Source organism: Antedon mediterranea, chromosome 9 (genome assembly GCF_964355755.1).
Source record: "Antedon mediterranea chromosome 9, ecAntMedi1.1, whole genome shotgun sequence".
Classification (NCBI taxonomy): domain Eukaryota; kingdom Metazoa; phylum Echinodermata; class Crinoidea; order Comatulida; family Antedonidae; genus Antedon; species Antedon mediterranea.
The window spans coordinates 848,524-966,725 of record NC_092678.1 but is presented as its reverse complement, the minus strand read 5'-3'; the positions used below and the strand labels follow the sequence as shown (position 1 = coordinate 966,725).

The 118,202-nt window shown below is 35.6% G+C and overlaps 14 protein-coding genes across 17 annotated transcripts; 11 read left to right on the top strand and 3 right to left on the bottom strand.

Annotated features, from left to right (window-relative positions):
* The first annotated feature begins 1,284 nt into the window (after positions 1-1,284).
* On the top strand, positions 1,285-2,763 carry LOC140058742 (uncharacterized). The gene has a single exon (XM_072104473.1). It carries the CDS (start codon positions 1,291-1,293, stop codon positions 2,413-2,415), a length of 1,125 nt encoding a protein of 374 aa, XP_071960574.1. The 5' UTR covers positions 1,285-1,290; the 3' UTR covers positions 2,416-2,763.
* Positions 2,764-3,392: 629 nt separating this feature from the next.
* On the top strand, positions 3,393-6,928 carry LOC140059211 (uncharacterized). Its single transcript, XM_072105076.1, has 5 exons — positions 3,393-3,705; positions 4,797-4,946; positions 5,271-5,366; positions 5,509-6,114; positions 6,434-6,928. Exons 1-5 carry the CDS (start codon positions 3,548-3,550, stop codon positions 6,711-6,713), a joined length of 1,290 nt encoding a protein of 429 aa, XP_071961177.1. The 5' UTR covers positions 3,393-3,547; the 3' UTR covers positions 6,714-6,928.
* A 330-nt stretch (positions 6,929-7,258) lies between these two features.
* LOC140059326 (CMP-N-acetylneuraminate-poly-alpha-2,8-sialyltransferase-like) lies at positions 7,259-10,251 on the top strand. Its single transcript, XM_072105204.1, has 4 exons — positions 7,259-7,553; positions 7,703-7,786; positions 8,279-8,893; positions 9,292-10,251. Exons 1-4 carry the CDS (start codon positions 7,363-7,365, stop codon positions 9,551-9,553), a joined length of 1,152 nt encoding a protein of 383 aa, XP_071961305.1. The 5' UTR covers positions 7,259-7,362; the 3' UTR covers positions 9,554-10,251.
* Positions 10,252-11,347: 1,096 nt separating this feature from the next.
* Positions 11,348-14,429, top strand: LOC140059079 (cytochrome P450 2U1-like). Its single transcript, XM_072104905.1, has 4 exons — positions 11,348-11,736; positions 12,181-12,815; positions 13,370-13,706; positions 13,831-14,429. Exons 1-4 carry the CDS (start codon positions 11,382-11,384, stop codon positions 14,007-14,009), a joined length of 1,506 nt encoding a protein of 501 aa, XP_071961006.1. The 5' UTR covers positions 11,348-11,381; the 3' UTR covers positions 14,010-14,429.
* A 202-nt stretch (positions 14,430-14,631) lies between these two features.
* On the top strand, positions 14,632-21,938 carry LOC140058992 (CMP-N-acetylneuraminate-poly-alpha-2,8-sialyltransferase-like). Its single transcript, XM_072104793.1, has 5 exons — positions 14,632-14,671; positions 15,136-15,333; positions 20,366-20,458; positions 20,533-21,129; positions 21,370-21,938. Exons 1-5 carry the CDS (start codon positions 14,646-14,648, stop codon positions 21,626-21,628), a joined length of 1,173 nt encoding a protein of 390 aa, XP_071960894.1. The 5' UTR covers positions 14,632-14,645; the 3' UTR covers positions 21,629-21,938.
* A 200-nt stretch (positions 21,939-22,138) lies between these two features.
* LOC140059325 (cytochrome P450 2J5-like) lies at positions 22,139-25,128 on the top strand. Its single transcript, XM_072105203.1, has 4 exons — positions 22,139-22,584; positions 23,521-24,172; positions 24,428-24,755; positions 24,950-25,128. The coding sequence occupies exons 1-4, from the start codon at positions 22,175-22,177 to the stop codon at positions 25,126-25,128; spliced, it is 1,569 nt and encodes a 522-aa protein (XP_071961304.1). The 5' UTR covers positions 22,139-22,174.
* A 1,074-nt stretch (positions 25,129-26,202) lies between these two features.
* Positions 26,203-30,368, top strand: LOC140059605 (cytochrome P450 2B5-like). Of its 3 annotated transcripts, XM_072105579.1 has the most exons (5): positions 26,203-26,656; positions 26,849-27,004; positions 27,323-27,570; positions 27,763-28,090; positions 28,618-30,368. In XM_072105579.1, exons 1-5 carry the CDS (start codon positions 26,278-26,280, stop codon positions 28,809-28,811), a joined length of 1,305 nt encoding a protein of 434 aa, XP_071961680.1. In that variant the 5' UTR covers positions 26,203-26,277; the 3' UTR covers positions 28,812-30,368. The 3 variants fall into 3 exon arrangements, with proteins under 3 accessions (XP_071961680.1, XP_071961679.1, XP_071961678.1); XM_072105578.1 differs by having other exon boundaries at positions 26,203-26,596; positions 26,849-27,570; XM_072105577.1 differs by having other exon boundaries at positions 26,849-27,570.
* A 139-nt stretch (positions 30,369-30,507) lies between these two features.
* On the bottom strand, positions 30,508-36,860 carry LOC140059604 (uncharacterized). The gene is made up of 13 exons (XM_072105576.1): positions 36,756-36,860; positions 36,235-36,486; positions 35,502-35,933; positions 34,597-35,287; positions 34,342-34,479; positions 34,110-34,251; positions 33,812-33,994; positions 33,248-33,548; positions 32,575-32,762; positions 32,214-32,351; positions 31,836-32,003; positions 31,498-31,617; positions 30,508-31,165 (listed from the first exon to the last, which is right to left on the bottom strand). Exons 2-13 carry the CDS (start codon positions 36,458-36,460, stop codon positions 30,983-30,985), a joined length of 2,910 nt encoding a protein of 969 aa, XP_071961677.1. The 5' UTR covers positions 36,461-36,486; positions 36,756-36,860; the 3' UTR covers positions 30,508-30,982.
* Positions 36,861-37,422: 562 nt separating this feature from the next.
* LOC140059607 (uncharacterized) lies at positions 37,423-41,334 on the bottom strand. The gene is made up of 4 exons (XM_072105580.1): positions 40,951-41,334; positions 40,302-40,436; positions 39,950-40,024; positions 37,423-38,358 (listed from the first exon to the last, which is right to left on the bottom strand). The coding sequence occupies exons 1-4, from the start codon at positions 41,045-41,047 to the stop codon at positions 38,045-38,047; spliced, it is 621 nt and encodes a 206-aa protein (XP_071961681.1). The 5' UTR covers positions 41,048-41,334; the 3' UTR covers positions 37,423-38,044.
* Positions 41,335-43,600: 2,266 nt separating this feature from the next.
* Positions 43,601-59,125, bottom strand: LOC140058766 (uncharacterized). 2 transcript variants are annotated; one of them, XM_072104502.1, is made up of 5 exons: positions 58,953-59,125; positions 49,827-49,981; positions 48,543-48,656; positions 48,047-48,130; positions 43,601-45,992 (listed from the first exon to the last, which is right to left on the bottom strand). In XM_072104502.1, the coding sequence occupies exons 2-5, from the start codon at positions 49,954-49,956 to the stop codon at positions 45,652-45,654; spliced, it is 669 nt and encodes a 222-aa protein (XP_071960603.1). In that variant the 5' UTR covers positions 49,957-49,981; positions 58,953-59,125; the 3' UTR covers positions 43,601-45,651. The 2 variants fall into 2 exon arrangements, with proteins under 2 accessions (XP_071960603.1, XP_071960604.1); XM_072104503.1 differs by lacking the exon at positions 58,953-59,125 and adding an exon at positions 56,073-56,114.
* A 139-nt stretch (positions 59,126-59,264) lies between these two features.
* Positions 59,265-76,325, top strand: LOC140058680 (helicase ARIP4-like). The gene is made up of 19 exons (XM_072104382.1): positions 59,265-59,343; positions 61,494-61,671; positions 61,949-62,165; positions 62,307-62,455; positions 62,789-62,911; positions 63,309-63,529; positions 64,173-64,557; positions 64,963-65,142; positions 65,477-65,591; positions 66,420-66,582; positions 66,872-67,114; positions 67,440-67,655; positions 67,897-68,134; positions 68,862-68,961; positions 69,171-69,376; positions 70,313-70,488; positions 70,808-71,019; positions 71,487-71,650; positions 73,183-76,325. The coding sequence occupies exons 2-19, from the start codon at positions 61,500-61,502 to the stop codon at positions 74,010-74,012; spliced, it is 4,110 nt and encodes a 1,369-aa protein (XP_071960483.1). The 5' UTR covers positions 59,265-59,343; positions 61,494-61,499; the 3' UTR covers positions 74,013-76,325.
* Positions 76,326-77,960: 1,635 nt separating this feature from the next.
* LOC140059535 (scavenger receptor cysteine-rich domain superfamily protein-like) lies at positions 77,961-93,866 on the top strand. Its single transcript, XM_072105472.1, has 20 exons — positions 77,961-78,213; positions 81,609-81,929; positions 82,286-82,591; positions 82,816-83,139; positions 83,864-84,163; positions 84,307-84,627; positions 84,859-84,933; positions 85,098-85,417; positions 85,772-85,910; positions 86,411-86,665; positions 87,030-87,350; positions 87,645-87,965; positions 89,095-89,415; positions 89,593-89,889; positions 90,202-90,501; positions 90,949-91,125; positions 91,406-91,591; positions 92,231-92,350; positions 92,609-92,717; positions 93,042-93,866. The coding sequence occupies exons 1-20, from the start codon at positions 78,111-78,113 to the stop codon at positions 93,184-93,186; spliced, it is 4,761 nt and encodes a 1,586-aa protein (XP_071961573.1). The 5' UTR covers positions 77,961-78,110; the 3' UTR covers positions 93,187-93,866.
* A 3,055-nt stretch (positions 93,867-96,921) lies between these two features.
* LOC140059536 (uncharacterized) lies at positions 96,922-105,980 on the top strand. Its single transcript, XM_072105473.1, has 13 exons — positions 96,922-97,098; positions 97,924-98,081; positions 98,337-99,555; positions 101,239-101,397; positions 101,549-101,765; positions 102,102-102,239; positions 102,599-102,739; positions 103,019-103,183; positions 103,340-103,411; positions 103,695-103,796; positions 103,920-104,111; positions 104,571-104,661; positions 104,828-105,980. Exons 4-13 carry the CDS (start codon positions 101,332-101,334, stop codon positions 105,564-105,566), a joined length of 1,923 nt encoding a protein of 640 aa, XP_071961574.1. The 5' UTR covers positions 96,922-97,098; positions 97,924-98,081; positions 98,337-99,555; positions 101,239-101,331; the 3' UTR covers positions 105,567-105,980.
* Positions 105,981-109,999: 4,019 nt separating this feature from the next.
* Positions 110,000-116,712, top strand: LOC140058912 (proline-rich transmembrane protein 3-like). Its single transcript, XM_072104702.1, has 2 exons — positions 110,000-110,131; positions 111,385-116,712. Exon 2 carries the CDS (start codon positions 111,496-111,498, stop codon positions 112,972-112,974), a length of 1,479 nt encoding a protein of 492 aa, XP_071960803.1. The 5' UTR covers positions 110,000-110,131; positions 111,385-111,495; the 3' UTR covers positions 112,975-116,712.
* The last annotated feature ends 1,490 nt before the right edge of the window (positions 116,713-118,202 follow it).

Here is a 118,202-nt window from a genome sequence, read left to right as displayed (position 1 = left end):
CATCCACCCCGCTATCAAAAACACCATCTAGAAAGTAGTTAACAGCCAACATAGATTCAGTTTTGTTTTCCACGTATAAAGAATACAGTTGAGAAGATCTGTGTTATGCAGATCTTGAGGCTAGATGTGATACCGTACGAGAAGCAGCTGTAAGTTTACTATAACAAAGGGGTTGTTTGCTATCCAATGGTCGAAGAGTTTTGATTGCTGTTCGAAGAGTATTGAAGTAAAAACAAAATAATAATAATATTGATTTGCATAAAGCGCATTTGTTACGCGAACGCACAATCAATTACGGATCGCGCGATTGGAAACGTAACGTAAATAACGTAAACGCTACGTACATAACGTAAACGCTACGTACATAAAGCCTGTTTTCCTGTTGACGTTATTTGACGCTATCGTTAACAATAATCGGCTATCTTCTACGTAAACATTGAAATGTTAACGATTTGATCGTTTTCAAACGATTTGTCGTTGAACTGTTAACGATCAACGACGATAGCTTTAAATAGCGTCGACAGCAAAACAGGCTTAACGTAAACGCTACGTACATGACGCAGACGCTCGGTTTACGCTAAGTAAAATTTGGTAGTTTTTTACAGCTTATCTTCGTAAGGCTCTGGACAACTTTCTTTTTTATTTTGACCCAATATACATAAAATCATGTAATACTTAAAGTCTGTAGTGCGTACTTATAATAATACGAACTTATAATAAATGTTAAGTACGTGTTAGTCAAAGAATGGCGTGAGATATCTACAAATAACATAAACTATTAGCAAATAATAAATAATGTTAAGTATGTGTTGGTCGAAGACTGATCTGAGATCTCTGTAAATAACATCAAAATAATTAGTAAATAATAAATGAGTTGTTATACCAACATTGCTTTTGCAAGAACGTTTGATAATTGAGGTTTTCTCTATCACATCACACTTTGAGATTGCACAGTTTACTGATAATGTAATAAATTACCAGATTATATATCGACACTATTGTTTGTCGGAAGCATGCTATCACTGCGATATCGGTAACGATAGTAATGTGCTAACAGAATGATTGTACCTCCTAGTGCTTCTGTGAGGGCGTACCTGGGATGTGTCAATGTTTAGATGCACAGTAAACACACAACATGTTTGCACTATAAATCAGGAGTGATACTATCTAACAAATAAAGGCCACAAATTCCAAAGTTTGACATTTTATCACCGGACCTTTAACAGTCTCTAACGTGCATGCATCGTACGGCTTTGCTCTCGGTTCAATTCCTGATTAAAACCGTCGACAATGGTGGACCTTCTACGAACAATTTCTAGCTTAGAAAGAGAACAGTTTACGCTGCAGAGATTGAATTCGTCTGGAGATGATTCTGACAGTACCAGTTCATCATCAAGAAGTATTGCAAGTTTTTCTAATGATGCGTTTAATAAAGACGATGATTTATTTATAGATTATTTGTTTTCTAACGAATTGGCAGATTCTCTTCACAAGCAGAGCGTATCGTCGAATATTGATACCGCTTCAACAGCGGCAGAATGTTTACCGTTGAATCAGATTTCAATCTACCAGCAGCCTGCAGGCCTGCCAACGTTCGAAGAGACGTATGGCAAAGAAAGACAGAAATATATTGCTCAGCAACATCAACAGAAAGTAGCAGCAGAAAACCAGGTTGTCCCTGCTGCTGACGATGTACATGATGTGTATACAGTAGAAGAAGTCGTTCAACGGTGTGAGCAAATTCAACAACCCGAGATCAAAATCCAAAATACGTTTTCCGTAAGTGCCCCACCAATTGAAACTTTTCTGCAACAATCGCAAGAGAACAATACCGCTCCCAGTAATGGATTAACCCAGCAACTTGAATTATTAATAAATAACAATGACAATGGAACTAGTCATAACTATACTTCTAGAGTGTTGCCACCGTCTGGAGTTCGAATAACTCACGTACCAATAGCATCTCAGATGATAGCTGCTCCTCATGCAACTTCTCACCAGCAACATATTAAGCTCTACTACCCTGCACTTTTACAAGATCAATCCAAAAAAGTTCGCAAGAAAACACCAGATGAGCTGAAAATTCATAAATGTCCGTACCAAAATTGTGACAAAACTTACTCGAAGAGTTCGCACTTAAAAGCACACCTTCGACGTCACACTGGTGAGAAGCCGTTTGTCTGTACTTGGGAGGGATGTAAATGGCGGTTTTCAAGATCTGACGAATTGGCACGACACAAACGATCTCATTCTGGTATCAAACCGTACTGTTGTAGTGTTTGTGATAAACGTTTTTCTAGATCAGATCATTTGTCGAAACACATGAAGGTTCACCTTCAACAGCAGCAACGATGCAATCAATACCACGTACCAAACAACAGGTTTAACCAGCCTACCACTACCATATTGTTTTAGACTATTCCTCACGTTGTTTGCAGCAACGTAACCAGAAAATAATACTTCAATCATGCTATGATTGGAAATGTCATGGCATCATTCTGATGCCAGTTATGAAACGCAGATAAAGATAAAGAAAACAGATTACTTTCTATTCACATTTTATCACAATTTTTCTTCTTTAAAGGAATTGCCATTTCATTCTGCTTTTTTCCTAACGTTTAATTTAGATATATTTTGGTAAATAACTATTAATTACACTAATATTATTTTACTGAATGTTCAAATACTTTATTTCGAATGATCATTAACATTTATTTCATGTATAAAGTGAAAAAGAAAGAAGAATATTAAAGTGGACGATACGACTGTAAAGTGTTATATACAATTCATTTTGAACTATGCTACTTGCCTTAATTTGTTGTACCGATGTACACGCTAGGACGCAAATAATTTGACCAATCACGGCCCAATGAATTCTTAGTGGGAAACTATAGCTTTAATTGTGATGAAATACTGAATACAATTTATAAATAGTGTCCTAGAAACCACAGTGTTGGTTGGGAAACAATACAAATAGTAGTAGATTGTGATTGGACTCCGTACGTATCTCTACTATTAACCTAGTTAGCCGATAACATTGTTGTCAAGCGATAAAGTAAACATCAAATATATGATCCGCACACCTTATTAATTGGGGTGCCCAGTAACAAAAAGTAGCTTGACCCTGTTTTAGGTAGGAGAGGACCCATGTTGTTCATTACGTATTGTTTGTGGTCTTACCCTTGCCTGTAATTGGTGCGCGCACCTTCCCCTTCCCATAATTCCCTGCCTCCCATCACTTCCCATGCTATGTCGAGAATGGTATAATAAAATATACGAAACAAGTAAACGGAATGTGTATTATGATAGAAATAATAATAAAGATTTGCAATGTGCGCACACTTCTCTACCAAACGTGCTTAAGTTGCTTCCTTTTGAACACCTGTAATTTATAGAAAGCTTTCTTCAGATTAAATGCGCAGAATCATAGAAGTTTTTTCCACTAGACGCATCGGATGCGGCTAAATCGACGCTTTCGATTCGCGTAAAAGTCTTGTTGGAAGACAGTCACAAAAGCTACTGTTATGTGATTCTGTCTAAACGATCTATGCTGAAAACGTTTGTATGGCCTGGATTGACTGAAATAGCTGAACGATGTGTTCCACCTGTGTGCTCAATGTGCGTAATAATTATAACAGAAAACATCAACCATCTTCTTGAGAGAGAAGCAAAAAAGACAAATAACTCAACAATGCTTAATCAAAGGTAGGGTAAACATCTTCATTTTAATTTGAATGCTATAATTATGCCTACTAGATTAAATACCAAGGAAGATGGTGTTATAGCGTGTTCTATTGACTTAGCGTTGACTTAGCTTAGCCATATAACACAATGGTTATGAACCCATATTAAGATCATACCTTTGGGGACCCAATGGAGGTTTCCTCTTAATAGGAATGTCCCCTGATAGGCCTAGTGGTTGACCTTATTGTTAAAGCTCAGGTACAGGCATGAATTTTAAATATAATATTTGGTTAAATGTACATAAATCAAATATTTGTAACAGAAATCGAGACGAAAAAACATGAATTTCCCTTAATATGGTCAAATACAACATTTGGCAAAATTCTTCGATAAAAACCAGGAAGACTTTTTTTCAGTAGTTAGGTAGTTAACCTAATGTAATAACATGTCTGGTGACTCCCTAGACGGTGAAAAAAGATGGTGGATATACGGTGGATAAATTTTGCTATAGCATGAAAATAAAAATCTGAAGTTGAATAAAAATATCAGAAATTTAATATTCAAGTTATATTACCTATATTTAGTCATCTGATAACATTTTTTACCACACCGTTTATTTTTCATAGCTTTTTTAAATTCCTCTCTATTTACAAAATTTGTGTACGAAAGAATAGAGATTTTACTGTGTAATTTGAACTATCCCCCCACTGATAAGAAAGTGATTATTTTCAAAAAGCTCGTGTAACACAAATAAAATCCCAAAATTATGAAACATAGGGGAAACTATAGATCGATAATTATTGGAATGTATGATCAATAGAAATTTTTTGCCCGCACCTGGCCTTTAAAACAAATATTACCTCGTTCGTTTTACAGGAAGTGTTTCCTTAATGCAGGACAGTGAGCTCGCCTTGCCAAGATAGAAAATCGTAACAGTCCTTTGATCTTATGTCTGGCTGCGACAAACACCAAGTGTAGGCCTACATCTCCGCGGCATGGTGTTTATTTCTTAGACGGCAGTAACGATTTCACACTGATGTTCCTTTTTTTTAAATTGTATAACATAATAACATCAGATGGATTACTATGAATGTGTTTTGTTCCCTTTGTAGGTTTACTATGCCATTGATGTTACTGCTATGTTTCTCGTTTGTGGCGCTAATGGCGCTATCATATTGGACTGATCGCTATGGCAACATTACCATGTACAGGACTAAGTTTTCTGCTGTCAAGCAAGACCGACCAACAGAAACAATAACCGAGTAAGTGATTTTAAATTATATTTATAATAATACTTCTAGATAGGTTATCTTTAAGACAGGAATATTATTAATTATTAATATTATTCATAGTTTGCGATGTTAATGGATTTTAAACTCTGTCTACAATCAAAACTTGTGACAAAAAAAATGTGATGTGCCCATATGATGTGGACGTGATGATGTCATATCACTACCATATTTGGGCACATCACAACGTTTTGTCAAACTAGTTTAGTGTGGACAGAGCTTCACAACAAGTAGCGGCCATGACTTATTCTTTTAAATATTGTAATCACTCATACAATTATGTGTTGTTGTTGACAGATTTAGAGAACACGCTGCAATTGTCGAAGCAATTAAACAAATACTTGATAACGATTTTAATACAACTATCAATTTAAGAAATGTTTTGAAGTTGAGGTGAGTCTAAATCCACCCCTCCTTTATTTACTGAAGGTAATATTATGTAAGCTTCGCCAGTCACTATGTATTATCAGCCTATAATGTCCAACGACACAATATGTTGAGTTTGGGTATTGTTAATGTTTTTGTTTGTTTTCAGGGATATGGCAACGAAGGCAGGGTTTTCGTCAAATGTGCTGATACCAGAGCATCAAATGGAAAATCCGAAAACAAGGAGTAAAGTCACGTTAAATCGCCTTACGGGGGTTCACAGCAACAAGAGGTACAACGTGACAAGGTTTGGTACCAAAAAGAAGACCAGTCGACAACTTAGTGTTAAATCTCGACTTAGAAAAGGCGGAAAAACAATCCCTTCTTATCGTACATGCGCAGTAGTTGGTAACAGCGGCATTCTGCTGAACAGCGGATGTGGCGCTGAAATTGACGCACATGATTTTGTGATGAGATCAAACTTAGCTTCAATAACAGAATTTATAAAAGATGTTGGAAACAAAACAAATGTGATGAGTATTAATTACCATGAGACAAAAGAACTTCTGCATTGTATTCGGAGTGGAATTAAGTCGTGTCAGCCGTTTTACCAAGTAGCTAGATTCCGGCAGTTCCCACATGCTGTACTCTGGTTCTCCAAACTGGCATACATATCAATTAGAGACCATTTAACATTTGTTAATTATCTGAGACAAAACAACCTGGGCATCTTAGTTGCTTACCCATTCAAGCGAATGATGACGCAGGTTAAAAGGTGAGTATATTGTTATAAAAAGAAGTCTCAAAACATTTGACCAATCACAAGCGACGCTATATACGAACTTGTGATTGGACTATTTACTTTCGTTGCTATAAAAATTACGCACGTTTACGCGCGCCTACGCTCTCACATCATCTATGGAGTGTACGATAAATCAGGGAAGAGTTAAATTATAATTTTTTTTTTAATTTAACTCTTCCCTGGATAAATTAATTATTAAAACTGGTTACAATTGATTTTTATTTTCAAAATATTATTGATTTTAAATTATTGTTTAAAATTTGTTTTTATTTTACGGATATTGTTATTTTAGATTCTGGAAGATGAAGGGTAGTCCGTCATCCGGGTTATACCTATATACTGTAGCGTTACCTAAATGTGATAGGATTTCTCTGTATGGATTCTATCCGTTTGATACATCGCCTGACGGTAGGCCACTCGTATACCACTACGATGGCACGTATCCAGACAGATTCAACAACAGCCATAACATGCCACGAGAATATGAACGCCTGCTAGAAATGAGCAAGGATGGCGGCTACTTCAGAATGCTGACGGAGAAATGTGTTCTTCAAAAATCAGTGATCCTATGAATGAATATCTTTTGCCTCGATTAATGTTAAACTTAAGCATTATTGTTCAAAAAACAATTAATTTGTTTGAATTGTCTGATGTTATATCTTTCTTATTCCGCAATTAAAAACGATGTTGTACAATATTGCTAAACTATGTCCAGTTGTATGTATTCTCTAAACAACGATAGTCTGACATGACGTGTATTTATAAAGAGATGAAAATAAAAGTATAATGTGCGCATGATCGTATCAATCTCAATGTTGTGTCGTATACATATAGTCTGTATGTCCACCTGTGTTTTTGACAATGCATTGTGGGAAATTCAGTTAGTGTGTGAACTAAGCGTCATTGATAAACACTTATGTAAACAGACGTTTGTGGCATCATTTATGTAGGAAACATTAATTTGATTATAGTTATAACTAGCTTTCAATCTAGAAAAAAAGCTAAAATGTGTATAAAATGGTTCGTTATAAATTCTTAAAACAGAAGAGGTCTAGGCCTAATCACCAATGCGGATACGCACGAATTGTTCTGTTTGATAGATACGGTAGGCCTTCAGGAATCGTGTTTCGACTCCTCGATCTATTTGGTTGGTGTCATTGATGTAGGCCTAAGTGTTTTTATTTATTTTTCTGTTTCCCCAGGAACGCTGGGAATATATCGATGGCAAAGTTTAGTAGAAAAACAGTTTTTCATTTGTTGTTGTCGCTTGTGGTCGGTTTATCAATTGCTTCGTACACTGGCATATGGAATTCGTACGGCAAATTTGAAATGACCGATTTCAAAGGAGGCCGGATGCCAAGATTATCGACTAAAACTTTTTCGACGAAGACTTTAACGACGGCAACATCTGAGTAAGTTATTGATCTGGAAAATGGTCTTATATTCATAAACAAAATGTCAGTCGTTTTGATACTATAAATAGGCCTAGCTGCTAACAATAACCTCATTGTACTATTTGTCGTAAAGTTTAATTTTTATTTCTAAACATTCAATTTGACAGATTTGTAAGAAAGCGAACTGTAAGAGAATTTCTTGAAGATGAATTTAATAAAACAATAGTTTTGGAAAAAGTGTTACAATTAAGGTACGTACCATTGATTAAACTGCACATTTCTTTTGTTAATGACAATCAGTGACTGGATCGAGGAAGAGGTATAACAAGGACAACACACAAAACGGCCACAACCTAAACATAGTTACAGCATAATCATTAGGAGTATTTAAAATGTTGCTAATTGCGTTGTGTACATTTTTTGTATTTTTTTTATGAGTGTCCCCTGAATATAGGGATTAATTAATTTATTTATTTAACAACATCTGTATACAGGATTAAACAATCAGATAAAAGAAAACCTGTTTTGCATTGTGATAATGTCTTGAATACAACAAAAGAAAAACAGTTTAGTTTTGTGAAAGCCTAGCTCTAGCTTTGAATGTATTGTTGGGATTATTTAATTTTAGTTGGTATGTTTTTCCATACTGACCGTATAGTGGTAACACATTGTTCGTATTCTACAGTTTTTGTTATAATCCACTGGGTTTTTTTCTCTATATATGGCTCTGGTTTTTTCTTTAGGAGAAGGGCAACGATGTACGGTCTTTCAACGAGTATACAGATACCCAAACACCAACGAGATAAACCGGTTAAAAAGGTCACCTACTTTACCGGGTCAGCATCAAAACAGGTCAACGGAAGCAATACAAGACTAAAGAAGTTGAAAAGCAAAACGATTTCAAAGAAAACGTATAGCAGTCAGTATCATAGCAACAGACTTAAGAAAACTGGAGAGTTGATTCCTCCTCAGCGCACATGCGCAGTCATAGGTAATGGTGGGATTCTGCTGAACAGTGGATGTGGCGCTGAAATTGACGCACATGATTTTGTGATGAGATCGAACTTGGCTCCAATAAAAGAATTTGTGAATGATGTCGGCAACGAAACGAACGTAATGACTAACAACGGCTTTGGATCAAGACGTCTACTGTACTGCGCTAAAACTGGCGATAAGTCGTGTGAAGGACAGTTTCGAGTTGGCAGGTTTCGTGAGTTTCCAAACGCTGTTATTTGGTTTTCTAAACTGACCAGCGTGCCCACTCTCGATCATCGCACTTACGTCAACTTCTTTCGAAGAAATAACTTGTATAATTTAGTTGCTTACCCGTTCAAGAATTTAAAGGGATTGCTTAGACGGTAAGAATTAGAATACTTAGTACAGGTACTTTACCATTCATTAGTACACATTGAAACTGGTTATCGTTAGGTGGTATGTGCTTAGGCATATAATTAGCAACTGGAAAGTGTATTCAATGGGTACGTGTTACGAATCTAATCCAAAAAAGAGACATATTTGTCCAAAGCGAGAAGATTATTTTTGATTATTAAGCCAAAAAACTTGCATGTAAGTTGTTTGTGGGATAACGTGCATACAACAACACACCATGCACATTGATCTTCGTGGAAAAAAATCGATATATTGGTGACGTCACAAGAGCTTATTAAAATCTCGAGTTATCTGTATCATCAATATGGGCCAACATATTAAATGCCCTCTATCGCCTTCTCATCTAATGCTGTTATTTTTGTTGTAGATTTTGGAACATGACAGACTACCCCTCATCAGGCCTGTTTTTGTACACCGCAGCCGTGCCATTCTGCGATATGATATCATTGTACGGATTTTACCCATTCAGCACTGCACCTGATGGAAGAACAATTTTATATCACTATGAAGGAAAAACAGAAGTTGAATTTAATAACAGTCACAACATGCCGAGTGAATATAGGAAACTGACGGAGATGAGTAAACAAGGCTACTTTAGAATGGTTACAGATAAATGTGCTATCTCATGAATTAACTTTGTGTTTTACACAAGGATGTACGCGCAGCGCAAATAGGAAGCGCAACGCAAGTGTACGAAGCGCGCGCAATGCAAGTAATGTTACGCAATGTTGTATCATCCGAACGGTTGTTGCTTGCGATTGATCAATTCACTTCTATTGCGCCTCTGAATTTGAATATTCATGATTTTCCTTTCTAATCACTTGATTAGAACAACTTGTCAATTGTATGACCCACTATACGACCCCCCGGGAGAGGTGCATCATTTACAAAGAATGACTGACGCAGGGGTGCTTCAAAAACCTGGATGGTACGTCACATCAATGAACAATGGTGGGTCAATGTCCGTTACTTTACCACCAAAGTATCATAAACAACATATTCACAGTGCGACAAATGGGTGCGTCATATGGTCACCTAAAAGTAAGTCACATTTTTGTTTCATGGTATTCATAAGGTATGACGCACGGCGGACAAATGATGCACCTCTCCCGGGGGTTGTATAGTGGGTAATACGACGCACATCGGACAAATGACGCATCTCTCCTGGGGGTTGTATAGTGGGTACTACGACGCACATCGGACAAATGACGCATCTCTCCCGGGGGTTGTATAGTGGGTAATATGACGCACATCGGACAAATGACGCACCTCTCCCGGGGGTTGTATAGTGGGTAATACGACGCACATCGGACAAATGACGCACCTCTCCTGGGGGACCGGGATTGTATAGTGGGTACTACGACGCACATCGGACAAATGACGCACCTTTCCCGGGGGTTGTATAGTGGGTAATATGACGCACATCGGACAAATGACGCACCTCTCCCGGGGGTTGTATAGTGGGTACTACGACGCACATCGGACAAATGACGCATCTCTCCCGGGGGTTGTATAGTGAGTACTATGACGCACATCGGACAAATGACGCACCTTTCCCGGGGGTTGTATAGTGGGTACTACGACGCACATCGGACAAATGACGCACCTCTCCCGGGGGTTGTATAGTGAGTACTACGACGCACATCGGACAAATTACGCACCTCTCCCGGGGTTGTATAGTGGGTACACGACGCACATCGGACAAATGACGCACCTCTCCCGGGGGTTGTTGTATAGTGGGTACTACGACGCACATCGGACAAATGACGCACCTCTCCCGGGGGTTGTATAGTGAGTACTACGACGCACATCGGACAAATTACGCACCTCTCCCGGGGTTGTATAGTGGGTACACGACGCACATCGGACAAATGACGCACCTCTACCGGGGTTGTATAGTGGCTAAAATACAAGTGCATTATTATCTACTAAAGTGTCATAAAATTGAGATAAAATCATACAATAAAAGACAAATAAATAATGCCTGCAACCAACCTTCTGGAATAACGTAGTTCATTTGCATAATACACATTGTAGGCCTAATCTCGCAACTTTATGTTTTTTAAATTATCATATTCTGTTTTGAAGTACCGGTAATCCTCTGTTTGTCAGTGTGCATACGTAAACGAAGGTTGTTTCATTTATCATATTACCCATATTATGAGTCAGTAATCGTTCTTATTGGCCAGTAAAGGTTTATTCACTAATACGGGGAGGTATTATCTAAGATTAGTTTTAAAAAACGTAATGTGAGGCCTAGTAAACCGTATCTAAACGTGTATTCACTCAAAATCTGTTAATATGCCCATTCATCCCATATTTAAATAGATAATTTGATATGCATGAATGCGCTTCTACTTTCTTTATTATGGAGCATAATAATATCACTTTTACAATTCATAACATTTCCTTGTCGTCGACCTTACAACGTCACATTCTCGGTCAGATTATAATATCATGGAAATACTAGCGTATCTAGAAACGTTATGCGATTTGAGATGCATTCTGCTTCTATCCGTTGCCGGTATATCTATTATTCATTTCAGTAAAGGAAAGCGACTAAATTTACCCCCAGGACCACCCTCGATACCTCTATTAGGGTCTCTTCCTTGGTTTGACCGTAAAACCCCGTTGAAATCGATGGTGACCTGGGCTCGCGAATACGGACCAATCTTTACGTGTTATATAGGTAGAAGAAGGTTTATATTGTTAAACGACGCAGAGTTAGTTCGTACTTTACTTATTAAGTACGCTGATGTGTTCTCAGGAAGAGCTGACAATCCTGTGGCGCGACGGCGATGGGGAGTGAAAGGTTCGTATATGAATGATTGTAGAAATCGTCTAGCTTAGAAATTCATAATTAGCTTAGAAATTTATACTTAGTTTAGAAATGCATTATTTAGTTAGTTGAGAATGTTGAGGACTGTTTTATAGAAGATCTTACAATTTAAAACATTTCAACGTACGGCTTGAATTTTGAGAATTCGCTTGCATTGTTAACAGTATAATATTATACACAGATAATAATAACGACTTGCAATGTAACACTTGGGGGCTGGTGACCCGTATATACTGAATAAAATCTCTATTGTATTAAAATGATAAAATATAATTTGCTATAAAAATTTATTTTTGTTAGCTTAATATTGCTAATATTGACAGGCTGCTATAAAAATGAAACCTACTAAATGTTTATTAACTTAATGCAAAATGTCCTTGATCATCACAGAGTAATGTTAACTTTTAATATCTATAGGGAGCGTTGTTTTTGAAAATGGTGAAGAGTGGAAGACCCATCGGAAACTAATCGTGACCGGTCTTCGTCATTTTGGAATGGGCAAAAGAAGTCTGGAGGAACAAATCCGCACCGAAGCTGAACAACTCTGCAAAGAAATTGGGCGAAAAAGTGGTAAATTTGACCCACTTACATGTATCAACAACGCCGTGTCTAACATCATTTGTTCCGTCTGTTTTGGAAAGCGTTATGAATATACAGATGCAAAATTCAACGAACTACTATCAAACTTGAACGCCATTTTTAATCGTTCACATTTTGGAAAACTTGAGTTCGTTATGCCGATCATTTTGAAATTATTTAGAAAACATCAACAATATGTGAACAATGTCATTCAGTTTTTTGATTCTCATATGAAGGAACACACAGATACTTTTGATAAGAATAACATCCGGGACCTACTTGATATGATACTTCTACAAATTGAAGAAGAATCGATGGTAAACGCCGGAAGTTCAAAGTTGATTTCTACAAAAGCAATTGATTCCCTTTGGCGATCAACGTTGATGCTATTTTTGGCGGGAACTGATACTACCACTAATACAATCATGTGGTTCTTGCAGTATATGATATGCTATCCAGAGGTTCAACAAAGAGTAAGTAGTATGCTGGTTGTAGTACCGCGCCGTTTCCATGACACGCACGTTCATCCTGCTGAGGGTGAGCAGAATTACTTTTTTATGTTGATCGAATGGTCGTTATGTAACGTAAATGCAATTAAAAGGCTTCTACTCGAAACATTTACTTCTCTTTTTAAACCGTCTTAGGTAGGCTTACACATAACTTGCTGTTGACATCTTTCTAAAGCTTGATTCCCACTAGAACGTAACGCAAGGACGTAAACGCAACACAAGCGTTTTAACCAATGACAAGCGAAGTTATAGACAGCAATTACAAGCGAATAAGCCATCGCTTGTGATTGGTCAATTCACTTGCGTTGCGTTACGTCCTTCTGTTGCGTCGCTAGTGGGAACCACGCTTAAACCGTCTTAGATAGGCTTACACATAACTTGCTGTTGACATCTTTCTAAACCGACTTAGGTTGGCTTACATTCAGTATAACTTGCTGTTGATATTAGTGAGAGATATTTCTTTATTTTTAGAGCAAGGTTGATTATGAAACTTTATTACAACATTTAATAATTGACAGATTACGACAGAGATTGACAACGCTACCAACGGTGGAGAGCGCTCTCTGACGGTTGGAGACAAACTGAAAGTTCCATATTTTGAAGCGACAATCTGCGAAGTGCAACGTTTGTCGAATGTTGCACCAGGTGTTGTAATGCATCGCACTACAGCAGATTTCGTCACTCCGAACGACGGCTACACAATACCTGCTAATACAGATTTCAATGTCAACCTGAGAGTAATTCATACAGATCCAAAATATTGGAAAGACCCACTTCAATTTAAGCCAGAAAGATTTCTAGACGCAGATCAGAAGACGTTGATAAAACGGGACGCATTTATGCCTTTTGGAATCGGTTAGGAACTGCTATACTAGTTAATTCTTCTATTTTCTTATTAAAGTATTTTTGTTTTCTTGGTGTATTAATCTATACACTCCAAGTTAAATAATGTCGTTAATGTTGTTTTCTTTTTTAAAAGGTCGGCGAGCTTGTCTTGGAGAACGTTTAGCCAAAATGGAAATATATATATTCACTTCAAGTCTTCTTCAACGCTTCAAAGTGGAACTTCCAGACGGTGCTTCACGGCCTGATTTTGAACCGATTTTCGGAATCACCCTAAGCCCTCAGCCGTTCGAAATGGTAGTTAAACATCGTTAAAATAATAAGTACTGTCTGTATTATATTATAGCGCGCCTTTAATTTTCGAAAATTTCGCGATCGCAAAGATGCAAGAATATCCAAGACGTCATACGTTTTCTCAAATGATTGGTGGTTAATGAACGAACAAGAACAAAAGGTATTGTCATTAAAAATACAATTTTGTTTTCTCATTTGAAAAAAAAAAAATGGTCGATCAAATTGAGTTTATAGGAATTATATGTAGCTTGTGAAGGGCTATGCATGGTTATATTATGCATACGTTTCTGATGTATTATTTGTAATATCTATTTATGTTATTAGAACTAAAACTGTTTTAGATATCTTGATTACACGTTTTAATATCTTTTATATTTATAATGACCTTGTTTGTTCTTTTATTGTAAGTTTTATTTAAATAAAATGAAGTAATTATTTAAAGTTTGTATTGTATTGTTTGTTTCCAAATCATTGGTCCGGAGGCGCGCGCATCGCTAATGTACATTTGCGCATGATCGTGTTCAAATACAATGTGTTAGATTATGAAGCCTAAAGTAGGCATGCGCACGATCGCCTGTTTTGAATACTATTGGGCATGTGGGAAATAAAAAAAAAATAACCGTACTTAATTGAACCTGACGAAGGCGGTTAAACGCCATGGATAGACATGTTCGTAAACAGAGGTTGGTAAACTATAAGACACTTTATTATTAGTGATCATCTTTACAATTTGAACAAACAATAAGAAAACTATCTAAAATAATTATTTGATTTACACGACACGTCATTGTTGAAGCACCGAGATCGAATGTTACTTGCTAGGCCTAGTAAATGATAATATGGTCCAGGAGGATGTTTCTAAAACTATTGAAGAATGTTTTTAATGTTTAGGCCAATATAAAATAAAGTTATAGACATAATTAAAGACGATTACAATACAGAAAGCAAAAGGCTTACATTCTACTATACATAATTCCGATATTTTCTAGTGATAAAATTCTTTCTAGTAGCCTAACGGCAAATTGTTGTTGTGAAACCGTGACCTTTGACACGTGCGTTCAAACATTGATATTGGACGTTCCATCATTTGATGAATTTTCAAAATATAAACAAATTTTGGTGACATATAAAATGTTTTGCTAAATAGAAATGCTGAACATATTGCTACGTCACATTGTCGTATACAAGCAATCCATTTGTTGTTAATGTTTTTGCTTGGATACTCTATTGCTTCCTACGTTGGTTTGTTAAACTCGTCAAACGGTAATTATGACAGCACAACGTTCAAAGAACGCCGACAGATGGCAGGATTGGATGTAACGTCATCAACGAAAAGGAAGCCCAGGTAAGTTGTAACATTTATCTATATATAAATTTACGTAAGGGCAAAAATCGGTAAATCGCGCCTTACTTCTAGAATTTTTACTCGATGGTATATAAAGTTGGTTCGTACTTTCGGTACTGATTTTAACCACCTGATGTAACCCTGTTTACTAATTAAATTAAGTTAGATAATTAGTTATTGACGATTAAAACGAATTTAGGTTCAACGATTTGCCCCAAATAGGGGTGTTTTCCGATCGTGGTATACACTGTCTAATGGATGTCCATCTTGAAAAATACCCGCCACAAAAATGCGAGGAGGCTTCGCATTTTCCTATCTCCTCCTACGATAATTGTTTTTAATAGCTGAAAACCGGTTGAACAGTTCGAGTACAGCATCATAATGTTGAAGACAGGCCGATTTTCTTTAAAAAATACTATTTTGATACATTTAATATACGTTTTTACAAATGTATTGATTTGTGATGAATGGAACATTCCAAATTATTTGGTTTAACCATACAGGTATAGATTTAGATTTATGGGCCCCCTTGGAGAATAAACATAAATAGTATTGCAATGCTGTACAATACTGTTAAGGTATTAACCACTTTTGATCGCAATTTGAATCGCAAATGTCTTACTGTGAGTGTTGGTACTGTTAGATGTAATATAAAAATATATACAAATAAACTTTATTACTGTGAGTGTGGGTAGGCCCTACTGTTAGATTATAAACATATAATATACAAATAAACATTCCAAATTATTTGGTTTAACCATAGAGGTATAGATTTAGATTTATGGGCGGGCCCCCTTGGAGAATAAACATAAATAGTATTGCAATGCTGTACAATACTGTTAAGGTATTAACCACTTTTGATCGCAATTTGAATCGCAAATTTCTTACTGTGAGTGTTGGTACTGTTAGATATAATATAAAAATATATACAAATAAACTTTATTACTGTGAGTGGTAGGCCCTACTGTTAGATTATAAACATATAATATACAAATAAACATTCCAAATTATTTGGTTTAACCATAGAGGTATAGATTTAGATTTATGGGCCCCCTTGGAGAATAAACATAAATAGTATTGCAATGCTGTACAATACTGTTAAGGTATTAACCACTTTTGATCGCAATTTGAATCGCAAATTTCTTACTGTGAGTGTTGGTACTGTTAGATGTAATATAAAAATATATACAAATAAACTTTATTACTGTGAGTGGTAGGCCCTACTGTTAGATTATAAACATATAATATACAAATAAATAAACGTTATTACTGACAGTTGCTTCTCAACGTTTGTATTAATTAATAATTTAAAAATATATAAACGTCGTAGTGGTGTATCGTAACACATGTACTTTACTATTTCAATCGACTATGACAGTGACAGTTCTAACAAAGTACCGTATTAAATCGCAAATGTTTTACTGTATTTAGTGGTATATTATTTATAGGCCTATAAAACATTAAAAACAATATTTCGTTACTGAGTGGATAAGAATATATTTTAAAATGTTTCCTCTTTGTACCTATCTTCTTCCCCCATCCCTCAACCCTTAATGTTACATACAAAACACAAATTGGGTTTTTTTAAATGAGTCCAAATAAAAAAATTTGACTCATTTTGTTTCTCTCTCGGAAGTAATTCCCAGGGTGCTAATTTTGGTTGACTACATAAATCATTGTGTATATCTATTCGTTTCTGTAAACGACAATGTATTATAGTCCTGCGGTACGTACATTTGAAATCTCCATTTTTTTCGCGCTGGAAATACTGTGTATTCGAGAACCATCTGTGGGCACGACCTAGATGGTACGCGAGCGAGGAGGCTTCGCATTTTCCTATCTCCTCCTACGATAATTGTTTTTAATAGCTGAAAACCGGTTGAACAGTTCGAGTACAGCATCATAATGTTGAAGACAGGCCGATTTTCTTTAAAAAATACTATTTTGATACATTTAATATACGTTTTTACAAATGTATTGATTTGTGATGAATGGAACATTCCAAATTATTTGGTTTAACCATACAGGTATAGATTTAGATTTATGGGCCCCCTTGGAGAATAAACATAAATAGTATTGCAATGCTGTACAATACTGTTAAGGTATTAACCACTTTTGATCGCAATTTGAATCGCAAATGTCTTACTGTGAGTGTTGGTACTGTTAGATGTAATATAAAAATATATACAAATAAACTTTATTACTGTGAGTGTGGGTAGGCCCTACTGTTAGATTATAAACATATAATATACAAATAAACATTCCAAATTATTTGGTTTAACCATAGAGGTATAGATTTAGATTTATGGGCGGGCCCCCTTGGAGAATAAACATAAATAGTATTGCAATGCTGTACAATACTGTTAAGGTATTAACCACTTTTGATCGCAATTTGAATCGCAAATTTCTTACTGTGAGTGTTGGTACTGTTAGATATAATATAAAAATATATACAAATAAACTTTATTACTGTGAGTGGTAGGCCCTACTGTTAGATTATAAACATATAATATACAAATAAACATTCCAAATTATTTGGTTTAACCATAGAGGTATAGATTTAGATTTATGGGCCCCCTTGGAGAATAAACATAAATAGTATTGCAATGCTGTACAATACTGTTAAGGTATTAACCACTTTTGATCGCAATTTGAATCGCAAATTTCTTACTGTGAGTGTTGGTACTGTTAGATGTAATATAAAAATATATACAAATAAACTTTATTACTGTGAGTGGTAGGCCCTACTGTTAGATTATAAACATATAATATACAAATAAATAAACGTTATTACTGACAGTTGCTTCTCAACGTTTGTATTAATTAATAATTTAAAAATATATAAACGTCGTAGTGGTGTATCGTAACACATGTACTTTACTATTTCAATCGACTATGACAGTGACAGTTCTAACAAAGTACCGTATTAAATCGCAAATGTTTTACTGTATTTAGTGGTATATTATTTATAGGCCTATAAAACATTAAAAACAATATTTCGTTACTGAGTGGATAAGAATATATTTTAAAATGTTTCCTCTTTGTACCTATCTTCTTCCCCCATCCCTCAACCCTTAATGTTACATACAAAACACAAATTGGGTTTTTTTAAATGAGTCCAAATAAAAAAATTTGACTCATTTTGTTTCTCTCTCGGAAGTAATTCCCAGGGTGCTAATTTTGGTTGACTACATAAATCATTGTGTATATCTATTCGTTTCTGTAAACGACAATGTATTATAGTCCTGCGGTACGTACATTTGAAATCTCCATTTTTTTCGCGCTGGAAATACTGTGTATTCGAGAACCATCTGTGGGCACGACCTAGATGGTACGCGAGCGAGGAGGCTTCGCATTTTCCTATCTCCTCCTACGATAATTGTTTTTAATAGCTGAAAACCGGTTGAACAGTTCGAGTACAGCATCATAATGTTGAAGACAGGCCGATTTTCTTTAAAAAATACTATTTTGATACATTTAATATACGTTTTTACAAATGTATTGATTTGTGATGAATGGAACATTCCAAATTATTTGGTTTAACCATACAGGTATAGATTTAGATTTATGGGCCCCCTTGGAGAATAAACATAAATAGTATTGCAATGCTGTACAATACTGTTAAGGTATTAACCACTTTTGATCGCAATTTGAATCGCAAATGTCTTACTGTGAGTGTTGGTACTGTTAGATGTAATATAAAAATATATACAAATAAACTTTATTACTGTGAGTGTGGGTAGGCCCTACTGTTAGATTATAAACATATAATATACAAATAAACATTCCAAATTATTTGGTTTAACCATAGAGGTATAGATTTAGATTTATGGGCGGGCCCCCTTGGAGAATAAACATAAATAGTATTGCAATGCTGTACAATACTGTTAAGGTATTAACCACTTTTGATCGCAATTTGAATCGCAAATTTCTTACTGTGAGTGTTGGTACTGTTAGATATAATATAAAAATATATACAAATAAACTTTATTACTGTGAGTGGTAGGCCCTACTGTTAGATTATAAACATATAATATACAAATAAACATTCCAAATTATTTGGTTTAACCATAGAGGTATAGATTTAGATTTATGGGCCCCCTTGGAGAATAAACATAAATAGTATTGCAATGCTGTACAATACTGTTAAGGTATTAACCACTTTTGATCGCAATTTGAATCGCAAATTTCTTACTGTGAGTGTTGGTACTGTTAGATGTAATATAAAAATATATACAAATAAACTTTATTACTGTGAGTGGTAGGCCCTACTGTTAGATTATAAACATATAATATACAAATAAATAAACGTTATTACTGACAGTTGCTTCTCAACGTTTGTATTAATTAATAATTTAAAAATATATAAACGTCGTAGTGGTGTATCGTAACACATGTACTTTACTATTTCAATCGACTATGACAGTGACAGTTCTAACAAAGTACCGTATTAAATCGCAAATGTTTTACTGTATTTAGTGGTATATTATTTATAGGCCTATAAAACATTAAAAACAATATTTCGTTACTGAGTGGATAAGAATATATTTTAAAATGTTTCCTCTTTGTACCTATCTTCTTCCCCCATCCCTCAACCCTTAATGTTACATACAAAACACAAATTGGGTTTTTTTAAATGAGTCCAAATAAAAAAATTTGACTCATTTTGTTTCTCTCTCGGAAGTAATTCCCAGGGTGCTAATTTTGGTTGACTACATAAATCATTGTGTATATCTATTCGTTTCTGTAAACGACAATGTATTATAGTCCTGCGGTACGTACATTTGAAATCTCCATTTTTTTCGCGCTTGAAATACTGTGTATTCGAGAACCATCTGTGGGCACGACCTAGATGGTACGCGAGCGAAGCGAGCGTGCCATCTAGTGCTAGAAAATTATCTCAAAGACACATTTCTGACTCGCACAATTGCATCTAGCGCACGTCGCACGCACATACGCACGCAGTTTAGATAATTTGTTTAAGTTTATTAATAATAATACATTTATTGATAATGTGTAAACTTTTTCACAGACTTTCAAGAGAACCGACTATTAAAAATCTAACAACACTTCTTGAAGCCAAGTTTAAGAAAACCATCAATTTAAAAAAAGTGTTAGAACTAAGGTAAATATAATGTGTCTAAACCGGACATTCGATTGTTAGATGTTCATAATAATTACTTTCTTATTCAATTTCAGAACCAGAGCAAAGAAAGAAGGATTTTCTTCCAGTATACTCATACCGGATAATCAAATAGACAAACCAATCAAATATGTCACTACTGTATTAAATGGCAATACAGCAACCGGAAAAAAGCTGACAAGAAAGAAGCTGACAAGAAAGAGGCCTTCAAGGCACTATCACGAAAAAAAGAGCTTGAAAAGTAACGCAAAAACAATTGCACCACAACGCACATGCGCAGTCATAGGTAATGGTGGGATTCTGCTAAACAGTGGATGTGGCGCTGAAATTGACGCACATGATTTTGTGATGAGATCAAACTTGGCTCCAATAAAAGAATTTGTGAATGATGTTGGCAACAAAACAAACGTAATGACTAACAACGGCTTTGGATCAAGACGTCTACTATACTGCGTTAAAAGTGACGATAAGTCGTGTGATCCAAAATTTCGAATTGAAAGGTTTCGCGAGTTTCCAAACGCTGTTATTTGGTTTTCAAAATCGCGTTTGCGCAGAGCCGATTACAAGACATTGGTAGACATTTTTCGAAAGCATCACTTGGATAATTTAATCGCGTACCCGCCGTTCAGGAATTTACAGCCCTTGCTGAAACGGTAAGAATAACGTAACGTGTAGCCATAGTTACCAAACCAATTTTATTGGAAGGATTTGACGACACAATGAGATAGTCATGATAATGTTCTGTTCTGTTTAATTATTGATTATCTCCACATAAGAATATCGCGTCTGTGTCCGCATTCTGCACCATGACTTTTTCCTTTTCCAAATGTTTTCTCCAGTTTGTTGCATTACACGATGTATTTGCATATTTCATTTCTGTTTTTTTTTTTTAGATTTTGGAGCGCTACAAACAGTCCGTCATCGGGGCTGTATCTGTACACAGTAGCATTACCGTTTTGCGATATGATATCATTGTATGGATTTTATCCGTTCGACACTGCACCTGACGGAAGAACAATTACATTTCACTACGACGGAAGATCTATTCGTAAATTTAATAACTCTCACAACATGCCGAGTGAATATAAGAAACTGGTAGAGATAAATAAACAGGGCTACGTTCGAATGGTTACAGACAAATGTGCTATCTGATTGATTGTTGTCCGTCTACAGCTTGGTTCATACGTAACGCAATGACGTACGCACAACGCAAGGGGTACGCGCAATACAAGGACGTGACGAAGAAGCTAGCTCAACGCAAGTAATTTTACCAATCACGCGATTGCGATTGGTAAATTCACGTGTTGCGTTGTGCCTACGTCGTTGCGTTGCGTGCAATTTAAGTACGTGTAAACCGAAGCCTTTAACGCAATGCGCAGATACTATTTGCAAACCGTATATTGTAGTGTACACACATTTTGTTTTGTGATTAAATTAATTAATTCTCACTACTATTGTAAGCTATACGTATTTGGTAAATAAATGAATAGTCTTCCAAGGTTGATAGTATTGTCGTCATTAAGATCTTTACGTAATTCCGGTCAATGGTCCAATCAAGCAAATAATACATTGTTAATCTGAAGAACTCTGTTCGGATTGATTGATTGATTGAGCCAACAATACACCGTGTATCATTAGGCCTACAGGTGTGAAGCACTCACTTAAAGTCTCGAGTTCTTTATACGCCATTCCACCATTATGGAAGAACAACATTTTTTTTCGGAGATTCCAAACTTGTACCTGAATCCTACCTTAATCGTTGTTTGTTTACTCGCATTCTTATCAATCATTTATTTAACAAAGCGGAAACGTAAACTGAATCTACCTCCTGGACCGCCTGCTGTACCGATACTGGGTTCGATTCCATGGATAGACCGTAAAAATCCTGTGAAATCGCTAGCCAGTTGGACCAAAGACTACGGACCGATTGTGACGTATTACATTGGTTCTAGGCGGTCTGTTTTGGTAAATGACGCTAAATTAGCACGAGAATTGCTGATAAAACATGCAGACGTGTTTTCACAACGAGCGGATATTCTGGCGGCTCGGATGAATTGGGGAGTTGAAGGTGAGAAAACAACACTTTACAACCAACAATACTTAACTTAGTAAGCTAGGTAGTGACTTAATTATTTAGATCCTAATTAGACTGTATTCTTAAAAAGGAGGAAAGACGTGAAAGAAAACAATAGATTTAATATTAGAACAATAGTACTTTAACAATAACTCTTAAAAATAATTAGATAATGATGATGATAATAGGTAGATAGATTTTATCACATTTATTATATACAATATTACAGGGAAAATGTTTGTGCTCGATTGTTGTCTCTTTTGGTTACACAGTATGATAAAAAATAATAATTATTTTAATATCTAAATTACGTGTTCCTTGCTTTCGTGAAGGACATACTGAGTCTAAATCCGCATTCTTCTGATCGACGGGATACCTGAGTATTAAATGATATCCGCAAAATGAAGTGATAACTTTCCGGGAGACTTGAAATAGTTTGACAAAACAAGTGTGATGTTCCCAAATATGGTAGTGATGTTTCCAAATATGGTAGTGATGTTCCCAAATATGGTAGTGATATGACAAAGCATGTCCATATATGGTTTCATCACATTTTGTTGTCACATAAAGTTTGATGTCTAGACAAGGCTTAATAAACAAGAAACGTTTATAGTTGGAGGTTATCATTGCAAAGTAATATTTCATCAATAACAGAGAATCCATTTTTAGGGTCAAATTAAATATTATTTAATGAATTCGATTTTCATACTTTATTAAAGCAGTAGTAAAGCTTTGGTTCCTACTAGAACGTAACGCAACGACGTAAGCGCGACGTAAGTAATTTAACCAATCAAAACCAATGGATTATTTGAATTTTCGTTTGTGATTGGTCAACTCGCTTGCGTTGCTCTATTGCGTTGCTTCCTAGTGGGAACCAAGCTTAACGTCTGCGTAATGAAATCTTTTTAGACATTTAGTAACCATAACGTCAACAAAATAAAAACTTTATTGATTATTATTTTTTAGGAAGCCTTGCTCTTGAAAACGGGATCGCTTGGAAAACTCATAGAAGATGGATCGTGACCGGTCTCCGCCATTTTGGATTGGGTAAAAGAAGTATTGAAGAACAAATTAGTACAGAAGCTGACAAACTATGCCATGAAATTGATCAAGAATCTGGAAAATTCTTTCCTAAAAAATACATCGAAAATGCGGTTTCCAATATAATATGTTCAATTAGTTTTGGTAAAAGATATGAATATGACGATTCTAAATTCCAAGGACTTCTTGAAGATGTAAACGCATTTTTCAGCTATTCACATTTTGGTAGAATTGAGGAACTTTTGCCTCTAATCATGAAACTATTTGTTAAAAGAAGACAACATGTTGCGAATATTATCGAGTTTTTCAATTCTCATATGAAAGAACATAAAAAAAACTTCGATAAAAACAACATACGGGATCTGATTGATATGTTGCTGTTGCAAAGTGAGCAAGAATCGGTTGAAGAAGAGCAGACTTTAAGCAGGTTGGGAAAATCGTCTGCTGTGAACAAAACGGACGATGTGGAGTCTCTTTGGCGCGCAATTCTGATGATCTTTTTGGCGGGAACAGACACTTCAACTAGTACAATTCTATGGTTTCTTCAGTACATGGTTTGCTATCCAGCGATACAACAACGGGTTAGTTACCGGCTTGCTTCTCAATAATGACGTACCGTAGTATACCGTAGTTATAACGTACAGCGAACACTAAACCATTATGTATCGGTACTTATTATTGCATTGTAACAGCCGATCTTACATTATGCAAACAAAATAATAAATACAAAATTAGTATTTAAACATGGGCCTAGGCCTAATTCAACAACCCTTTATCTCTTCTTTAAGATGCAATAAAATAGCCTAATAATAATGATTCAAATCGTTATCTTATAGATCCAACAAGAAATTGATACAGCTACTGGAAAGGAGCGATCACTAACATCAGGAGACAAACTAAAAGTTCCATATTTTGAAGCAACGATCTGTGAAGTGCAACGCTTGTCGAATGTTGCGCCTGCGCTCTTGGCTCACTGCACAAGCGCCGATTTCGTCGTCAATGGATACGATATACCAGCGAATACCAACTTCAATCTGAATTTAACTTCCATTCACACTGATCCAAAATACTGGGAAAACCCGTTGGAATTTAAACCTGAAAGATTCCTTGATGACGATGAAGCGATGTTTGTAAAGCAAGAGGCATTCATGCCTTTTGGTCTAGGTACGGTATCCTTTTGGTCTAGGTACGGTATCCTTTTGGTCTAGGTACGGTATCCTTTTGGAATTTTTTATTTTCTAACCTCATTCGTCATTGATAGTAGCCTACAATTGAGCTAGCAGTGTACAGTAATGCAATTTACTGAACTTAGATTAAATTGATTTAATTGAATTTATTATATTATTGTTGTCATTCAGGTCGACGAGCTTGTCTTGGTGAAAATCTCGCTAAAATGGAACTCTACATATTCCTGTCAAGACTTCTTCAGCGATATGATTTTGAACTTCCAGAAGGAGTCCCACAGCCTAGTTTTGAACCGATTACAGGGATCACTCAATGTCCTCAATACTATGAGATCATAGCAACACCACGATAAACTGTTGATACTTTTAAAAAATTATTAAAAACACATTTATTCATTAAGGCATATGGAAATAATGAGGTTTCTTAAAGTTCTAGAATTTTATAGTATACTTTTTCCTGGCCAGCATTATCTTTGGGGTGCCTCTGTCTTGGTTGTTGTCTCTGAGCACCCGGTCGTCTGTGGCAAGGCAAATGTGTATCCTGTTCCTTTGTTTGGTCACCTAGGTAGGGGTCCGGGACCGCGACAGAACGAGAACGGATGGGGACCCTCCAAAGAAATTGCATTTTATTTGTCAGGCATTTGTATGATTTGTTTTTATTTTTTTGAATGCGCCTTGAGCACTCTTGAGTGGTATGTGCGCTATAAAAATGAGAGAGAAAAAAAAAATAAATGCGACATAGAGACTGGATGCGCAGGACGCGTGCGCATCAGTATTTTGACGCATCACATTTCAAGTTTGCTGTTCATTTGTGTGTGTAACCTACGTTTTCAGTATTCATTTAAATTATTATATTTTCTTGTAGGTTATAGACTTTTTTTAAACAAGTGACCTATTGTATTCGAATTAGACCTTTAAACTTAAATGTTATTGTCATGACCTTTTAAACTTTTTTTAATGATGGTATTGTTGTGAATTGTTTAATTATATATTACGATTTGTTTCTTTTGTTTTTACCATTGTACACCATTGATAGAAATTAATAAATGTTGAATTAATATTGTGTACATTAAAATATAATATTGAATAGTCGTTACTAACCATTCAATAAAGTGTACAAAATAACATTCGCGATACAAGCTGTACATATTTTTTTTAAATGTGCTTATTATGTATCTATATAACATCAAAAGATATTACTTTTGTTTTGATAAATCCACAATTTCCAAATTGAAATCTTTCTTTCATCGACGTCACAAAAGGTTATCAAAATCATCCCAAAATGGGTCGAAAGCAAATATTATCTTATAAAGCTTCGGCTTAATATCACCTCTCTGATAGTTGAAATATTGAATAGCACGCCCTCTTCCGCTCTGTTAATTTTTTCATGTATAGCGCACCATATATTTTCCGTTCCATACCCGGGAGAAAAGTTTTTTAGACGCTGACGTACCACCTGAAAAGTTTTGTATGCTTTCATGATTTTATTTTCTATCTAAATAATGGTGGAGACATTATACTTGTTTCAAGGTTATCTTCAGAATATTAACAGCTTTACACTTTGTCTTATAATTCTACTATTAACGGCTGTATTTATCATATATACTCAAAGTCAAAGCGAAGGCCTACTAAAGTTACCACCTGGTCCACCAAGGCTACCTGTAATCGGTTCAATCCCGTGGATCGACCGTTCGAATCCTATCGGTACTTTTAAGAAGTGGGCTAAACAATACGGTCCGATTGTCACTTTCTACATAGGCTCTAAAAGGAATGTCATTGTTAATGATGCAAAGCTTGCTAAGGATTTACTAATTAAACAAGGTGATGTTTTTTCGGATAGGGCTGACCTAGTAGGCGTAAGAGAGAAGTTTGGTGTAAAAGGTAAGTAGGGGCCTAGGCCTAGTAGTAGTAAAATACTATTTTATTTACACTAAAGTCACGTGATGTAGGTCACCAGGTGGTATGAAAAGCTATTGTCGCCTTTTAATAATATTAGTAATTACTATCTAGGCTGCTGCAATACAGATTGGTGTTTTTGTTTGTTTTTGTCATTATTGTTCTTGCATTTGATAGGTGGTGTTATACTTGAAAATGGAGAGGATTGGAAAAGGCATCGAAGATGGTTGGTCACAAGTCTACGATTTTTCGGAATGGGTAAAAGAAGTATTGAGGAACAGATAAGTGTAGAAGCTCGTCAACTATGTCATTCGATTCAACAGGAAGACGGAGGTAAATTCTACCCTCTAACATGTGTTTTAAACGCTGTATCTAATATTATATGTTCTATGAGTTTTGGTAAACGATACGAGTATGACGACCCTAAGTTCCAAAACCTTCTTGATGACGTAAACGCTTACTTTAAGTACACGCACTTTGCTCGCATAGAAGAAGCAATACCATTTCTAATGCGGTTTCATTCTAAGCGTTACAAATATGTTAACAACATAATAGCATTTTTAAAATCACACGTTAAAGAACACATTGATACGTTCGATGAAAATAATATCCGGGACATTATTGACATGTTACTGCTCCAATTCAAACAAGATGCTAGTGCTGAAAACGATGCTGCGAAAACAGAATCTCCTAACACGGAAAGCGGCAGTTCTGATGCAAAAAAAGACGCCTCTGCAGCGGGGAAATCTGCCAATTTGGGAGGCAAAACCGCTTCAGACGATATAAATGACGTATGGCGTGCCATTTTGGGACTATTTTTAGCTGGGACAGAAACTACAACAAGTACCATTATGTGGTTCCTACTCTACATGATCTGTTACCCTGATGTCCAACAACGAGTAAGTATTTTGTTTTTAAATGACTACAACTACTACTTCTTCTAAAGGTCTTGTATAGTGTGTGCTATGTTGTCAAGATGAATATATCAAGTGCAAGATCATAATATAAATAAAGAAAAAAAATTATTTCCAGTAAATTTGTATGGTTAATAGTACACTCACAACATTTAAAAATGTAATTTCTTTTGTTAGATCAAGGATGAGATAGAGAGCGCAACTGGTGGAGAGCGCCCCCTAACCTTGCAAGACAAACCGAAAGTACCATATTTTGAAGCCACAATTTGTGAGGTGCAACGCCTATCCAACATTGCAGCCGTTCTTATCCCGCACAACACTACTGCTGATACTGTTGTAAATGGCTATGATATACCAGCTAATACTACTTTTAATATCAATCTATCTTTGATCCACATGGACCCAAAATATTGGGAAAACCCTGCTGAGTTTAAACCAGATCGGTTTCTGGATTCTGACGGAAAGACCTTCATCAAACACGACATACTTATGCCGTTTGGTGTAGGTAAGTCTTATTCCTCTAATCTTTTGTTTATTAAATGCTTTAGTTTAACAAATTTATCCTTAATGTTATACTATAGTTATGTTTTGTAAGTGGCCCATTGGTGTGTGTGTGTAGCCTACAGTATATGACCCTTGACCTAAGCGGAAAGTTTAAATTTCTATGTTTGTATCTGTTAGTGTTGATTAAATTATTGAACAGTATTGTTAGACATGCACAATTCAGTTATGTGCTGTGACAGTGTGTTTAAATTATTGAACAGTATTGTTAGACATGCACAATTCAGTTATGTGCTGTGACAGTGTGATTAAATTATTGAACAGTATTGTTAGACATGCACAATTCAGTTATGTGCTGTGACTGTGTGTTTATTGAACAGTATTGTTAGACATGCACAATTCAGTTATGTGCTGTGACAGTGTGATTAAATTATTGAACAGTATTGTTAGACATGCACAATTCAGTTATGTGCTGTGACAGTGTGTTTAAAAAAAAAATCAAATATAACTGTTTTCATAATTTTGTTGTAGGTAGACGCTCATGTTTGGGAGAAAGTTTAGGTAAAATGGAGATCTACATATTTGCGTCGAGACTTCTTCAGAGTTTCACCTTTGAACTTCCTGAATGCAGTCCTCGTCCAAGCTTTGAACCTGTTATAGGTATAACCTACACTCCTCAATACTTTGAAGTTGTTGCTAAGCATCAAAGTATTCAATCCAAATAAACTACACTCCTCAATACTTTGAAGTTGTGGCTAAGCATCAAAGTATTCAATCTTTAATAAAAACAGGTAATGTAAGGCAATCTAATAACAGGACACTGAGCTTGCCTTGCCAAGATAGGAACTTGTAACAGTCCTTTGATCTTATGTCTGGCTGCAACAAATACCAACAATACTGTACTATGTACATTTTGCGGGGTGTTTGTTGAGGGCATGGAACTGATAGTGTCGCAGCCACAGATAAACCCTTTGATATCTAGAGCTCAGCATGCTGATTGCCTTGGTTAAAGACACCTTCCCTACGTTTTTTAGATCTATTTTAAGATCACAAACTATATTTAATGTAAAAATAATACCATATGGTCCTATTGCGATATCTTTTTTCGTCTTTAAATGGTTAAAAATGTGAAAAATAAGTCGATTCTAATAATTATAGGGGCCTGCTATAAATCCCAAAATGCATTGCGCACGGATTGATATTTCTGCTTTTCTTCTGTAATTAACCCACTTTTCGATCGATCGCGAGGCCAAAACAAATGGAAGACTCCTAACTTTTCAGCGAAAATACCGGGTTTTCCCCAATTTGCATCAATGGAGTCTGGCAAAAATAGAAAGACAATTAATGCAGAAACTATACAACGTCAGGCTAGGTATATAGCTAGCGTACGATGTTTGTACGTTACCGATGTTTACCAGATAGGCCTACAAAATTAAGCCTAGCTAGGCTAGGCCTAAAGACCGTCCACGAGAGGTCAGTCGCCGCGAGCTACTTAGGTAGTGCATTGTTTCTCACTTTTTATCATAATTTACCATAAAACGTACATTTAAGACAAGGAATGACATGGTTTATTATTTTTACAAAACGTCACAAATTGTAGGGAAGGTGTCTTTAACTTTACCATTATTTTTTATTTGTTCTGATGAAAACTCCTTAATATTATTTAAATATGCTATATTATAGTATAAAAATGTATTGTAATATTACGGCCAGATACTTGGTGGTGACCCTTGAGGTTTCCATATAGCAAACCAAAGCATATCTTATTTACCTATTCATTTGTTGACAGAAGGGTATGATTTAGATACAGTAGTTTTAACTGTTTGGCAATATTATTCAAACAACAAATTATTCTATGAATAGAATTAAAAAGTATTTTCAAAAAATAAAATTAAAAAAAAAACGTTTTTACAACAATTATTCCAAAGCTCTTTTTTAGTTATGTGTGTGTTTTTATACTGTATTTTCTTTCATTATATTAATTCATTTGTTTTATTTTGTTCCACTACGTAGTGTGTGCTACTGATAAAAATATATACACACCCTGCTCTATAAGAAGTAAGGTGAATTATTAGGTTAGTTACAGGCCTTGTCCTTTGAAAATCATTGGTGTGCTACAAATTGCACTCCTCAATACATTCAGGTGTGCTGTTTGTATGTTGGTGTGTATAAGTTTACCAAATTTAAACGTGTTGTAAATCGCACTCCTCAAGGGCAGTTTAGGAGTGTGTTAAAAGACAAGGCCTGCTGCTGTAGATATAGCTGCTTTGTTTCTTTTTCTCTTTCTGTACATAAAGTGCATTATAATGTCTCTGCATGTTTATATTCTCCCTTTTGGTTTCTGTATTATTTCCTGTGCACAAAGAATTGAATACCCGTATTAAATTATAATCAAATAAATATATACTGTAGTAGAACATTTATACTGTATGTTTTTATTTGGTTTCCATTTATTTTCCAAATAATAATGAAATAAATTTTGTTCTATTCAGGAATGATTTTGCCAGTGTGTAATAGAATGCCATCCATCCATGTAATCCCTTATACTGGCGCTTAAATATCTAATTAATATTAACACTTTTGTCTTGGTTTCCATCTCAGAAATACCTGTGACCTTTTTTAAATAATCTATCTTGTAAATAATATTACGAGACTTTAGTTTTTAGTCGCGTGGACGCGACTCTATAGTTCACTATGTCGGTCGGTCGGTCTGTCGGTCCGGTATCACTATGCGTTTTAGCACGCGACTTATGGCTGTTGGCCTTGTTATCTGCTGGTATCAGTCATTTTCTTGGCATGTCCTTCATTGAATGACATTTCTTGCTAAAGTTTGTTGAATTTTGTCTTTGTTCCCATCTCATAAATACCTCTATATATTTAAATAATAATAATATTGCTAGACTGTTTTTGTTTTCCATTGTTTAGTTTTTATGCTTTCACTATTTAGTAATTGTTCTTCCTTTCTTTTACAGCTTATAGTTTCATATAACAATCGGCGACATTTCTTGCCGTTTTGCAACATTTTCTTGAATTTTGTCTTGGTTTCCATCTCAGAAGTACCTCTCTGTTTTGTAATAATCTAGAAATAATTAAATAAAAATGTATTAACTTATTTTTACTAAATAATGCACGTCCGCAGCCAGCATGAGGCAAGTGCCTCGTCTGAAATTTTTAATTTTCACTACCCACCCCAATTCCCCAGCACAGATCATCATATTTTATATTAATAATTATATCTAAAGCATCTATGCATCGTCTTTTTTAACCTCTTAGTACGACCTTGTAATATCATGCCCCTCCCCCTGTTGACATTTATTGCCAAAAACCAAACCTGGTTGACAAGCTTTTTAGGTTTGATCCAATTTGAATTATGCCATCCTAATAAAACCAAATATTGAATCAAGTACGAACCTCATCCGTCATCTCGAGAATAAAGATAAGTTGCGCAACATTGTTAGATACCGCCCTCAATATTTTGTTGGTTGGTATAAAAGCTAGAAAAACGAATGTCCACTCCAACAAATGATATGTCTGAAAAGCAGAATAATTAAAATGTAAGATCACTCTATGTTATGGTTGTAGAACAGTATGAAAAAATCATAAATTACAACTACTCTGAGAATGTTCACAATGCCATGTTTGCAACGTATGCCGGCAAATGTGTTCATAGTTGTGAATATTTATATTAAACTTGTGTGATGCATTGTGTACTATACTGTACTTTTTCTGTTTCTTCATCAAAGACATACCTCTGTATAGAACTCTGCCATTTCTTGTGCTATGGTCACCACCTCTTTGTGGATCTTGTCATGTTCTTCATTGCTGCACCAACTGCATGTCCTCATCTCACCAGATGTTGAAGTACTTTTGATGGCAATTGTGGGTTTGTCGGAGTTCTGTCGGATTTCTTTTGTATGCTTTGAAAAAAAAAAAATACAAAATTTTATAACTAATCTTATTCCTAATACTTTGTTTCCACTGGAGACACAATGGCAGAATGTAATGCAATGCAAACGGTTTGACCAATCACAAGCGGTGGATTATTCAAACTGTTGCTTGTCATTGGTCAACTTGCTTGCGTTGCATCATCCTTGTTTTATGGCGACCACACATCAAAGAATAATTACCATTTTAGTAAGTAATCGAATGACGCCTCTCTCAATTTTAGTGAATATTGATTTGGTTGACAACTTCCTGAAATCTGTAGCTTTGGTGAGAATCTCATCCTTAGTAACGCCAAGGGCTACTGGGTACAGTTCAACGACCTGCAAAATATGAACGTCAACACTCTTATTAACTTTTACTCTCGACTACTTGAACAAGTCATTTGGCCTATAAACAGTTTATTTATACTGTCAAATGTGCATAATTAAAAAAAGAGAAGGGTAGAGGGTTGCATCCCGGTATTCTCTACCAGTTGAATCACGGAAATCAAACCATTGTCCTATATCGTAATTAAATGAAACTAAATATCTGAATAAGACTCACTTCATGAGTTTTAGCTGCTTGGTTGCAGGATGGTGAATAGTAGTGAGGCCTTAAACAAACCCAGCAGAAGCTCTTGCCACAAACACACACCATATTAGGACATCCACCGTTCTTCTCCATAGCTCGTTTACAGTGTGGACACCGTTTAACTTGTACAGAGGAGATTCTGTGTTCTCGCTTGTCTGACTCTGAAAAATTACAATATGTAAAATATTTATGCAATGAAAATAACAGTATTGTTCTTAAATTTGTATTTATTCTGAAATATAAGGATTGTAGGTTGTTTTTTTCTGGTGTCTGACGGAGGTTACAGACAATATGCTATCTTTCAATTGTTTTGTCACTCATATAGAAAATGACAATATGCTATCTTTCAATTGTTTTGTCACTCATATAGTAAATGACTAACATTTGTTCTAACAACATGACTATGTGGTGTAGGTTTTTTTTTATATATCTATATATATATATAAATCCAAAGGCAAATTACTGGAACAATTGACAATGCTGTGGGTATCAGTGGCTGGATCTCAATGGAGATACAAAAAAAAAAAAAAAAAATCAAAACGATAAAGTAACCAGCCAGAAAAGTTAGCAGAGCTTTCGGGCAAAAAGATGAATGAATGATACAGTAGAATTAATTTACTAGAAATAATACTAGTTTTAAACTGACCCATTTTTTTAATTGTCCTGACATACTCGTGAGCTTGTTTACAGAGTGCTGGCCAATGTACGTCGCCTTTACATTCTAAACACCAAGATTTTCCGCACTCGCAAGGAACAAACCCTTGTTCCATGTCTCTGCTCAGCTGCACTCGCCCTACGTAACCGCAATTCGGTTCTGGACACCAAATCCATGTTGGATCACTTTCCACCATTCTGATTTCCTTGTGAGTAGTGTGGTTTTGGAATTGTTCAGTTGTTGTAAATGACATTAATGTTGGCGTGGCAACGATAACGTCACATTTGTATTCCTACAGTTTGAAAGAAATAGTAATAGATGGTTCTAATTGGGGTCATATAGATTAGTGCTTATTTTACAATCCGAGAGTCATGGGTTCAAATCAGGTCATGTATGAAAAGAATGGTTCTCACTGTCAACTTGTGTCATAAAATATTAATTCCATTTTATGACTTACTGGACACAGGATGGTGCAATCACCTCGTCCAATTCATTTTATGACTTACTGGACACAGGATGGTGCAATCACCTCGTCCAATTCATTTTATGACTTACTGGACACAGGATGGTGCAATCACCTCGTCCAATTCTTGTTCGAATGTGGCATCTCCAGCATTCTTCGCAAAACCAATGCTGACACGAGTTCAAAGCACTTGCGGATACTCCACCATTAGAGGGCAGCAGATCAGCATAGCAGATTCCACATGTGTCTGGTTGCTGCACAATTTCTGTCGTAATCTAAGGAACAAAAAACTCTTTGTAGATTCCCAAATATCAAAACGAAAGTTATGTATGAGCCTACTCTCAGAAACATAGCATACAGTAATGAAAGTATTTTAGATTGTAAACTTACCTTTGGTGGTACTGTTTTAGCATGTCTCTGATACAGGTCATTTGGGCTTATAACCTCTGACACTTGTTGTAGATGGGTTTGAAGTGATTTGAAGGAAAGATGCGACAGAGGATTATTCAACGTTTTGACGTCCGTGTAAATCCTGCAAAAAACAACATCAAGTACATTTATAGTTCAACAGAACATTGTGTAAACGTGACAGAATAGGAAATGCAGGATGAAATGTACTTACAAGTTTTCTGGCAACTGCTTCATAATCTCCTTGACTACGGCAATGATGTCTGTAACAGAGAAGCTTCTGTTGTCTTTCTGCAGCAAGTTACTCATCAGTAATTCATCGGCGGTGGTGTTCAACCCAAACAAGCGAACTCTGTGATAATTAAACATTTGATGTTAAACATATTTTATACTGTTGTAATATTAGGATTTGTGTCATGTAGACCTCGTCCACTGTTGATTTAGAATTTAAACAAATAAAATGACCAACCTAAATTCTTCGACTTCTTCAATAGACGACTCTTCGTTCTCGGCCCATGAATAATTTGTGAACCCCTCTGTATCGTTAGAAAAAATGACAAAGATTCTTTTCCCCATTTTCTTGATTTCCTTGCAAGATTTCTCCATTCTTCGTTCTTTAAGGATCTCAAGAAGATGTGATGTCACGTCAATTATAAACTTTCGTGGTGTACTAGCGCCCTCTATGTAGTCATTTCCGAATGATTGAGTCAAGTTTTCAGATGTAGTGCAAGGCTTCTGGATGAGTATTGATCTTGTTGGTGAGATTGTTGGAACGCTGTTGGCTACCGTATTGGTTACCACTTCATCAGGTGCATGTGCCTCAGTATTTGTGGTAGTAGTAGGTGTAGCTGGTGGAGTTATGAAGTATTTTCTATCTTTTCTTGTATTTTTCCTTTCCTCACATTTCAAATCTTTTTTTAATTTGACTGATTTTTGTGATTTTGTTGGTTTTTTAAGAATATTAATAAAGTCTCCTAAAGATGGTGCTTGTGATTCTGAATCTCGCACATAGATCATGCTTTCTTCATCACCTAGGTAACCGTCATCAGTGTCAAAGTGATCGCAATATTCAGGGGCGTCTTCTGCTGCCATTTTTTCTGAGTTGAAAAACGTGTTTTGAGTTTTCTTACAGGTGTCTCTAACTTCTACTTTTCCTATATCTAAAAAGAAAATAAATGAGAAAATAATTACATATATGAATAACCTAAAACATTTATTTATTAAAAATTTGACAGCCCAAAAGGAAACCATGGGTCCCAAACAATATAATAAATATTTAAAAAGTATATACAAAAACAGAATAAACTAAATAATGTGTTGTGAAACCAGCAAAAGAAATGATAAATTTCACTCAAAAATTAATATTTTATTTACCTCTGCAATGTCGGTTGTAATCTCTAGTTTTAAAGTTTGGAAATTGGTCTCTTGATCGTTCATAAGAGATTTCGTACTTTAGACGTGGAAGTGGTTTTGGCATTTCAACCTCCTCAACTTGATTAATCGTACGTTTCTTGCGATTTCCGCTATTTCTTTTAGCGTTTGATACTTTTGCGTTTTCCTCCGCTTCTAATAGGTTACGTGCGAGGGCGTACCTCTTGCGTGGCGTCTTTGAGTGAATTTCTCCTTTACTTTTATGGATCCCAATGCAATCTGTTCGGTATTTACCAAAATAGCCCACGCTGTTTTCAACTAAAACTACTTCAAATTTGTTTGTCTCGTGCGAACTATCAAATTTAATATTTTCCTTTAAAAGGTTTGGTAACTGCCAGCGCTTGTGTTTATTAAGGGAGTAGGGAATTGTGTGATCTGAAAAGAAAGAACAAACGTTACAAGTAATGTGTTTTAAAGCTCTGTCTGCACTATCAAACTAGTTTGACAAAGAAGTGTGATATTCCCAAATATGGTAGTGAAATGACATCATCATGTATAGATATGTGCACATCACATAAAGTTTGATAGTGTAGACCGAGCTTTATAAAACAGAAAACATGTCTGAGACTGCAAAATAAATACAACTGTTACAGATACAGAAGTATTGTTGTTGAATAGGTGGATATGTATTAATGTGATTTTATTCTGCTGTAAGTAAACAAGTAAATTAATTTACCTCGGCCAGGACGGTTTCCAACTTCTAATCCTCCATCTTCAAATTGTTCTTCAAATTCTGTCAATATCTCTTCTTTTTCTGCGTACTCAATTACATTGTTGTTATATTCTACTTGCTTTTGTATCAGACCAACCTCTGAATCATGGTAATTGTAGAAGAATGCTCCACGATGTCGTCTCAACGTTGCTCCGGTTGTACGGCCAAATTTTTGACGTTTTTGCCCCATGATAATAATAGTTTTTGTTTACTTTTCTATGGAAATGTAAAATATTTAGTTTTTCGTTTAATACCTGAAATTGCTATCTATCTGTATAAACCGACATTGCTGTAGTTTCCTTTCTTATTCTTATAGTTTCTAAAGCTAAAGTTGTTTTCTTCTAGAGCTAGTATAGACAATTTATATTCCTAAAACACTGTGCCTTGTCTACACAACACTACTGCAGCCTAGCCTTTATTATTAATATTATATTAAGTAGTTTCAGTCAGTTTCATAATATTTATAGCTCAATAGAAATACTTACAGTTGTCGGTGGGTTCTTCTCTGTGTATAGTATGTGTGTGTGTAAAATGATTTGGCTGTTGCTGAAGTTATTTCGATCATTTTTATATGTTATGTATTTCTCAACCGTTGTGCAATTCTCTGTTGATTGTATCTACCGTGTTGTAAATAAACGTTACATCATCGCGGAAGTAATGCATGGATGGGCACAGTTCAAAATAAACCGATAGAGGGCGGTATAATAGTTAGTGATAATAAAACCGCAGCGTTTTATTTGTTAATATTTAATAATCTTGTAGGCCTATGTAATATTTGTTCATCCGTTTATTTAATTATAGTGATTATTTTAAGGGCATGAAGATGGTGGCGTTTTTGTCTATTATATATATACGTAACTTCGAATGTGTTACTAATATCAAAAAATATGTAGACAACAGTTAGAATTACGATACAACCAAATATTTTTTATAGAGATATATATAAATAAATATATAATATGTAGTGTGATGTCAACAGTTGATTGAAAATAATTTAGGAGATAAAATTAAAATTATTTTAATAGTACGGCAGAACATTATAATTTATATTATAATATAAAGTTTTGTAGTAGGCCTACTCTTAAAATAATCATTCCTATTATAGGGAATTCACATATACCATGAGATAGAACACACAAAAACAATCAATAATAAGCGTTCGTTTCGTTTTATTATTTCCTTGCGTATATTACAATGATTAATGTATTCTGTCCGTGTATCTTTCTTTCTCTTCCGATATATATGACATAGTGTTGTTTTCGGTGACTATCTATAAAGCTTGGTTCCCACTAGAACGTAACGCAAGGACGTAAACGCAACGCAAGCGTTTTAACCAATGACAAGCGAAGTTATAGACAGTTAGCAATCACAAGCGAATAAGCCATCACTTGTGATTGGTCGTTGCGTTACGTCCTTGCGTTGCGTCGCTAGTGGGAACCACGCTTTAACGAGTAAATCCCTGAACGTCCAATTGTAATATTTGAATGCTTTGATATTATAAAATTATATAATCCAGAAATCGTTCCCTTATTGCTTTATTTGCGATTAATTTAACAATGACAACACACATTCTTTGTTACTACATTTTACCATAGTCTTAAAGCTCGGTTGCCACTAGCGACGCAACGCAAGGACGTAACACAACGCAAGTGATTTGACCAATTACAAGCGATGGGTTATTCGAACAGTTGCTTGTCATTGGCCAACTCGCTTGCGCTGCGCGTACGTCCATACGTTGCGTCTCTAGTGGCAACCACGCATTGTGGCCAATAAACTATTTCGTCGTTTCTCCTCCTCCTCCTCCTTCATGTTGTTCTTTCTCTTTCAATACGTCATCATAACTTGGTAAAATAAATGTGTCTGTTTGCGTCGTCGATGACATCATAAATAATGGGTACGGGTGTTGTGATAATGTACCATCCGGGCTATTTACTGCTTCCGTGTAGTTCGGAGGGTTGTCGCCGCCGTCGACGGGTTGGCTGTTGCCGTCGTCGTTGTCCCTACGATGACCGTCTTCGACCGAACGTCTTGTACTTCTAGGACGTTGTCGCTTACGTATTAAACTGTTGCGGGAAATTCTATGCTTTCCTAAAATTATAAAATAAAAAAATTTTAATTAGTAATTTATAAAATAATGTCTTCTAACTCATCAAATCAAAATCTGGGACGGGATTCGATTCGATTAATTTGACAAGAAATAGTGGTAAACGGAACTGGGCGGTGTCCCGATACCCCCACCTTAATAGTGGTAAACGGAACTGGGCGGTGCCCCGATACCCCCACCTTAATAGTGGTAAACGGAACTGGGCGGTGTCCCGATACCCCCACCTTAATAGTGGTAAACGGAACTGGGCGGTGTCCCGATACCCCCACCTTAATAGTGGTAAACGGAACTTGGCGGTGCCCTCCCCCCCCCCCCCCCCCACCTTAGGCCTACTACCTTTGGGTTTCTATTCCACGTACAATGATATATCAAGGAGACTAGTGAAATATTACATCTACCTTAATTTGCAATGTACATATATTATTATTATAGCATTGATGAGATTAAAAGGATAAATACAATGACTTTGTACAAAGCAGATGTTTATTATGATGGACTGAGTGAGTGAATAATTGTTATATAAAGCAATAATCTGATGATTCATCGTGTTAAGGAAACAAAGACTCCTTAAAATAACCATACAAAAATAATAGAAACATTTAACAACACACGTGAAATAAAACGAGCGCCGCGAATAAAACTTGTTAAAGCGTAGTTCCCACTAGCGACGCAACGCTACCTACTATGCGCGCAAATGCCCTTACAATAAATGTGCATGCCCCACCCGTTTTCCATTCCACTACGCAACGCAATATAATAAGCGCAGCGCAAGTAATTTGCTCAATCGTCGCGACTTGATGAATCGCTTGTGATAGTAGGCCTACAGTGCCCTTTTTGTCGTGTTAATAACAAATTCACCTTAACTTATTGGCTTTCTTTTAAAGCAAATTGTTTGTATCGTTAAGGACTTGAAAATAATGTACCAATTTGACATTATTTTGACAAGTTCATATTATAATAATAAGTAATATAAGTTGTAAACCTGCAGGCATATTATCATTATAAATAAGCAATGCATTTGCACGTTTCCTGTTTGCTACTTAAACATTCATTGAAAGGTCGTAGGCATGTTATCTTTTAAAATAAAGACTCTTCATTTTGTTTTGTATCAATACTAATTAAGACGATCACATTCTAGTTGTGACTTGAATTAGTTAAATAACCCTTATATTAGAAAATACAAACTCATCGATACGTGCGACCATTGTTAATCGTACAACTTATTTTTAAATGCATCACGTAGTCACTGTGATTCACAGTGACTACGTACAAAGTTGACGCCCGCGTACCTTAATATTTCATCAATATTTAAACGCGCGTTTTAAATTGTTGTGTCTCTTTTCATGTTATTTTGAAATAGTCTCATTTAAATACAGTTTTCATGAAAGTGACAACCAACTTTGTCTTGAGGCGTTGTTCATATTTGACTTTTCAGATTACATTTATTTATAATCCAGCCTTCTGCCAAATGCAATGCAAATATAAAAAAACGCCAGGGTCACTTTAAAGCCCATAGGCTACGATATAACACGTTGTTCAATGCGCGAAAGCTTAGTAATCAAAATGGCAACTTACGATTATACACTCTTAATATAATCCATATGAGCACTGGGATCAGGATGATCAGACCAATTATAGACTCTCTCAAAACTATATCAAATACGAAAATAAAAACTGTTTCATTCTCTACGTTCTAATAATGGCCTATTTCACATCGCATGGCAAAACTCCCGAGTTTTTACACGCACTGGGAGGCGCGCGCGCACACCATATAAAACGCACGCAGTGTGTTTAAACTCTGCAGCTTTGCATGCTAGGAAGATGTGGAAGTGATCTAAGAATCTGCATGTAAATAAGGCAATAACTAACACACAGCAAAATAGCGAATGATACTCGCGTCGCAAGACTATAAATGACGATAACTTACATGATTTGTCGTGTTTATCACAAGATTTTCCGTAGTAACCCGGATCACATTCACACCTTGAGAATGCCGCTAATGGGTCACAATGACCGTTGACACATCGATATGTCACGTTACGTGCTCCATCAAAACATGTTTCTAGAAGATTAAAGATATTTATAGATGTTGAGGCTGGTCAAAATAGCCAACATCACGCCCCCCTCGTTTACAACAAATTCAGCTTACCTAACAACCTTGGTGGAGACATTATATAATATACTGATTTAATTGGTGTTGTTGACACTATAATGCCGATCCAATGATTGAGCCCAATCGTCGAACAGTCCCCCTCGTCGGACAAGGTTCTCGTCGGACGAACAGGACCTTCTCGTCGAACAGAGTCTTCGTGTCGACTGGACCTCTCGTTTATAACTAGACCCATCATCGAACATAGTCCTTGTCGTCGTTTAACGGAACTTTCTCGTTAGAGTTTTCGTCAACTGTGCCCCTTGTCAAACATGCCCCTTGTCAAACATGCATTGTTTGTCATTATATCACACTGGCATAGGACCCCTTATCACATCCCACTGGCATAGGACCCCTTATCACAGTCTTAGATTTTCTTTAAACAAATTATTATGACTAAAGAATGCATGTTGTCATTAATACTTACTTGACTTCTTGGAAGAATAAGTTGCGTCAACGGTTGCAAAAAGTACAACAGCAGTAAACACTCCAATGTATAAAAATAGTTGCTTATAACTCTCCATTTTCTTGGTAAATACAGAAATATTGAGACACCGGTACTGTTGTACTAGTCTTAAGCAAAGAAGACCTGGTATACCCTGGTATAGGCCTTAACGAATGTTGGAAGTACAACAACAATAGTCTGCTTGCCCTGTGTGGACGTGCTAATCGTGCGGTAGAAGTGTCTGGTATTGTCTGTTTTGTACACTATCATCTATCTACTATAATAGCACGTATACAAAATAAGAGTTAGTACCACCAGTTCCTTATTGTTAAAACTATAATTCTTCCTGTTTGTAAAAAATGTAAATTACGTCAGACGACAAGGAAGTTAGTCAAAAGACTGGTTTTGCACAGTCACTCGACTCGACACCAAAATAGAATTGTTGATACTATACTACTAAAAGTAGATGGATTGATTGGTCTATTGTTGTAAGTTGTACTTGTAAAACTACCTTTTCACGGTGACTATTCGTCCATTACAACTGACTTTGTGTTGTTCTAACAATATTTAGTTTCAGTGCAGTATGTGGGTTTGAAGGACTGATACTCGGTAAACAAAACACCAATTTTTAACACATTTTATTTTGCGTTGAGGTTACATGCTTGCATAGCGTCCTTGTGGAATATACGTTTTATATGAACCGCCAACTTGGACGCAACGCTAGGACGTAAGCGCAACGTATGTGATTTGACCAATCATAAAAGATGGATATTCCGAACTGTCGCTTGGGATTGGTCAACACGAACTAAGCTAGCAAAAGGTAAATCCCCAAATGATCGTAAAATCCAAACGGTACTGGTATGATCAACTTCTTTAAAACGTTAAAAGTTACAAATAATTCTTTTTTTTGTGAAGGGTAACCGTCTTGTTGATGTTTGAATGACTTTAATTGCTTAAAGCGATGTTTGTGTGTGCTTCTAATTGTGTTGAAAGTATAATTTACAAAACACGATAACGGTATTAGTTATACATAATGCCATTAAACATACAAACATTCTCGGTAAAAATGATCCAATTACGGTATTCATGTACTGTTTACATTAGCAATTTAAATGACGAGCAGCAGCAGCGTTGAATTCTGCTTACAATATCCATCAACCTCGCATCTAATTAAAATGTTTATGTACGACTAATTGTCGTATCATGTTCGTTTAGTTAAGAGAAGTTAGGTGCATTACCGTCTAAGCAAGTACTTAGATAATAGACGCCTACAGCGATATAATGCCGCATCTTATCAACGGATCAATAGTACAACCCGAAGATGTTATCCGTTTAAATAGCTTGACAGCTGCATCATGAAAATATTACATTAAATGGGAATATTAACCTATCAACTTGTAACGATTCGTCTAGGCTGTCATATTTATTTAACTCTGGTTCTATTTGTCACATTGCTCTTGTTTCCATACTATAGTGTTTAAACCGATTCTCTGTATTAACTGAATCTAATTCGTGGTTCCCACTAGAGACGGAACGCAAAAACGTACGCGCAACGCAAGCGAGTTGACCAATGACAAGCCACTGTTCGAATAATGCATCGCTTGTGTTTGATCAAATCAATTACATTGCGTTACGTCCTTGCGTTGCGTTTCTAGTGGGAACCAAGCTTTAACCTCTAGTCTGGGATGGTGATGCAGATGATGGGTGTTATAGGTGACACATGATGAGGAGGTCGGAATAAACTCTTTATTCTGTATCCGAACAGTGTTAGTATTAGCAAATATTAAAACTGTACAAGAGGAAATTTGAATGAAGGTTGAGTACTAAAAGCAATGTTCATAATAAACATGAGTGTCTTAGTCCTGTGAACATAAATGCTTCCAATGCAATGATGCATTATGTAACATTCAATGTATTATGTACACAACATTCAAGTTATTATTTACACACAACATTCAATGTATTATCAAGTATCACCACCATAACTCATTAGTAGATACGTAACGCTTTAATGACTCAGATGAGTCATCTGTTGCCATGGAAATTACTTGATTTTTAATAAATGATATTCTGAATTGGTTTTTGTTCGAAAACTATGGTTGGCGTCAGCGGCCAAAAATAAGGAATTCTTTATGAAAAATATAATTAAATGTTTTGTCGGTGCTGCCGATCGAATATATTCGTAAGGCTTAATATCTTCACACCTTTGTGACCCCGGGTTTTCAGGGGACTGCACTCCTATTAACATTTTCCTCAGAATTGAACAAGGGGCTATTAATGTAATATATATATATATATATATATATATATACGTACTTTTCTGGCTGTTTACTTTATCGTTTTGATTTAGCTTTTCGCTTTTTATTTTTGTATCTCCATTGAGATCCAGCCACTGATACCCACAGCATTGTCATTTTTTTCAGTAATTTGCCTTTGGATTTATATATACATATATATATATGTAATGTTGTATTGATATAATACCAAAATAAGATATTTGTTTCTACGTATTTAGTGCAATATGTATTCCTTATGTATTGTGGACGGGTTTATGTCTGAAACATGAGTTAGCCAATTATAATAAAGAAAACACTAGAATGATAAAGAAAATTATAAATTTAATTTGAGTAGACATAACGAAACCAATATGTACAGTATTTCTGTGTGATAGGAATACGACACACAGCACAAATCATAAGTATGGTAACTTTAGATAATATATGTATATGAGACATGCATTGATAGAGTGAGTTAATATAAGGAAAGTGTAGTTAAGTTTAAACTTACAGAATAAAAAAAACCATATATAATAAAAAAGGAGAGGCATGCATAAAAAAACACCGAAACCTTGGAGGGAGAAGTTTATTCGGACAACGTATAAGATGGGGGTTGCATCGAATTGGGCGCGCGCTTGTTGTTAGCGCGTTTAATACCCTTATAACTGAATATTTTGATTGTTTAATTAGAAAAGGAAAAAGAAGTTGGGGTGTTATATTATTCGTAAAAATGTCAATACAAAACCTTGAACATGAATATAAATAAGTAGTTTGATACTGCCAATGCATATTCACGTTATCAAACATACTCAGGCCATCCGATATCGAACATACTCAGGCCATCCGATATCAAACATACTCAGGCCATCCGATATCAAACATACTCAGGCCATCCGATATCGAACATACTTAGGCCATCCGATATCAAACATACTCAGGCCATCCGATATCGAACATACTTAGGCCATCCGATATCGAACATACTTAGGCCATCCGATATCGAACATACTTAGGCCATCCGATATCGAACATACTTAGGCCATCCGATATCGAACATACTTAGGCCATCCGATATCGAACATACTCGGGCCATCCGATATCAAACATACTCGGGCAATCCGATATCAAACATACTCGGGCCATCCGATATCGAACATACTCAGGCAATCCGATATCGAACATACTCAGGCCATCCGATATCAAACATACTCAGGCCATCTGATATCGAACAATCCATCCTACAAAGACGTTAGTTTTATTTTATATTTAATTTAAAACAACTCAGCATTTGGTGAAAAATCTACTTATATTAAATACTCGCATGTAAAAGATGATATCCCACAATTCATTATGATATCCCACAATTCATTAGGATAAAATCAGAGAAGAGAGTAATCTCTGAATAAAATAGAGTAGGAGGCCTATAATTTAAAACTATAGACACATATTAACCACTAAGCTCCGTACGCTGTGGAGCTCTCCTCGAAATATTCAATAGTTGTCCCATTTTCACGTACGTCAGTACATTATTAATGTTATTACTGTATGTTACGATTTTCCAAATAAATGCAAATCAAATCAACTTAAATTTAAATGCTTGCTCATAAATGTTGTACCACCGTAGTTGTACTCATTACACTAAATTAAAAGAGTTTATAAATTTAAAAAATATATATTATTGCACATGGATCAATAAAATAAAGCTGGCAGCGAAAGCCTGAGCTATAAAACATCGTAGCACGCGAATGTATATTTAATAAATGCCTTTTATGATGTATTTATATCTTGGTTATAGATTTATTTTAAAATACATACTATTACCAAATATGGACTGATATTTTATATTACTGTATAGTACTCTTTTAAGATATAGAAAACCTGAATAGAATTAAAATAAATATTTGGATTTGATTTAGAACGTATCACATGCATCGTATGGAAATATACAAGGTGCAGAACAGTTGTTTTTACATTTTGTTTTATAAATATACATAAAATGAGCATAAAAATTTACTAGTTCGATTGAATGGCCTTCTACTAAACCCCGTCCACGCATCAAGGGGTAATAAGGACGCGTAAATATACCCTGTCCACGCACCAAGAACGCAAAAGGCATGAGGACGCGTAAATATACCCCGTCCACGTACCAAGAACGCAAGAGGCACGAGGACGCGTATAAATATACCCTGTCCACGCATCAAGAACGCAAGAGGCATGAGGACGCGTAAATATACCCCGTTCACGCATAAAATAAGCAGAGGTAATAGCTAGGGACGTATAACGTCCGTTCGGTCATCACGAATGCTGTAACTTTCTCAGTCTAGGACAGGACATGGTCTAGTAAACAAACATCATTCGATTCCAAGGTGCAAATATGAAGACAATTGGAATAACATGAGGTCATAGGTTAAACTTCTTCGGCCATGTCAATATCTTCTAATTCAAACGAAAATGCCGAATTTTTAGAGCCTAATGATATCCTTGATGTATTAACCTTTGACCTTTCGTTATTACTACTATTTTCTTGAATTTTAATATTTCTAAATACTTTCATGACCTCTTCGTAGGCCGGAGGATGGTCAGTATTCCCACAATGCTCTAGTTGTAATGACCGAAGTGAGTGTAATGGGTTGGTGACGTCATGGTAGCGTGGTGGTAGATCAGTGAGTCCAGCAGGTACTGACTCGTCGTCTGTATGGAAAGACCTGCTCACACTGTCCATGTTCCGCTGTCGTTGGCTGCTGTCGTCTGTAGATTTAAAATGGAAAACAAACTTGTTAAAGCTTTTTGTCCAAGCAACAAAAAGAAGTGGAAAAAGGTTATTTTTAATATTAATAGTTTGTCAAAAATATTTAGGCCTATCAAATACGATGCGATATTATTTTTTGTATAAGGTACAACTGAAATTTAGTTGGTTTGTTAATTTGGTTAGTTGATATGTCAAAAATCGGAGCGCGCTAGTCCCGATATCGGGTGTACCTCCAGAGGATATGTTATATTCTATATTTCAAAGAAAACTCTTTATTTTATCTCAAATATGAAAAAAAAAATAAATCCTACAAATATTATAGACTAAAGAACTGCATTAAATGAAAATCGCATTTAATCGTTAGCATACATGTTGAATAAAATTACATGTGTTTTACTAACATAATCCTGAGGCTGTGACACATTGACATACACGAGTATCATTTATCTCATTCTACCAACTTAAGACGACGGTAACATGCAAAAAATATCAACAATTTAAAACTGACATACAACATAAACGTTATATGAATAATAGGGAACGATTAGAGAAGGAGATACGTCGCTGAATTCTAAATTGACATCACGTTGATATGTAGACGGCGCTGAATGCCTATAGAGACGGTTGCTGTCGCGATTAAAAATGTCAGATTAAAGACACAACAGCAGCAGACGTATTGTGGACACAATTACTTAAAAAGCATCGAGAAGAGAAAAACTAAATTGCGACGGCGAGGATGTACTTAAATACACATTATGTCACATTGGTGTCGTATATTCAAACATTAAAATAACATTAAAATGTTACATTTACATTACTTGATATTTGTCTACTTAAATTATATGTAACATTCCTAATATTGTAAAGTGATACCATGTATGTAGATATTGGATGATCAAAGAGGCATAGTTACGGAAGCCCGCTCGAGCCACTATTTAATTATATATTTAACTAGTGCCCCGAAAAATCTTCCGTACTTAGTAACGTTCATTGTATTATAGCCAAATGTAACGCGAGATTGAATTTTATAGTATAATACCATATACAGTAATCTTATTTTGAAACGGAAGTGTACGTTTGTAGTGTAGCATTTAAGTTTGTGACGTCATGCATAATAATTAGCACTGTACAAAAAAAGCACATATCTAAAATATAAGATAATTATATGATAAAAAAAAAAGATAACACACACCACGCCTTGGTTACGCCATGGACCTATCCATGGTTACGCTTACAGAGCATACTGTAGTTAAATACATCATTATTTAACTGTTAAAAACTGTTTGGGACAGTTTTATTAATGTATGCATTGCATATAGTTGTCATACTCTTCTAGAATGTGATGTTCCTGAAAATGTAGTATATTTATTCCAAACGGCGCCCCGTGTAAATCTTGTGTACGTTCGTCGCGACATGAATCGACGACGTATGAGTAAAATGAAATATATCATAGCATTAAAATCAGTAGTAGGCTAAATTTATAGGCAGCGACGCAGAGAACTTTAGATTTAATATGAAAATTGAAATGTACGCTTTGGAACAGAGTCCTAGTTTTTAACCGGATAAATGCAATGATTGAATTTGTGAGAAAGCATGACGCTAAAGAAATATGCAAAACGAACGTTGGCATTTCGAAGTAAAATGGATAAATCAGATGCCATCATATAAAATTGACATAAAATTCACTACATGATATTAATAAAAGGTCAATGTAGTGATGTAAAATTGTAGAGACAAAATAAACCAAAGTAGAAATCGTCACAGCGCGTTTAGTACGCTTGGTTGTTACTAGGAGGCAACGTAAGGACGTACGCGCCCCGCAATTAATTTGACCAATCACGACATGGATCATCCGAAATATCTGTTGAGATTGGTCAAGTTGCGTTAGTTTTTTCACTGTTTATTTCCGATCTTCACGTTAAAAAGATAACATTACATAAATAATGAACTTATTACATTAATAGGGCTAACAAACATTAATTTCTGACGTCACTACATTTTATTTCACCATATGGCTCAGGTTGATACATAATAACATTAACATGTAACTTACAATTTTTACATCCATAAATGCAGAGTACAGTCCAACAAATCGGTGGCATTACGCAAATCAAAACAACTATCACGGTTGTGACAACTAAAAGATTAAAATAAAGCAATTATTGAAGAAAACAATGCATTTTAATTGCATATTCAATAAGTCCTATTCCAAATTTGGTCATATGAGCAAATCCACTAGAATTGTTCCTTGTATACCCAGGGACCCACTAGAATTGTTCCTTGTATACCCAGGGACCCACTAGAATTGTTCCTTGTATACCCAGGGACCCACTAGAATTGTTCCTTGTCTCCAGGGACCCACTAGAATTGTTCCTTGTATACACAGGGACCCACTAGAATTGTTCCTTGTATACCCAGGGACCTCGCCACCAAACTTTATGTTCAGGTGTATTATTTATATATTTTGAAATATTTTAAAATAGGCCAACATTTTTTATGAATATTTTTTAAGTATTAGGCAAATGAAGGGGCGACGGCGGACATGTTACCTTGATCCTCGCAGCTGTGTCCATAGTAACCAGCTTGGCAATGACAAGTCTTGTTAGGTCCACATAAACCACCATGTTCGCAACTATATACACTACCATCACTAAAATTACACACTAAAATATACACAAAAATCAATCAGTTTTTCCAAGAAATGTAGAGTAGAACCTTAAGCTAATTGGTTCCCACTTTGGAACCGACGCACGCGCGCAACGACGTCGTAGGAGCAACGCGATCGAATTGACCAATCATAAGTGACAGTTAGGGTGCTCCTCATTGTGATTTGTCAACTTATTGTTGGTGCGTTTGCGTCCTTGCGTTGCGGACAATAGAAAACCAAGGAGACAGTTTAGGGGTGTCCCTGCAATCAATACTGTAAACATTTGAATTTGCATTTAACAATAATGGAATGTTCCAACTTATGATGACACAAAAGTGTTATAGAAATTATTATATATTTTTAAGGAAACAAATGTTAAAAGGTAGATTTGACTACATTTTATTGATTTACCTTTTAATAGATTAGTGTAAATTTAAGCGAAAATACTTACATTGTAGAATATATGTGTTTTTATTACAAATACTAACGAAAAAGAAAGATTTTAAAAAATTCAAATTTCATTCTTTTTCGTATGATTGATGATACAAAACAGAAGCAACTGAGTTATTTACCCATTTCATTTTCGTATAAAAAAATTCAATTTATTCATTTTACTATCTAGATTTCAATTTCAGTAATGCAGTTCTGATTTTAGAATTCCTTTTTTTAGAGACAATTTAATTTGTAATATAAATAGACAGATATTTCACCCACGCTGTAAAGTGTCGTTTGAAAACATCGTCATGTTTTGATAAGACGACTTTTTTATTATTCTTAATCAATCATATACATTGTGAAAATAGGCAACAAAAATCAAGACATTTTTTGGAACGAACGAGGAGGAGCACATACGACCAACTCCAATACATAGAAGGAAGCCCACATTAAGAAACACTTTGTTTGATCCCGGAGTACCCCTTTAATTCTATAATGTTGTTCTAATTGACTTTTACATCACAAGCGATTGATTATTACAACATAGGTCCATTTGCTTGCGTTGCGCGTACGTACGTCCTTGCGTAGCGTCTCTAGTCTAGTGGGAACCACGTTTATGTGATAACTTTTTTGGCCAGCATTCATTTCGAATACAATATTCACATTTATTCAGCAATATAAATATAAATATTGGGAATATCTATTTTGAAATTTTCGTATAAAAAAATGTAATGAAACCAACTCGACTCACTTGTAGTAAATCCCGACGAGTTTTGTTGCAAAGCTTCAACAATTATTAGTTTAAAGCAGAGTATAGTGACCCCTCTTAGCAAACAGCATACATCTCCTAGGCAAACAGTTCGTTTAAACGCTCTCAACATCTTTCAAATCTTCGCAGCATACAATCTATATGAACATGAATTACATTGAAGTTGTACATTGAGTTTTAAGATAAATCAGTTTATTCATCAATATATGATATAACGATCGAGGTAGATGATGTTTAAATTGAAAGCTGTAGTGTCATCTTTCATAAAATACTAAAGGGCAAATTATAAACAATAACTAAGCAACTTGGCGGCAATTAATCAATCAATTATGAATGAAGAAATGATGATGACATCTGAAGATGGATGACAAGAAGTGATGACGACATCTGAAGATGGATGACAAGAAGTGATGACGACATCTGAAGATGGATGACAAGAAATGATGACGACATCTGAAGATGGATGACAAGAAGTGATGATGACATCTGAAGATGGATGACAAGAAGTGATGACGACATCTGAAGATGGATGACAAGAAGTGATGATGACATCTGAAGATGGATGACAAGAAGTGATGATGACATCTGAAGATGGATGACAAGAAGTGATGACGACATCTGAAGATGGATGACAAGAAGTGATGACGACATCTGAAGATGGATGACAAGAAGTGATGATGACATCTGAAGATGGATGACAAGAAGTGATGACGACATCTGAAGATGGATGACAAGAAGTGATGATGACATCTGAAGATGGATGACAAGAAGTGATGATGACATCTGAAGATGGATGACAAGAAGTGATGATGACATCTGAAGATGGATGACAAGAAGTGATGATGACATCTGAAGATGGATGACAAGAAGTGATGATGACATCTGAAGATGGATGACAAGAAGTGATGATGACATCTGAAGATGGATGACAAGAAGTGATGATGACATCTGAAGATGGATGACAAGAAGTGATGACGACATCTGAAGATGGATGACAAGAAGTGATGATGACATCTGAAGATGGATGACAAGAAGTGATGATGACATCTGAAGATGGATGACAAGAAGTGATGATGACATCTGAAGATGGATGACAAGATGATGACATCTGAAGATGGATGACAAGAAGTGATGATGACATCTGAAGATGGATGACAAGAAGTGATGATGACATCTGAAGATGGATGACAAGAAGTGATGATGACATCTGAAGATGGATGACAAGAAGTGATGATGACATCTGAAGATGGATGACAAGAAGTGATGATGACATCTGAAGATGGATGACAAGAAGTGATGATGACATCTGAAGATGGATGACAAGAAGTGATGACGACATCTGAAGATGGATGACAAGAAGTGATGACGACATCTGAAGATGGATGACAAGAAGTGATGATGACATCTGAAGATGGATGACAAGAAGTGATGATGACATCTGAAGATGGATGACAAGAAGTGATGATGACATCTGAAGATGGATGACAAGAAGTGATGATGACATCTGAAGATGGATGACAAGAAGTGATGATGACATCTCAAGATGGATGACAAGAAGTGATGATGACATCTCAAGATGGATGACAAGAAGTGATGATGACATCTGAAGATGGATGACAAGAAGTGATGATGACATCTCAAGATGGATGACAAGAAGTGATGATGACATCTGAAGATGGATGACAAGAAGTGATGATGACATCTGAAGATGGATGACAAGAAGTGATGATGACATCTGAAGATGGATGACAAGATGATGACATCTGAAGATGGATGACAAGAAGTGATGATGACATCTGAAGATGGATGACAAGAAGTGATGATGACATCTGAAGATGGATGACAAGAAGTGATGATGACATCTGAAGATGGATGACAAGATCAGATAGACAATTTGCGATGACATGATTCAGATACAGAAAAACATTCGGCAACCAATAAACAGATACAGAACAGAAACAAAGCACAATGGTCAGGGGCAACTATAGCAAGACAATTACTATAACTCAAAGAGTCAGTTGCCCCTTAAAAAACATCGAAATACAACAAATATTGCACCTAGTAAAACATTTGTGCAAGCTTATTAAAAAATCTCTTAATACTCAAAATTCGTATAAGGGATCGGCGGTACAAATATCCAAAATTAAAAGATTAATAATCGGAAACAGCATCTCACGATTCAGATATAGAAAAACATTCAGCAACCAATAAAGTATCTCTTGAAGAGGAGGTGTCAATGGTCTGCCCGTAGTGACAAAAAATAATGTTGTCTCGAGGGAAGTGTCCCTAAAGATGGTTATATGTGTCCATTTTTGTTGAATGTTGTCTGGCATTGTATGTACCGTACATTGAAATGGTTACCAAACTGACAAGCACTCGCTTCTTTTTGTGTACTATTAAATATTGTAAATGTAATTGTTAATTGTGAAAAATAAATGTGTAAATATAAAAATAATACATGTCTAATGTCCTCTGAATAAGGGGTGTGTCCCAAAGGAGGGGTTCTACGTGTCCTCTGATTAGGGGTGTGTCCCAACGGAGGGGTTCTACGTGTCCTCTGATTAGGGGTGTGTCCCAACGGAGGGGTTCTACGTGTCCTCTGATTAGGGGTGTGTCCCAAAGGAGGGGTTCTACGTGTCCTCTGATTAGGGGTGTGTCCCAACGGAGGGGTTCTACGTGTCCTCTGATTAGGGGTGTGTCCCAAAGGAAGGGTTCTACGTGTCCTCTGATTAGGGGTGTGTCCCAAAGGAGGGGTTCTACGTGTCCTCTGATTAGGGGTGTGTCCCAAAGGAGGGGTTCTACGTGTCCTCTGATTAGGGGTGTGTCCCAAAGGAGGGGTTCTACGTGTCCTCTGATTAGGGGTGTGTCCCAAAGGAAGGGTTCTACGTGTCCTCTGATTAGGGGTGTGTCCCAAAGGAGGGGTTCTACGTGTCCTCTGATTAGGGGTGTGTCCCAACGGAGGGGTTCTACGTGTCCTCTGATTAGGGGTGTGTCCCAACGGAGGGGTTCTACGTGTCCTCTGATTAGGGGTGTGTCCCAAAGGAGGGGTTTTACGTGTCCTCTGATTAGGGGTGTGTCCCAACGGAGGGGTTCTACGTGTCCTCTGATTAGGGGTGTGTCCCAACGGAGGGGTTCTACGTGTCCTCTGATTAGGGGTGTGTCCCAACGGAGGGGTTCTACGTGTCCTCTGATTAGGGGTGTGTCCCAACGGAGGGGTTCTACGTGTCCTCTGATTAGGGGTGTGTCCCAACGGAGGGGTTCTACGTGTCCTCTGATTAGGGGTGTGTCCCAACGGAGGGGTTCTACGTGTCCTCTGATTAGGGGTGTGTCCCGCCCAAAGGAAGGGTTCTACGTGTCCTCTGATTAGGGGTGTGTCCCAAAGGAGGGGTTCTACGTGTCCTCTGATTAGGGGTGTGTCCCAAAGGAGGGGTTCTACGTGTCCTCTGATTAGGGGTGTGTCCCAACGGAGGGGTTCTACGTGTCCTCTGATTAGGGGTGTGTCCCAACGGAGGGGTTCTACGTGTCCTCTGATTAGGGGTGTGTCCCAACGGAGGGGTTCTACGTGACCTCTGATTAGGGGTGTGTCCCAACGGAGGGGTTCTACGTGTCCTCTGATTAGGGGTGTGTCCCGCCCAAAGGAAGGGTTCTACGTGTCCTCTGATTAGGGGTGTGTCCCAAAGGAGGGGTTCTACGTGTCCTCTGATTAGGGGTGTGTCCCAACGGAGGGGTTCTACGTGTCCTCTGATTAGGGGTGTGTCCCAACGGAGGGGTTCTACGTGTCCTCTGATTAGGGGTGTGTCCCAACGGAGGGGTTCTACGTGTCCTCTGATTAGGGGTGTGTCCCAAAGGAGGGGTTCTACGTGTCCTCTGATTAGGGGTGTGTCCCAAAGGAGGGGTTCTACGTGTCCTCTGATTAGGGATGTGTCCCGCCCAAAGGAAGGGTTCTATTGTGTACACATTACATTTTGTTGCTAGAACACAATGCGAGATTTACTACAAAGACTTTATAATCTAGTGATTCAAATATATTATCAAGGTGACTGAAAAAAGTAATAAAAATACTGTAAATATCACAGATAGTAGTAGCTATTGATTGCTTTGTATGACGTCATATGTGTATATTAAAGACAGATTTCATATTAGGTCTATATTTTATTATGACAATAAATAATGTGTATGCATAGCTATGAAAAGGATTGTTAGAAACTAAAAGATTAACATTTACAGATACTTATCACAACAGCATATCGGAATATTCTATTATAACTATTGCAAGGTGTATAATGTACGTTTCTAAGGGAATCGCCTCGTAATTGGTCAAATCACTTAATTGCGTTGCGCTTACTTCTTTGCGTTGCGCGTATGTCCTTGCGTTGCGTGTACTTCATTGCGTTGCGCGCATGTCATTGCGTTGCGCGTATGCCATTGCGTTGCTCGTATGCCATTGCGTTGCGTGTATACGTCCTTGCGTTGCGCGTATGTATTTGCGTTGTACGTACTTTCTTCTTGCGTTGCGTCCTTGTTGGAAACCAATCTTAATTGGCGTGATAACTACTAAGCTCATGAAAGGTTTGGGAGGTGTTGTTAAAAGAAGAGTGTAGGGGTAGGCATACATACTACTTCCTACTCAACACTACAGTGGGGTAGGCATACATACTACTTCCTACTCAACACTACAGTGGGATAGGCATACATACTACTTCCTACTCAACACTACAGTGGGCCCGGGTAGGCATACATACTACTTCCTACTCAACACTACAGTGGGCCCGGGTAGGCATACATACTACTTCCTACTAGCTCAACACTACAGTGGGCCCGGGTAGGCATACATACTACTTCCTACTCAACACTACAGTGGGGTAGGCATACATACTACTTCCTACTCAACACTACAGCTACGTATTTACTTTATTAGTTCCTTCTCAACTCTCTTTTTATTCGTTTCACTTTATTAACATAAATAATGAAATGCAACAGATTATTTTAAATCTTAATTGCAGATTCTTAAATCTAATCAGGTTCAATCCAGTATATTAATGTAAGTTTATTTGTAACAAGTAACCTGAGAGAATATCTCTCAACAGCTTTTATATTAAATGTCAAAATACCTACTTGAAGTAATATCTGTGAAGGAAATGAAAGCCGACAGAATGACTACACTCAACCAGGATTGAGTTTTATTAATTGCCAGATGATTTTACATTTCAAATAAACATCGCATCCAACTTAAAAAAACTCAACAATATTGATTTTTTGTTAACATTCGCTGCTCGCTTAATTTTCTCATTCTACAAAACACGGTCTCTTAATAAATCAAGAGATTATAAGAAATCATTTAAATTTTTCACATACAATTTGGTCAACTAATTTGCAGCACATATTTTGGGTATTTAATTCATCGATGACGTTACGTGCGCACGCGTACATAGGCATTTTAAACGTCGTGCGTGTAAAATTCGTCATAATTTGCTAAATGAATGCATATCTGTATGTATGATATAGACTGTATTAAAATAAATTCCTGAGTTCTAGATTATCGAGTGAGTTTATGGACAAGGACGTCATTAATTCTGAACTCAGTTTAAATAGCACGAATACGCACGTGCCAATATGCCGCGCGACGAATACGCACGTGCTAATGTGCCGCGCGACGAATACTCACGTTTCGATGTGCCGCGCGACGAATACGCACATGTTAATGTGCCGCGCGACTACTACACACTTGCCGATGTGCCGCGCGACAAACTACGCATCATTCTGGATTATAAATTGTATGGTAAAAAAGCAATTATGATGCTGACCACAAGAGAAAGGATGTCCATGGAATGCAGTCAAGCGTACGTTTGACCACGTCCGAGAAGAAAGGAGGATAAGGAACGGAAAATGATAACAAAAAGAAATGATGATGAAGGAAGAAGAACGATGAAAGAGAAAGACACGATGATGATGAGGGAAAAGACATTGAAAGATGGAGAGAAACATAATTATGAGATTCTCTGCAAACGCTGATTAAATTCCTTGAACTTCATCTACACTCCATCTAATCTTGTTTTTTCTTCTTTTTTTTTCTGTCTTACAATGTTTTATAGATTAACATGCATGTGACGTTATGTTGCAAACACAATTCCTTTCCTGCTAACTGGCAAATAACGGAAAATGTCAAATGTATGCCCCGAGGGAGGAGGAGATTAGTATATTGAGTGTACAACAATGAACTCCACTCACCTCTCAATGAAAATCTGTTAATATTGCAATCTGCACTTGTCGCGGCGGCCATCATTATTATTATTATTGAATGTTGTTAGAGTGCTGTTTGGCGCTGCTGCCTAATGATGATGCCCATTACATAACAATACCCCCTTGGAGTGTTCTATTCATTTATAGGGGTGTTTAATTGTCTTGTCTTGATTGCATTTAAGGAGACATTGTTGTTATGCGTATACAGCATTACAAAATCCGTGCCGGCCATGCCAATGTATTCAAGAGATCTAAAGCTCTGTCTACACTATCAAACTTTTTGACAAAAAATGTGATGTGCCCATATATGGACATTTGGGAATAATGACTGCCATATTTAGCCACATCACACGTTTTTGATAGTGTAAACAGAGCTTAAGTTGTTAATGTTTCAACAGTTCATGTTACAACAATTATGTAAATAATTAACTATGTATTGACGACGGTCTTAAATCTCCAATCGACATTAAAGTCAGCTCTTTTAATTCTAAATTACTCGCATTTAATCAACTTCCGAGGAGATTACTCGATCAAATTTGCCTTAATGATTAATTAATTCAAAGAGAATTTTTGAACGTATCTAGTATTAATTATGTACCCGATCGATGAAACTATTTTAAAGGTGAAATAGACAAATAGGTGAAATAGACAAATAGGTGAAATAGACAAATAGGTGGAGGAATAAACGAACGGCTTGTGGTGGATGGATAACAGTAATAATATTAAAAGCATGTACAGAAACAAGACAAGAATTGAGGGTTGATAATGGATAGATGGATAGTTAATATGAATGAGATGGGATAGGCCTACACACAGAACCAACATGAAGGCATTGAATGGATTTGACGGATGGATAATGGAACGCATGATTGAATGGAAAAGAACGGATGAACGGATGGATAATGGAACGCATGATTGAATGGAAAAGAACGGATGGATAATGGAACGCATGATTGAATGGAAAAGAACGGATGAACGGATGGAATAGAAAAGACAGAAAGCGACAAACAAGTTAACGAATAAAAGATGCATGAAATAGAAGACATTTGTGTACATTTCTGGTGCGCTATAAATTTGTGGTCTGCTTGTTTCTAAACAAAGCGTCTGATTAATGATATAATAGCGCGCTTGTTGATGGAGAAACACGCACAATCTAATTACCTCGTCGACCGTTGTCTACTGAAATCCTGTAATTTAACCGTCAACATTCTTGTAATGTATGGAAACATGTATCATTAACATCATAATTTACAAGTATGTTGATGTTAAAGCCATGTAAATGTATGCTGATTACTGGAAGCACGCATATTAATGCGCGTACAATTCGTGATGCGTTTACTAATTACATGTACAATGGATGTCTTTCCTTCACAATCATAGCAATGACAAAAGACTGATTCATACAAGCCTATTGTCATCCTTTCACGAAAATAAAGTACATTAAAATATTGTAAAGAGACAATCGTTCTTCATTAAGACAGATCAAGGAGAAACATAGCAAACTCATTCTGTTCTCTCTTCTAGATAATTAGAAGTAGTTCAATATACGAATGAAAGTCCGCTTGTTCTTAATTGAGCCATTCTTTTGTAAATAGTCTGACCTTAAAAGAGCTATACCTCTATACACGAACCTTCCCTTAAAAGAGCTATACCTCTATACGAACCTTCCTTTAAAAGAGCTATACCTCTATACATGAACCTTACCTTAAAAGAGCTATACCTCTATACACGAACCTTCCCTTAAAAGAGCTATACCTCTATACGAACCTTCCTTTAAAAGAGCTATACCTCTATACATGAACCTTCCTTTAAAAGAGCTATACCTCTATACATGAACCTTCCCTTAAAAGAGCTATACCTCTATACATGAACCTTCCTTTAAAAGAGCTATACCTCTATACATGAACCTTACCTTAAAAGAGCTATACCTCTATACATGAACCTTCCCTAAAAGAGCTATACCTCTATAAATGAATCTTCCCATAAAAGAGCTATACCTCTATACATGAACCTTCCTTTAAAAGAGTTATACCTCTATACATGAACCTTCCTTTAAAAGAGCTATACCTCTATACATGAACCTTCCCTAAAAGAGCTATACCTCTATAAATGAATCTTCCCATAAAAGAGCTATACCTCTATACATGAACCTTCCTTTAAAAGAGTTATACCTCTATACATGAACCTTCCCTAAAAGAGTTATACCTCTATAAATGAATCTTCCCATAAAAGAGCTATACCTCTATACATGAACCTTCCCTTAAAAGAGCTATACCTCTATAAACGAACCTTCCCTTAAAAGAGCTATACCTCTATACATGAACCTTACCTTAAAAGAGCTATACCTCTATACATGAACCTTCCTTTAAAAGAGCTATACCTCTATACATGAACCTTACCTTAAAAGAGCTATACCTCTATACATGAACCTTCCTTTAAAAGAGCTATACCTCTATACATGAACCTTACCTTAAAAGAGCTATACCTCTATACATGAACCTTCCTTTAAAAGAGTTATACCTCTATACATGAACCTTCTTTATACGAAATAAAATGTACAATTGTACCAGTACGATCGTAAGTCAGACGAACAAAAGGCAATACAAAGAAAAATTACTACGCATATAATTATTAACTAAACAATGAAAAGATTTGATTTATTGTTGTGTCTTATTGTTTTTGTTTTGTGCGACACAAAAGGTTTTTTAAGAAAAGATTTAAATCTTGATATTTAAGATACCAAATCGCTTATTAGTGCTATTATGATTATAATCTTATATAAACACATGAAACATGAGCTGATCCTGTATGATTTATTAAGAAAATAAGAGCGATATCAGTAGTGCCTTGTTATCAATATATACTTACAGACTCTGTTCTTAAGATAATATTTCCGTCTTTCAAACTATTCGCATCCTTTCTATATACGTACACCCGGGTATTTTTCCAAATTAAATTATTGATTATATCATTCAAAGTCATCCAAATAAGATAGTATGTCCAACATTGCCAAATAGATAGAACACTACGCAAGTAGAGTAGGAGAGATTGTGAATTCAACTTATTTTGATATATAGAGAGAGCCGGCCTAATAAAGTATTTTATAGATGGCGCTCTTTAATATTATTTTTCGATCAGAACATGCGCAGAAGAAAAATCTCATTCATAAATTTTTGTGGACAAAAGCCCAAACACTTGTCCGAAGTAAAACCCCTATAAATCTCTCATTTTTCGTTTACAATTTTAAAATAAAGAATAGGTAAGAATCTTCATTTTTTCGTAACCAAGGTTTCATAAGTAAAATGTTATGTTAATTTAGATATGATCGTATTTAATGATTGGAAATAGCTAGGCCATTCTGTCTAATCGGCTTTTCTTTACCAGCACAGGGCTGCTGGGAGCCAGCACTCTCTGCCCCCGTAAAGAGGCTGATGCATTTTATGTAGGCCTAACCTAGTTAAATGTTCTCTTTAACAACTACTGTAGACCTAGTCAAAATGTATATGCCACTACAACCAGTAGGCCATCTTATTTACATTTCAATTTTGTTAATAAATAAATGTATCATAATAAATAATAATAATAGTAACATTAAATGGAAGTAGTCACTGCAGCTACTGAGCTAGCACTACAAACAACAATACAGTGCATTTAGGGGCCTAATTTAAAGATGTATTGTCCCTTTGACTAATTCCAGACAAAATGTAATCAAACTAATTTACCTGTTAATTACGTAAACTTGTTGTTTTTGGCTCGAATTTTCGACTTAAAGTGAATAACTTTAATATTACTTTGATATGGCCACTTGAAATTTAGAATATTTTTACCTTAATTTTTTTGTGTTTCAAGGACAATACATCTTTAATTAACAAAAAATGTTACTTTTTATTGATTTTATTTAACTTATAGACAGTGACCCTAAGCTTTTGAGTGTTGCATAAATTAATTATTTGTCAAGTATAATGTATATCATATTGCAATGTTGTTGGTTTATTGTTTTGATATGAATACTGTATTACAAAAAAATATTGTCAACCACCATTTAGTTACAAATAATTTCTCCATGGTTATTCATACATTGTCATGGATATAATCAGTGCAATCAGTCGTATCAATCATTTTTATCATCACAATACCGTTACCATGACGTCATGGGAAATAAATTATGTATATTTTATATTATACCATATTTCTTCTTTTACAGTAGTCATCTTTTTTTTAAATTTGAAATTAAATTGATGATCAACATTACATTTTTTTTATTTTAATTTATAATATATGATATCTATTTCTATAATGCAATGTGCAATGTAAAGGTGTATGTCTATAGGTTGTAGTAATACAGTAGATACAGGTTGCCATGACCTGTTTGTAATGGTGAATATTTACTGAAATACAACACTACTTATTAAATTTTTGAAACATTTAAATGACAACCTTTTTCTGAATTCAATTTACATATTGTAATAAGTGGCTTTAACATTACTTGCAACCATTCTACATAACTTAAATTATTTTGATTTAAAACATTTGTTTTGATAAGAAAGATTTACAATCCTAGCTGAACACGAATTAACTTTCTGCAGAAAAGATGAAAATGATCTGTCATAACAACCAATTATTATTTTTGCAATTTTCTTTTACAATACTCTAAATGTGTTTCACATTTTTTGTATCTGTTACTGTACTCTTAATAACTAAGTCGCAAATTTACAATAATATATAACCCTTGATTCACGTTCTGTTAGCGCTCTTGTATTAATGGAGATATTTTGACACCGCTAGCATTATTATTAATATTTATTTTTAGTTTGAATATTGAACCATATTTTCAAAGACTTATTAAGATTATATAAATGACTGACTTATATAATGAGATAAAACAATTGTAGAAAATATATTAATTATCATATACAGTGCCTTCATTAATTATGTTAAAATATTATGCATGATAAATGTTGTCTGGTGATTAGCAGCATTTAAAGCATAGTACGGTTGTACTATATCCAGTCATGTACACCACAACTCAAATAAACGAATATAATAAATTGATGAATCCTATCAATAGAGATGTGTTCACTCAAATAATAATAATGTTAAATTTATAGTGAAAAATCATTAAGGAGTTAATTCATAAATAAACCAGTACAGCAACCAACTGATTCTCTAAACTAGTAACATGCTAACAAACATTTCGGACAAAGAAATAGTGTTTTTTGAAAACCTTGACATTTATTTTCTTTTTGGTGGTTAATTTAACTGTTTTGCTTTAAAGTGTGTTACTTTGTATTTTACTGGTATCCACCGTTTTTTTCTTAATTGGATCGATTTAGTAATGTGCAGTTAATAATGTATTTACTGTATTCAGGGATAATAATTAAACCTGTATTATATATTTTTTTATTTTAGTGAATAATGTCAACAGACGGCAGTGTATCTGATGAAGAATTTTTACCGGGAGGATTACAAAGCGATGCTTCTAATGATGACGATGAAGAGGAGGAGAATGAGGAGGATGAGCTGGAGGAAAATGAAGTGAACAAAGAAAAAGAAGATAAACCAGATCTTATAGATCCAACTCCACAAGGTAAAATACTTTCATTAGTTAACTTTATATTTTAAATTTTAATAAATCCAATCATTTTGTAAAAATTAACATTAATAATACCATGGAGCTATAATGATATGATAATACTACTTTACTACTGTTTATGCAATTACTATTTTGGGTAATCATACATCACTATTTCTTGTACTCGACTCTCATAAACCATATGTTACTGCAGTAAAATATGTAGTTATTGCAGTAACTACAGTAGGATTTTGTTGACACAATTGCTAACCTATTCTCTCTTCTTTTTCAGCTGGTAATTCCGAGTCAAAAGCAGATTATCTGACTTCACTTGTTAGCATTCCAGATGATGCAGAAGAAAACAATGAAATTAAACCCAAAGTAAAAAGAAAACGAAAAAAGAAGAAGGATCCATCAAGTAGTGACAAAACAAATAAAGACAAAAATGGGGAACCAAAGAAAAAGAAGAAAAGGGCAAATAAACCAGCATCTCAGAGAAGAAACATTAGGTACAGTTATTTAAACTCAATTGGTTGTGGCTGGTTAATAAGTCTAGTTTTGCTTAATTCAACCATGTTGCTTAGTTGTGGCTGGTTAATAAGTCTAGTTTTGTTATAGCATGTTGTCTTATAACATTGTTTGTTTATCAGGAAATTACTAAAAGCAGACGCCTTAGATGAGGAGACAGTAGCAGCGCAGAAAGAAGAAGCAGAAAGAAAACAACGACTAGAAGAACAGAAAGCAAGAGGCTTCCTTAGTCTACCACAGCCACCTGCTGCTGCTGCTGCCGCTGCCACAGGTACTGGTTTTTTTTGCCAAGGATAACCATAGGGAATTCATTCACTATCCTTCACAAGACAAACATATACACAAGTAATTTACATAAACAAAGTCTTATTACCTCAGAGTGCGTTATTTCATTATCCATCTATTCTATTTCCGATCCCTGAAACAGCTCCTATTATTGTTACCATTTAACTTACTGTAAATGTATGCTTGTTTTTTGTTGTTTCAAATAAATGTGAATGAAATATGAAAATATGTCCTTACATGCTTGGTAGAGAGGCAGTGAAATATTACAGTATTTTAAGAATATTCCTTCAGATACAAATATATGTATTATTTGTTGTAGAAACCACAACGCCTGCAGTAACCAGCTCAAGCAAAACGCAACCAGAAGAGTTGATAATTTTAGACGACAGTAGCGAAGATGAAAATAAAGAAAAGCCATCCATTTCAAAAAAACCAGCTCCAGGTATGGCAAGGCAATGAATGCATTTATCCTGTTTTATTGTATTCTTTGTCAAGAATGTGTACCTACCTGTCATCTCACACCTAAGTAATAAATACAACACACTATTCATTCATTCATTTCCTTTATTTTGGATGGTACATCCATATAGAAATCATACAAAACAAAAAGAGAAAACAATTCACCAAGAAAATAACAATGGCAACTTTCACAAAAACAAGCTACAAGTACCCTAAAAAATGAACGCTGATGTAGGTTGGAAGTGCACTATGAATAAATTTTAATTTTAGCAGCAAAATCCAGCTTCTATTAGATGCATAGAGAGGGTGTCATCTGTTTTTGTTATTTGTACCATTACACTCATAAACATTCATTATTTGTATACTGTTTACTGTTACAGAAGTAATAGAGATCTTAAGTTCAGATGATGATGAACCTGTTACCGTACTAAGTGATGATAATGCGGAGGATACGACAACGCTGGTCGCTGGTATCCACACCAATGATCAGTTCAACGTACGTGATGCGCACGGTAGAATTCTCGTCAATGTTGGGCATCCTCCGAATGAACCTGATATATTTGTACCCACACAAATAGCAAAGATCATGAAAACACATCAGGTATGGTTTACTGATGATAAGACGGTACTTAAAAAGACTTGAGTTTACCTTCTAATGGTAATAAACAATAATAATTATATAAAAAAAATGGATTATATCTATTAAAGGTATAGAGTATCACGGTGCTGACGTCACGGCGGTATGTGGCGCTGCCTGAGTGACTCCAAGGTCACCAATAGTTTGGAATAGACTTATTGAAGTAGTCATTTTAAAACTTAATAATTTTCAATAAAAAAATAAATAAAATTTCAAAATATCAATAAACATTTGTTTTTTAATAAACTACAGTTTAAGTTTAAAAAAATCAAGCTAAGATACATAATTTGATAGATATACAGATCTTTACAGTTTATCAACATAGTAGCGTTTTTTTTGGTTGGCTAGCAACCATACAGCGCCCTCTTTCGTCACACCATGATACTCTATATTGTAGTGGAGCTGTACAGTGATGGTTATGCTTGCCTTGCAATCCGAAGGTCTAGGGTTCGATCCTGACGAAGTGTCATGCATGTTACTCCTTATTATAAGCATGATATAGTTTATCCATCCTGTAATAGACAAGTTAACTGCTGTTGAATGTTTATGGATTTTAATATTGTACGGGTATTTATTATCAATTATATCTGAATTATTTGTTTTTTAGATTGGTGGTATACGATTTTTGTATGACAATTTAGTGGAATCAATTGAACGTCATGGAACAAGTACTGGGTTTGGCTGTATACTAGCTCACAGCATGGGGCTTGGCAAGACACTTCAGTGCATCTCTTTTATTTCAGTATTTCTAACACACACATGTGCTAAAAGTGTGCTGTGTATCGTGCCTATTAACACGTTACAGAACTGGGTCGCAGAGTTTGATCTGTGGCTACCAAAAAAGGACAATAATATGGCTAGTTCGTCGTCCACAGGTGACAACACATCTGACGAAGATCAGTCCGCAAACAGTCATATTGTTTATCGTCAATTTCCAATTTATGTTTTAAATGACACGCATAAAACAACGCAGTCCAGGGGCAAGCTTATTGGTAAGCAATATTTATTTAGCATCAGAAAAGTATTTATTATTGTGATGTAAAGCTCTGTCTACACTATTTTTTTTGCACATTTTTATATGTGTAATTCATTTTATGTAAGTATGTCTATGTAGAGAGCCTCTCGATGGTTTTTTTTATTCATAACTTTTAGGTGATCCTGCCTCATTGATTTACTTTTGTAATGTATTTATGTCTTACTTTGTACTCTGTTTAGAGAAATAATACTATCAAACTTTATGTTACAAAAAAATGTGATGTGCCCATATATGACATGATGATGTCATATCACTACCATATTTAGGCTTATCACTACCATATTTAGGCTTATCACTACCATATTTAGGCTTATCACTACCATACATACAGAGCACCAAATAAATGATTTCATTTTTATAGAGAAGTGGCATGAAACTGGAGGAGTGTTACTGATGGGTTATGAGATGTACAGATTATTATCATTCAGACGAGGAGATCCCAATGGAATAAGAAAAAAACAAAGAAAGAAGACCACAACAAAGAAGGGACCAATGATTATTGACCTGGAGGAAGAGGACAAAATAACAAACATTTTGTCAAGTTAGTCTTTTTAACTTTTTCATCCATTTCGTATTTTAAATCTTTTTTTTGTGCATGATTTGTAATTTTTACTCTACAGTTCCTTAGGATTTTACTCTACAATTCATTTTATAATGTAATCCGCAGCTTATATTAAGTTATTTGTCTGGGAAAACACATCAAATGTTCCCCAATTTCATTTAAAGTAATTCTTAAAAACACGAGAACTAGGAACCTGGTGAATTAGCAAGGAGATACCATTCTATAGTTTAGTTGTCATGGACAGGAAGCGCACTGTCACCAATTAGGTCTAGAAAGGCGTAGATTATCTAAAGTAAATATGTTTATGTTGCAGAGGTGTATATGGCTTTAAGTAACCCAGGACCAGATCTTGTTATTTGTGATGAAGGACACAGAATTAAGAATAGTCATGCAAGTACATCACAAACACTTAAGAACATACGCACACGGTAAGACGTGGTCTAATTTTGTTTACGTTTGCTTTGTCAATACATACTAATCATTTGTTGTTGCACAATTATCTTTAATCATGTTATATTGATGTTCTGATACTACTTCATGTTACCACTAATGAGTTTGATATAATATTATTATTATTATTTATTCAGGCAAAAGATACATTTTACAAAATATACAAATCAACAAACATATAACACCTAAATAAATTGATTGTGGGTCACATGCGTGCAATAATACGCACTATTGAACAGTCAATAGTACTTTTGTACATAAAAATGTTTATGTTCGTGGAATGGTACAAATAATGTCATTCACCTCATGCCATTATTTATTCCACTATATATGTAAGGATGTGGACGACAACACAAAAGGAAAAACACGCCTTTTCTCACTTTTACCACGGTCCGGTGGTGTATTTGGTTTTAATTTGTTTTTAGCATAACAATAGAGATCAGTATGGTCCTTTTAATCAGATCTTTAATTAAGTAAGAGACAAAACTATCTGCTTCCTTGACCGGTTCATGAATACAAAAGAAAGCAAATCATTTGAAAAAGACTGTTACAATTATAGGGGGCAGCAACACCTATAGGGGGCAGTATTTAATTATCACATGATTAGATTAATCCCCACATATATATAAAATAGTGAGGCAGGCTATTACAATTCTTTTCAGAGTTTGTTATCTTATATATTAATATCATAATTCTCCTTTTTTCATTTTTATAATGGAGTCTGCGAAGTTGATCTTTTATGTTTTATCCTAAATAAAGATTGTATGCATAATAATAACCATTTCTGTTTCTTTTTGTTGTTGTAGGAGGCGTGTCGTGTTGACTGGCTACCCACTACAGAATAATCTACTAGAGTATTGGTGTATGGTAGACTTTGTAAGGCCTAACTTCCTTGGAACCAAACATGAATTTTCTAATTTATTTGAAAGGCCAATTCTGAATGGCCAATGTTCTGACAGTACTCCTAAGGTAGGTTATGTAATCAGTACCAAATCACCCTAATACTTTTAAATTGTTGACTGTCCTAATACCAAATGGTCCTAAAAGCCTTGTTACCATTACAAATGCATTTGGAATATCAGAATTTTTGGAATATTAGACATATTACAGCGCCCTCTGCCGATAAGCAATTATACAGCTCAATGGTGTCTGGTATCAAGCCGCCTGTAGAAGAGGACCAAGTGTATAAGTATTCATAATCTATACTTTCAGCATTATACAGTAGAAACAAACGTAACGTGTGTTTTTTATTCACCAGGATGTTAAGTTAATGCGTTACAGAGCGCATGTCCTGCACAGTCTTCTAGAGGGCTTCGTCCAACGACGTGGCTTCCAAGTTCTTACGTCAACGTTGCCTTCAAAAGAAGAGCATGTGATATTTGTACGGCTGACTCCATTCCAGCAAGGTCTTTATCACAAGTTTATGCAGTATTTCACAGAGATGGGTGCTGGTGGGTGGTGCACATCCAACCCTATTAAAGCATTCTCTGTCCTTTGTAAGGTAAGGTGATTTAAGATAAACTTGTAGTAATTAGAATATTGAATTTTGTTGTTGACACATAAATCATAGTGTAACCAATACTGTTCATGCATAAATATAAAAAATAAAATTGCACAAAGCACAGTAGTATATTAACAGACAGTAAAACATAGAAAATAAATTAAACAAATGTGTATGGCTGCGGAAAAATGACCTTAGTTCAAAACATGTGTGGATTTACAAACAAATGATATTTACGTGATGATATGATATCTATATGGTTATCTACTTTCCAACTTTCAAAAAAGTTGTTTTCACTTATTGAACTTGGTCTTTCTTGTTCTAGATATGGAACCATCCTGACATCCTCCACGATGTCCTCCTTCAAAAAACAGACTCAATGGCAGATCTCGACATCCCAGACATCAACACAAAAGCAAAGAAGAGTGCCAAGAAGAACTCTGTTGCTGGTAAGGATGTAGCATCCTGCAGTAAAATAGACAGCAACACAGATGACGTCTCATATGTGGATAAAGTTAATCACATTATTTCATTTGAATGGGTAAGCTACATTTGTCTTGTTAATATGGGATTCGACATGAGGATCGTACGATCAAAACGATACTGAGTATGATCAACTAGCGTTCATGCTAGATGTCTTAAAAGTATACGCACTGTGCCAGGGATAGTGTGGGGTGGGAGGCATGTGTGAAAATTGAAAATATCAGACGAGGCGAGCACATAGCCTTCCACATGCTTGCTACAGCTCTGTTGATCAAATTGGTTCTTTTTTGTTTGTTTAGGCGAGAGACATAATGAAAAACTACCAACCATTAAAGTTGTCTTACGGCAGTAAAATGATCCTGTTGATGAAGATAGTAGAGGATTCCATCAAGCTGGGAGACAAGTTACTTGTGTTCAGTCAAAGTCTTGGTACACTATCATTAATTGAGAAGTTCTTAGGTCAACGAACTATACCAAAACCACCAAACGCCACCGATGACATGCCTACCAAATGGCAACGAAACCATTCCTACTTTCGTAAGTTTACTATTCATATTTTTAAATCAATCAATTCAACTGCTGTTGAACTCAATTAATCTATAGTAAAACCATTCCTTTGGGACATATATTAAGAACAATTTACACAGATGAGTCATGGTAATGGTAATACAAATATAGAACCTATGTTATGAGGACCGACGGCGGTTTCTGCTCAGAATAGATACATATTCTATGTGGGAGAAGCAACACGATTTTCCATTCACCGTTTCTGCTCGTCTGTGTAAATTGGCCTTCAAGGGGAAACTTTACTGTGAAACTAACTACAGGCAATATGTATGTTAACACGACAGCCAACCCTTAATTAGGAGACAGCCCTATTAAGGGGACACTTAAAGGGGTTCTTCTACTGAAACTGTATAACGAAGTGACAGACAGACAGACAGCCCTATTAAGGGGACACTTAAAGGGGTTCTTCTACTGAAACTGTATAACGAAGTGACAGACAGACAGACAGCCCTATTAAGGGGACACTTAAAGGGGTTCTTCTACTGAAACTGTATAACGAAGTGACAGACAGACAGACAGCCCTATTAAGGGGACACTTAAAGGGGTTCTTCTACTGAAACTGTATAACGAAGTGACAGACAGACAGACAGCCCTATTAAAGGGACACTTCTACTACTGTATTATACAATGAAGCATTAATGACAAATTAAAACAGCAGATAGGTACAATAAGTATTCATCATTTAATTATTGTGCAGGTCTTGATGGTAGTACACCTCCTTCTGAACGAGAGAGATTGATTGGTCAATTTAACAAACCAAATAACAATCAACAATGGTTATTTCTACTTTCAACAAGGTAATTCATTTTAATTGTTTAATTTCTGTTGTTAACTTTCACTCTTATTCACTAAGGCTCTGTCTACATTATCAAACTTTATGTGACAAAAAATGTGATGTGCCCATATATGGACATGATGATGTCATATCACTACCATATTTGTGCACATCACACTTTTTTGTCAAAGTAGTTTGGTAGCATACTTAATTATTTGTATTAATTTACAGAGCTGGTTCGCTTGGGATTAATTTGATTGGTGCTAATAGAGTTGTCGTTTTCGATGCATCTTGGAATCCATGTCATGACGCCCAAGCCGTGTGCCGCGTGTATCGCTACGGACAAACCAAAAAATGTCATGTGTATAGATTTGTTACCGACAAAACATTAGAAAAGAAGATATATGATCGACAAATTTCTAAGCAAGGAATCTCTGGTTAGAATTCATTTTTTTATTTAATAGATTCTATGTTAATTTAATAGATTCTATATCATTGAAAATTGCGAAAATAATCCTGTATCATCACATTTTAAAATGAGAGTTTCACTTTTGTTGAAAAATAAGTTATGATATCAATGTTACCCTTTACTAGTTTTAAGTTAAAAGGAAATTTGGACATTTAAATCCGGAATTACTCTTTACTGGTTTTAATTTAAAGGAAATTTGGATTATACAATCAAATTTTTTTATAAATGACTTCCTTGCCATTAAAATATATATATCCATTTCCATTTAAAAGAACAATACATTGTTATCATTCACAATAGGATATTGTTTATAAACACAACGTCCAGTGTTTAATTGTGTTTACCTTTCTTAATGCTGGGTCAGACCACATCCTGGTTTTCATTGTGTGTGGACCTCTAAACTAGGCAAGAAATGTCTTAGTTCCTAGATTTCAAAACATAAATGATACAATTCTTTGATGAACTTTTATACAGCAAAAGCAAACCAGCTAAGTTACAAGCAGGCCTTAGCTGGACATTCCACAACTAAGTTCTTAGATTTCAAAGTATAAATAATAAAATTAACATTCTGTGTAAAATCTTTTATGAAGTTTTTTTTACAGCAAAGACAAAAGCAAACCAGCTAAGTTACTGGTATTGGTTGGCCAAGTGTCTGCTTTAACTTTCACACTTAAAACCCTAACTTTTTAACATATATTTCTTATTATCATGGAAAATCATTTATTTTGTTAATTTACATGATAATGGCTTGCCTCTCTTTTTTCAGAGTTTGTTTTAAATTAATTTCTTTATTAATAAATCCTAAATGAATAAAACATATTTCTTACACCTATCAGGAAAGGTGAAAAAAAGTGATACTCCTTTAATTTGTAAATTTTTGTTTAATTTATTCATTCATTTATAGATCGTGTTGTCGATGAATTAAATCCAAAATTATGTCTGACCAAGAAAGAAGTTGAAAGTCTGATGGACTACGACGAAAGCGACGAACCATTTGAGGACTTTAGTCATTTGAAACATCAATATAGTGATAACATTCTGAAAGATATCTGTGAAGAACACAGCAATATATTATCTAAGGTAATTGACATATCAATATAGTGATAACATTCTGAAAGATATCTGTGAAGAACACAGCAATTATTATCTCCATGGTAATTAAAGAATATCAGCTGGCTTGTGTGCACAGAACCCAGTACATCTTTTCAGTGTACTGGTCATTATTATTAGCGCCTGACATTTGTGCAACAAGAGAGTAGTCTGTCCCAATTGGAGGAAACGCGACTAAACACCAAATGTTATATTTGTATTACCGTTACCGATCGTATGTGTAAATTGGCCTTAAGAGTCAAACAAATGTATGAGAAAATAATAACTGTATTCTGTATTTTTTTTATAGGCTCCACATTGTACAGATTCACTGCATGAGGATATCAGCAATAATAGTCTAACTAAAGCAGAGAAACGACAAGCAAAGAAAAGTTATGAGGAAGAAAAGATGTTGAACATATCATACTCTAGGCCGTCATATGCTGCATTTTACCCTAAAGGAGCACCACATCCACTCCCTAACAACATGGCAGGACCATGGAATAACTCTGTATTTAACAAGTATGTTCATTTTTGCTTACATTTTTAAAAATGAATTATTTTATTCCATTATCTTAAAACAGTGAGTGTACACACATATGTATTTATTTAGTTTTAAATTATATGTATTATATGTATTTTATACTTTTGCTCATTTATTTATTATTTTCCAACTTATTGTACCTTTAAAACCTCTTTTCATGTTTTTTTCTTTGTGATAATATTTATTTTTTTCTAAAGTGTCTTACACTACTGACAATTACTTGTCTCTGTAAAATCCCTGTAATGTAACTATTTATATTGTTGAATAAATGTGAATTTATTAGAAAAACTGTTATTGAATTGGCTATATTTAAATCATGGTTCTTCATAGAATTAATCATGGTAGCTTTATTTAAATATTGTATGTCTGGAATATTTTTGTATCAAGAATATTTTGTTATAAACTGCAATGTACGCCCAATAATATTGAATATTCGTTCTTTTAGATACCCATCACATACATTAGCAAGGCCTGTCGCCAATGTACGCCCAATGCAATCTACTCCTATACCAATGGTACCTCTACATAAACAAATGCCATCATCGCAAGATAAGATGGAGAGTTTAAAGCAGGCTGGAGTGTCTGTACAAAGAATAGTCTGCACCACAGGTAAGTACAACCACCCTCTCTACAATTTAAATAGTTTAGAATTGTATTTTGTTTCTGTCTCAAGTGTCTCTTAATCCAAGGTTATATTTTTTTTAAAAACTTAATTGATACTTAATTAATTAATACTTATACTTAATTAATTTGAAATCTTCCAATAATCAAGCATCTTACACTTGGTTCCCAATGCAAGTGAGTTGACCAATGACAAGCCACAGTTTGAATAATTCATCGCTTGTGATTGGTCAAATCCCTTGCATTGCGTTACGTTGTTGTGCTGTGTCTCTAGTGGGAACCATACATTAAACCTGACACCTTACCCTCTCAGCATCTCCTTCGCACACTATAAATAAACTGGAAATGCATCACTAACATAATTTTTGCGCCTGTAGTTTACCCAAGAGTAGTAAATGGTCAATGTATGCACTATGTATATTGTTTTCAAGCTCTGTTAACACTATCAAACTAGTTTGACAAATATGGTAGTGATATGCCTAAATATGGTAGTGATATGCCCAAATATGGTAGTGATATGACATCATCATGTTCATATTTATGTCACATACAATTTGATAGTGTAGACAGAACTTAAGGATATCTTGCAAACAAGCCCAGCAAAGGCTAACTTTCTATGTTAAGCATTATAGTTTTCATTGTATTTATTTCCGAAATGTGTCAAATTACGTTTTACAATAATGTACCCACGCAAGTCCTTGTATTTAATTACTAATACATAGAATGATTTTGACCTTTGAACTAGTTATCATATTTCTTTGAATGTCATTGTTAGAATGTTAGGATGTGATTACAGCCACCCATGGGTCAACTAATGACACCCTTTCTATATCATAATATTATCTTTGAAACAAAAAGTATTTTCAATGATTCTCTGTGAATATAACATTTTTACTACTATATTTGGGTCTCAAATTTAATTTAAATATGATCTTCTATTAGAGATAAATATTATAAGTTCAATTATAATCTTTGCACTTTGATAGAAATTTAAAAGTACAATAAGACAAGAATGACATTTGCATGTTTCTATTTGTATTTCTCTTTAGTGTTGTGTTTCAGTTTGCTTCTTCAATGTAAACAAGTATTATTGAAAATAAACATTAAATGAACATACATACATTTATGTAACAACTAACATACATACATTTATGTAACAACTAACATACATACATTTATGTAACAACTAACATACATACATTTATGTAACAACTAACATACATACATTTATGTAACAACTAACATACATACATTTATGTAACAACTAACATACATACATTATGTAACAACTAACATACATACATTTATGCAACAACTAACATACATACATTTATGCAACATACATTAATGTAGTTTAATGTATTTTTTGTATTACTACTTTAACCTAAATAAAAAATAGATCCTATGCAATTTCAACTAAACAATTCTAATATCTAAAAAGTATATTAAAAAGGCTAGATTATATTCAATTGTATGTATGTATGTATAATTGTATTATTATTCTAATTAATGTCTTTCAGACATTGTCTTGCCAAACACCACCACATTAACAACATCACAACCACAGGTTATCAGAGCTGGAGAGAATGTGACGTTTATAAAGACACAGAAAGGAATGTACTTGCGGACTAATGATGGCAGAATTCTTGCCATCAGAGATAATACTGAAGTGCCACAGTCTGCAATAGCCTCTGGCACCCAGTTGGTGGACTTGTCAGATCCGGTCACAGGTCAGAGCCAGGTCACAGGTCAACGGTGGAAACCTATAATGACCGCAGCACCAATTGGGTCAACATTGGGTAATAGTAACCCAGTAGTTACACAGAGTACAACAAAACCGTCAACCTGCTTACTGCCAAGTGCTCAGGTCGTTCCCCTTACTGCTAATTGTTCTAATAATTCTGCCAACCGTTTTAACATCGACAAACAGACATCTGGTGTGGTTCCACAAACCTCAGGAGTATCTGCTAACTCCTGGGTTGAAAGCAGTCAGACCTCTGCATCATCATCGTCGTCAGCCGGTCAAAGTTCATGGTGGCAGCCATACTCTGGTGGTGGTGTTTCCATGCCAACATCTGTATTTTCACAACCAAATCATTCGTTTTCAAATTCAACAAACATTTTAAGTAACGCAATGCATATACATAGACAACCTAACAGCAATGCTAGTTCTAGTTTATCCCGCCTTTCCCAGGGAGACAACACCTTTGTGTCTCCATCTCAAATTGACACGTCTGTAGGCCTAGCTGGATTGCTATCGACAACAGAAGGTACAAATGAACCAAAGGACACCAACTCAGACCTGCAAGACCTATCGTCATTCACTCACAAAAACTTTTTTCAAAATTAGCTGTGATTCTTAATTTGATCGAAATTACTGCCAATCTTTTAGTTATTACAGCTCAAAAATTAATTATAGCTCCATGATTACAGTATTATTATTCTTACCAAATATGGTAGTGATTTGTCCAAATTTGGTAGTGATATGTCCAAATATGGTAGTGATATGACATCGTAATGTCCATATCATATTTTTTTGTCACATAAAGTTTGATAGTGTAGACAGCTTTAGATTATATATTAGATTTGTTGTTATTACTGTATAATTTAATTGATATGAGTTCTTTTGGTAATAATTTGAAATTTATATTTTATTAAAAAAATGATGCATTAAAAGGAAGCGAGGTAATGTTAAAGAATGTTGAGATACAGTAGAGAGGATCGGCTATGAGCAAGCTGTGTTGATCTATGACGTCACTAATTCACGATGTGGAGATACAGTACAGAGGATCGGGTATGAGCAAGCTGTGTTGATCTATGACGTCACTAATTCACGATGTGGAGATACAGTAGAGAGGATCGGGTATGAGCAAGCTGTGTTGATCTATGACGTCACTAATTCACGATGTTTTATGGGAAATCCCCAAAGTTTTCTGATAGTGTTGTGTTTCATCAGCTCATGGACAAACGAATTATACGAATTAATTTGTCCATGATTTGATCTATATCTTACATATATGATTTCTCTGTTCACACTTTAAACGATTGTTCATACGTATGTTTTGGCTTCCCTCTCTCCCTCTCACCCCTCTCTCCCTCTCTCCCTCACCCCTCTCTCCATCTCTCCCTCTCTCTCTCTCTCTCTAGCATTATTTTTTTAAGTATTGGTGGTTGACTGCAAGTTCTTATAAATTATTATTCATAAATTAATCATGTTGATATAAAGTTTGCGGTACACCACATGTATTAGTTCTGAAAAGAACTGTTTCAGAACTAATACACGTGGTGTACCGCAAACTTTATATCAACATTTGATTTCGCCATGCAAACCTTCAAACAAATTAATCATGGCAAATCAAAACTTGAAATGGATAGAGTAGAGAAACAATAAAAAAATAATATCTCTAGCAACATTAATGTTTAAAAATATTGTAAATATATGTTTTTTAGTGCACACATTTCTCTTCGCATAGCTGTCCAATGTTTATAATTTGCGTTTTTTAAAACTTGTACAATTTGAAATAATATGCACTATTTTATTTCTCTGATGTTGGACGTTTTTATTTTACAGTTATCTATCCTTAAGATGTTGCATTTTGTACTGAAAAGCTATAATTATAATATATATATGATAATGTAATTCAATATTGTATGTAAAGCAAACATGCTTATTTATTTAATGATTTTATACTGAGAAAAGGTTTGCGCTTTAACAAAATATTAACTTTGTTTAAATATGCCTACTAGGCTATAAATGATGTTTAAGTAGGACATAAATGATTTTGCTCTCTTCTCAAATATTTGACGATAAAGTCGATTTAATAAGATATGAATAACTGGTTTGATAAATAAAGCCTCTGTTACTTCTATCTTTATTGAAGTAAAACGAATGGTATATGCCAGCCCATGTATTTACATGCTCAACCAGGTGGTCATTTTGTTACGTGGCGGTATTTAGGCCACATGTGCATCATAGTGTTCAGAGTATCACTAAAGCGTGGTTCCCACTAGCGACGCAACACAAGGACGCAACGCAACTGAATTGACCAATTACAAGCGATGGCTTATTCGCTTGTGATTGCTAACTGTCTATAACTTCGTTTGTCATTGGTTAAAACGCTTGCGTTGCGTTTACGTCCTTGCGTTACGTTCTAGTGAGAACCAACCTTAAGATTAAAGTGGGCGTTAAACAGGAATATAATAGATAATGCCTGTAATTAAGGTGAAATATATCAATTATATTGCACGTAAACATAGAATATTCATGGCAGACACATGTAGTTGTACGGTACGCTAAGCCTGGCAGAATTGCGTCCAAAACAACCAGGATATATGTATAAGATTATAGATGGTTACCTTGTAATAGTAGGCCTACCGTAAGTAACTCAATGAATACAATTAAACAGATACTATAAATGGTAATAATACTTTAATATATTATTTATTCGTGCAGTAATTAGTATTGGTAATTCAAAGAGTTAAGTAATTATGGTATTGTCGTTTTATCATTACATAACTTGACATTGTATTAAAGTGTATAAAGGCCTATATATTTTGTATCCGCAACGAATGTAGGTAAGTGGGTCATGTGACGGGTAAATACGGTTTGTTTCACACGAGTCATGTGACCTGTGGATTAGAGTTGCTTCACACGAGTCATGTGATGTATGGATGAGGGTTGATTTACACGAGTGATGTATGGATGAGGGTTGATTTACACGAGTGATGTATGGATGAGGGTTGTTTCACACGAGTCATGTGACGTATGGATTAGGGTTGTTTTACACGAGTCATGTGATGTATGGATCAGGGTTGTTTTACACGAGTCATGTGATGTATGGATCAGGGTTGTTTTACACGAGTCATGTGATGTATGGATCAGGGTTGTTTTACACGAGTCATGTGATGTATGGATCAGGGTTGTTTTACACGAGTCATGTGATGTATGGATCAGGGTTGTTTTACACGAGTCATGTGATGTATGGATAAGGGTTGTTTCACACGAGTTATGCACATGATATTGATGTAATATTTCTTCACCGTTGATTATAACCATGTATCATACCAATTGTACAGCGCCTGGTGGTGACGTATGTGCAACGCGAAGACGAAGAACATACAGCGCAAGGACGAACGTGTAACGCTAGGACTTGCGTGCAACGCAAAGGCGTACGTGTAACGCGAGGATAAAGGCGGGGACATTATTTCAATTTATCATCCGAACTGTCGCTTAAAGTTACCGGTAACATCTTACCTGTAGAACCATTAAAACAAATCTACTCAGAATTCGTACCTCTTTGATATAGGCATTGTGGCAATAGGTACACATAGGTTCCAGTAACAAAGAAAAAGTGCATCGAACCCGGCTATTATTTAACTAATCCTACTGCTTGGTAGTGTCATGAGATCACTTATAAATATTCTATCGGAACTTGTTTCATTTTACAAGCTGCTTCCTAAGTTATTAACACTTTGATAACTTAACGCGTACAAACCCTGATACAATTAATATTTATGTACGCGCGTCCAAAAGTGATAGAAATGATATTAATCCATTGTATAGGATATTATTATTAGTCTTGTGCTCACAGCAGACCTTGATGTTTCGGAAATAAATTTCACAATTGGAAGTGCGGCAGAGTGAAACCACAATTTGATGACAATGATTGTTGTCGTCGGAAATTGAACTTTGTAAGCTTCTTTTCTACCTGAGTTTACACCACTGCTGTTACGCAATAGTAAAGCTTGGTTCCCACTATGGCCGCAACGCAAGGATGTACGCGGTACGCAAGTAATTTGACCAATGACAATTAACAGTTGAAATAGTCATGTGCTTCTGATTGCTTGCGTTGCGTGTACGACCTTGTGTTGCGTCCTACTGGAAACAAAGTTTAAACTAAACTTTGCCAAAAGCTTAATTCTCACCACTCGATCGTACGCGCAAGGAATTCGACCAACCACAAGGCACAGCTTTGATGAGCCATCACTTTGTGATAATATTTGTCACATTATTTGCCTTGCACATTATAAGCTAAAATTCCATGTCGATGTTATGGCTTTAATTTAAACACTTTTATTGTAGAATAATTTAATTATCAATTTAAACAATTAATATTTTGTTATATAACGCTTTGTATAGTTTAGGGGATAATGTGAACGCTGTCGTCGGTCCAGCAACAAGTGACTACTTTCAATGTTATGCGATGTTACGGAAGCCGTGGATTAGGCCTTGGTGCTGCTATACGAGATTGTGACCCTCTCCACTTTCCGTCTTGACAAGATAACTTCCGTAATTATACATGACGACATCAAATGAAAAAATTCAACCAATGAACCGGGAGTTAACGAGGACCGGGAGTTTATCTAACATCGCCAAGTTTCGCCAATATCATCTCGTTTTTTCTGGGACATTTGGACATAAGTGTTGGCGAGAAGAAACTCTCTAATAATGGCAGTAGGCGTTGGACGTCCCTTGCTAATTGTGTGTGCTGTCTTAGTAGTGAACGTTGAAGGCTGGATGATTGAACCAACAACAAATCTACCATCACCAAGTAAGTTGAACTTAAGTATCATGCTGGTACAGTAGTCACGTATCTATGTGTGTTTATGCTCTACACGCTATTAGATACATTTACACTTCATACCATTCGTTACCGTTCATCCTTGTTTCAAATCTTTTTTAGAAGAAAAAACAAAATTCCGTGTGGAATTAAATATACCATTGTTCGCAATTCAAATTATAATTGCTCTCATGTTTTGTATACAGACATTTATTTATCAAATTATAAATTCGCGTCCAACGGTCTGAAAACTTAGCTTCCAGTAAATCATGCATTTTGCCAGTAAATAATGATCTAATTGTATTGTGATAACAATACGTTGGGTGTGGCACTGGCGTTGTGCATTAGAGAAAGTGTGCGCGACGCAAGGACGCACACCCAACGCGCAAATAATTCGACCAATCATAAGCGATCGTCCAAACTGTTGCTTGTGATTGGTCAAACATACTTTGTTTGCGGATAGGTCTATGCACGTGAAAACCAAGCATAACTAACCCATGGAAAGACAAATAGTAAAACAGTACAATATTCGAAAGTTGTCACTAAAACTGACTAAAACTCATATTTAGTTCATACCACTACACTGTAAGTCATATCTAGATACTGTAATCTACATTGACTCTCGACATGCTGACTACTTCCTCGTATTGTTTTAAGGTGTCAATTTCCGCTCAACAAGTACAAAACAAAATGTTTTTAAATTCGTAATACGATTTAAACAAAATTATCTTTGAAATTGTTTAATAAATAGCAGCTTTTCAAAGACACGAGCAATGCGTCCCGTGGGGATTTTTTTTCCCATCACGGCACACCCTCTGCTTCCGCGGAGTATCCCAAAAACCCAATTGATTTATCGCGGTTTTTTTATATTATAATATGCTTCTATTTTTTTTAAATAAATTATGATTGTATGTCAAGATCTTGCTACTTACTTCCTCGTATTGTTTTAAGGTGTCTTAATTTCCGCTCAACAAATACAACAAAATATTAAATTCGTAGTGATATAAACAAAATTATCTTTGAAATTGTTTAATATATAGCAGCTTTTTCAAGGACACGAGCAATGCGTCCCGTGGGTATTTTTGCCATATTCGACACACCCTGCTTCCGCGGAATATCACAAAAACCCAGTTGGTTTATAATGTTTATTATATTACATTTTGCTTCTGTTTTAAACCTAATTAAATAAAAGAAATAGTAATTATTGTATTGGGTTTTCAAGCTACAGATATAATAAATTAATTTTATTTTGTTAAAACCTATTGCGGTATGATTTTCTACAACTTAATCTCGTTCTAAAATGAGCATTATTTTTACTTTTACACAAAACGGTTGTTACAATAGAATAGAACTCTTCTCAGTTCAAGTACCGCACTTACTGACGTCAGATGTTTCATTAAATACCATTTATTCCATATTTTAGGATACCCTTAAGTGGTATTTCACTTGGAGGAGAATGTTTAATTAATTGTAAGAAAATGTGAATATTTCCATTAGCCCACAGTCTGAACGCAACGCAACAACGTAGGCGCGACGCAAGTGAATCTACCAATCACAGGCGACAATGCTCATGACGTATCGCGTCGTGAATGGTCAAAATACTTACGGCGCGTTTACCTCCTTGCGTTGCATCCAAATGGTATAAATAAGCAAGCTTTAGTGTGAATAATGTTGATGTTATTTTCATTTCTGTGTTTTGTATATATATGTTTCGTTTGCTTTTGAATGTTTTGTGTTGGCGTCCCTGACACAAGTCTTTTGTGTTGGCGTTCCTGACACAAGTCTTTTCTTTATTGGTGACGCTATCATTTTGGAAATAAATGTTAATTTTGAAATGAATTGAACATGTGTTCACATCTAGCTCGGCGATTTGTATAAAATAAATGATTTGTTGTTTCTTCTCACGTCCAACTACCAAAGGGATGTCTTATAGATTACTTATTGTCCCTAATGATAACCTTTAGTCAATGAATTGTCCTCCTTTAGATTATTAAATCGGAAACCGATTTATCGAAAGTAGTTGCAACATTGTAGCAATGGTGTTCCACTTTTACGATAGCTAAAAATAGAACGTTAGAATTAAGTTATGAAGCTTAGTTATTTTCTATAGATTTTTATATTCTAAAATAAATAATCTAAAATAAACATCATAATAAAATTATTATGAACATTCGTTAATGTAAGTCATAAATTTGGAAAAAGAAGAAAATTACCGAAACTGAACTGTGGTTCAGTCGAAATAAAAAGCTAAACAAAACTCAAATTATCATACACATATTGATACATTACTGAAAAATAGCAATGTTGTGAATTTCAAACAAGCAAAAACCTGAATCAAAATGGTGAAGTTAAACAGCCAGAAAGAAAGTTGCGAAAACACTATGCCTTGGTCAGGATGTATGTATAAAACTACATATGCGATAGAAAGTGTTCATCTCTATGTGTGGAAGTTTATTTAAATAAATAGGAGACTGTTAATACAAGTATTTCCTTGCCTATGCTAACATAAACACACCTATTGTTACTTAACAACGTGTTTAAGTACACACTGTTGTGCAAAGGAACACTAGCTGTATTTTAGGGATATGTTATAGCGACATCCCTTGCTTTACAACGTTTCCTCAATTGCCAAAGGTTTTCATTTTATTGATATTAAGTAGAGGATATATAGGATCTCAATTACATGCTAGCGTGACTTTGTTCCGGGCACTTAAGGTCAAAATCACAATGCAATTTTATTACATGCTGATATCTTCAGTGACGAGTTTACACGCGCATAAATACATTGTACCTTTATTATCAATATTTGGTCTCATCATGTCGACACGCGCGTAAATAAAATGTACCATTGTTATCCATGGTGGAACTCATCATATCGACGCGCGCGTAAATATAATGTATCATTGTTATCAATGTTTGGGCTCATCATATCGGCGCGTGCGTAGGCCTAAATAACATTTACCGTTATTATCTATGTTTGAACGCGTCAAATCGTATTTAATCTTATAATTACTACTGTTACCTGCGTAAAACGATTGGAAATCAAATTCAATGTTATATATTGATATAGCATTGCGTTATTTAGATTTTACGAACACAACCTTAGAGAAAGTGAAACGAACAATAATATAGTACTATTGCCTCGTAATGCCAAAAACAACCCCGCTCACAGATACTTTCAAAATCATAATTCGACCTTACAGTAATTAATTCATAAATCTATTTCGACATAGCGAGTTTCATCATATAACATTCATACCTTGTATTATACCTCCTTGCTGATTTTTTTTGCAAAATACAAAATTGTTATTAGAACTGTCATATTCCTTTTTTGTATTACTGGTTTTAAACAAAACACTAATAGCCTACTTTAATTGTTTACACAGCTTTTAATGTCCGTCTGGCGGATGGAAAAAATAAGCTAGAAGGACGTGTAGAGTTGTTTAACGACGGCGAATGGGGTACCGTTTGCGACGACTCGTTCGACTCCAACGAAGCGGCGGTTATTTGCCGCCAGCTTGGTAATTACGCGACACGTTCCAGTAATTCTGCCAAATGTTGCGGGGCATACGGGCCTGGAATTGGTGAAGTATTCCTTGATAATGTACAGTGTACAGGCTTTGAGAACAAGTTGGACGAATGTCGTCATAACGGATTTAAAAACCATAATTGTAACCATAATGAGGATGCAGGAGTCGTGTGTACAGGTACGTAACAGGTTTCAAACAATTAAAAAAATATCTCTCAGAATAGTTGCCTTTGCTATTTTAAGTTTGGTTGTTCCCTAGGAAGCAACGCATGCGCGTTGACGTAAGCGCGCCGCAAGCATTTTGACCAATAATGATTCATCGCGTCATTATTGGGAAAATTACTTGCGTTGCGGTTAAGTCCTTGCGTTACGTCCTCAATCGTTTGTGATGTTGGGAGCTGCACTGTAGCTTTCGTGGGTACGTAGAGGGCCTAATCCGAATTTCATCAATTGAGGATGAATGCCATACAATTGCCTTATTTTTTGTATTACTGTGTTTGTATAACAAACACATATTTAATTGTTATATGACAGATGTTCGAGTTGTGGGCTCTACGTTTGCTTCAGCATCAGAGGGCTACATAGAGATCGTTAACAACCGTACGTGGGGTAAGATATGCGCAGATGGCTGGGACATAAACGACGCGTCTGTTATCTGTCGGCAGCTCTTCAACACAAGTGCCGTTCGAGCCTTTGAGTTAGATCTTGATGATTTTGGTGGAGAGGTTATTACTACTAACATGGCGTGCAATGGTGATGAGGCTATGTTTACCGATTGCCCACATGGCCCCTGGCAATCAACGTGCCCGTCGAATAAGATCGCAGCTGTAGAGTGCGTAGGTAATGACATTTTAAACATGTTTTTAGGTTAAACATTTATAGAATAATTAAAAACAAACAACATATGTTTAAGCAAAACGGTCAAGTCAAATTAACTGGATTGATTCACCTATATTCTTGTTGAAATAATATTTATTATTTATAGACTCTCATATCAGTAATCCACATCATAAACAACAATTATAAAGATTCCGACAACAACAATACGTTGTTTGTATTTTTAGGTGCTACTAAGATCCGACTGGTGAATGGCAACAACCATTTAGAAGGCCGAGTAGAGCTGTTTTATAACGGACAGTGGGGCACAATCTGCGACGACGGATGGGACTTTTTCGATGCAGTTGTTGCATGTCGCCATCTTGGTAACTATGCAGTCAAACAAAGTAATTCAGCAAAATGCTGCGCCGTTTACGGGACAGGAACAGGAGTAATTCATCTGGACAACCTCAGTTGCACGGGAGTGGAAAACCGAATCGAAGATTGTGTTCACAGTGGTTGGGGAACTCATAACTGTGGGCATCATGAGGATTCTGGCGTAGAATGCACAGGTATAGTAAGCTTTTATGATATAATATTTAATACACATATAATTGTATCTAGCTGACTTTCAATTGTCGGTTAGATATTATTAAGTGACCGCTTGTAGTCTTGACGTAATTCTGGCGTAGAATACACAGGTATAGTTAGCTTGTATGATATAAAATATAATACACATAGATTGTATCTAGCTGACTTGCAATTGTCGGTTAGGTATTATCAAGTGACAGCTTGCAGTCTTGACGTAATTCTGGCGTAGAATGCACAGATATAGTTAGTTTGTATGATATAAAATATAATACACATAGATTGTATCTAGCTGACTTGCAATTGTCGGTTAGATATTATCAAGTGACAGCTTGCAGTCTTGACGTAATTCTGGCGTAGAATGCACAGATATAGTTAGTTTGTATGATATAAAATATAATACACATAGATTGTATCTAGCTGACTTGCAATTGTCGGTTAGATATTATCAAGTGACAGCTTGCAGTCTTGACGTAATTCTGGCGTAGAATGCACAGATATAGTTAGTTTGTATGATATAAAATATAATACACATAGATTGTATCTAGCTGACTTGCAATTGTCGGTTAGATATTATCAAGTGACAGCTTGCAGTCTTGACGTAATTCTGGCGTAGAATACACAGGTATAGTTAGTTTGTATGATATAAAATATAATACACATAGAATTGTTATTGTTATTCTTTATTATCTACCTTTTACCTTGTAGACATTCGAATCTCTCAAGGGAACCTTACTTCTGACTGGGACGGAGTGATCGAAACTTTGCACGAAGGCCAGTGGGGAAATATCTGCTTTGAAGATTTCGATGAAAATGCTGCCAAGGTGTTCTGCTATCAACTGCACATGACAGAGCCGGCTCAATACGGAAGTGTTCCTCAGGAATCTGCCGTTTTTATGAAAGGATTGAAGTGTTCGGGAAATGAGACCATTCTAGCGAATTGCACCGTTGCATCATGGGGTAATTTTACATGTACTAGTGGACGGGTTGCTACAATACAATGTAGAGGTATATATGCAGTTTTTTTAAACTTAATTAATTGAGCCATATTTGAGCCAGCCATTTTGTTGTGCTACATTATCATACAGTTATCTTACGAAAGCATACCGTGTTTTTAAGATACGTGATATCAATTTCTCTATATTTTATAGAATCTGGAAACATTCGTCTAAAAGACGGAGTTAACGAAGGGGAGGGACGTTTGGAAATCTTCTACTCTGGAACATGGGGCACCGTGTGTGATGATGACTTCGGCACAGAAGAGGCTAATGTCGTCTGCCGGCAACTGGGATACCGCGGAGCCAATCAGGACACACCAGTAAGGAAGTTTGGCCAAGGAACAGGCGCGATACATTTAGACAACCTTTTGTGTACTGGAGCAGAATCTCGTCTAGATGAGTGTCGACACCCTGATTGGGGAGATCACAACTGCGGCCACCACGAAGACGCAGGAGTTGTGTGCGATACTTCAGGTCAGTTGTACGGGGCGCCGTTCGGTGCATTCTTACTTTTGTCAACAAAATAAATTATGTGAACCGTACAGTTGAAGTCTATCTCCCCACAAACCAGCCATTGTTTAGTGCATTGATATTTTTAATGTTCAAATTATTCTTAATATATTATTATGTGCACATAACCGAGGTAACTAATCAATCTGGTTCTATTGTCACCACTCACAAACAATATTATGTGTGTTTTTTTAGATGGTATAGAAGTGAACGCAACCGTGCCCACTACTGGTGGGTTTATTCCGACACCTTCCACCGACATTAGTGAACGTAAGTATTAAGTAATTAAGTAAGTAAATGATATTATACCAGGGAAGAGTGAAATAAATATCTCTCCTGATTACACCAGACCAGCCTAGCTAAGCATAACAAAATGACACTGTACATGTGTGAAATAACCTTAATAATTGTGGATAAACTTGATCTATTTATAGATTGTAGAGATCCTCTAGGAATGGAAAATAGAAATATTGATGATATTCGAATAAGTGCGTCATCGTTTGCCTCTCCGTTATACGCGCCCTCAAAAGCACGACTGAATTTAGACGTACCTGGCGGTAGTGGCGTTGCCTGGAAACCAGTTTTCTCAACCAGTATGCAATGGATCAAGGTAGATCTAAGAGTGCCTCACATTGTGTCTGGCATACAAACACAGGGCAGAAACCGTTCTGGCGAATACGTTCGACAATTCCGGTTACAGTATAGCCAAGATGGAAACACTTGGGCTGATGTGCGCAAATCCAGTACCAGTATGGTGAGTAGTGACAACTTTGTTTGACAGGTTCTGTGTTGAATAAGTATTTGTATTTATCTGGTATTTTAAACATCATTCTCTTCACTTATTGTGTTAAGACTCTAGAGTAGGAAGCTCTTGATTTGCGACGACCTAATTCATTGTGCTCATGCGAAGAGGTTTTCCTCTATACCTCGACAAAGTTGTGATGGTTTTTTTGTCCAGCCGACGTCACATCAGTTGACATAAACTAACCTGCTCCTATGTCATCGACGACTGAGTCGGTCGTCGCAAATCATAGTCTCCCTACTATTTGTAATCAGTCATACCAAAAACCTATCTTCATTCATCAGCGGCGTTTTATTTATTTTGTAGGTATTTGTAGGAAATACGGACGATAATTCTGTTGTAACAAACTACTTTAATAAACCGGTAATGGGAAGATTTATTCGAATGAATTCGATGACGTGGAGGGGACAAATTAGTCTCCGATTTGAACTTCTAGGCTGTGGAGGTATGTATAGACCATAGAGATAGGCGTAGAATAGTGCTTGCTTCAAACTGACATACAGACGAACTTAAATGACATATAAATTCGTTCGTTCGTTCGTTCGTTTTTATTTCACAATGCATCAAACTTAATAGTTTTACAAAATAATTCAAGGTATTAAATAAAAAATGCAAAGCCTGGAAAAGACCAAATAAGCTCAATATAGAGCTTAAAGCCTGGTTTCACCAGTACAAAATACATCAATAGACCAAATAAGCTCAATATAGAGGTTTAAGCCTGGTTTCACCAGTACACAAAGTACACTAATAGACCAAATAAGCTCAATATAGAGGTTTAAGCCTGGTTTCACCAGTATAAAATACACTAATAAATGTATCAAATACAATAAACAATAATTAAATATTAATTAAAGTAGTAGAAATAATATTATATATATAAATATATATATTTTTTTTTTAAATACACAATAATTAATGATCACTACTTGTTTTTGTTATCATCAGAATGTTCTAATAGGCACGATGGATCAGACTACCGAGGCTCGGTAAATACCACAATCACCGGTAAGACGTGTCAGAGATGGACGTCACAGTACCCTCACCAGCACGAAAGGACGCCTGAACGCTATCCTAACGGGGGCCTGGGAGATCACAATTTCTGCCGTAACCCAGATCAGTATACCAATGCGTGGTGTTATACCACAGACCCTGATGCTAGGTATGAAATATGTGATATTGGAGCTCCCGGCGAATATTGTGGTACGTGCTTTATTTTAATGCATCATATTTGATTTATTTAAAATACGAAACAGAAATATAAAAGACCATGCTGCTAAAAACCAATTCTAATTGTTCAACGTTTTACGCCGTTTTCCCACTTGGACGAGCGCAACACAACGACGTATGCGCAACGCGCAATCACACACACGTCGAATGTTTGCGCGGATGATTGGTTTTTACCACCAATCAAAAAGCGTGTATAAATTCTTGCTTTCCTTGTACGATTTTTATTTTCACTAGAAAGTGTCCGATTACTTTAATAAGAAACCCAGTATGGAACTAGCAGATTTATGTTTCTCAACAAATAGCAATTTAGATCAGGTTGTGTTTGATTGTTTTACAGGAAACGAAGAATTACTTGTGCGTCTAGCTAACGGAAATAACGCACTAGAGGGTCGAGTTGAAATATTCCACGACGGTGAATGGGGCACTATTTGTGACGATAGCTTTGGTATCACTGATGCCAAAGTAATCTGTACAATGCTAGGCTACCAAGGAACGGATTCTAGCCAGTGTTGCAAGAGCTTTGGTCCCGGTAGTGGCAATATCATACTGGATGACCTGGCGTGTTTAGGCACAGAAGATTCCATAGAGCTATGTCGTCACAATGGATGGGGAAAGCATAACTGTCGCCATGAAGAAGATGTCGGCGTCATATGCAAACGTAAACATTTTGTTTATTTGTTTATTAAATTACTTTTTACCAATCTGGTTTTTCCTAAATCACTAAAATTAAACACCTCTAATTTCCACTCTTGTTGTTTACATGACATCGATCTCATTTTCGAAGGTGGCCCAGTACAAACACTGTCTTAAAGATTGATAACACAGTATTTATACTGCGTATTGCGTAATGCGCCATGAGTTGTTTGTAATTGTATCGGCGAACTGAAAAGCTTCGAATTTCATTTACTCTTTCCATTTTAAAATGTGTGTTTTTTTTTCTTTTTACAAATAGGACCAATTCGTATCGTGGGCGGAGCAACTGAACTAATCGGGCGCGTGGAAGTGTTCCATAACAACGAATGGGGAACGATCTGTAACCGTGGATACGACATAAACGACGCGCGTGTAATCTGCAGTATGATGGGTGGTTACAATGTCAAACGAATCACTTTACGAAGTGACGAAATCCCGCCAAAATCTGACGGACCGATCCTGGTGTCAAATTTAGGTTGTAACGGAACGGAAGGAACGCTGGATGACTGCAAGCACGATCAATGGGGAGGATTTACCTCCTGTTCACACGATCAAGATATCATGATTGAATGTGAACGAGGTACAATGTTGATACTATTACATTAATGTAGGATTATGATAAACACTCACATTTATTAAATTAAATATCGTACGTTATAATATATATATATATATATATATATATATTGATCTCTATTACGCGTGCGTACAACTGAGGACTAGTGCCTGTTCCGCGGTACCACGCCGAGAATGTTAAAGAGTCGCTATCCAATCGAGTTCGAACAATACCATGAAAGCCCCAGTGGTCTAATGGTTAGGACATCTGCATATCAAGCAGGCGGTCCGAGTTCGAGTCACAGATTTCCTCATCTTTATCGTATAAAATTAATTAATTAAATTTCAGTATATCACCGGGCGGTTTAGAATTACTGTTCTTTGCCTGATTTGTTTATATATACAATATATATATATAAATCCAAAGGCAAATTACTGAAAAAAATGACAATGCTGTGGGTGTCAGTGGCTGGATCTCAATGGAGATACAAAAAAAAGCAAAAATCTAAATCAAAACGATAAAGTCAAAACAGCTAGAAAAGTTAGCAGAGCTTTCGGGCAACACTAGCCCTTCATCAGTGCAAGTGAGGGAATTTGGATAAAGTCATAGCATAAGAGTTGGCAAGTGCTGCCTGGGTGGACAGGAATAAAAGAAATATAACAATATATATATATATAAACACATCAGGCAAAGAACATTAATTCTAAACCGCCCGGTGATATACTGAAATGTAATTAATTAATTTGAAACGATAAAGATGAAGAAATCTGTGAGAATGAGAAAAAGTCGCCCCAACCGAGACTCGAACTCGGACCGCAGATGTCCTAACCATTAGACCACTGGGGCTTTCATGGTATTGTTCGAACTCGATTGGATAGCGACTCTTTAACATTCTCGGCGTGGTACGGCGGAATATTGTACAATTAAAACTTAAAACTTAACGCAATAACGTAGGCGCGACGCAAGTGAGTTGACCAATCGCAAGCGACGGTTCGGATGTTCATTGCGCCGCCGTGATTGGTAAAATTACTTGCTATGCGCCTACATCCTTACGTTGCGTCAAAAAGTAGGGACCAAACTTGACTAAATAGGATCGGTTTTCAGTTTTCTATTAGTTTCAGTTGAAAATGCGTTTATATTGTTTCATATGTAGGTCTTCCAGTTCGACTGGTTGATGGGCCTAACCCTCTAGAAGGCCGTGTTGAGGTGTATCACAGTGGCGAATGGGGAACGGTGTGTGACGATGGTTGGGACTACAACGACGCAGTGGTCGTCTGTCGCCAACTTGGCGGCTATTTACCGAAAACGCTAAAGGCGTCGCGGTGTTGCGGTGCATATGGGAGTGGCATAGGTCCGATTATGTTAGATGGTGTTCAGTGCACTGGCTCGGAAGATAATCTACATGATTGCACTCATCTTGGATGGACAACCCATAATTGTAATCACAATGAAGATGCAGGTGTCATGTGTACAGGTGTGTATTGCAAAATATAGACGTGTACGGGGCGCCGTTCGGGACTAATTTTATCGACATAATGTCCTTGAAAAAAGGCCACGTGTAGTTTAACGATAGTATAGTTGTTGTCTTCCAACGCAAAACAGCCAAATCTGTGTTCCCAACAAGTAAATGTGTTAAATATTTTGATTTCAGACATTCGCCTTCGTTCCGATAATGAAAACACGGACAGCATGAGTGGAATCGTAGACGTTTTACAGAATGGTGATTGGACTGGAGTGTGTATTAAAGGCTTCAACATGACAGCAGCCAGTATCGTTTGCAGTCAACTGTTCAACACGACTGCGACAAGCTACTCTGGCGTGCCAAGAGCGAACTATCCCACCAACATACGCAATATAGAATGCACGGGCGCTGAGTCCACTCTGACCAACTGCGCGTACACGAACGGTACATGTGACTCGGACACTATTGTAAAAGTCGAGTGTGCCGGTAAGAAACCAGTATTTTTATGACGTATGTGGATATTGATCCGATGTGGATATTGATCCAATGTGGATATTCATCCAATGTAGATATTCGTCCGACGCGGATATTCGTCCGACGCGGATATTCGTCCGACGCGCAGTTGTTCAAGTCAAGAATGGTTTGTGATTGGTAAAATCACAATGCGCACTTCTCCAGCAAAGGTGCTCGGAACGCTATGCGCAGTAATATTGAGAATTGCTTTAAGACGACGATGCGCGTTAGCCTATAATATTTATATTTAAAGCAATCTTAACTTCTTTTTTTTTTTTACTCCAGAGGTGAGGTTGGTGAACAATGGCGAAGACGAAATAGGAGGGCGAGTAGAGGTGCTTGTTGGTGGTAGATGGGGTGGAATATGCGGCAACGGCTGGGACATTGATGCAGCAAAGGTCGCTTGTCGTGAAGTTGGTTTTTGCGCGGCAAGGTCAGCTGTGAAAGGCGAGTTTCCTAGCCTGACAGAATTGGTGTGGAATACAGTGAAATGTTCGGGATCAGAGACGCACCTACGGGAGTGTAATAAACGGCTTGGCCCGTCACCGTGCAGACAAGCGGATGAAGCTGGAGTTTATTGCCGAAGTAAGTTTAACGATTTTAATTATTCTCTCGTCGTCTAAGCTCTGTCTACACTCTATCATAACTTTTTTGACAAAAAAAATGTGATGTGCCCATGGTAGTAATATGACGTCACCGCGTCTATATTGAAGGCGCCTTAAGCACCTTTGGTGGCGAAGTAAGTGCGCTCTAGAAATATGTATTATTATGGGCACATCACATTTATTGTCACATAAAGTTTGAAGGTGTAGACAGGGCTTTAGAAACTTTGCACCATTAATAAGGTTTATCGCAAATCATTGCAGAGTGCATGATGGGAAAGGGTTTAGGAGCAAAACGTCACGACGCGTGTGTACAAACAATAACATCATGTACGTACGCGTCCTGACGTTTGGTCCCAAACCTTTCCACCATGCGTCGCGCACGCTATTTGCGATAATAATATTCAAACAAAATATTTTGTTTGTACAGGAGCGTGTATGTATCCTGGTGATATTTGTAACGGTGACGTAACACCAAAGGAAGATGAGTACGAGTTGGAAGATACGCTAAAGATCACGTGTAATGATGGCTTTGAGCTGATTGGTGCTGATACACTGACGTGTACAGACGATTGCCAATGGGACAATCCTCTACCAACATGCAAAAGTAAGATTTTCAAATTTCAGGAATTTCGCAAATGATTTTTGCTGTTTGTTTTTATTCCGAATTCAACTCATACATCATAAATAAAAACAGTCAAATGAAAAACATCAGAAAAAACTAAGGAAAACATTTGATGATGAATTCAAGACAACTTAATTAATCCTAAAAAAAAATTAGTTTCCATTGGGGTTTGAAATGGTGAAATTACTTTAAAGACTATTAAAACTATTAAAATAAAATTAAGTACCTCGAAATTTTTACAAGAGTACAACTTTTCTTTTAGCAATTATTTGTTACAAACCTCCTGAGATATCGTTCGCAAAAGTGCGTTCAGTGGACACATCGCATCCGTTCAGCTCCGTTGTGTTTTACGACTGCCAGGACGGCTATGAAGATAACTCTAAGACGAGAGGCTATATGATCTGCAGTGCAGGCGGCGTCTGGAAGGGACAACCGCCTTCTTGTCAACGTGAGATTAACTCTGCTTTATTCATATTCTTCAGAAATAAACCGGCTTTAAAATCCATTCTGTTTTATTCTCTATTAATACAGATATCATATAGTCTTCCCGTACTTATAAAAATAAATCAATTTATTTCCCCAACATAATAATGTATACACATTTATTTATGAAAAAACTGCGTTAATACTAGTATCCAAGCATCTCTTAATACTAGTATCCAAGCATCTCTTAATACTAGTATCCAAGCATCTCTTTATTCTTCAAAAATCATGATCGGAGCAAAAAACACAACTACCCCCTCTATTGGTGATCACATTAATAGTTCAATGGTTCCCGTACTCCCGTAGGCAAAATAATCTATTTCTCCTCCAATACACCTTTATTATTCATGTAATACTTAACTTAGTTAAGATAGTATTTATTTGCACCTCATCATAAATAGAGGACTACTTGCTTTTAAACTAATTAATTTAGCAAGGTATGGGTAAATAAATAACAAAAGTTGATTGTCAACAATTTGTGATGGCAGCAAAAACACTATTACCCCCTCTATTGGTGATCGCAGTGATAATTCAATGGTTCCCGTACTCGCCAATATAATACATCTTTACTTTTCATCACATTTTCTCATAATTATTATTGCAGAAATTAAACCTGCTCCTACTACAAAAACACCAGCAGTGACAAAGAAAACTGAAAAAGTGACTGAAAAGGTCACAGAAAAGAAACCACCAAATGTCGATACTTATCGAGGTGAAAACAACGGTAAGCAATATAATACCTCGTTCTATAGGCCCATCAATTTGAAATATTCAAATGATATTCAATTCAATTATGCGTCGTTCCCACTCAGCAGACTCCAGTGAGTTGACCAATCACAAGCGACCAGTTGTTCGAATGATGATGATGTGATTGGTCAAATTACTTATTGCGTTGCGAGTCCAAGTGGGAACACTCATGTGAAGACTCTCAAGAAATAGTTTAGTAATATTATAGTTCATTTTGTATTGTTTGTCATTGCAGGTTCTGATAACTCAGCGGTGGTTGTAGGACTAGTAATAATAGTTATTGTTCTGATCTTGTTCATCATTATTGTTGCCGCCATCTTGATAATTAGGAAGAAAAATGAACGGTATGAAAACAAATGTATTGTTAATTGGAGTGAGGTGATTTCTTGTGATGATTGAAAAATGATGATTACCATGACAAAGATGATATTTCAATGACGCGATTGTTTACGTTTAATGGTGGTTTACAGTAGCTGTTGGCGCGTGTGTTGGTGTGCGTTTAATAGCTGTTGGCGCGTGTGGTGGTGGTGTGCGTTTAATAGCTGTTGGCGCGTGTGTTGGTGTGCGTTTAATAGCTGTTGGCGCGTGTTTTGGTGTACGTTTAATAGTTGTTGGCACGTGTATAGCGGTGCATTTAATAGTTATTTCACTTACTATTTTATCCACAGTAACCGGTTACCTCGTTCTTATATCAACAAAGACCATGGCGTCAATTTACCGGACATGAACCACGACAAAGATGATACGCCGTTCTGTAATTATGAATTCCAAAACAATGATGAAAGTGATAGTGCTGTTCTCGGCGGCTTGTAAAGTGCGCCGCCGGCAGCTTGTAAAGTGCGCCGCCGCCGGCAGCTGATGCACATCAGACATTAAACCTTCGCTTGTACATTTTTTATAATAAAAAAAGAACATATTTGTGTTTATACATTGTTGTACTTAAGAATTTAATTCATGTTAAAGCGTGTATACTATAGAGCCTATTCGAACTTTTGAAATAGATATTGTTATAGTATCGTTGGCAGCGCTTTTGGATGTTGACGAAATCCATGTACGTTACGGTACTACATTAAAAAACTAGTGTACGAGTGTTGAGTACTACTTGTGATGTCATGGAATTTAGCGTAGACTTCAGGGAAATTAGCGTACACGTCATGGAAAGTAGCGCACACGTCATCTCTTTTTGTTGTAACCGATTTACACAGACTATGAAAGATGTAATGCGGCCGGATATTGAATAATGTTTTATAAATTTAAACTGTTTTCACTTTATTTAACTTCATAAGTATAAGACAGTTAAACATTATTATGTTATTTAATGTACTATATAATAGGTGTTGTTTCACCGTTTTGTACGTGTTCGGTATTTTGCAAAATTGCTGTGAAATATATTATTAATTGCATTAATTTATCCCTGTTACATCCATCTATTTGAGACATTCTAAAAAGGGTAAAATGAATGTTTTACGTCATTTCAATCAATTATATCTAAGTAAGAACAAAGAATATCTTTTTAAAATAAACAATTCCATTCCATCCATAATTGTCGTTTTTTTAATCGAGTATTGAAAACAAGCGAAATTTACACAAATAGCTATAGACATCATTTAGATGAGCTTCGTGTTTATTGCTTCGATCCCAATTGGACGATACGCAATGACGTAATCGCAACGCACGTGAGTTGACCAATCACAAGCGACATATAATTCACTGCTTTGTGATTGGTCAAATTACTTGAGTTGCGTGGGAACCAAGCTTTAGTTGTATTTGTTGCCGAGTATCATATACATTATTACATTACAGTACATATATAGTTTTTTTTTCAATATCTGTCATTATATATCTTTTCGACCTGAAACAGACTTTCCGAACAAGTTGTTACGTCACAGAAACTAACCAACAAGCGCGCAGTTAATAAGATTCGAAACTAAAGTATACAAAGAAAATGTTTATCTTTCGCCGAATTGTTTAAAATCATTCGTGTGGTGGTGTGTTGGTGTTGTGTTTGTGAGTGGTGTTAATAACCTGCAACATCGTGTAATATGCATGCAACCACTAGTGTTGTTATTCTCTGTATTACACTCACTGTATCTGTCAAAAGAATTAAAGGTATGTCGCAAAATGTTTATAAAATAATTAAATAATAATTATAGGATAAAAGATATTGTTTTAACTTGGACTAGTTTGTAATAGGGCTTTAGGTATGTGCTAAATTCAGATGACTTACGTACTAACCGATTACCTAATAGGCAATTTTGTTATATGTCTTTCAATATTTTATTTTTGTTTAATATGTTTATTTTCCAAGGTATTTATGAGCCTTACAATGTGACTGTTGTGACACGTGACCTGTCCACCACGATGTCATGGGACGGACCAAAAGTGACCAACGCTACACTAACGTACACCGTCCAAAGTAGGAATAGCGAGAAGTTGCGAGAGTAAATATTGTTATTACCTAATTTGGGTTATACTCTTCACGATGTAATTATGATTATCCGAAGTGTGGCTTGTACGCCGAGTCATGTCATTGGTCAACTCACTTGTGCTGCGCGTTTGTAATTGCGTTTGTCCGTGCGTCGCGCGTTGTCATTGCGCTGTGCGTTTGTCCTTGCGTTGCGCGTTGTCTTTGCGTCGCGCGTTGTTGTGTTGCGCGTTGTACTTATAATAATCATATAATGGGAAACAAGCTTAAATGTTACAAATGTTATTTTAATTCAGGCCATGGAAAATAGAAAAGATGTGTCAGAACATATCAACAACAATTTGTAAAATGAAGATGGAGAATGGGTACATTGTGGTGCAAGCTCCGATCTTCGCACGAGTGAGGACCTACTACAGCCAAAATAGAACATTCAGTGAATGGGTTGAAGCTGCCGAACACAACCCAGTAAAAGATGGTGAGTTTGTGTTCTTAGCACACAATCTACACTTAGGTACTTAGGTACTTAGGTAGGCCTACTTATTAAATTTTTAATTTGATCTTTTCATATATTGGTAAGATAAGATGTCTTATGTCCGATGAGAGGCCGTATATTTGTCAAAATATATCCGCCTACATTTTGTCAAAGGAGCAAACCTTTTTTGGAGTCATCTTTTATAAGTTTTTAAATAATGTTCAGGGAATGTTCTGGTAGCACAAATATATATTTTATTTTCTTAAACATAAGATGACAAAACACAGTTAGCATGGTATCGTATATTACATAATAACAAAAGACAAAACCGAAGAGGCAAGATTTAAAATGTTGTGCCCGCTAAACGTAAAATATTATCGACCTTGGCCTTGTTCTGTTTTTATCGTTATTAAAAGGAAGTCTTCAACATAACCTGTAAATTATACTAATATGTAATGATGATTTGTACTTTTTATTTATCGATCATTGCGTTTGAATTGTTCCTTTCGACTTCCGCAGTGAAACTAATAAGTGCCGCGGAGACATCATTCTAAAATCGTGCATTCCGAAGTAATCAAAAGCAATCAGAAGATGATTCTAAACAAATACAGAGAGAGACAGGTGCGAAAGATAAAAGAAAAAGAAAAAAAAGTTGCTACTTAAAACTTATGCACTTTTAAGCAACAAAGAAGATGGAGCTTATTTTTTGTAAACAAAAACCGAAAGTATGATGTCAAATTGTCAGTGACATGAAAAAAAACATCACTTGAATTTTGTGCGCATAAAACGCGTAGTAATTATCAGAATTGTGCACGCGCGCGTAGACTTTGTGATTCGCTGACGGTGTGATTGCATTGAAACTCCTTGATTGCTTCTTTCACATTAATTTTTTTATTAATTTTTTTTAATAAAAACACTTATAAAAAGATATTACCAGTATTTACAATATTAAAACACAAATTAAATATCAAGCATGGTTTTTGTTTTAAATCCAGGTGTCATTGGAGCTCCGGACATCAATAACATTAGTTTGATAAACAATGACACATTGGTGTTTACCTTGTTGTTTCCAACAACACCTTATTTGGTTGGTGACACTAATGTCCCAATGCGCGTCGACAATGAAGAATTGAACTTAGTATATCTTCTGGAAGCAAACATAATCATTATGGGCCCAGAAGGATTACAGGTAGGCAGCCTAAAGCTCTCTCTACACTATCAAACTAATTTGACAAAGTGTAATATGCCCAAATATGGTAGTGATATGACATCATCATGTCCATATATGAGCACATCACATTTTAGTATCACATTAAGTTTGATAATGTGGACAGAGCTTTAGTATGGGTATAGAGCATTATAATTACATTATTATTATTAATTGATTATTAATTTATTATTGATTATTTATTTAATCTATCCGTCCCCAGCCGATGTTTAAAATAGTGTCTAAGTTCATGATACAGTACTTTTGAATTAAATTGGCGACCGTTACCGTTATAATATTATCAACCGATCTTTGAACATTTATAACATTATTTTTACCAACATTTTCGTCTTGTTTTTGATCAATAGATTGATGAATTGTACACGCCAGAGCCGACAAATACATACTACGTGAATGACATTTTTCTAGAACCAGAATCAGTGTAAATAGCACAAGTCACTTCTGTACTTTCGGGAACACTAAGTCCTGCACCGCCCTCCACGAGGAAGTTTAAGTTAAGAGATGACGGAACGGTTAGTGTTATTGATGACGTCACCAATATTTATACACATTCTCATAATGCTGATGATGAAGAACATGATGCTACTCAGCAGGTCAAAGGTGAATTAATGTGCAACATTAATGTTATTTATGTCATGTCATTGTATTGTGACCGATCGCCCTCTCTTGTTCCCATCCCTCTATGTAAGAGTTCTCGCATTGCAGCTGGTTTTTAATTTTAACTTTAACATTAATTGATCACGTACATTTTTATCATAATCAACGTTAAACATTTATTATGGTAAAATACATTGTTATTACGTAATATGATTAGCACCTGCGTCACATCCGGGTCCTTGATGCAATTAACTATCTTTGCTTCAATACCAAAGCATAGTCCAACTCACCAGCTAATTATGGCCATGGGGCCTGTAATATGTTAATGGGTATGATACAGGCATCACATGTCTATCTTTGCTTCAATACCAAACCATTGTCCAACTCACCAGCTAATGGTGTGTGGCCATGGGGCCTGTAATATGTTAATGGGTATGATACAGGCATCACATGCCTCTCTTTGCTTCAATACCAAACCATTGTCCAACTCACCAGCTACTGGTGTGTGTGGCCATGGGGCCTGTAATATGTTAATGGGTATGATACAGGCATCACATGTCTCTCTTTGCTTCAATACCAAACCATGGTCCAACTCAGTAGCCTACTGCAGGATATGTTAATAATGGTGTGTTTTGCACTGTTTCAGTCGGCTGAGTGTGACCATGGAGCCTGTATACGTTATTGGATATGATACAGGCATCACATGTGATACAATATGTAACATAACAGAGAATCGACAAGTCCTTCATGTGATTTCAATTACAAACACACATATAGGCCTACAGCATAAATCGTAATAAAACACTGTATAATACTTTGTGTTTATAGACTATTTGAGAGTTGCTGACGTCACTGCGTCGTCGTCTTGGTCGTTGGCGCACACTCTGTTCACATGTGCTGTCGTCGTCATCCTGTTCGCCTCAGTCGCTGTAGTTAAGTTCCTTCGTGTGTTTGAGCATAGACGTCGATTTCATCTACCACACTGGGTAAGCATGCTTTTGACCACTTGCGACCCGGTTTTTGTTTTTTTACGACGCTGCTCGCCGCGACTACACAGCATGTCAAGTCGAAAAGACTTTCTGTGAACTTAGAAACATATGCACATGCGCAGACTAAAGTGCAATCATGAATATGTTTATTTTTCTTTATAACCACCAAAATATTATTTTATGTGACAATATTCAATATTTCTTTAAAAACATTGCCTTTACTGCAGTAAGTAATTTGTCTCTTTTTGCTAGTTTTCTTCGGTTATGGCTGAATATAAGTCATCGGCTTCTCCTCCGCAACAAACGGAATCGTGTGAAACATTTGATGACCTGAATCCAGTTAGACTAAGTACAGGATATCGACAAGTTGGAAGAAACACCACTCAAGAACACACGACGTCACGTGACTCTAATAAAGAACTGCCGTCACAAGAACCAGAAAAACACGAAGAAGAAGAAGACGAGTTTAATGTCGTCGTCGCGTATGAACGCCGCCGCTCGAAAAATAACGTCATAGTCGAGACCGACGACTATGTCCAACCCAACTACCTGCCTAATTTTATAGTACATTAGTTTTCCAATGAATAAAAATCTGAAAGAAAAACATTATTTATTAAAATAGTTAAGTTAATTAAAGTAAATTCGGACAAAAGTTAAATCATTCCTGAATAAACTTATAAATTGTCATAATTAAGTCTGTACTGTTATAAGGATACTTTAAGTCCGTTACTATGACGTATGATTTGTACATATTGCAACGTAGAATAAAACCATATTTATTTATCTTATTAACATAACATACCGTATTTAAATAGAGTAAGTATAGGCCTTTGTATGGTGTTGTTTTTTACGCCGTGATGACGTCACGGCAAATACGTTTCAAATCCTCATCGCACTAGTAAGTTTGTAGTGACGTTTTTCCTGCGCAACACCTCTCGTATATCCCCTCCCCTCGCTATAAGCAGTCATCGATTGGTTGCAGTCTATGCGTCATTTATACGTATACCTATTATATGTATACCTGTAATAAACGTGGTTTATTAAGCGCGCGCGTGTACCACTCGCGTGTACCTGACGTCACACGGGGTTTCCCATCGAACCGTAAAGATATTCCAATACACAGTACCCTTTGAATGCCTCATAATTTACCTATGGTTCTTGATTGTTAGCCTAAAGCATGGAGTAAATAGAGTAGGATTTAGCATTGTTGTGAAGGTAAGGCTCTATACAATTATTTCAATAGGACGTACATTACGCTTGATTAATTCTATTATTATACGCGCAACACGCTCTGACATCATCACTAGAAAATGCTGCCAACCCTCGCCCATTTTATACATATACAATAATGATATCTCTTGATAGAGCCCAGTACATAATGTAACGATAATATCGACCTTCTTATCAATATTACGGATATTAATTTTAAGTAATTTTATTATTTGGATATTATATATTTTGATATATGAAGGTAAGTTTAATAACAGATGCAATATCTTAATTGTGACCGTGTCATTTTTAGATTAGACTTACATTTTATGGGCTACTGACTGTTGATAACGGAATCCATTGTGAGTATATACTTACGCTTATTATCATTTAATCTATTTTACACAGGTGTACTTAATATTCGAATATTTCTGATAATATTTATAATAATTTGTACCCTTTCACACACGCTAACATAGTAAATATTCTTTATTTAACCACGGATCGAGGCCCAGATCAGCTATGAAGTGTGAACGCACTTTAACGATAGGCCTAATGGCTGGATATTATAATTATTTATTTTTCATAAATGGTTGATGAATATACAGTATTAACACACATTGAATACGAAAGCATATGGAGTACTATCACAATGGCGGTATCTCTCATAGATGCCTTACGAGAAAAATGAGTAGAAGGCTGCAAATAAACACATTTTAACAAACATCTCAGTGTGTTTATTTCGGAAATACTGCATAAAAGATATAACAACTGTACTAGGCCTACACTATTTTTCCATGGAGGTATAAAAATAGACCGTCTCCATCTATCATCGTGTAACCTAGAGAAAAACTCCAAACAATGTTTAAAACGAATGTCATGATTGGTTGACAATTTAAATTGTTATAGAATCCATCTCTTTATGAACACTCCTCTAAAGGGGACATTTGCTGGGTGTCCAAGGTGTCTCCTTAATACGGGTTCTACTTATAGATTGTTAATTTAAAATGATGGAGAATTCAATACAGTATATGGTTTGGTAATAACTCAAGGGTGTGAAATAGTGTTATGATTTATGATTCCTTCAAATTACGTCTTCCAGAATGTAGCAACCAAACCACACTAAACCCCTCGCCCTGAAAAAGTCGTCGGAGGGGGGCGAGTACGATGGGGATGTAGGCTTACTTTAGTATAACAGTATTTTTGCTACACTAGATAGGCCTACCACGAGGACGCTTATTATAGACAGTAAAAAGATTACATCTAAACCATTGAGGTTCTTCGTTTGTATACTGTCTGCTGTCATCCGGTATATCATCGCCGCCTACGTGATTACCAATGCAGTCTGTTATTTTCAGTCTTTTTATCCCAATTTGTTGTTGTATGTTTCGGTTCTATTCAATTGAATCTTTTTGAATCGAGTCACAAAGCCTTCCATTTCCAGGTGATCAGTTCACTGTGGAGAGTTCAATTCTGTGATTAAGACATCAACATTGTTCAAATGTATCCAAGTAAAACGTTTGATAACAATTCATTAAAAGAAAGCAGGTATCATGTGGTTTGCCTGTTATCCACTTGACGTGTCCAACCCTTTACAATTTACATTTTTAATAACGTATTGAACTAGTACTCTTTATAGATTTATAAGATATCGTCTTTCTATCGGCTTTCGTGATTTTAAATGATAGTAGATCTATTCCAAATTTACAAGCCCATCTTAAAGCTTGGTTTCCACTTGCACGTAACGCAATTACGTAGGCAGGGCGCACGTTAGTTGACCAATTACAAGCTTGTATTTACGTTCTTACGTTGCGCCCAATGGGAACCAAACTTAACCAATGTAAACCCAATGTTATTGTTACTATACTACAATCAAGTAGTTCAGTTCCTATTGATTTATTTCATTTGTGATTTCTCTCCGCTTATTTATTTATTCTCTTTCTAGTTTTAGTAATAACAACTCCTGTACTTGTTTCAATGCTGAACCCGTCAACTAGCTTACGATAACAAGACCATTTTCAGGATGTGACGTAGCAATATGAAGATGATCTTCCGACAATTTATAATAATCTCACTGATGGTAATACAAACAATATACTCTCAGGTAAGTTAAAAGGAATCCCCGGATGTAGATCAGCATACCAGATTAAACTGGATTAATTTAGGGGTTAATCTCTGACATATTACTGGTTTTCGTACATATTTTTTGCCTTGTACCGTTACTAGTTTAACTTAGGCCCCTGTTGTTTTTTCAGAGTGCTGAGCCCGTCTGTACTACCAGTTATTCAGAGCTGTCTGGAACCGATGATGATAACTTTAGCGAAGTAAGATGTAGAGATAATGAGGTTATGACGTCATGTTTGTCATTCGGTGAAAATGACGTAGATGAAGGTAGACGAGATGGAGAGATGATTGAGGTAGATGGTGATGGCGCTATAACATGTAGAGCTTACAATGGGAAATTTGGGCGAGGTATGTATGAGTTACCATTTCTAACATCATAAAGAAGTTGGATAAATTATAAACAACATATTAAAATGTGCTTATAATTACGTCATCAGTAATTGAACAATTACATGTTACTTCCTCTTTTCTATAGACAATACTAAGATTGTCTATAGAAACAATTTGTTTATTCTATTACTCTTTGATTCCATTTGTATTAAGACTATAATGTGTAAAACAATTTTTTTTTGGATTGAATAATGGACCAAAAGTAGATGGATTATTGTAGATGGATATGTACATGTAACCATTACATAGACTATATCATTATTTCCCCCTTATTTGTTTGTTATTATATAACAGGTGTTATAGCGTACGCTAGGTGCTGCACGTGGACGGGCATGCAGTGTTCCTATCCATCTACGCCCTCAAGTATCGGCGATTTAGATACACATGGAGTAAACAGTGTCACCTGTCCAAATGATGATGACGTAGCTGTTGGTAAGAGTAACAAATTACGTAGATTATTATATGCCCCACGTACGTGCCCGACACGACGTCATGCATCAGGATAGCCGTCCCTATTCTACAAACTCAATCATAATTCACTACATCATGTCGGATAAATATCCATATCGTTGTTTACTAAGACTGTTTATGTACAGCATCTTGTGTATATGACGTATCTCTTTTGAACAGGATTGCCACCTTTAAGAAGGATAGTGAATAAATTCACTTATGGTCATCCTTGGCAATTTGCCTAAATATAATGTAAACAACAAATATTTACAAAAACGTTTTATTGAACATGCTATAATTGTTTTTGATTTGTGCGTACGTATTATTTGCGTACTTCTTAGGTTGTATGGCGCATTCTCATTTTTCATGTGTTCGAGGTGCAAGTCCAGGAGTATCGGGCATAACGCCCTCATCAATAAGTAGTAATGCAGAGGAGGAATTAAATAACAACATGTGTAATGCTTACAGCTGTCGATCAATCAGTAAGTATAAGTAAATAAATAAGTAAATACTAAAGAATTCGACGTAACAAATGCTTCTTGATGTTCCGGCCAGCCGGCCAAGAATAGCAATGTTAATATCAATGTTTTTTTAATAATTCTTTCTGTTTTGTGTGTAAAGCGCTTAGAAACATTTATGAAAATGAATTGAATCTAATGAATTGAATCTTATGAAAAGAATTTGATAATAGAATAATCAGCAGTGTGTTAACATCACGCCCTCTATGTTCTTTATTTACATCTTTATGTTGTAATCTTTAGCCCCAAATGCAGCATGTTGTCGAGCACCAGGTCTTGAATGTCACGTGAAGACATCATCCAGGAGTGTATTGGTCGGAGTAAATTGTAACCCGGGCTGGACGATGACCGGTTGTAATGTCCACACCAGTAACGAGACATTAAGTAACCCGAAAGGTGCAATCATTGGTAAGTGATGCAAGGAGTTATGGGTGCAGGTAGATTAACGATGAATGGGTTTAAAAATATATGGAAGAGTAAATATATGATGGATAATTAGTAACGACTAAAGGAAGAATGTGTTTATGACTGAACGTTTTTTATTTGATTGTTATTCATCCACAGACAGCAACGTATGCAGTGCATATGGTACTGGAGGCGAAGGTATATGGGCCGTAGCTGTTTGCTGCCGGACAGGTTCGTAAAACACTTTTTTATTGTCAATGTGTTTAGCACAGACTAAATGCCAATTTACACCGACGAGCGGTAACTGTAAGCGGAAAACCGCTTAGCTTGTCCCACGTAGAATATGTAACTATACGGAGTGGAAACTTCGTCCGCTCCGCGTTGTGTGTAAACACATAACATAGGTTCTATATTTTTTTATTACCGCTCGTCTGTTTAAATTGGTTTTAATGCTACAAGCCTCGTTAAAACTCGCCTCATATAAACAAAATGTATCATTTCTATCATTATTTAGTAACAGTTGATACAACCACTGAGATCCCAGTCCAACCTACAAATGGCTCGCACTCCACGAATAATTTACCAACGACAACTTCAACAAACGCACCGCCGACAAGTGAGTATTTTAGTAGTATATTTATTTATTATAGTCTCACACTAAGACAACACAAAGGCCAGTCAAACTGGATTATGAAAGACTTAACTAACAAATTGTATTTTTATTGTTGATTGAATACAGGGGCTACATGCGAGTCATTGGACACACCTCAAGACGTGGTTGTCATTAGCAACAACATGGCCGTATATAAGACAGGTGATAGTGTTACGTTTGACTGCCAGGATGGGTTTGATAGAGCGTCAGGAGACCGCCAACGAGAATGTGGCGCTAACGGTGAATGGTCTGGTACACAGCTACAATGTACAAAGTCCGGTAAATATTTTCACCATGTCTTTTAGTGAATTTAGTGGCGAATTTATTTTCTTTTAATCCTGACTAGGTTTGATTATTATAGTAGTGTAGTTAGTCTTTGAGGGTTTAATTTTGACCGCGCGCGGTACGCAATTGCCGCCGTGTACGACGCAAAACTTTATCGATTTGTGAACATTCGTGTGTGACGTTATAGAGGGCGCTCTTTTTTCTGCTCCATGTCATTTCATTTCATTTCATTTCATTTATTTCGTCTCACATAATTATAACAAAAAAATAACAAACGTTAATCACTACGCGTTTGAGTTGCATTAAAAGTAAAACACGCTGTGCGCTGTGGTCGTTGCTAAAATAGACATTTTGAACATTTTTGTGTGACGATATAGAGCACGCTGTTTTTCCATTCTATTTTATTATTTGCCGCATACTAATTGCACTGTATTTGTTTTGGTTTTTTTCTAGGTATATACATTCCTCAGTATGCTTTGTTTGTTGCCGGTGGGGCATTAATAATCGTAGTTTTATTATTCATATGTTTATATTGTTACAAAAGGTAAGTTCAAAGTAGCAATACTTAAAAATAAAAAATAAACCGTTTTAGTTTGCTTAAATTAATTGGATAATATTGCTAAGTGACTGCATTTAAACAGATTTTTAAACAAAGCAGGATTTATTCAATTATTAAATATTATAAGTAAAACTGTATTTTTTTCTTCTAGAAAACAACAAAAAGAAAAAGAAATTCAAGAGGATATCTACATGTCATCCACAATATCAGTGTGCAGTCATCAAAGCTCTGTGTTTAGATCTCCAATATACGAGGAACTACCACAATTTGCGTTAGTTAAAAGTAAAACATTACCGCCGTCATCACGACGACCGCCTAAGCTGCCACACCGCTGTCCCTCATGTATTTCTGAACAGAAATCTTCTATGCTATTACAGATCCCTATGACACGTAGTTTATCGAGGCCTCGCAGCCTACCCCCCGAGACTAACAAGGGCATTTATATGAAATACCCAAATCGAAAAAGAACACATTTATATGACGTTCCTCCCATCGAGACAGAGGTCGATTCGAACTATGAACTGCCAAATTCGGACCCACCTCCACCCCCGCCACCTGGATCTAAACGACCCACGTCATTAAAATACGTGGTCAGTCAAGGTGGTGGCCAAACAAATGGTCGATTGGGTTTGCCAAATGGTGCTGCACCAAGCGGTCAACGAAGTAGGTCAGTTGACCATCCAAAACCAACGCCATTACCTCGCACTCATCATCGGCCGACTAAGTCATTGAGGTCTGTAGATCGGCCATCAACATCAACTACTGAAAATGGAACAGTTATGGTCGGAATAATAAACCCAACATTTCTACCCTCACCTACAGAAGGTGGCGTTGAGCCTATGAACGGACATATGACCGCTGGAATTAATATTCAAGTATCGGAACTGTAACACTGCTTAGAAACCCCTATAGGTCAAGGAAAGTGACCCCTACATGGTGAATGGTTGGTAACATTGTTCGATTTCTTTTGCATAGAATTTGCTGCAGCCACAGAGAGCGAAAGACAATTATTCAATTGAGAACATTTTTAAAATAAGAAATATATAAAGGAGTTTTATTTTTATCCTAAATCGGCAAAAACAAAACTGAAACCAGCAAAATGGTGAGGATTTATTGAACAATATTTTGTTTGCAATAAGAGGTTGTATGAAACGTTCATTCACCATTAGGGATTGTTTATATTAAAAACAGTAATTTGTACTGTACCGTCTCTGCAGCTTCGAGATCGTCAAATATATATTATAAAAAAACATTATTATGTAGTAGAATACATTATTTTTACAAAATAAATGTTTTATTATCAATGTTGTATGTATTGTATGTTTGTATATCATCTTGATGTTGCAAAATGTGGTATAAACGTAATACGTCATTTTGTTTTTTATTTCGACAAGTAAAAGCAAAAAGAATCAAGAACTTGATTTTAACACGGAACGAGCGAAGGTGCCGAGATCAATTCCGTTAAAATTCTCTTTGATTATTACTTTTAAACTAGATGGCACGCTCGCTTCGCTCGCGTACCATCTAGGTCGTGCCCACAGATGGTTCTCGAATACACGGTATTTCCAGCGAGAAAAAAATGGAGATTTCAAATGTACGTACCGCAGGACTATAATACATTGTCGTTTACAGAAACGAATAAATATACACAATGATTTATGTAGTCAACCAAAATTAGCACCCTGGGAATTACTTCCGAGAGAGAAACAAATTTTTTTTTATTTGGACTCATTTAAACAAACCCAATTTGTGTTTTGTATGTAACATTAAGGGTTGAGGGATGGGGAAGAAGATAGGTACAAAGAGGAAACATTTTAAAATATATTCTTATCCACTCAGTAACGAAATATTGTTTTTAATGTTTTATAGGCCTATAAATAATATACCACTAAATACAGTAAAACATTTACGATTTAATACGGTACTTTGTTAAAACTCTCACTGTCATAGTCGATTGAAATAGTAAAGTACATGTAACGATACACCACTACGACGTTTATATATTTTTAAATTATTAATTAATACAAACGTTGAGAAGCAACTGTCAGTAATAACGTTTATTTATTTGTATATTATATGTTTATAATCTAACAGTAGGGCCTACCCACACTCACAGTAATAAAGTTTATTTGTATATATTTTTATATTACATCTAACAGTACCAACACTCACAGTAAGAAATTTGCGATTCAAATTGCGATCAAAAGTGGTTAATACCTTAACAGTATTGTACAGCATTGCAATACTATTTATGTTTATTCTCCAAGGGGGCCCATAAATCTAAATCTATACCTCTATGGTTAAACCAAATAATTTGGAATGTTTATTTGTATATTATATGTTTATAATCTAACAGTAGGGCCTACCCACACTCACAGTAATAAAGTTTATTTGTATATATTTTTATATTACATCTAACAGTACCAACACTCACAGTAAGACATTTGCGATTCAAATTGCGATCAAAAGTGGTTAATACCTTAACAGTATTGTACAGCATTGCAATACTATTTATGTTTATTCTCCAAGGAGGCCCATAAATCTAAATCTATACCTGTATGGTTAAACCAAATAACTTGGAATGTTCCATTCATCACAAATCAATACATTTGTAAAAACGTATATTAAATGTATCAAAATAGTATTTTTTAAAGAAAATCGGCCTGTATTCAACATTATGATGCTGTACTCAAACTGTTCAACCGGTTTTCAGCTATTAAAAACAATTATCGTAGGAGGAGATAGAAAAATGCGAAGCCTCCTCGCATTTTTGTGGCGGGTATTTTTCAAGATGGACATCCATTAGACAGTGTATACCACGATCGGAAAACACCCCTATTTGGGGCAAATCTTTGAACCTAAATTCGTTTTAATCGTCAATAACTAATTATCTAACTTAATTTAATTAGTAAACAGGGTTACATTAGGTGGTTAAAATCAGTACCGAAAGTACGAACCAACTTTACATACCATCGAGTAAAAATTCTAAAAGTAAGGCGCGATTTACCGAATTTTGCCCTTACGTAAATTTATATATAGATAACCGACCCTCTTCCTCTGAAAAATAGATCTGCTATGCCCACTCAGAAATTAAACTTATGAAGTATGAAAGAATATATATATATATATATATATATATAAACACAACAGGCATATATATGTGTGTCCATGACCAACCTCTGCCTAACCCTCCAAATATCTATAAAAAAAGAACTAAAGAAAAAAAAATTATTTATTAAAAAAAAAAAACGTGTAGAGATTTGAACCCTAGCTAGAGCTGAGGGTATTCCAATTGCAACCAGCGCATTACCCGTTAAGCCACAATGTATACAACTAACGGGGAAAATAATAGTCTGTTCTTATACATGCTTCTTATTACGTCATTCTAATGGTTACGTCATAAATATGCATATTCATGAATGTAATTTTTAGGAAACGAATCTAGTTTTAACCGTGCTATCAACCAGAGGACCGGATAGCTCAGTCGGTAGAGCGTCGTGGAACACGATTATCGTGGGTTCAAACCCCATACCGGTCAGTGGAAAAGAGTTAAAGCTATGCGAGCTTCTGTGTTTGGGGTTCACAGATTTAAACGTCCCCCTTTCCATCACACATCATGAGGCAATAACATCAAAGCATCCGATGCTGTGGTACCCCCAAGGCTGTGAGAGGGCCTTACCGTGCTAAAGGAGCACACCATATTTTTTTTTCTTTGGCTTAGCGCCTCTTTTCGATCTCGTAAATTTTATGTTTGGCGCCCTCAATTTTAAGAACACCTGAGTTATGTCAGAAATAGGAACAAATACATAGAAATGATGCTATTCGTTTAAATACATTATGTCAATTTCTGTGATAAGTAATTTTAAAAAGGTTTTTTTAAGTGTTATGTCTAAGTAGGTATTTCCTCCTGGTGGACATGACTTAATTAAATTGTAATTACTGTTTGTGGTAATGAATTATGTAAACAAACAGTTTCGGATCTTAATCGGTTTGATTGACATTATTCGATATGAAGTGACGTAGCGTCCGGTTCTGATGAGCAGCTTGCTGACACGCATGCCTACTCCAGGTATCTCTATTGTAGAGGAAGTTACACTATTCAATAATAATCCATTTAATGCCAAAATGTATATGTCAAAAATAATGCAGTATGGTAGGTTTCGTCTGTGGTATTAATATCCATTGAGATTATTACTAAACTATGATCATAAAACTGCATTTGATCCTATTTTACCAAAATAAGACCCGATTAGGTGTTATCCTTAATACCGTAATATTTCTCTTGTTTTTACTATTATTATTTTCGTATCTTCAGTATCCCAGCAGCCGTTTCCGTTTAAAACAAAATTATTAAAAATCATAATAATTATACATTTTAAAACATATGGTCTGTTATAATTTTTCGGGGGAAAAAATGGGTTTACATGCATACTGTATTCAGAATCCTAACTTACGTCATAAAATTGTTATTCAACAAGTATGATCTACTGAAGTTATTAATAATATTCCCTGTACGTAAATTAGTGCGCCTTAAAGACCCCTTCCCTGCAATTTTGGACGTTTTTTGGAAAATAATACATATATATCACTTTAAAAACATTAAACCATGTCATTCCTTGTCTTAAATGTACGTTTTATGGTAAATTATGATAAAAAGTGAGAAACAATGCACTACCTAAGTAGCTCGCGGCGATCGACCTCTCGTGGACGGTCTCAGGCCTAGCCTAGCTAGGCTTAGTTTTGTAGGCCTAGCTGGTAAACATCGGTAACGTACGAACATCGTACGCTAGCTATATACCTAGCCTGACGTTGTATGAGTTGCTGCATTAATTGTCTTTCTATTTTTGCCAGACTCCGTTGATACAAATTGGGGAAAACCCGGTATTTTCGCTGAAAAGTTAGGAGTCTTCCATTTGTTTTGGCTTCACGATCGATCGAAAAGTGGGCGAATTACAGGTGAAAAACAACAATATCAATCCGCGCGCAATGCATTTTGGGATTTATAGCGGGCCGCTATAATTATTAAAATCGATTTATTTTTCACATTTTTAACCGTTTAAAGACGAAAAAAGTTATCGCAATAGGACCATATAGTATTATTTTTACATTAAATATAGTTTGTGATCTTAAATTAGATCTAAAAAACGTAGGGAATGGGGCTTTAATTATTTCCTATATTTAAATTAACGACGTCATTGGTCTGTCGCCCCCATGTGGTTTAATAAGTAATCAATACGAACAAACTAATCATGACTCAGTAAGTCTAAGCACGCACATTGTTATTAAATTTGAAACCCACACAACATTGGCTCTTCTACTACTACTGTGTACCACGACACTAAGCAGACGATTGGAAATATTATTGTCAGATGAATTATCATACAAACAAACCAGCATAAACGGTACTAAGTACACATGTACAGTGACTTAATCTTAAGTATCAGAAATCTTAATCGTAAGTATTTTATAAACTTTGATAAAGTTGTTTTTATATTCTAATTTTTCTAGCCCTCATCATTTTGCGGAATCTGATTCAAGGACGTGGTATGTCCAGTGCAGTGGTTTTACCTGCTACCAGTTGATTTGTTAGATTCGCTCCGACGAACCCGACCTTGGCCTAGACTACCTATTGTAGTTTTACACTATATAAACAATGTAATATTATTTTAATTGTTATAGATGGATTTCCATTGGCATTGGTTGGGCCGTACTATATGCAATGAGAGATGATGATGAATCAAATTTACAAAATTTATATAATACCAATATTATTTATTAAATAATTGATCTCTTTCTCTTAATTCTTATCTACAGTAAGAGTAGACTAACTATTACTAAGCATTAAAAAAAATATATTTAGAATTATTTCATTTATTTATATAAAATTTATAATTGAAACCGTACTATTTTAGAATATTTTTCACAATTAAATTATTAAGGTAACAATGATGGATTAATAAGGTACAAATTCATTTTTAAAATGTATAAATAGTAACTGTAAATTAAAACAATTAAGAATGATTTAATTGAATTTTATTGTTAAAGATGTTACAAAGATAAGGATCCATCATAGGTTAACAAATGTATACAGTACAGTAATTACGTTAATGACAAAAATACTACTTAACTTAAAGCATTAGCTATTGGGCTGTGGTCATTAAGAATATTGATGTATCGCACGCCATTTCTCTAGGGACACAAAACAATTGAGACTAGCCGATATAATTGACAGGTGGCTACATTTACGTCTTAATCAAACAGAGTTTAACACGTATTGAACATTTTCTTTTGATTATATAATTTTGCAGTCTATATCGTGCCTACATACCTGTATAAACCGACAATAGCACTACTGGTTTGTGTAATTTAATTTTCTATTAAAAGTGCATTTTGGTAGCCATAGAGCATGAAGGTATAACATTAACAATTTAAAAAACAATTATACCTCTATGCATATAGTACTGTAAGTGTACAAGTGTTGTGCCATACCTCAATAACCATTATTGTAAATTTTGTTTTTAAGCACAGCCTTGCAGAACTGATAGTTGAGCCAAGTTTTCATGTTTGAATAAAGCTTTATTATAATTGTTTACAATCATGAAAGAGCATATACCAGCTTTTATTAATGTCAGTAAATGTGAACATTCAGTACCAACCTTACCTACTGTATTAGTATTAATTTACCGGTATAAATGTTTTATCTTACAGGGTAAAGGAATAGGATATTTACGTGAAGATTCTCTCATGACTGTCAGAAAGGAAATACTTTAAAAGATCCAATTTTCAGGTCGGATTTGGAATAATTATTTAACTAACATCATGTTGTTTAGTTCACTAAAGTGCACTGTGTTTTTATGTTGCCTTGTTTTATGCACTGGATTCACATTAGACCGCCAAATTGTCCGTATCAGAAGGCAAAGTGTTGTTGCCACCGCAACACCTGAACCGGAAAGCGAATCGGAGCCCAAAGTTGAAAATGAACCCATAGTTGAAACCGAACCAGAAGTAGAGACCAAACCAGAAACTGAAACCGAGGTAGAACCAGAGGCTGAACCGGAGGGTGAACCGGAAGGTGAGCCAGAACCGGAAGGTGAACCAGGAGATGATCAGAATGAAGCATTTGCTGAGCCTACCCCTAATTGGACAATTGCTTATGATGTGTGGGGCTGGAGTTGGCAGTTTCACTGTTATTTTTGTGGTGGCTTGTTTGCCGTCATTGGTGCATATTCATTCTTTTGTATTATCAAACTCAGCACAGCAAAACTGGCTAGTAAATCATATTTTGTGGCATTAAACGTAATCGTTTTGATCATGGCCGTTGATCGAGCTGCATTTCTTCTTGTCGACCCGTACGGATCGAAAAACATGTTGCCCTTACCCGCCATTTATGTGATGCTTGGGCTAGGGTTTCCGTGTTTGACTTCGTCGTTTAGCATCTTATTCATGGCGCTGTTGAGTGCCACTAAAATGCAGCCGTTGTCGCGTAAAATTCAACGTCCGCAAGTTCTTGGATTGATTATAACATTTCATTACATTTTATCGATTACATCAGATGTGTTAGCAGGCAAATTTCTTGCGCCAGAGATTGTCCTTTATCTTTGTCAATCGGCGTTCATCTTCTGGGGTAGCTTTCTTTTCTTCAGTTATTTGTTGATTTTTCGACGACTGCACAGATCCGCCGTACGTGTATCGAAGGAGATAAACCATCTTAGTCTTATTTCACACGCTCAGTCGAATTCTACGATTGAACCAAAGAAACCCAAAGTGCGTTGGGGAAGCGCCGTTAAGGTAACGCTAATCACTGCGTTGCTCGGGCTTTGCTTATGCGGTCTTCAGCTATACGGTATGTTGGTGGTTTATGCACCGAACGCCCGTGCGGAACCGCAACCGTGGCCTTGGTGGACTTACCAGACAATCTTTAGAATATGCGAAATTGGAATGTTAATCACGATGTGCTTTGTTGCTACGCAACCACTTCGGCAATATGACCCCCTCGACAAAGCAAATCCGAGATTTTCTTCTCGTTTCACCAGTTTCCGATCTCGGTTTTATTTGAACCGACAGAACAAACCGCGTCAGAATGAACGCGTGATCAACACATTTGAAAAAAAGAAAAGCGTCATTGACTATGAAGTAAATGTGTTTGAAACGTCTCTAAAAAAGCCAAACTCAAATACGAGTGAAAGTGATCCCTTAACAATCATTGACGTTGGCAAAGAAAATGTTAACTTTATTTGTCAAAAAGACATGCAACAACGCACACAAAAACAAAACAATTGTACAGTGAGTGGTAATTGAATGACTGCAATATACAGTAACACTTGATGGACAATATACAGTAACACTTGATGGACAATATACAGTAACACTTAATGGACAATATACAGTAACACTTGATGGACAATAAAACAGTAAAGGACAATCAACAGAATGGATTTAAAATGAGAGAAAAAAAGTTGAAAGCAGTTGGCCCAGTCATGACTTTTTAAGAAAAAAAGTGGAAGTTTAATTTTGATAGTAGTTGACCTACTTTTATTTGACTTTACATCACAACTTATATGAGGTTTGTATATTGGAGAAAACTGTAACTGCAGTAGATTCACTAACCCTAATTGCTAAGCATTTGTACTTTGATTTTCGACCATCATTACCACCATTATTGTATAGGAAGAATATTGGAGAAAACTACTGTACCTGACAGTACTGCAATAGATTAATTGTGTACTGCAGTAACTGCAGTAGATTCATTGTAAAGGACTAATCACTATTGCATGTAATTTAATATGATTTTCGACCATCATTACCACAGTTAGCGTATAGGAAGAATGCAGTTTCTGTATTGTTTCCTTTTTGTCCACTCTGCTCATTTTCCTGGTTGTTGATTGTTTAGTTTGTAAACTTATCAATTTATTCCTTAGTCACGTACCATGCCCTTGAAGAACGTGGTTAACTGTCAGTCACTTCGGGCGAACTTAATCTACTTTATTACAAATGTAAAATATAAAGTTGTTTGAAATAAATAAATGTTGTTTAATCCTACACTATGTGTGTCTTTAAAACAGCTTAGTCACCCTCTTAATTTACACGCATATTTGTGATCGTGACAACTGTAAATGAAATAGATTGAAATGCGCATTACATTTTAAAGTAAGATAAAAGTTTGTTAAAATTTATTATATTGCTTTTAACAATTTTCAAAAACATTTTGTTTGTTCGAATGTTTATACTGTACAAAAATTACAGCACAAATTCAATACCTTTTGTTTGTTCTCATTTTTGGTGCTAAAACAATTTTTTAAATGCGAAGAATTTAGGAATAAATGTAGCCCATGATAAAAGATGACTGCATCTATATAGTTATATTTATGGTCTTATCTGATAATTGTTGTACAATTACCTTATCAATCCCAGTAGGTTACCTTGTCCAATTCCATATACCGCTGTGTTTTGTGGTACCATGTCAAATCTAGCTCGTAATTAGCAGTCTGTGACATGCAGCTTGGCTATTCAAATCTATTTTTAATGTAATTTCAAAGAAATGTTTCTGGTAAATACTGAATTGTATTTAGACAATTTAGTAATTCTTTGAAAAAGTTTTATTTTAAACTAATTATTTGTGTATTTATATCCTATTTTGTGACCCATTGTTTTCTATGTCTAGACACACTAACCAACTGTATAGTATGCCCATAAATTGTTTTGTTTTATATACTGAAATTTTGCTGCATTTATAGTTTATAATTTTCCACTATTCTTGATCAACACCGTTTAATTTTTTTATTCATTTTTTGTTTCTGATTTCCTACAACACATGAACATGTTGTTGTTATTCCATCGGGAAAACTCCCCTTCCTTTCTTTTGTTGTATCAAATAACATGTATTAAATGTGGTTGAGAATCCTACCATATGTGCTATTGTTTCCTGCTTGTACAGTATATTCACTTTCACAATCTTTAATTATTATGTTCAAATAATTTCATCTGGCTTTCCTTACAGTACCTAATATTTTGTATCAAAGGAATGCATTATCAAGGCTAAAGGCCAATTTACATATACAAGCGGAAAACCATGTAGCTTGTCCCCAGGTTGTGTGTAAATGGTCATAAGGAATAACATAGGTTGGTTCTATATTGTTATTACCATTACCGCTCGTCTGGGTAACTTTTCCTTAATGTTATCCTAGTACAAGTATATAGACTAACAACTCTTTAATACCAGACAGGGCTGGCCTATAGAAATGTTGGTATTCTGATCTGAATTTTGGGCATATGAAAGATAAAAAAGTCTGGTTTTTGTAGAATTTCAGGTTGTCAGAAAGTCTTTGAAATAGTTGGCAAATACTGTGCTGTATTTATTAGGAATGATACCGTGTTAAAAACACAAACCTACTGTATCAAACATTTATATTTTTTCTACAATTTTTTAACAATTTCTTGTAATTGCTCCAAACCATTATGCTATGGTATTTTTTAGTATATTATTTTTTGGAAGAAGAAAAGAAACAAAAAACTTTCAATTATTTCCTCTACAAAATTTATTCTATATTCCCTGTTCCGTTTTAAATTTGTGTTTTTATTTTCTCATACAGTAATAATGATATCATAATTTAAAATGCTTTTTTTTAGATAAATTTTTTTAATTTAAGCCTTCAAAATGTTTATTTCTTTGTGTTGTTTACAGTTTATTGATTGTTTTAAGTTTTAATTCCATCATAGTGTGTGAATTGTCTCATGGAATACTTAGTCACAAGTATACCTACTTCAACAAGTCCTTATAGTAAGTTCATACAAAGAAACTCTTGTTTTTAACATAGATGTATTGTCTTTAAAATGTATAGAGGATATAAAACACTTCTTGTTCCTTTATTTGTCATAGAAAAATCAAAATCGATCAAATCAAATTTCTTATTCATAAAACTTAAACTTAAGGTTATGTACAAGAAAATCTTTTTGGAAATGTTTTGAATATTGAATATTAGGCCATAAACATACTCTTGCCAAAACATATATTACGGTATGTAAATTAAATAAATAATTATTTAATAAACTAAACTGCTCGTTGATATACACACTGTAAATGTTCATTAATTCATTTGAAATGATAAAGATGAGGAAATTTAAGAATGAGAAAAAAGCTGCCAAAACATATACAGGGTACAGTATTGTAGTCGTAGGCCTTAATCAATTTATTAAAAAAAGTTCTTTTTTTTTCATATTCTAATCATATTTATAGTTCACATTTCTTCAACCCATTTATTTGCAACAACAGCATCAAATTTTTTATATTTTTGATCATAAATAAATTGCGATTTGCAAGGCCTGTGTAGCCTATGGCGGTGTATTAGTAAGGGTATGACTTATAGTAGTAAATAACCTATAGGCCTATCATTAAATAGGTTTAACGACGTCGTATAGCATCAAGTATAGAGATATTATAGTGAATATCTCTATGCATCAAGTATAGGACAAATTAATATTCTGTAGTTATATTCTACCCGTAATATATCCAAAATGTGTTTGGAAAATACTAACTACTAAACTTGTTAAGTACACAACTTCATATTTTATCATTTTCATGATGTTAAGTAAATATTAAACTCATTAATATTTCAGTCGTTTACATTTTATAGTGTATAAGCTTTAGGTCTCTTGAAGTAAAAATATAAAAATTATTGCACTTCTGTGTTTAAATTTAGTCTACTTTGAATGAAAATATATTACTATATTAAACTTGTTTAATAATTATTGTGTACAGTACATCAAATTGTGCTTAGATTAAATTCAGCAGCATTTTAAGTGTGTGCTTAGCTTCCAATGGGCCAATCGCTATTGGTCTACTTTATATGTAATACTGTATATGATGCTGTGTTTAATTGATATAGTTGCAGTAACTATCTATATTGCCATTTTCTATTTAAGATTGTAAAATATAAATGTATTTAAAATGTAAAGTTGGCTTGTCAATAATTTTTAATATAAAATATTTATGGCTTTTATTGTTGTAATACATTGTGGGATTACTTGTGAATGTATGTAATAAATCATGTTTGCAATAAAATGTAAAATGTCTGTCTCAATTATTTCAAAATGATTTAGTGTATAGTAGATCCTGTTCTGAGGCGATACAGTACGTTGTCAGCTTAACATTTATTGCTCGATCATCAATATTACAAATGTACTGTAGTGAGTTTTCAATTTTAGACGGTGGACGATGAAGAGATTAGTCTGTGACGGTATAAGCTGTTCTCTTCATTATTATTGGGACGGTGGACGATGAAGAGATTAGTCTGTGACAGTATAAGCTGTTCTCTTCATTATTGGGACTTTATTGGTAAATTTAAAATTAATCTCTCATCCCAATATCAAAGGTCGCTATTTATTAACTATTCATAAATCGAACATTAATCATTCCTGGGTTAAGTCAAAACTGCACTTTAAAATAAAATTGGTAAAAAGTACAGTTAAACATCAATTAATAATTGGGCAGATAAGAGAGCGCTGACATGACATGACCCTTAGAAAAGAAGCATGTATAGTTGACAAGAGTTCACAGCACCATGGGCAATGATTGTTGAATTGGTACAATACTTTACCTTTAGCAGTTTTTATGTTTGATATCGTATTAATACTGTAAATTGAAATGTGATTGAGAAGTACTACCACTACACTATGCTATCTGTGTCTATATACCCCTTTAATTCTTTCTGTCTTGTCTGTAGTTTAATTGGTTTGTTGCTGCGGATATTAGAAGCATATTTACAGATGTTAAATCTGTGGTTATATTAATATTGTGTATTATAGTTTAAACTAAATAACCAGACTTTTCACAGCCTAGTGATCGAGTAGGTGGAACAGATTGAAAACATTTAAACAAAAAGCAAAGTAAATGTGATCTATTTAGCAGCGTTGTTCATTTATCATATAGAAAGCCTTAATTACCTAGGCTTAAAACTAGGCGCCTACCAACGCACAGTTGTCTCTGTGCATCACACACCTCGTAAATTTGATTATTTTGTTAATCATTAATTTTTTTCTTTTCTTTATACTCTGCTCTGGGTTTTGTCAGAAAGATTTAATATTGGAGACCTACAGAATAATAGGGCTGACCATTGTACCGACTATATCTAGGTTTGACGCAGAAAATATAGCCCAGACAAAAATAAAAATAGCCGCATAAAAATGTCAGCGTCTCTACCTTGTACTATTTAATTTACATTATACTATCCAGTACCTGGAATATTGAAAAAGAAGGGAATGTTTCAAAACAGAAATTATTAAAAAGAGATTATTTGAAGTGAAAATATTCTGACTAGAAATATAGTATACATATGTTTTCCAAATACTATATTACAGTAATCAAGTCAGTATTGTTGTGTACGGTACAGTGAATCACTATCACCACAAACAAAGCACCCTAATCACGTCAATAGACAATCTATCAATTAAGTGTGTACAGTACAGTGAATCACTATCACCACAAACAAAGCACCCTAATCACGTCAATAGACAATCTATCAATTAAGTAT

Coding starts and splice junctions, on each gene's coding strand:
- LOC140059326 (XM_072105204.1), top strand. CDS start 7,363: ATGGCAAAGTTTAGTAGAAAAACAGTTTTTCATTTGTTGTTGTCGCTT. Junction 7,554..7,702: donor TTAACGACGGCAACATCTGA/GTAAGTTATTGA, acceptor TCAATTTGACAG/ATTTGTAAGAAAGCGAACTG. Junction 7,787..8,278: donor GAAAAAGTGTTACAATTAAG/GTACGTACCATT, acceptor TTTTTTCTTTAG/GAGAAGGGCAACGATGTACG.
- LOC140059535 (XM_072105472.1), top strand. CDS start 78,111: ATGGCAGTAGGCGTTGGACGTCCCTTGCTAATTGTGTGTGCTGTCTTA. Junction 91,592..92,230: donor ACAACCGCCTTCTTGTCAAC/GTGAGATTAACT, acceptor TTATTATTGCAG/AAATTAAACCTGCTCCTACT. Junction 92,718..93,041: donor ATTAGGAAGAAAAATGAACG/GTATGAAAACAA, acceptor TTTTATCCACAG/TAACCGGTTACCTCGTTCTT.
- LOC140058680 (XM_072104382.1), top strand. CDS start 61,500: ATGTCAACAGACGGCAGTGTATCTGATGAAGAATTTTTACCGGGAGGA. Junction 64,558..64,962: donor GTCCAGGGGCAAGCTTATTG/GTAAGCAATATT, acceptor TCATTTTTATAG/AGAAGTGGCATGAAACTGGA. Junction 65,143..65,476: donor AATAACAAACATTTTGTCAA/GTTAGTCTTTTT, acceptor TTTATGTTGCAG/AGGTGTATATGGCTTTAAGT.
- LOC140059079 (XM_072104905.1), top strand. CDS start 11,382: ATGGAAATACTAGCGTATCTAGAAACGTTATGCGATTTGAGATGCATT. Junction 11,737..12,180: donor ACGGCGATGGGGAGTGAAAG/GTTCGTATATGA, acceptor TAATATCTATAG/GGAGCGTTGTTTTTGAAAAT. Junction 12,816..13,369: donor ATCCAGAGGTTCAACAAAGA/GTAAGTAGTATG, acceptor AATAATTGACAG/ATTACGACAGAGATTGACAA.
- LOC140059604 (XM_072105576.1), bottom strand. CDS start 36,460: ATGGGGCAAAAACGTCAAAAATTTGGCCGTACAACCGGAGCAACGTTG. Junction 34,252..34,341: donor AAGCAGTTGCCAGAAAACTT/GTAAGTACATTT, acceptor TGTTTTTTGCAG/GATTTACACGGACGTCAAAA. Junction 31,166..31,497: donor TTCTCGAGATGACGGATGAG/GTTCGTACTTGA, acceptor AATTATTTCTAG/ATTATTACAAAACAGAGAGG.
- LOC140058766 (XM_072104502.1), bottom strand. CDS start 49,956: ATGTTGAGAGCGTTTAAACGAACTGTTTGCCTAGGAGATGTATGCTGT. Junction 48,657..49,826: donor CTCGTCGGGATTTACTACAA/GTGAGTCGAGTT, acceptor TGTATATTTTAG/TGTGTAATTTTAGTGATGGT. Junction 48,131..48,542: donor ACACAGCTGCGAGGATCAAG/GTAACATGTCCG, acceptor TTAATCTTTTAG/TTGTCACAACCGTGATAGTT.
- LOC140058742 (XM_072104473.1), top strand. CDS start 1,291: ATGGTGGACCTTCTACGAACAATTTCTAGCTTAGAAAGAGAACAGTTT.
- LOC140059607 (XM_072105580.1), bottom strand. CDS start 41,047: ATGGAGAGTTATAAGCAACTATTTTTATACATTGGAGTGTTTACTGCT. Junction 40,025..40,301: donor TGATAAACACGACAAATCAT/GTAAGTTATCGT, acceptor TATTTGATATAG/TTTTGAGAGAGTCTATAATT. Junction 38,359..39,949: donor TATATTAAGAGTGTATAATC/GTAAGTTGCCAT, acceptor TTATAATTTTAG/GAAAGCATAGAATTTCCCGC.
- LOC140059536 (XM_072105473.1), top strand. CDS start 101,332: ATGAAGATGATCTTCCGACAATTTATAATAATCTCACTGATGGTAATA. Junction 101,766..102,101: donor CAATGGGAAATTTGGGCGAG/GTATGTATGAGT, acceptor ATTATATAACAG/GTGTTATAGCGTACGCTAGG. Junction 104,662..104,827: donor TGTTTATATTGTTACAAAAG/GTAAGTTCAAAG, acceptor TTTTTCTTCTAG/AAAACAACAAAAAGAAAAAG.
- LOC140058992 (XM_072104793.1), top strand. CDS start 14,646: ATGGATAGACATGTTCGTAAACAGAG. Junction 15,334..20,365: donor TCAACGAAAAGGAAGCCCAG/GTAAGTTGTAAC, acceptor ACTTTTTCACAG/ACTTTCAAGAGAACCGACTA. Junction 20,459..20,532: donor AAAAAAGTGTTAGAACTAAG/GTAAATATAATG, acceptor ATTCAATTTCAG/AACCAGAGCAAAGAAAGAAG.
- LOC140059325 (XM_072105203.1), top strand. CDS start 22,175: ATGGAAGAACAACATTTTTTTTCGGAGATTCCAAACTTGTACCTGAAT. Junction 22,585..23,520: donor AACCAACAATACTTAACTTA/GTAAGCTAGGTA, acceptor TTTTTTAGGAAG/CCTTGCTCTTGAAAACGGGA. Junction 24,173..24,427: donor ATCCAGCGATACAACAACGG/GTTAGTTACCGG, acceptor GTTATCTTATAG/ATCCAACAAGAAATTGATAC.
- LOC140059605 (XM_072105577.1), top strand. CDS start 26,278: ATGGTGGAGACATTATACTTGTTTCAAGGTTATCTTCAGAATATTAAC. Junction 27,571..27,762: donor ACCCTGATGTCCAACAACGA/GTAAGTATTTTG, acceptor TTCTTTTGTTAG/ATCAAGGATGAGATAGAGAG. Junction 28,091..28,617: donor ACTTATGCCGTTTGGTGTAG/GTAAGTCTTATT, acceptor ATTTTGTTGTAG/GTAGACGCTCATGTTTGGGA.
- LOC140058912 (XM_072104702.1), top strand. CDS start 111,496: ATGTTGTTTAGTTCACTAAAGTGCACTGTGTTTTTATGTTGCCTTGTT.
- LOC140059211 (XM_072105076.1), top strand. CDS start 3,548: ATGCTGAAAACGTTTGTATGGCCTGGATTGACTGAAATAGCTGAACGA. Junction 3,706..4,796: donor TCAACAATGCTTAATCAAAG/GTAGGGTAAACA, acceptor TTCCCTTTGTAG/GTTTACTATGCCATTGATGT. Junction 6,115..6,433: donor ATGATGACGCAGGTTAAAAG/GTGAGTATATTG, acceptor TTGTTATTTTAG/ATTCTGGAAGATGAAGGGTA.